The following is a 144,179-nucleotide window of genomic DNA, read 5'->3' on the forward strand; positions in this document are numbered from 1 at the left end:
ACTTTGATGAGCCGGACCTCTATATTTACCAGTGAGATGACAATGATCTCTAACCTTTAGGCCTTCACCAATTTTTTCCTCACAAATATGACAGACATTGTTTTTTTCTAAATTCCCTTTTCTCTTCACTCGTCAAGGACATTGGTTTATTGGTTTCTCTCATTATCTTGGTTAATCGAACACAGTCTTTTTATAGTTGTTTCACAAACTCCTCTGGGGTATTTGAGCCTCTATACACCTCTAATTTGTTATATTCATCACCAACGGATGATTTGATATAATAACAAAAACCACAAGCAGTACGTTTTTGATATTTATTTGTGTATGATTGTTTTGGATCTGGAGAAGCAGTATCTATTTTTTCTAGAATACTTTCAAAATCAGCATATATAACAAATGGATGTTTTATTGTTTTCTTTTCATCTTTGAATGAGATATTTGAGCCTTCTTTAGGCATATTGATTACCGTTGATTTATGTTCACCACAATAATTTGAATGTTTATCTAATCTTTCTTGTGTATGGAAGAAGTTAAGACAGCGCATACAAATATATATTTTATTTGTTATTTTACATACTTGTGGTTTTATTAATTTTGTAATATCTTTGATGTATGTATAATGTGAATTTTCGTCTGAATTAAAATATAGAAGATTAATACGAGTTTGATCTTTTTTATAATTTTCAGAAAGTTTTAAATCCAGAGCGTTGTTTGTTTCTGTTAGACCATAAACATTAACTGATAAATTATTCATCTTTTCAAATTTAAGAATACGGAAATGTCATTGGAAAATTTAGATCTTTTGTATTCAACGTATTCTTATATTTTTTATAATGAGATACTCTTTCAACATGACTATCTTGTGGATGTAGATGTGCTAGAATAGACCAGAGAAAACATTTATTGTCTTTATTTTTGATATTGATAACTGCTTTTCTATTTTTGATCACACTGGGTAAATCAATGTAGGAAGAAGCTTTTAGAGGATCTGATTTAAGAATATGAATGTCTATGAAAATAATTTTTCCTATATTGAATCCACTTCCTACGATTCAATTATCCACATCTTGCTCTTGTTTAATAAGTTCATCATGGACTCCCGTTGTTTTAAAATCTTGATATGATGATATAAAGTATGGCTCAATTCTCATGTATGGTGTATCTATAACTCCTCCATCTTTTGACATTTCTAATTTTACTACCATATAAAATTTAAGTGGTTTCATTTTTTAAAGTGTTTTTTCAATCAACGTTTGAACAGCAGGTTTGACTATTTCTACAGCATCAACTATAGACTTTGGTTCGGGAGGTTTGAAGTTAAAGACTCTTATTTTAATATGTCCTTTGAATGCGCCATCAGAGTTTTTAGTTGTGATAAAATTTGATAAATGTAGATTTGTTTTAAGATGTATTTCGAAGCCTTTCTTGAGGATATTTTTATTACAGACAGAACAGTGTTTTGTTTCCTTCTGAATAGGAGCTAGTCGGTGAAGTAGATTAAATGTGTGTTTGTTAGTTTTAAGGTGTCTTTTGTATTGTTTATATTCTTGTTCACAAACGTTGCAATAAACCATATTTATATAGCAAAATTATACTTAAAGTAAAACACCTTTTTAGAGGCTTTAAAAAAAGATGAAACTGTGCTTAAAGTAAAACACTTACATAAGAAACTGTGCTTAGAAGAAAGTGCCTTTTTACAGGCTTTTTATATATGAAACTATACTTAAAGTAAAACACCTTTTTACAGGTATACTAAAAGTAAAGTGCCTTTTAATCACTAAACTCAACACTAAAATCATCATCTTCAATACCATCACAAAATTTAACAATAAAATCATCATCAATAAAGCTACTCTCATAACTATCATTTGAGCACACAGTATCACTATCACTCAATGAATCACAATCACCCAATGAAATAGTAAAATCTTCTGAGTCCAATGAAATAGTAAAATCTTCCGCGTTCATTGAAATACTATCACTCAATGAATCACTATCATCACTATCATCCAAGTATAATGTAATAGTAAAATCTTCCGAGTCCATTGAAATACTATCACTCAATGAATCACTAAAATCACTATCACTCAATGAATCACTAAAATCTTCGCAACTGTACATATTTAATTAGTAGAAAAAACCTTACCATCTATATCAATATGCTTTCTTTCATTAACGGATTCAATCTCTACATTTTTAATATCTAACGTTATCTTAAAATAATCTCTAATTATCAGAGAACGAAATGACATTTCACCAGAAATATTAACATCATTCATTTTACTTAGATCTACACACTTTGGATTATTAAAGCAAAATACAAATTTCTCCACGTGTATTGTTGATGGTCTTATCATTTATTTTAAAAGCCCAACTCATATCAAGTCCGATCACTTTTTCAAGCTTTGAATAAATTGCCGGGAGTAGAGGAGAAGCCTTTCTTAGATATACTTTAATTGATGTCTTTCCAAGCATAGTTAGAGCTCTTCCTTTAAATGAAATGGAGGGGCTCATGTTATTTTCCATTATAGGTTTTATCCAATAATTTCCATATTTATCTTTGTTTAATTTAACATCTTTGACATATTTTTCTATATCATTCACCGAAGTAGAAATTGATTGAAATTTGCCTTTTGTGTTTTGAAACATTGTATTTATTAGCTAAAAAACTTGCGTTTAGTTTAAGTAAAAATTTTATGTTTAAATATGATGAATTCTGAGGAGATTTAGAATTTCCAGACTCTCCATATGATAATTTAGTAATCTGCCGCCGTTGTGATAGAATAGGGCTTAATAATGAGGGTTCATATAAACAATGTATTTTCTGTGATTAAATTTTAATTAATGATAAAAAAAAAAATATATATATATAACTCTTTTCAATTAGAACCAAAAATGAATTACTTTACAAGATTAATAAGAGAGATGAATGTTAAGTATTATGATGATAATACACCATTTCTTTCAAGGGAAGAGACTATTTGTATTGAGGAAACTAGGGCATTGCCCGTACTATATCTATATCTAAAATTATATCCCCCCCCTCTATTTACATGAAATGGTTTGGTCCAAAGCGAACGGCTTGCGAGTGGTGACAATCCCCCCCCCTCTATTTACATGCAATGGTTTGGTCCAAAGCGAACGGCTTCCGGAGTTTGGTAAAGAAATCGCCATCGCGTGCACAAACGCGCAGGAAAGCGAATGAATCGCAAATTCGTTTTTATTAGTTGTAAAACATAGTTTAACGCCAACATAGTTTGCAAACGTGAAATAAATGAATACGCTCTCAAATGTGCCATCCGAGGCAGAGTGTGCCCGCCACGTTCGGCACACGCGATAGTTCGCTGCTCTCTGATTGGTTGAATCGTTTTTTGGACATAGCTCGGTAAGTAATTGTCCGATTAATATGAAAACTTGAAAAGGCACATCCTCGGGTCCCCAGCAATATACCTGGCAAGTTAAAAGTATATCGGACCCGTGGTTGTCGAGAAACAGCGGTCACAGACAAACGTACAGACAGAGATTACTGGAATTATAGATAGATGTATAAGGGTTTAATGATATTTATTATTCAAAATAATTTTAATGGAAATGTTAATACAAGATACTATATAAATAAAATAATGAATTATTTTGAAATTAAACCTGAACTCAGCAAAAAATATAGAGTTTCTAAAAAAGCTCAAAAAAAAGTTGCAAAACCACTTACCACACTCGTGCTCGTGTTGAAAACCACTTATCGCACTTGTGTTAGTGTTGCAGAACCACTTTCCGTACTTGTGCTGGCATTGAAAACCACTTTTTACACTTGTGTTAGTGTTGCAAAACCACTTTCCACACTCATGCTGGCGTTGAAAACCACTTTCCGCACTTGAGCTAGTGTTGCAGAACAGCTTTTCGCACTCGTGCTAGCAATGAAAACCACTTTACGCACAAGTGTTGTGTTGAAAACCACTTTCCTTACATGTGCTGGCATTGAAAACCACTTTTTGCACTTGTGTTAATGTTGCAAAACCACGTTTCACACTTATGCTGGGGTTGATAACCACTTTCCGCACTTGAGCTAGTGTTGCAGAACCACTTTCCCCACTTGTGTGGCGTTGAAAACCACTTTCCGCACTTGTGTTAGTGTTGCAGAACCACTTTTTGCACTTGTGTTAGTGTTGCAAAACCACTTTCCACACTTGGGCTGGCATTGAAAACCACTTTTCACACATGTGCTAGTATTGCAAAATGACTTTCCGCACTTGTGCTGGCGTTGAAAACCACTTGTCGCACTTGTGTTAGTGTTGCAAAACCACTTTCGCACTTGTGTTAGTGTTGCAAAACCACTTTCCACACTTATGCTGGCATTGAAAACTACTTTCTGCACTTCAGCTAGTGTTGCAGAACCACTTTCCGCACTTGTGCTGGCGTTGAAAACCACTTTCCGCACTTGAGTTAGTGATGCAGAACTACTTTCCACACTTGTGCTGGCATTGAATACCACTTTTTGCACTTGTGTTAGTGTTGCAAAACCACTTTCCACAATTATGCTGGCATTGAAAACCACTTTCCGCACTTGAGCTAGTGTTGCAGAACCTCTTTTCGCACTCCTGCTAGCATTGAAAACCACTTTCTGTACATGTGCTGGCATTGAAAACCACTTTATGCACAAGTGTTGGTGTTAAAAACCATTTTCCGCACACATGCCAGTGTTGAAAAACCACTTTTCACATTGTTGCAAAAACCACTTCCCGCACTCGTACTGGCATTGAAAACCACTTATCGCACTTGTGTTAGTGTTGCAAAACCACTTTCTGCACTTCAGTTAGTGTTGCAGACCCACTTTCCGCACTTGTGCTGGCGTTGAAAACCACTTTCCGTTGCAAAAACCACTTCCCGCACTCGTACTGGCGTTGAAAACCACTTATCGCACTTGTGTTAGTGTTGCAAAACCACTTTCTGCACTTCAGTTAGTGTTGCAGACCCACTTTCCGCACTTGTGCTGGCGTTGAAAACCACTTTCCGCACTCGTGCTTGTGTTGAAAAACCACTTTTTGCATGTGTGTTATTGTTGCAAAAACCACTTTCCGCACCCGTACTGGCATTGAAAACCACTTATCGCACTTGTGTTAGTGTTGCAAATCCACTTTTCGCACTTGTGCTGGCGTTGAAAACCACTTGTCGCACTTGTGTTAGTGTTGCAAAACCACTTTCCACACTCGTGCTAGCGTTGTAAAACCACTTTTCGCACTTGTGATAGTGTTGCAAAACCACTTTCCACACTTATGCTGGCGTTGAATACCACTTTCTGCACTTCAGCTAGTGTTGCAGAACCACTTTCCGCACTTGTGCTGGCGTTGAAAACCACTTTCCGCACTTGTGTTAGTGTTGCAAAACCACGTTTCAAACTTATGCTGGCGTTGAAAACCACTTTCCGCACTTGTGTTAGTGTTGCAGAACCACTTTTTGCACTTGTGTTAGTGTTGCAAAACCACTTTCCACACTTGGGCTGGCATTGAAAACCACTTTTCACACATGTGCTAGTATTGCAACATTACTTTCCGCACTTGTGCTGGCGTTGAAAACCACTTGTCGCACTTGTGTTAGTGTTGCAAAACCACTTTTCACACTTATGCTGGCATTGAAAACCACTTTCTGCACTTCAGCTAGTGTTGCAGAACCACTTTCCGCACTTGTGCTGGCGTTGAAAACCACTTTCCGCACTTGAGTTAGTGTTGCAGTACTACTTTCCACACTTGTGCTGGCATTCAATACCACTTTTTGTACTTGTGTTAGTGTTGCAAAACCACTTTCCACACTTATGCTGGCATTGAAAACCACTTTCCGCACTTGAGCTAGTGTTGCAGAACCTCTTTTCGCCCTCCTGCTAGCATTGAAAACCACTTTCCGCACTTGTGCTGGCGTTGATAACCACTTTTCGTACTTGAGCGAGTGTTGCATAACCACTTTCCGCACTTGTGCTGGCGTTGAAAACCACTTTCCGCACTTGCGTTAGTGTTGCAGAACCACTTTTTGCACTTGTGTTAGTGTTGCAAAACCATTTTCCACACTTGGGCTGGCATTGAAAACCACTTTTCACACATGTGCTAGTATTGCAAAACGACTTTCCGCACCTGTGCTGGCATTGAAAGCCACTCTCTGCACTTGAGCGAGTGCTGAAAACCACTTTCCATACTTGTGCTAGTATTGCAAAACGACTTTCCGCACATGTGCTGGCGTTAAAAACCACTTTTCGCACTTGGGTTAGTGCTGAAAAGCACTTTTTGCTCTTGTGCTAGTGTTAAAAACCACTTTTTGCGCTCCTGTAAGTGTTGCAAAACCACTTACCGCACTCGTGCTAGTGTTGTAAACCTTGATTCGCATTTGTTTTAGTGTTGCAAAAAACCAATTTCCACACTTGTGCTGGCGTTGAAAACAACTTTCAGCACTCGGGCTAGCATTGAAAGCCACTTTACACACAAGTGTTGGTGTTGAAAACCACTTTCCGCACTCATGCTAGTGTTGCAAAACCACTTTTCACACTTGTGTTGTTGTTGCAAAAACCACTTTCCACACTCGTGCTAGTGTTGAAAAAACACTTTTCGCAGTTTTGTTGGTGTTGCAAAACCACTTTCGCACTTGTGTTAGTGTTGCAAAACCACTTTCCACACTTATGCTGGCATTGAAAACCACTTTCCGCACTTCAGCTAGTTGCAGAACCACTTTCCACACTTGTGCTGGGCCTGCTGGCATTGAAAACCACTTTCCGCACTTGTGTTAGTGTTGCAAAACCACTTTCCACACTCATGCTGGCATTGAAAACCACTTTCCGCACTTGAGCTGGTGTTGCAGAACAACTTTTCGCACTCGTGCTCGCATTGAAAGCCACTTTACGCACAAGTGTTGTGTTGAAAACCACTTTCCGCACTCGTGCTAGTGTTGAAAAACCACTTTTCGCACGTGTGTTATTGTTGCAAAAACCACTTTCCGCACTCGTACTGGCGTTGAAAACCACTTGTCGCACTTGTGTTAGTGTTGCAAAACCACTTTCGCACTTGAGTTAGTGTTGCAAAACCACTTTCCACACTTATGCTGGCATTGAAAACCACTTTCTGCACTTCAGCTAGTGTTGCAGAACCACTTTCCGCACTTGTGCTGGCGTTGAAAACCAGTTTCGGCACTTGTGCTAGTGTTGCAGAACCACTTTCCTTACATGTGCTGGCATTGAAAACCACTTTTTGCACTTGTGTTAGTGTTGCAAAACCACTTTCGCACTTGAGTTAGTGTTGCAAACCCACATTTCCCACTTATGCTGGTGTTGATAACCACTTTCCGCACTTGAGCAAGTGTTGCAGAACCACTTTCCGCACTTGTGTTGGCGTTGAAAACCACTTTCCGCACTTGTGTTAGTGTTGCAGAACCACTTTCCGCACTTGAGCTAGTGTTGCAGAACCTGTTTTCGCGCTCCTGCTAGCATTGAAAACCACTTTACACACAAGTGTTGGTGTTGAAATCCACTTTCCACACTCGTGCTAGTGTTGTAAAACCACTTTTCGCACTTGTGTTAGTGTTGCAAAACCACTTTCGCACTTGTGTTAGTGTTGCAAAACCACTTTCCACACTTATGCTGGCGTTGAATACCACTTTCTGCACTTCAGCTGGTGTTGCAGAACCACTTTCCGCACTTGTGCTGGCGTTGAAAACCACTTTCCGCACTTGTGTTAGTGTGCAAAACCACGTTTCACACTTATGCTGGGGTTGATAACCACTTTCCGCACTTGAGCTAGTGTTGCAGAACCACTTTCCGCACTTGTGCAGGCGTTGAAAACCACTTTCCGCACTTGTGTTAGTGTTGCAGAACCACTTTTTGCACTTGTGTTAGTGTTGCAAAACCACTTTCCACACTTGGGCTGGCATTGAAAACCACTTTTCACACATGTGCTAGTATTGCAAAATTACTTTCCGCACTTGTGCTGGCGTTGAAAACCACTTGTCGCACTTGTGTTAGTGTTGCAAAACAACTTTCCGCACTTGGGTTAGTGCTGAAAAGCACTTTTTGCTCTTGTGCTAGTGTTAAAAACCACTTTTTGCGCTCCTGTTAGTGTTGCAAAACCACTTACTGCACTCGTGCTAGTGTTGTAAACCTTTATTCGCATTTGTTTTAGTGTTGCAAAAAACCAATTTCCCCACTTGTGCTGGCGTTGAGTACAACTTTCAGCACTCGTGCTAGCATGCACGTGCACTATCATGAGCGCGGAAAGTGGTTTTTGCAACAATAACACGAGTGCGAAAAGTAGTTTTGCAATACTAAACCAATTGCGAAAAGTGGTTTTCAACACGAGCACGAGTGCTGAAAGTGGTTTTCAACGCCAGCATAAGTGTGGAAATTGGTTTTTGCAACATGTAGACAAATGCGCATTGTGGTTCTCAACACTAGCGCAAGTGTGAAAAGTGGTCTTGCAACACTAACACAAGTGCGAAAAGTGGTTTTGCAACACTAACACAAGTGCGATAAGTGGTTTTCAACGCCAGTACGAGTGCGGAAAGTGGTTTTTGCAACAATAACACACGTGTGAAAAGTGGTTTTTCAACACTAGCACGAGTGCGGAAAGTGGTTTTCAACGCCAGCACAAGTACGGAAAGTGGTTCTGCAAAACTAGCTGAAGTGCAGAAAGTGGTTTTCAACGCCTGCATAAGTGTGGAAAGTGGTTTTGCAACACTAACACAAATGCGAAAAGTGGTTTTTCAACACGAGCACGAGTGCGGAAAATGGTTTTCCACACCAACACTTGTGCATTAAGTGGTTTTCAATGCTAGCACGAGTGCGAAAAGTGGTTCTGCAACACTCGCTCAAGTGCGGAAAGTAGTTTTCAACGCCAGCATAAGTGCAAGAAGTGGTTTTGAATGCCAGCACAAGTACGGAAAATGGTTCTGCAACACTAACACAATTGCAGAAAGTGGTTTTCAATGCCAGCACAAGTGTGGAGAGTGGTTCTGCAACACCAGCTGAAGTGCAGAAAGTGGTTTTCAACGCCAGCATAAGTGTGGAAAGTGGTTTTGCAACACTAACACAAGTGCGAAAGTGGTTTTGAAACACTAACACAAGTGCGAAAAGTGGTTTTTCCACACTAGCACGAGTGTGGAAAGTGGATTTCAACACCAACACTTGTGCGTAAAGTGGTTTTCAATGCTAGCAGGAGTGCGAAAAGTGGTTTTGCAACACTAACACAAGTGCAATAAGTGGTATTCAATGCCAGCACAAGTGTAGAAAGTAGTTGTGCAACACTAACTCAAGTGCGGAAAGTGGTTTTCAACGCCAGCACAAGTGCGGGAAGTGGTTCTGCAACACTAGCTGATGTGCAGAAAGTGGTTTTCAATGCCAGAATAAGTGCGGAAAGTGGTTTTGCAACAACAACACAAGTGCGAAAGTGGTTTTGCAACACCATCACAAGTGCGACAAGTGGTTTTCAATGCCAGCACAAGTGCAGAAAGTGGTTCTGCAACACCAGGTCAAGTGCGGAAAGTGGTTATCAACCCCAGCATAAGTGTGAAACGTTGTTTTGCAACACGAACACAAGTGCAAAAAGTGGTTTTCAATGCCAGCACATGTAAGGAAAGTGGTTCTGCAACACTAACACAAGTGCGGAAAGTGGTTTTCAACGCCAGCACAAGTGCAGAAAGTGGTTCTGCAACACTAGCTGAAGTGCAGAAAGTGGTTTTGCAACACTAACACAAGTGCGACAAGTGGTTTTCAACGCCAGCACAAGTGCAAAAAGTGGTTTTCAATGCCAGCACATGTACGGAAAGTGGTTTTCAACACCAGCAGAAGTGTGAAAAGTGGTTTTTAATGCCAGCACAGGTGCGGAAAGTGGTTATGCAACACTCACACAAGTGTGGAAAGTGGTTTTTAATGCCAGCACAAGTGCGGAAGGTGCTTTTGCAACACTAGCACAAGTGCGGAAAGTGGTTTTCAACACCAGCATAAGTGTGGAAAGTGGTTTTGCAACACTAACACAAGTGCAAAAAGTGGTATTCAATGCCAGCACAAGTGCGGAAAGTAGTTCTGCAACACTAGCTCAAGTGCGGAAAGTGGTTTTCAAAGCGAGTGTGAGTGCAGAAAGTGGTTTTTGCAACAATTACGCAAGTGCGAAAAGTCATTTTTCAACACTAACACAAGTTCAATTAGTGGTTTTCAACAATAGCACGATCGCGGAAAGTGGTTTTTGCAACATTGACAAGTGCGGCAAGTGGTTTTGCAACACCAGCACGAGTGCGGAAAGTGGTTTTCAACACAAACACTTGTGCATAAAGTGGTTTTCAATGCTAGCACAAGCGCAAAAGGTGGGTCTGCAACACGAGCTCAAGTGCGGAAAGTGCTTTTGCAATACTAACACAAGTGCGGAAGGTGGTTTTGCAACACCAGCATGAGTGCGGAAAGTGGTTTTCAACACAAACACTTGTGCATAAAGTGGTTTTCAATGCCAGCACATGTACGGAAAGTGGTTTTCAACACCAGCAGAAGTGTGAAAAGTGGTTTTTAATGCCAGCACAGGTGCGGAAAGTGGTTATGCAACACTCACACAAGTGTGGAAAGTGGTTTTTAATGCCAGCACAAGTGCGGAAGGTGCTTTTGCAACACTAGCACAAGTGCGGAAAGTGGTTTTCAACACCAGCATAAGTGTGGAAAGTGGTTTTGCAACACTAACACAAGTGCAAAAAGTGGTATTCAATGCCAGCACAAGTGCGGAAAGTAGTTCTGCAACACTAGCTCAAGTGCGGAAAGTGGTTTTCAAAGCGAGTGTGAGTGCAGAAAATGGTTTTTGCAACAATTACGCAAGTGCGAAAAGTCATTTTTCAACACTAACACAAGTTCAATTAGTGGTTTTCAACAATAGCACGATCGCGGAAAGTGGTTTTTGCAACATTGACAAGTGCGGCAAGTGGTTTTGAAACACCAGCACGAGTGCGGAAAGTGGTTTTCAACACAAACACTTGTGCATAAAGTGGTTTTCAATGCTAGCACAAGCGCGAAAGGTGGGTCTGCAACACGAGCTCAAGTGCGGAAAGTGCTTTTGCAACACTAACACAAGTGCGGAAGGTGGTTTTGCAACACCAGCATGAGTGCGGAAAGTGGTTTTCAACACAAACACTTGTGCATAAAGTGGTTTTCAATGCTAGCACAAGCGCGAAAAGTGGGTCTGTAACACTAGCTCAAGTGCGGAAAGTGGTTTTCAACGCTAGCATAAGTGTGGAAAGTGGTTTTGCAACACTAACACAAGTGCAAAAAGTGGTATTCAATGCCAGCACAATGAGAAAAGTAGTTCTGCAACACTAACTAAAGTGCGGAAAGTGGTTTTCACACGAGCACAAGTGCGGAAAATGGTTTTGCCACACCAACACAAGTGCGAAGAGTGGTTTTGCAACAATAACACAAATGCGAAAAGTGGTTTTCAACACTAGCACGAGTGCTGAAATTGCTTTTCAACGCCAGCACAAGTGCGAAAAGTGGTTTTGCAACACTAACACAAGTGCGAAAAGTGGTTTTGCAACACTAACACAAGTGCGAAAAGTGGTTTTCAATGCCAGTGCGAGTGCGGAAAGTGCTTTTTGCAACAATAACACATGTGCGAAAAGTGGTTTTGCAACACTAACACAAGTGCGAAAAGTGGTTTTCAACATGAGCACAACTGCGATAAGTGGTTTTGCAACACCAACCCAATTGCGAAAAGAGGTTTTCAACACATGCACGAGTGTGGAAAGTGTTTTTTGCAACAATAACACAAATGCGAAAAGTGGTTTTGCAACCCTAACACAAGTGCGCGATAAGTGGTTTTCAACACGAACACAAGTTAAACCACACATAAGTGGTTTTCATCACCAGCACGAGCGCGAAAAGTGATTTTTGCAACAATAACACAAGTGTGAAAATTGGTTTTGCAACCAATGCCAGCACATGTACTGGTTTTCTGGTAACAGTACTGGTAACATGTACTGGTAACACAAGTGCGCACAAGTGCAGAAAATGGTTTTCAACACCAACACTTGTGTGTACAGTGGTTTTCAATGACAGCAAGAGTGCGAAAAGTGCTTTTGCAATACTAAACCAAATGTGAAAAGTGGTTTTCAACACCAGCATGCGTGCGGAGAGTGGTTTTCAACACTAATACAAGTGTGGGAAGTGGTTTTCAACACTAGCAGAAGTGCGAAAAGTTGTTTTCAACACCAGTACAAGTGCGGAAAATGGTTTTGCAACACTAACACAAATGCGAAAAGTGGTTTTGCAACACTAACACAAGTGCAAAAAGTGGTTTTGCAACACTAACACAAGTGCGCTAAGTGGTTTTCAACACGAGCACAAGTGCTGAAAGTGGTTTTTGCAACAATAACAGAAGTGCGAAAAGTGGTATTGCAACACCAACACTTGTGCGTGAAGTGATTTTCAATGCCAGCAGGAGTGCGAAAAGTGCTTTTGCAACACTAACACAAGTGCAATAAGTGGTTTTCAACACGAGCACGAGTGTGGTAAGTGGTTTTCAACACCAACATTTGTGCGTAAAGTGGTTTTCAATGCCAGCAGGAGTGCGATAAGTGGTTTTCAACACGAGCACGAGTGTGGTAAGTGGTTTTGCAACACTAACAGAAGTGCGAAAAGTGGTATTGCAACACCAGCACGAGTGCGGAAAGTGGTTTTCAACACCAACACTTGTGCGTAAGGTTGTTTTCAATGCCAGCAGGAGTGCGAAAAGTGGTTTTGCAACACTAACACAAGTGCGATAAGTGGTTTTCAACACGAGCACAAGTGTGGTAAGTGGTTTTGCAACACTAACAGGAGCGTGAAAAGTGGATTTCAACACGAGCATAAGAGAAAAAAGTGCTTTTCAGCACTAACCCAAGTGCGAAAAGTGGTTTTCAACAACAGCACAAGTGCGGAAAGTGGTTTTTCAATACTAGAACGTGTGAAAAGTGGTTTTCAATGCCAGCGCAAGTGTGGAAAGTGGTTTTGCAACACGAGCTCAAGTGCGAAAAGTGGTTTTAAACGCCAGCATGAGTGTGGAAAGTGGTTTTGCATCACTAACACAAGTGCGGAAAGTGGTTTTCAACACAACACTTGTGCGTAAAGTGGTTTTCAATGCTAGCACGAGTGCGAAAAGTAGTTCTGCAACACTAGCTCAAGTGCGGAAAGTGGTTTTCAACGCCAGCATAAGTGTGGAAAGTGGTTTTGCAACACTAACACAAGTGCGAAAGTGGTTTTGCAACACCAACACAAGTGCGAAAAGTTGTTTTTCAACACGAGCACGAGTGTGAACAGTGGTTTTCAACACCAACACTTGTGCGTAAAGTGGTTTTCAATACGAGCAGGAGTGCGAAAAGACGTTCTGCAACACTAGCTCAAGTGCGGAAAGTGGTTTTCAACGCCAGCATAAGTGTGGAAAGTGGTTTTGCAACACTAGCTCAAGTGCGGAAAGTGGTTTTCAACACCAGCACAAGTGCTCCAAATGATTTTGCATTGCAAACACAAGTGCGAAAGTAGTTTTGCAACACTAACACAAGTGCGATAAGTGGTTTTCAACACTATCACGAGCGCGGAAATTGTTTTTTGCAACAATAACACGAGTGCGAAAAGTGGTTTTGCAATACTAAACCAAAAGCGAAAAGTGGTTTTCAACACGAGCACGAGTGCGGAAAGTGCTTTGCAACACTAGCACAAGTGTGGAAAGTGGTTTTCAACACGAGGACAATTGCGATAACTGGTTTTGCAACACTAACCCAATTGCGAAAAGTGGTTTTCAACACTAGCACAAGTGCGGAAAGTGGTTTTCAACGCCAGCATAAGTGTGGAAATTGGTTTTTGCAACACTAACACAAATGCGAATTATGGTTTACAACACGAGCACGAGTGCGGAAAGTGCTTTGCAACACTAGCACAAGTGTGGAAAGTGGTTTTCAACACGAGGACAATTGCGATAACTGGTTTTGCAACACTAACCCAATTGCGAAAAGTGGTTTTCAACACTAGCACAAGTGCGGAAAGTGGTTTTAAATGCCAACACAAGTGTGGAAATTGGTTTTGCAACACGAAGACAAATGCGAATTGTGGTTTTCAACACTAACACAAGTGCGAAAAGTGGATTTGCAACACTATCACAAGTGCGATAAGTGGTTTTCAATGCCAGTACGAGTGCGGAAAGTGGTTTTTGCAACAATAACACACATGCGAAAAGTGGTTTTTCAACACAAGCACGAGTGCGGAAAGTGGTTTTCAACGCCAGCACAAGTGCGGAAAGTGGTTCTGCAACACTAACACAAGTGCGAAAGTGGTTTTGCAACACTAACAGAAGTGCGATAAGTGGTTTTCAACGCCAGTACGAGTGTGGAAAGTGGTTTTTGCAACAATAACACACGTGCGAAAGTGGTTTCTCAACACTGGCACGAGTGTGGAAAGTAGTTTTCAACACGAGGACAATTGCGATAATTGGTTTTGCATCACTAATCCAATTGCGAAAAGTGGTTTTCAACACTAGCACAAGTGCGGAAAGTGGTTTTAAATGCCAACACAAGTGTGGAAATTGGTTTTGCAACACGAAGACAAATGCGAATTGTGGTTTTCAACACTATCATGAGCACAGAAATTGGTTTTTGCAACAATAACACGAGTGCGAAAAGTGGTTTTGCAATATTAAACCAAAAGCGAAAATTGGTTTTCAACACGAGCAGGAGTGTTGAAAGTGGTTTTCAACGCCAGCATAAGTGTGGAAATTGGTTTTTGCAACACTAACACAAATGCGAATAATGGTTTACAACACGAACACGAGTGCGGAAAGAGCTTTGCAACACTAACACAAGTGTAGAAAGTGGTTTTCAACAGGAGGACAATTGCGATAATTGGTTTTGCAACACTAACCCAATTGCGAAAAGTGGTTTTCAACACTAGCACAAGTGCGGAGAGTGGTTTTCAATGCCAGCACAAGTGCGAAAAGTGGTTTTAAACGCCAGCATGAGTGTGGAAAGTGGTTTTGCATCACTAACACAAGTGTGGAAAGTGGTTTTCAATGCCAGCATAAGTGTGGAAAGTGGTTTTGCAACACTAACACAAGTGTGAAAGTGGTTTTGCATCACTAACACAAGTGCGGAAAGTGGTTTTCAACACAACACTTGTGCGTAAAGTGGTTTTCAATGCTAGCACGAGTGCGAAATGTTGTTCTGCAACACTAGCTCAAGTGCGGAAAGTGGTTTTCAATGCCAGCATAAGTGTGGAAAGTGGTTTTGCAACACTAACACAAGTGTGAAAGTGTTTTTGCAACACCAACATAAGTGCGAAAAGTGGTTTTTCAACACTAGCACGAGTGTGAACAGTGGTTTTCAACACCAACACTTGTGCGTAAAGTGGTTTTCAATGCTAGCAGGAGTGCGAAAAGACGTTCTGCAACACTAGCTCAAGTGCGGAAAGTGGTTTTCAACGCCAGCATAAGTGTGGAAAGTGGTTTTGCAACACTAGCTCAAGTGCGGAAAGTGGTTTTCAACACTAGCACAAGTGCGCCAAATGATTTTGCATTGCAAACACAGGTCCGAAAGTAGTTTTGCAACACTAACAGAAGTGCGATAAGTGGTTTTCAACACTATCACGAGCGCGGAAATTGGTTTTTGCAACAATAACACGAACGCGAAAAGTGGTTTTGCAATACTAAACCAAAAGCGAAAAGTGGTTTTCAGCACCAACACTTATGTGTAAAGTGGCTATCAATGCTAGCACGAGTGCAAAAAGTGGTTTTCAATGCCAGCACATGTACGGAAAGTGGTTTTCAACGCCAGCACATGTGCGGAAAGTGGTTTTTCCACACTAATACAAGTGCAAAAGTGGTTTCCTGCACCAACACAAGTGGGAAAAGTGGATTTTCAACACTAACACAAGTGCGAAAAGTGGGTTTTCAACACTAACACAAGTGCAAAAAGTGTTTTTTCAACACTATCACAAGTGCAAAAAGTGTTTTTTCCACACTAATACAAGTGCAAAAGTGGTTTCCTGCACCAACACAAGTGCGAAAAGTGGTTTTTCAACACTAACACAAGTGCAAAAAGTGGTTTTTCAACACTATCACAAGTGCAAAAAGTGGTTTTTCCACACTAATACAAGTGCGAAAAGTGGTTTTTCAACACTAACACAAGTGCGAAAAGTGGTTTTTCCACACTAATACAAGTGCAAAAGTGTTTTCCTGCACCAACACAAGTGCGAAAAGTGGTTTTTCAACACTAACACAACTGCGAAAAGTGGTTTTTCAACACTAACACAAGTGCGAAAAGTGGTTTTTCCACACTAATACAAGTGCAAAAGTGCTTTCCTGCACCAACACAAGTGCGAAAAGTGGTTTTTGAACACTAACACAAGTGCGGAAAGTGGTTTTTCAACACTATCACAAGTGCAAAAAGTGTTTTTTCCACACTAATACAAGTGCAAAAGTGGTTTCCTGCACCAACACAAGTGCGAAAAGTGGTTTTTCAACACTAACACAAGAGCGAAAAGTGGTTTTTCAACACTAACACAAGTGCGAAAAGTGGTTTTTCCACACTAATACAGGTGCAAAAGTGGTTTCCTGCACCAACACAAGTGGGAAAAGTGGATTTTCAACACTAACACAAGTGCGAAAAGTGGTTTTTCAACACTAACACAAGTGCGAAAAGTGGTTTTTCAACACTAACACAAGTGCGAAAAGTGGTTTTTCAACACTAACACAAGTGCGAAAAGTGGTTTTTCCACAGTAATACAAGTGCAAAAGTGGTTTCCTGCACCAACACAAGTCCGAAAAGTGGTTTTTCAACACTAACACAAGTGCGAAAAGTGGTTTTTCAACACTATCACAAGTGCAAAAAGTGTTTTTTCCACACTAATACAAGTGCATAAGTGGTTTCCTGCACCAACACAAGTGCGAAAAGTGGGTTTTTCAACACTAACACAAGTGCGAAAAGTGGTTTTTCAACACTAACACAAGTGCGAAAAGTGGTTTTTTCCACACTAATGCAAGTGCAAAAGTGGTTTCCTGCACCAACACAAGTGCGAAAAGTGGTTTTTCAACACTAACACTAGTGCGAAAAGTGGTTTTTCAACACTATCACAAGTGCAAAAAGTGTTTTTTCCACACTAATACAAGTGCAAAAGTGGTTTCCTGCACCAACACAAGTGCGTAAAGTGGTTTTTCAACACTAACACAAGTGCGAAAAGTGGTTTTTCAACACTATCACAAGTGCAAAAAGTGTTTTTTCCACAATAATACAAGTGCAAAAGTGGTTTCCTGCACCAACGCAATTGCGAAAAGTGGTTTTCAACACTAATACAAGTGCAAAAGTGGTTTCCTTCACTAACACAAGTGCAAAAAGTGGTTTTTCAACACTAACACAAGTGCGAAAAGTGGTTTTTCAACACTATCACAAGTGCGAAAAGTGATTTTTCCACACTAATACAAGTGCAAAAGTGGTTTCCTGCACCAACGCAAGTGCGAAAAGTGGTTTTTCAACACTAATACAAGTGCAAAAGTGGTTTCCTTCACTAACACAAGTGCAAAAAGTGGTTTTTCAACACTAACACAAGTGCGAAAAGTGGTTTTTCAACACTAACACAAGTGCGAAAAGTGGTTTTTCAACACTATCACAAGTGCAAAAAGTGTTTTTTCCACACTAATACAAGTGCAAAACTGGTTTCCTGCACCAACACAAGTGGGATAAGTGGATTTTCAACACTAACACAAGTGCGAAAAGTCGTTTTTCAACACTAACACAAGTGTGAAAAGTGGTTTTTCAACACTAACACAAGTGCGAAAAGTGGTTTTTCAACACTATCACAAGTGCAAAAAGTGTTTTTTCCACACTAATACAAGTGCAAAAGTGATTTCCTGCACCAACACAAGTGGGAAAAGTGGATTTTCAACACTAACACAGATGCGAAAAGTGGTTTTTCAACACTAACAAAAGTGCGAAAAGTGGTTTTTCAACACTATCACAAGTGCAAAAAGTGTTTTTGCCACACTAATACAAGTGCAAAAGTGGTTTCCTGCACCAACACAAGTGTGAAAAGTGGTTTTTCAACACTAACACAAGTGCGAAAAGTGGTTTTTCCACACAAATACAAGTGCAAAAGTGGTTTCCTGCACCAACACAAGTGGGAAAAGTGGATTTTCAACACTAACACAAGTGCGAAAAGTGGTTTTTCAACACTAACACAAGTGCGAAAAGTGGTTTTTCAACACTAACACAAGTGCAAAAAGTGTTTTTTCAACACTATCACAAGTGCAAAAAGTGTTTTTTCCACACTAATACAAGTGTAAAAGTGGTTTCCTGCACCAACACAAGTGGGAAAAGTGGATTTTCAACACTAACACAAGTGCAAAAAGTTGTTTTTCAACACTATCACAAGTGCAAAAAGTGTTTTTTCCACACTAATACAAGTGCAAAAGTGGTTTCCTGCACCAACACAAGTGCGAAAAGTGGTTTTTCAACACTAACGCAAGTGCGAAAAGTGGTTTTTCAACACTAACACAAGTGCGAAAAGTGGTTTTTCAACACTATCACAAGTGCAAAAAGTATTTTTTCCACACTAATACAAGTGCAAAAGTGGTTTCCTGCACCAACACAAGTGCGAAAAGTGGTTTTTCAACAGTAACACAAGTACGAAAAGTGGTTTTTCCACACTAATACAAGTGCAAAAGTGGTTTCCTGCACCAACACAAGTGGGAAAAGTGGATTTTCAACACTAACACAAGTGCGAAAAGTTGTTTTTCAACACTAACACAAGTGCGAAAAGTGGTTCTTCAACACTAACACAAGTGCGAAAAGTGGTTTTTCAACACTAACACAAGTGCGAAAAGTGGTTTTTCAACACTAACACAAGTGCGAAAAGTGGTTTTTCAACACTAACACAAGTGCGAAAAGTGGTTTTTCAACACTAACACAAGTGCGAAAAGTAGTTTTTCAACACTAACACAAGTGCGAAAAGTGGTTTTTCAACACTATCACAAGTGCAAAAAGTGTTTTTTCCACACTAATACAAGTGCAAAAGTGGTTTCCTGCACCAACACAAGTGCGAAAAGTGGTTTTTCAACACTAACACAAGAGCGAAAAGTGGTTTTTCAACACTAACACAAGAGCGAAAAGTGGTTTTTCCACACTAATACAAGTGCAAAAGTGGTTTCCTGCACCAACACAAGTGCGAAAAATGGTTTTTCAACACTAACACAAGTGCGAAAAGTGGTTCTTCAACACTAACACAAGTGCGAAAAGTGGTTTTTCCACACTAATACAAGTGCAAAAGTGGTTTCCTGCACCAACACAAGTGCGAAAAGTGGTTTTTCAACACTAACACAAGTGCGAAAAGTGGTTTTTCAACACTATCACAAGTGCAAAAGGTGTTTTTTCCACACTAATACAAGTGCAAAAGTGGTTTCCTGCACCAACACAAGTGCGAAAAGTGGTTTTTCAACACTAACACAAGTGCGAAAAGTGGTTTTTCAACACTAACACAAGTGCGAAAAGTGGTTTTGCCACTAATACAAGTGCAAAAGTGGTTTCCTGCACCAACACAAGTGCGAAAAGTGGTTTTTCAACACTAACACAAGTGCGAAAAGTGGTTTTTCAACACTAACACAAGTGCAAAAAGTGTTTTTTCAACACTATCACAAGTGCAAAAAGTGTTTTTTCCACACTAATACAAGTGCAAAAGTGGTTTCCTGCACCAACACAAGTGCGAAAAGTGGTTTTTCAACACTAACACAAGTGCAAAAAGTGGTTTTTCAACACTATCACAAGTGCAAAAAGTGGTTTTTCCACACTAATACAAGTGCGAAAAGTGGTTTTTCAACACTAACACAAGTGCGAAAAGTGGTTTTTCCACACTAATACAAGTGCAAAAGTGTTTTCCTGCACCAACACAAGTGCGAAAAGTGGTTTTTCAACACTAACACAACTGCGAAAAGTGGTTTTTCAACACTAACACAAGTGCGAAAAGTGGTTTTTCCACACTAATACAAGTGCAAAAGTGCTTTCCTGCACCAACACAAGTGCGAAAAGTGGTTTTTGAACACTAACACAAGTGCGGAAAGTGGTTTTTCAACACTATCACAAGTGCAAAAAGTGTTTTTTCCACACTAATACAAGTGCAAAAGTGGTTTCCTGCACCAACACAAGTGCGAAAAGTGGTTTTTCAACACTAACACAAGAGCGAAAAGTGGTTTTTCAACACTAACACAAGTGCGAAAAGTGGTTTTTCCACACTAATACAGGTGCAAAAGTGGTTTCCTGCACCAACACAAGTGGGAAAAGTGGATTTTCAACACTAACACAAGTGCGAAAAGTGGTTTTTCAACACTAACACAAGTGCGAAAAGTGGTTTTTCAACACTAACACAAGTGCGAAAAGTGGTTTTTCAACACTAACACAAGTGCGAAAAGTGGTTTTTCCACAGTAATACAAGTGCAAAAGTGGTTTCCTGCACCAACACAAGTCCGAAAAGTGGTTTTTCAACACTAACACAAGTGCGAAAAGTGGTTTTTCAACACTATCACAAGTGCAAAAAGTGTTTTTTCCACACTAATACAAGTGCATAAGTGGTTTCCTGCACCAACACAAGTGCGAAAAGTGGGTTTTTCAACACTAACACAAGTGCGAAAAGTGGTTTTTCAACACTAACACAAGTGCGAAAAGTGGTTTTTTCCACACTAATGCAAGTGCAAAAGTGGTTTCCTGCACCAACACAAGTGCGAAAAGTGGTTTTTCAACACTAACACTAGTGCGAAAAGTGGTTTTTCAACACTATCACAAGTGCAAAAAGTGTTTTTTCCACACTAATACAAGTGCAAAAGTGGTTTCCTGCACCAACACAAGTGCGTAAAGTGGTTTTTCAACACTAACACAAGTGCGAAAAGTGGTTTTTCAACACTATCACAAGTGCAAAAAGTGTTTTTTCCACAATAATACAAGTGCAAAAGTGGTTTCCTGCACCAACGCAATTGCGAAAAGTGGTTTTCAACACTAATACAAGTGCAAAAGTGGTTTCCTTCACTAACACAAGTGCAAAAAGTGGTTTTTCAACACTAACACAAGTGCGAAAAGTGGTTTTTCAACACTATCACAAGTGCGAAAAGTGATTTTTCCACACTAATACAAGTGCAAAAGTGGTTTCCTGCACCAACGCAAGTGCGAAAAGTGGTTTTTCAACACTAATACAAGTGCAAAAGTGGTTTCCTTCACTAACACAAGTGCAAAAAGTGGTTTTTCAACACTAACACAAGTGCGAAAAGTGGTTTTTCAACACTAACACAAGTGCGAAAAGTGGTTTTTCAACACTATCACAAGTGCAAAAAGTGTTTTTTCCACACTAATACAAGTGCAAAACTGGTTTCCTGCACCAACACAAGTGGGATAAGTGGATTTTCAACACTAACACAAGTGCGAAAAGTCGTTTTTCAACACTAACACAAGTGTGAAAAGTGGTTTTTCAACACTAACACAAGTGCGAAAAGTGGTTTTTCAACACTATCACAAGTGCAAAAAGTGTTTTTTCCACACTAATACAAGTGCAAAAGTGATTTCCTGCACCAACACAAGTGGGAAAAGTGGATTTTCAACACTAACACAGATGCGAAAAGTGGTTTTTCAACACTAACAAAAGTGCGAAAAGTGGTTTTTCAACACTATCACAAGTGCAAAAAGTGTTTTTGCCACACTAATACAAGTGCAAAAGTGGTTTCCTGCACCAACACAAGTGTGAAAAGTGGTTTTTCAACACTAACACAAGTGCGAAAAGTGGTTTTTCCACACAAATACAAGTGCAAAAGTGGTTTCCTGCACCAACACAAGTGGGAAAAGTGGATTTTCAACACTAACACAAGTGCGAAAAGTGGTTTTTCAACACTAACACAAGTGCGAAAAGTGGTTTTTCAACACTAACACAAGTGCAAAAAGTGTTTTTTCAACACTATCACAAGTGCAAAAAGTGTTTTTTCCACACTAATACAAGTGTAAAAGTGGTTTCCTGCACCAACACAAGTGGGAAAAGTGGATTTTCAACACTAACACAAGTGCAAAAAGTTGTTTTTCAACACTATCACAAGTGCAAAAAGTGTTTTTTCCACACTAATACAAGTGCAAAAGTGGTTTCCTGCACCAACACAAGTGCGAAAAGTGGTTTTTCAACACTAACGCAAGTGCGAAAAGTGGTTTTTCAACACTAACACAAGTGCGAAAAGTGGTTTTTCAACACTATCACAAGTGCAAAAAGTATTTTTTCCACACTAATACAAGTGCAAAAGTGGTTTCCTGCACCAACACAAGTGCGAAAAGTGGTTTTTCAACAGTAACACAAGTACGAAAAGTGGTTTTTCCACACTAATACAAGTGCAAAAGTGGTTTCCTGCACCAACACAAGTGGGAAAAGTGGATTTTCAACACTAACACAAGTGCGAAAAGTTGTTTTTCAACACTAACACAAGTGCGAAAAGTGGTTCTTCAACACTAACACAAGTGCGAAAAGTGGTTTTTCAACACTAACACAAGTGCGAAAAGTGGTTTTTCAACACTAACACAAGTGCGAAAAGTGGTTTTTCAACACTAACACAAGTGCGAAAAGTGGTTTTTCAACACTAACACAAGTGCGAAAAGTAGTTTTTCAACACTAACACAAGTGCGAAAAGTGGTTTTTCAACACTATCACAAGTGCAAAAAGTGTTTTTTCCACACTAATACAAGTGCAAAAGTGGTTTCCTGCACCAACACAAGTGCGAAAAGTGGTTTTTCAACACTAACACAAGAGCGAAAAGTGGTTTTTCAACACTAACACAAGAGCGAAAAGTGGTTTTTCCACACTAATACAAGTGCAAAAGTGGTTTCCTGCACCAACACAAGTGCGAAAAATGGTTTTTCAACACTAACACAAGTGCGAAAAGTGGTTCTTCAACACTAACACAAGTGCGAAAAGTGGTTTTTCCACACTAATACAAGTGCAAAAGTGGTTTCCTGCACCAACACAAGTGCGAAAAGTGGTTTTTCAACACTAACACAAGTGCGAAAAGTGGTTTTTCAACACTATCACAAGTGCAAAAGGTGTTTTTTCCACACTAATACAAGTGCAAAAGTGGTTTCCTGCACCAACACAAGTGCGAAAAGTGGTTTTTCAACACTAACACAAGTGCGAAAAGTGGTTTTTCAACACTAACACAAGTGCGAAAAGTGGTTTTGCCACTAATACAAGTGCAAAAGTGGTTTCCTGCACCAACACAAGTGCGAAAAGTGGTTTTTCAACACTAACACAAGTGCGAAAAGTGGTTTTTCAACACTAACACAAGTGCAAAAAGTGTTTTTTCAACACTATCACAAGTGCAAAAAGTGTTTTTTCCACACTAATACAAGTGCAAAAGTGGTTTCCTGCACCAACCCAAGTGCGAAAAGTGGTTTTTCAACACTAACACAAGTGCAAAAAGTGGTTTTTCAACACTAACACATGTGCGAAAAGTGGTTTTTCCACACTAATACAAGTGCAAAAGTGGTTTCCTGCAGCAATACAAGTGCGAAAAGTGGTTTTTCAACACTAACACAAGTGCGAAAAGTGGTTTTTAAACACTATCACAAGTGCGAAAAGTGGTTTTTCAACACTATCCTAAGTGCAAAAAGTGTTTTTTCCACACTAATACAAGTGCAAAAGTGGTTTCCTGCACCAACACAAGTGCGAAAAGTGGTTTTTCAACACTAACACAAGTGCGAAAAGTGGTTTCCTTCACTAACACAAGTGCGAAAAGTGGTTTTTCAACACTAACACAAGTGCGAAAAGTGGTTTTTCAACACTATCGCAAGTGCGAAAAGTGGTTTTTCCACACTAATACAAGTGCAAAAGTGGTTTCCTGCACCAACGCAAGTGCGAAAAGTGGTTCTTCAACACTAACCCAAGTGCGAAAAGTGGTTTTTCAACACTATCACAAGTGCTAAAAGTGTTTTTCCCACACTAATACAAGTGCAAAAGTGGTTTCCTGCACCAACACAAGTGGGGAAAAGTGGATTTTCAACACTAACACAAGTGCAAAAAGTGGTTTTTCAACACTATCACAAGTGCAAAAAGTGTTTTTTCCACACTAATACAAGTGCAAAAGTGGTATCCTGCACCAACACAAGTGCGAAAAGTGGTTTTTCAACAATAACACAAGTGCGAAAAGTGGTTTTTCAACACTAACACAAGTGCGAAAAGTGGTTTTTCAACACTATGACAAGTGCAAAAAGTGTTTTTTCCACACTATACAAGTGCAAAAGTGGTTTCCTGCACCAACGCAAGTGCGAAAAGTGGTTTTTCAACACTAATACAAGTGCAAAAGTGGTTTCCTTCACTAACACAAGTGCAAAAAGTGGTTTTTCAACACTAACACAAGTGCGAAAAGTGGTTTTTCAACACTAACACAAGTGCGAAAAGTGGTTTTTCAACACTATCACACGTGCAAAAAGTGTTTTTTCCACACTAATACAAGTGCAAAACTGGTTTCCTGCACCAACACAAGTGGGATAAGTGGATTTTCAACACTAACACAAGTGCGAAAAGTCGTTTTTCAACACTAACACAAGTGTGAAAAGTGGTTTTTCAACACTAACACAAGTGCGAAAAGTGGTTTTTCAACACTATCACAAGTGCAAAAAGTGTTTTTTCCACACTAATGCAAGTGCAAAAGTGGTTTCCTGCACCAACACAAGTGGGAAAAGTGGATTTTCAACACTAACGCAAGTGCGAAAAGTGGTTTTTCAACACTAACACAGATGCGAAAAGTGGTTTTGCAACACTAACACAAGTGCGAAAAGTGGTTTTCAATGCCAGTGCGAGTGCGGAAAGTGCTTTTTGCAACAATAACACATGTGCGAAAAGTGGTTTTGCAACACTAACACAAGTGCGAAAAGTGGTTTTCAACATGAGCACAACTGCGATAAGTGGTTTTGCAACACCAACCCAATTGCGAAAAGAGGTTTTCAACACATGCACGAGTGTGGAAAGTGTTTTTTGCAACAATAACACAAATGCGAAAAGTGGTTTTGCAACCCTAACACAAGAGCGAAAAGTGTTTTTTCCACACTAATACAAGTGCAAAAGTGGTTTCCTGCACCAACACAAGTGCGAAAAGTGGTTTTTCAACACTAACACAAGAGCGAAAAGTGGTTTTTCAACACTAACACAAGTGCGAAAAGTGGTTTTTCCACACTAATACAGGTGCAAAAGTGGTTTCCTGCACCAACACAAGTGGGAAAAGTGGATTTTCAACACAAACACAAGTGCGAAAAGTGGTTTTTCAACACTAACACAAGTGCGAAAAGTGGTTTTTCAACACTAACACAAGTGCGAAAAGTGGTTTTTCAACACTAACACAAGTGCGAAAAGTGGTTTTTCCACACTAATACAAGTGCAAAAGTGGTTTCCTGCACCAACACAAGTCCGAAAAGTGGTTTTTCAACACTAACACAAGTGCGAAAAGTGGTTTTTCAACACTATCACAAGTGCAAAAAGTGTTTTTTCCACACTAATACAAGTGCATAAGTGGTTTCCTGCACCAACACAAGTGCAAAAAGTGGGTTTTTCAACACTAACACAAGTGCGAAAAGTGGTTTTTCAACACTAACACAAGTGCGAAAAGTGGTTTTTTCCACACTAATGCAAGTGCAAAAGTGGTTTCCTGCACCAACACAAGTGCGAAAAGTGGTTTTTCAACACTAACACAAGTGCGAAAAGTGGTTTTTCAACACTATCACAAGTGCAAAAAGTGTTTTTTCCACACTAATACAAGTGCAAAAGTGGTTTCCTGCACCAACACAAGTGCGTAAAGTGGTTTTTCAACACTAACACAAGTGCGAAAAGTGGTTTTTCAACACTATCACAAGTGCAAAAAGTGTTTTTTCCACAATAATACAAGTGCAAAAGTGGTTTCCTGCACCAACGCAATTGCGAAAAGTGGTTTTCAACACTAATACAAGTGCAAAAGTGGTTTCCTTCACTAACACAAGTGCAAAAAGTGGTTTTTCAACACTAACACAAGTGCGAAAAGTGGTTTTTCAACACTATCACAAGTGCGAAAAGTGTTTTTTCCACACTAATACAAGTGCAAAAGTGGTTTCCTGCACCAACGCAAGTGCGAAAAGTGGTTTTTCAACACTAACACAAGTGCGAAAAGTGGTTTTTCAACACTAACACAAGTGCGAAAAGTGGTTTTTCAACACTATCACAAGTGCAAAAAGTGTTTTTTCCACACTAATACAAGTGCAAAACTGGTTTCCTGCACCAACACAAGTGGGATAAGTGGATTTTCAACACTAACACAAGTGCGAAAAGTCGTTTTTCAACACTAACACAAGTGTGAAAAGTGGTTTTTCAACACTAACACAAGTGCGAAAAGTGGTTTTTCAACACTATCACAAGTGCAAAAAGTGTTTTTTCCACACTAATACAAGTGCAAATGTGGTTTCCTGCACCAACACAAGTGGGAAAAGTGGATTTTCAACACTAACACAAGTGCGAAAAGTGGTTTTTCAACACTAACACAGATGCGAAAAGTGGTTTTTCAACACTAAGAAAAGTGCGAAAAGTGGTTTTTCAACACTATCACAAGTGCAAAAAGTGTTTTTTCCACACTAATACAAGTGCAAAAGTGGTTTCCTGCACCAACACAAGTGTGAAAAGTGGTTTTTCAACACTAACACAAGTGCGAAAAGTGGTTTTTCCACACAAATACAAGTGCAAAAGTGGTTTCCTGCACCAACACAAGTGGGAAAAGTGGATTTTCAACACTAACACAAGTGCAAAAAGTGGTTTTTCAACACTAACACAAGTGCGAAAAGTGGTTTTTCAACACTAACACAAGTGCAAAAAGTGGTTTTTCAACACTAACACATGTGCGAAAAGTGGTTTTTCCACACTAATACAAGTGCAAAAGTGGTTTCCTGCAGCAATACAAGTGCGAAAAGTGGTTTTTCAACACTAACACAAGTTCGAAAAGTGGTTTTTAAACACTATCACAAGTGCGAAAAGTGGTTTTTCAACACTATCCTAAGTGCAAAAAGTGTTTTTTCCACACTAATACAAGTGCAAAAGTGGTTTCCTGCACCAACACAAGTGCGAAAAGTGGTTTTTCAACACTAACACAAGTGCGAAAAGTGGTTTCCTTCACTAACACAAGTGCGAAAAGTGGTTTTTCAACACTAACACAAGTGCGAAAAGTGGTTTTTCAACACTATCGCAAGTGCGAAAAGTGGTTTTTCCACACTAATACAAGTGCAAAAGTGGTTTCCTGCACCAACGCAAGTGCGAAAAGTGGTTCTTCAACACTAACCCAAGTGCGAAAAGTGGTTTTTCAACACTATCACAAGTGCTAAAAGTGTTTTTCCCACACTAATACAAGTGCAAAAGTGGTTTCCTGCACCAACACAAGTGGGGAAAAGTGGATTTTCAACACTAACACAAGTGCAAAAAGTGGTTTTTCAACACTATCACAAGTGCAAAAAGTGTTTTTTCCACACTAATACAAGTGCAAAAGTGGTATCCTGCACCAACACAAGTGCGAAAAGTGGTTTTTCAACAATAACACAAGTGCGAAAAGTGGTTTTTCAACACTAACACAAGTGCGAAAAGTGGTTTTTCAACACTATGACAAGTGCAAAAAGTGTTTTTTCCACACTATACAAGTGCAAAAGTGGTTTCCTGCACCAACACAAGTGCGAAAAGTGGTTTTTCAACAGTAACACAAGTACGAAAAGTGGTTTTTCCACACTAATACAAGTGCAAAAGTGGTTTCCTGCACCAACACAAGTGGGAAAAGTGGATTTTCAACACTAACACAAGTGCGAAAAGTTGTTTTTCAACACTAACACAAGTGCGAAAAGTGGTTCTTCAACACTAACACAAGTGCGAAAAGTGGTTTTTCAACACTAACACAAGTGCGAAAAGTGGTTTTTCAACACTAACACAAGTGCGAAAAGTGGTTTTTCAACACTAACACAAGTGCGAAAAGTGGTTTTTCAACACTAACACAAGTGCGAAAAGTAGTTTTTCAACACTAACACAAGTGCGAAAAGTGGTTTTTCAACACTATCACAAGTGCAAAAAGTGTTTTTTCCACACTAATACAAGTGCAAAAGTGGTTTCCTGCACCAACACAAGTGCGAAAAGTGGTTTTTCAACACTAACACAAGAGCGAAAAGTGGTTTTTCAACACTAACACAAGAGCGAAAAGTGGTTTTTCCACACTAATACAAGTGCAAAAGTGGTTTCCTGCACCAACACAAGTGCGAAAAATGGTTTTTCAACACTAACACAAGTGCGAAAAGTGGTTCTTCAACACTAACACAAGTGCGAAAAGTGGTTTTTCCACACTAATACAAGTGCAAAAGTGGTTTCCTGCACCAACACAAGTGCGAAAAGTGGTTTTTCAACACTAACACAAGTGCGAAAAGTGGTTTTTCAACACTATCACAAGTGCAAAAGGTGTTTTTTCCACACTAATACAAGTGCAAAAGTGGTTTCCTGCACCAACACAAGTGCGAAAAGTGGTTTTTCAACACTAACGCAAGTGCGAAAAGTGGTTTTTCAACACTAACACAAGTGCGAAAAGTGGTTTTGCCACACTAATACAAGTGCAAAAGTGGTTTCCTGCACCAACACAAGTGCGAAAAGTGGTTTTTCAACACTAACACAAGTGCGAAAAGTGGTTTTTCAACACTAACACAAGTGCAAAAAGTGTTTTTTCAACACTATCACAAGTGCAAAAAGTGTTTTTTCCACACTAATACAAGTGCAAAAGTGGTTTCCTGCACCAACCCAAGTGCGAAAAGTGGTTTTTCAACACTAACACAAGTGCAAAAAGTGGTTTTTCAACACTAACACATGTGCGAAAAGTGGTTTTTCCACACTAATACAAGTGCAAAAGTGGTTTCCTGCAGCAATACAAGTGCGAAAAGTGGTTTTTCAACACTAACACAAGTGCGAAAAGTGGTTTTTAAACACTATCACAAGTGCGAAAAGTGGTTTTTCAACACTATCCTAAGTGCAAAAAGTGTTTTTTCCACACTAATACAAGTGCAAAAGTGGTTTCCTGCACCAACACAAGTGCGAAAAGTGGTTTTTCAACACTAACACAAGTGCGAAAAGTGGTTTCCTTCACTAACACAAGTGCGAAAAGTGGTTTTTCAACACTAACACAAGTGCGAAAAGTGGTTTTTCAACACTATCGCAAGTGCGAAAAGTGGTTTTTCCACACTAATACAAGTGCAAAAGTGGTTTCCTGCACCAACGCAAGTGCGAAAAGTGGTTCTTCAACACTAACCCAAGTGCGAAAAGTGGTTTTTCAACACTATCACAAGTGCTAAAAGTGTTTTTCCCACACTAATACAAGTGCAAAAGTGGTTTCCTGCACCAACACAAGTGGGGAAAAGTGGATTTTCAACACTAACACAAGTGCAAAAAGTGGTTTTTCAACACTATCACAAGTGCAAAAAGTGTTTTTTCCACACTAATACAAGTGCAAAAGTGGTATCCTGCACCAACACAAGTGCGAAAAGTGGTTTTTCAACAATAACACAAGTGCGAAAAGTGGTTTTTCCACACTAATACAAGTGCGAAAAGTGGTTTTTCAACACTAACACAAGTGCGAAAAGTGGTTTTTCCACACTAATACAAGTGCAAAAGTGTTTTCCTGCACCAACACAAGTGCGAAAAGTGGTTTTTCAACACTAACACAACTGCGAAAAGTGGTTTTTCAACACTAACACAAGTGCGAAAAGTGGTTTTTCCACACTAATACAAGTGCAAAAGTGCTTTCCTGCACCAACACAAGTGCGAAAAGTGGTTTTTGAACACTAACACAAGTGCGGAAAGTGGTTTTTCAACACTATCACAAGTGCAAAAAGTGTTTTTTCCACACTAATACAAGTGCAAAAGTGGTTTCCTGCACCAACACAAGTGCGAAAAGTGGTTTTTCAACACTAACACAAGAGCGAAAAGTGGTTTTTCAACACTAACACAAGTGCGAAAAGTGGTTTTTCCACACTAATACAGGTGCAAAAGTGGTTTCCTGCACCAACACAAGTGGGAAAAGTGGATTTTCAACACCAACACAAGTGCGAAAAGTGGTTTTTCAACACTAACACAAGTGCGAAAAGTGGTTTTTCAACACTAACACAAGTGCGAAAAGTGGTTTTTCAACACTAACACAAGTGCGAAAAGTGGTTTTTCCACACTAATACAAGTGCAAAAGTGGTTTCCTGCACCAACACAAGTCCGAAAAGTGGTTTTTCAACACTAACACAAGTGCGAAAAGTGGTTTTTCAACACTATCACAAGTGCAAAAAGTGTTTTTTCCACACTAATACAAGTGCATAAGTGGTTTCCTGCACCAACACAAGTGCGAAAAGTGGGTTTTTCAACACTAACACAAGTGCGAAAAGTGGTTTTTCAACACTAACACAAGTGCGAAAAGTGGTTTTTTCCACACTAATGCAAGTGCAAAAGTGGTTTCCTGCACCAACACAAGGGCGAAAAGTGGTTTTTCAACACTAACACTAGTGCGAAAAGTGGTTTTTCAACACTATCACAAGTGCAAAAAGTGTTTTTCCACACTAATACAAGTGCAAAAGTGGTTTCCTGCACCAACACAAGTGCGTAAAGTGGTTTTTCAACACTAACACAAGTGCGAAAAGTGGTTTTTCAACACTATCACAAGTGCAAAAAGTGTTTTTTCCACAATAATACAAGTGCAAAAGTGGTTTCCTGCACCAACGCAATTGCGAAAAGTGGTTTTCAACACTAATACAAGTGCAAAAGTGGTTTCCTTCACTAACACAAGTGCAAAAAGTGGTTTTTCAACACTAACACAAGTGCGAAAAGTGGTTTTTCAACACTATCACAAGTGCGAAAAGTGATTTTTCCACACTAATACAAGTGCAAAAGTGGTTTCCTGCACCAACGCAAGTGCGAAAAGTGGTTTTTCAACACTAATACAAGTGCAAAAGTGGTTTCCTTCACTAACACAAGTGCAAAAAGTGGATTTTCAACACTAACACAAGTGCGAAAAGTGGTTTTTCAACACTAACACAAGTGCGAAAAGTGGTTTTTCAACACTATCACAAGTGCAAAAAGTGTTTTTTCCACACTAATACAAGTGCAAAACTGGTTTCCTGCACCAACACAAGTGGGATAAGTGGATTTTCAACACTAACACAAGTGCGAAAAGTCGTTTTTCAACACTAACACAAGTGTGAAAAGTGGTTTTTCAACACTAACACAAGTGCGAAAAGTGGTTTTTCAACACTATCACAAGTGCAAAAAGTGTTTTTTCCACACTAATACAAGTGCAAAAGTGATTTCCTGCACCAACACAAGTGGGAAAAGTGGATTTTCAACACTAACACAAGTGCGAAAAGTGGTTTTTCAACACTAACACAGATGCGAAAAGTGGTTTTTCAACACTAACAAAAGTGCGAAAAGTGGTTTTTCAACACTATCACAAGTGCAAAAAGTGTTTTTTCCACACTAATACAAGTGCAAAAGTGGTTTCCTGCACCAACACAAGTGTGAAAAGTGGTTTTTCAACACTAACACAAGTGCGAAAAGTGGTTTTTCCACACAAATACAAGTGCAAAAGTGGTTTCCTGCACCAACACAAGTGGGAAAAGTGGATTTTCAACACTAACACAAGTGCGAAAAGTGGTTTTTCAACACTAACACAAGTGCGAAAAGTGGTTTTTCAACACTAACACAAGTGCAAAAAGTGTTTTTTCACCACTATCACAAGTGCAAAAAGTGTTTTTTCCACACTAATACAAGTGTAAAAGTGGTTTCCTGCACCAACACAAGTGGGAAAAGTGGATTTTCAACACTAACACAAGTGCAAAAAGTTGTTTTTCAACACTATCACAAGTGCAAAAAGTGTTTTTTCCACACTAATACAAGTGCAAAAGTGGTTTCCTGCACCAACACAAGTGCGAAAAGTGGTTTTTCAACACTAACGCAAGTGCGAAAAGTGGTTTTTCAACACTAACACAAGTGCGAAAAGTGGTTTTTCAACACTATCACAAGTGCAAAAAGTATTTTTTCCACACTAATACAAGTGCAAAAGTGGTTTCCTGCACCAACACAAGTGCGAAAAGTGGTTTTTCAACAGTAACACAAGTACGAAAAGTGGTTTTTCCACACTAATACAAGTGCAAAAGTGGTTTCCTGCACCAACACAAGTGGGAAAAGTGGATTTTCAACACTAACACAAGTGCGAAAAGTTGTTTTTCAACACTAACACAAGTGCGAAAAGTGGTTCTTCAACACTAACACAAGTGCGAAAAGTGGTTTTTCAACACTAACACAAGTGCGAAAAGTGGTTTTTCAACACTAACACAAGTGCGAAAAGTGGTTTTTCAACACTAACACAAGTGCGAAAAGTGGTTTTTCAACACTAACACAAGTGCGAAAAGTAGTTTTTCAACACTAACACAAGTGCGAAAAGTGGTTTTTCAACACTATCACAAGTGCAAAAAGTGTTTTTTCCACACTAATACAAGTGCAAAAGTGGTTTCCTGCACCAACACAAGTGCGAAAAGTGGTTTTTCAACACTAACACAAGAGCGAAAAGTGGTTTTTCAACACTAACACAAGAGCGAAAAGTGGTTTTTTCCACACTAATACAAGTGCAAAAGTGGTTTCCTGCACCAACACAAGTGCGAAAAATGGTTTTTCAACACTAACACAAGTGCGAAAAGTGGTTCTTCAACACTAACACAAGTGCGAAAAGTGGTTTTTCCACACTAATACAAGTGCAAAAGTGGTTTCCTGCACCAACACAAGTGCGAAAAGTGGTTTTTCAACACTAACACAAGTGCGAAAAGTGGTTTTTCAACACTATCACAAGTGCAAAAGGTGTTTTTTCCACACTAATACAAGTGCAAAAGTGGTTTCCTGCACCAACACAAGTGCGAAAAGTGGTTTTTCAACACTAACACAAGTGCGAAAAGTGGTTTTTCAACACTAACACAAGTGCGAAAAGTGGTTTTGCCACACTAATACAAGTGCAAAAGTGGTTTCCTGCACCAACACAAGTGCGAAAAGTGGTTTTTCAACACTAACACAAGTGCGAAAAGTGGTTTTTCAACACTAACACAAGTGCAAAAAGTGTTTTTTCAACACTATCACAAGTGCAAAAAGTGTTTTTTCCACACTAATACAAGTGCAAAAGTGGTTTCCTGCACCAACCCAAGTGCGAAAAGTGGTTTTTCAACACTAACACAAGTGCAAAAAGTGGTTTTTCAACACTAACACATGTGCGAAAAGTGGTTTTTCCACACTAATACAAGTGCAAAAGTGGTTTCCTGCAGCAATACAAGTGCGAAAAGTGGTTTTTCAACACTAACACAAGTGCGAAAAGTGGTTTTTAAACACTATCACAAGTGCGAAAAGTGGTTTTTCAACACTATCCTAAGTGCAAAAAGTGTTTTTTCCACACTAATACAAGTGCAAAAGTGGTTTCCTGCACCAACACAAGTGCGAAAAGTGGTTTTTCAACACTAACACAAGTGCGAAAAGTGGTTTCCTTCACTAACACAAGTGCGAAAAGTGGTTTTTCAACACTAACACAAGTGCGAAAAGTGGTTTTTCAACACTATCGCAAGTGCGAAAAGTGGTTTTTCCACACTAATACAAGTGCAAAAGTGGTTTCCTGCACCAACGCAAGTGCGAAAAGTGGTTCTTCAACACTAACCCAAGTGCGAAAAGTGGTTTTTCAACACTATCACAAGTGCTAAAAGTGTTTTTCCCACACTAATACAAGTGCAAAAGTGGTTTCCTGCACCAACACAAGTGGGGAAAAGTGGATTTTCAACACTAACACAAGTGCAAAAAGTGGTTTTTCAACACTATCACAAGTGCAAAAAGTGTTTTTTCCACACTAATACAAGTGCAAAAGTGGTATCCTGCACCAACACAAGTGCGAAAAGTGGTTTTTCAACAATAACACAAGTGCGAAAAGTGGTTTTTCAACACTAACACAAGTGCGAAAAGTGGTTTTTCAACACTATGACAAGTGCAAAAAGTGTTTTTTCCACACTATACAAGTGCAAAAGTGGTTTCCTGCACCAACGCAAGTGCGAAAAGTGGTTTTTCAACACTAATACAAGTGCAAAAGTGGTTTCCTTCACTAACACAAGTGCAAAAAGTGGTTTTTCAACACTAACACAAGTGCGAAAAGTGGTTTTTCAACACTAACACAAGTGCGAAAAGTGGTTTTTCAACACTATCACACGTGCAAAAAGTGTTTTTTCCACACTAATACAAGTGCAAAACTGGTTTCCTGCACCAACACAAGTGGGATAAGTGGATTTTCAACACTAACACAAGTGCGAAAAGTCGTTTTTCAACACTAACACAAGTGTGAAAAGTGGTTTTTCAACACTAACACAAGTGCGAAAAGTGGTTTTTCAACACTATCACAAGTGCAAAAAGTGTTTTTTCCACACTAATGCAAGTGCAAAAGTGGTTTCCTGCACCAACACAAGTGGGAAAAGTGGATTTTCAACACTAACGCAAGTGCGAAAAGTGGTTTTTCAACACTAACACAGATGCGAAAAGTGGTTTTGCAACACTAACACAAGTGCGAAAAGTGGTTTTCAATGCCAGTGCGAGTGCGGAAAGTGCTTTTTGCAACAATAACACATGTGCGAAAAGTGGTTTTGCAACACTAACACAAGTGCGAAAAGTGGTTTTCAACATGAGCACAACTGCGATAAGTGGTTTTGCAACACCAACCCAATTGCGAAAAGAGGTTTTCAACACATGCACGAGTGTGGAAAGTGTTTTTTGCAACAATAACACAAATGCGAAAAGTGGTTTTGCAACCCTAACACAAGAGCGAAAAGTGTTTTTTCCACACTAATACAAGTGCAAAAGTGGTTTCCTGCACCAACACAAGTGCGAAAAGTGGTTTTTCAACACTAACACAAGAGCGAAAAGTGGTTTTTCAACACTAACACAAGTGCGAAAAGTGGTTTTTCCACACTAATACAGGTGCAAAAGTGGTTTCCTGCACCAACACAAGTGGGAAAAGTGGATTTTCAACACAAACACAAGTGCGAAAAGTGGTTTTTCAACACTAACACAAGTGCGAAAAGTGGTTTTTCAACACTAACACAAGTGCGAAAAGTGGTTTTTCAACACTAACACAAGTGCGAAAAGTGGTTTTTCCACACTAATACAAGTGCAAAAGTGGTTTCCTGCACCAACACAAGTCCGAAAAGTGGTTTTTCAACACTAACACAAGTGCGAAAAGTGGTTTTTCAACACTATCACAAGTGCAAAAAGTGTTTTTTCCACACTAATACAAGTGCATAAGTGGTTTCCTGCACCAACACAAGTGCAAAAAGTGGGTTTTTCAACACTAACACAAGTGCGAAAAGTGGTTTTTCAACACTAACACAAGTGCGAAAAGTGGTTTTTTCCACACTAATGCAAGTGCAAAAGTGGTTTCCTGCACCAACACAAGTGCGAAAAGTGGTTTTTCAACACTAACACAAGTGCGAAAAGTGGTTTTTCAACACTATCACAAGTGCAAAAAGTGTTTTTTCCACACTAATACAAGTGCAAAAGTGGTTTCCTGCACCAACACAAGTGCGTAAAGTGGTTTTTCAACACTAACACAAGTGCGAAAAGTGGTTTTTCAACACTATCACAAGTGCAAAAAGTGTTTTTTCCACAATAATACAAGTGCAAAAGTGGTTTCCTGCACCAACGCAATTGCGAAAAGTGGTTTTCAACACTAATACAAGTGCAAAAGTGGTTTCCTTCACTAACACAAGTGCAAAAAGTGGTTTTTCAACACTAACACAAGTGCGAAAAGTGGTTTTTCAACACTATCACAAGTGCGAAAAGTGTTTTTTCCACACTAATACAAGTGCAAAAGTGGTTTCCTGCACCAACGCAAGTGCGAAAAGTGGTTTTTCAACACTAACACAAGTGCGAAAAGTGGTTTTTCAACACTAACACAAGTGCGAAAAGTGGTTTTTCAACACTATCACAAGTGCAAAAAGTGTTTTTTCCACACTAATACAAGTGCAAAACTGGTTTCCTGCACCAACACAAGTGGGATAAGTGGATTTTCAACACTAACACAAGTGCGAAAAGTCGTTTTTCAACACTAACACAAGTGTGAAAAGTGGTTTTTCAACACTAACACAAGTGCGAAAAGTGGTTTTTCAACACTATCACAAGTGCAAAAAGTGTTTTTTCCACACTAATACAAGTGCAAATGTGGTTTCCTGCACCAACACAAGTGGGAAAAGTGGATTTTCAACACTAACACAAGTGCGAAAAGTGGTTTTTCAACACTAACACAGATGCGAAAAGTGGTTTTTCAACACTAAGAAAAGTGCGAAAAGTGGTTTTTCAACACTATCACAAGTGCAAAAAGTGTTTTTTCCACACTAATACAAGTGCAAAAGTGGTTTCCTGCACCAACACAAGTGTGAAAAGTGGTTTTTCAACACTAACACAAGTGCGAAAAGTGGTTTTTCCACACAAATACAAGTGCAAAAGTGGTTTCCTGCACCAACACAAGTGGGAAAAGTGGATTTTCAACACTAACACAAGTGCAAAAAGTGGTTTTTCAACACTAACACAAGTGCGAAAAGTGGTTTTTCAACACTAACACAAGTGCAAAAAGTGGTTTTTCAACACTAACACATGTGCGAAAAGTGGTTTTTCCACACTAATACAAGTGCAAAAGTGGTTTCCTGCAGCAATACAAGTGCGAAAAGTGGTTTTTCAACACTAACACAAGTTCGAAAAGTGGTTTTTAAACACTATCACAAGTGCGAAAAGTGGTTTTTCAACACTATCCTAAGTGCAAAAAGTGTTTTTTCCACACTAATACAAGTGCAAAAGTGGTTTCCTGCACCAACACAAGTGCGAAAAGTGGTTTTTCAACACTAACACAAGTGCGAAAAGTGGTTTCCTTCACTAACACAAGTGCGAAAAGTGGTTTTTCAACACTAACACAAGTGCGAAAAGTGGTTTTTCAACACTATCGCAAGTGCGAAAAGTGGTTTTTCCACACTAATACAAGTGCAAAAGTGGTTTCCTGCACCAACGCAAGTGCGAAAAGTGGTTCTTCAACACTAACCCAAGTGCGAAAAGTGGTTTTTCAACACTATCACAAGTGCTAAAAGTGTTTTTCCCACACTAATACAAGTGCAAAAGTGGTTTCCTGCACCAACACAAGTGGGGAAAAGTGGATTTTCAACACTAACACAAGTGCAAAAAGTGGTTTTTCAACACTATCACAAGTGCAAAAAGTGTTTTTTCCACACTAATACAAGTGCAAAAGTGGTATCCTGCACCAACACAAGTGCGAAAAGTGGTTTTTCAACAATAACACAAGTGCGAAAAGTGGTTTTTCAACACTAACACAAGTGCGAAAAGTGGTTTTTCAACACTATGACAAGTGCAAAAAGTGTTTTTTCCACACTATACAAGTGCAAAAGTGGTTTCCTGCACCAACACAAGTGCGAAAAGTGGTTTTTCAACAGTAACACAAGTACGAAAAGTGGTTTTTCCACACTAATACAAGTGCAAAAGTGGTTTCCTGCACCAACACAAGTGGGAAAAGTGGATTTTCAACACTAACACAAGTGCGAAAAGTTGTTTTTCAACACTAACACAAGTGCGAAAAGTGGTTCTTCAACACTAACACAAGTGCGAAAAGTGGTTTTTCAACACTAACACAAGTGCGAAAAGTGGTTTTTCAACACTAACACAAGTGCGAAAAGTGGTTTTTCAACACTAACACAAGTGCGAAAAGTGGTTTTTCAACACTAACACAAGTGCGAAAAGTAGTTTTTCAACACTAACACAAGTGCGAAAAGTGGTTTTTCAACACTATCACAAGTGCAAAAAGTGTTTTTTCCACACTAATACAAGTGCAAAAGTGGTTTCCTGCACCAACACAAGTGCGAAAAGTGGTTTTTCAACACTAACACAAGAGCGAAAAGTGGTTTTTCAACACTAACACAAGAGCGAAAAGTGGTTTTTCCACACTAATACAAGTGCAAAAGTGGTTTCCTGCACCAACACAAGTGCGAAAAATGGTTTTTCAACACTAACACAAGTGCGAAAAGTGGTTCTTCAACACTAACACAAGTGCGAAAAGTGGTTTTTCCACACTAATACAAGTGCAAAAGTGGTTTCCTGCACCAACACAAGTGCGAAAAGTGGTTTTTCAACACTAACACAAGTGCGAAAAGTGGTTTTTCAACACTATCACAAGTGCAAAAGGTGTTTTTTCCACACTAATACAAGTGCAAAAGTGGTTTCCTGCACCAACACAAGTGCGAAAAGTGGTTTTTCAACACTAACGCAAGTGCGAAAAGTGGTTTTTCAACACTAACACAAGTGCGAAAAGTGGTTTTGCCACACTAATACAAGTGCAAAAGTGGTTTCCTGCACCAACACAAGTGCGAAAAGTGGTTTTTCAACACTAACACAAGTGCGAAAAGTGGTTTTTCAACACTAACACAAGTGCAAAAAGTGTTTTTTCAACACTATCACAAGTGCAAAAAGTGTTTTTTCCACACTAATACAAGTGCAAAAGTGGTTTCCTGCACCAACCCAAGTGCGAAAAGTGGTTTTTCAACACTAACACAAGTGCAAAAAGTGGTTTTTCAACACTAACACATGTGCGAAAAGTGGTTTTTCCACACTAATACAAGTGCAAAAGTGGTTTCCTGCAGCAATACAAGTGCGAAAAGTGGTTTTTCAACACTAACACAAGTGCGAAAAGTGGTTTTTAAACACTATCACAAGTGCGAAAAGTGGTTTTTCAACACTATCCTAAGTGCAAAAAGTGTTTTTTCCACACTAATACAAGTGCAAAAGTGGTTTCCTGCACCAACACAAGTGCGAAAAGTGGTTTTTCAACACTAACACAAGTGCGAAAAGTGGTTTCCTTCACTAACACAAGTGCGAAAAGTGGTTTTTCAACACTAACACAAGTGCGAAAAGTGGTTTTTCAACACTATCGCAAGTGCGAAAAGTGGTTTTTCCACACTAATACAAGTGCAAAAGTGGTTTCCTGCACCAACGCAAGTGCGAAAAGTGGTTCTTCAACACTAACCCAAGTGCGAAAAGTGGTTTTTCAACACTATCACAAGTGCTAAAAGTGTTTTTCCCACACTAATACAAGTGCAAAAGTGGTTTCCTGCACCAACACAAGTGGGGAAAAGTGGATTTTCAACACTAACACAAGTGCAAAAAGTGGTTTTTCAACACTATCACAAGTGCAAAAAGTGTTTTTTCCACACTAATACAAGTGCAAAAGTGGTATCCTGCACCAACACAAGTGCGAAAAGTGGTTTTTCAACAATAACACAAGTGCGAAAAGTGGTTTTTCAACACTAACACAAGTGCGAAAAGTGGTTTTTCAACACTATGACAAGTGCAAAAAGTGTTTTTTCCACACTATACAAGTGCAAAAGTGGTTTCCTGCACCAACGCAAGTGCGAAAAGTGGTTTTTCAACACTAATACAAGTGCAAAAGTGGTTTCCTTCACTAACACAAGTGCAAAAAGTGGGTTTTCAACACTAACACAAGTGCGAAAAGTGGTTTTTCAACACTAACACAAGTGCGAAAAGTGGTTTTTCAACACTATCACACGTGCAAAAAGTGTTTTTTCCACACTAATACAAGTGCAAAACTGGTTTCCTGCACCAACACAAGTGGGATAAGTGGATTTTCAACACTAACACAAGTGCGAAAAGCCGTTTTTCAACACTAACACAAGTGTGAAAAGTGGTTTTTCAACACTAACACAAGTGCGAAAAGTGGTTTTTCAACACTATCACAAGTGCAAAAAGTGTTTTTTCCACACTAATGCAAGTGCAAAAGTGGTTTCCTGCACCAACACAAGTGGGAAAAGTGGATTTTCAACACTAACACAAGTGCGAAAAGTGGTTTTTCAACACTAACACAGATGCGAAAAGTGGTTTTGCAACACTAACACAAGTGCGAAAAGTGGTTTTCAATGCCAGTGCGAGTGCGGAAAGTGCTTTTTGCAACAATAACACATGTGCGAAAAGTGGTTTTGCAACACTAACACAAGTGCGAAAAGTGGTTTTCAACATGAGCACAACTGCGATAAGTGGTTTTGCAACACCAACCCAATTGCGAAAAGAGGTTTTCAACACATGCACGAGTGTGGAAAGTGTTTTTTGCAACAATAACACAAATGCGAAAAGTGGTTTTGCAACCCTAACACAAGAGCGAAAAGTGTTTTTTCCACACTAATACAAGTGCAAAAGTGGTTTCCTGCACCAACACAAGTGCGAAAAGTGGTTTTTCAACACTAACACAAGAGCGAAAAGTGGTTTTTCAACACTAACACAAGTGCGAAAAGTGGTTTTTCCACACTAATACAGGTGCAAAAGTGGTTTCCTGCACCAACACAAGTGGGAAAAGTGGATTTTCAACACAAACACAAGTGCGAAAAGTGGTTTTTCAACACTAACACAAGTGCGAAAAGTGGTTTTTCAACACTAACACAAGTGCGAAAAGTGGTTTTTCAACACTAACACAAGTGCGAAAAGTGGTTTTTCCACACTAATACAAGTGCAAAAGTGGTTTCCTGCACCAACACAAGTCCGAAAAGTGGTTTTTCAACACTAACACAAGTGCGAAAAGTGGTTTTTCAACACTATCACAAGTGCAAAAAGTGTTTTTTCCACACTAATACAAGTGCATAAGTGGTTTCCTGCACCAACACAAGTGCGAAAAGTGGGTTTTTCAACACTAACACAAGTGCGAAAAGTGGTTTTGCAACACTAACCCAATTGCGAAAAGTGGTTTTCAACACTAGCACAAGTGCGGAAAGTGGTTTTAAATGCCAACACAAGTGTGGAAATTGGTTTTGCAACACGAAGACAAATGCGAATTGTGGTTTTCAACACTAACACAAGTGCGAAAAGTGGATTTGCAACACTATCACAAGTGCGATAAGTGGTTTTCAATGCCAGTACGAGTGCGGAAAGTGGTTTTTGCAACAATAACACACATGCGAAAAGTGGTTTTTCAACACAAGCACGAGTGCGGAAAGTGGTTTTCAACGCCAGCACAAGTGCGGAAAGTGGTTCTGCAACACTAACACAAGTGCGAAAGTGGTTTTGCAACACTAACAGAAGTGCGATAAGTGGTTTTCAACGCCAGTACGAGTGTGGAAAGTGGTTTTTGCAACAATAACACACGTGCGAAAGTGGTTTCTCAACACTGGCACGAGTGTGGAAAGTAGTTTTCAACACGAGGACAATTGCGATAATTGGTTTTGCATCACTAATCCAATTGCGAAAAGTGGTTTTCAACACTAGCACAAGTGCGGAAAGTGGTTTTAAATGCCAACACAAGTGTGGAAATTGGTTTTGCAACACGAAGACAAATGCGAATTGTGGTTTTCAACACTATCATGAGCACAGAAATTGGTTTTTGCAACAATAACACGAGTGCGAAAAGTGGTTTTGCAATATTAAACCAAAAGCGAAAATTGGTTTTCAACACGAGCAGGAGTGTTGAAAGTGGTTTTCAACGCCAGCATAAGTGTGGAAATTGGTTTTTGCAACACTAACACAAATGCGAATAATGGTTTACAACACGAACACGAGTGCGGAAAGAGCTTTGCAACACTAACACAAGTGTAGAAAGTGGTTTTCAACAGGAGGACAATTGCGATAATTGGTTTTGCAACACTAACCCAATTGCGAAAAGTGGTTTTCAACACTAGCACAAGTGCGGAGAGTGGTTTTCAATGCCAGCACAAGTGCGAAAAGTGGTTTTAAACGCCAGCATGAGTGTGGAAAGTGGTTTTGCATCACTAACACAAGTGTGGAAAGTGGTTTTCAATGCCAGCATAAGTGTGGAAAGTGGTTTTGCAACACTAACACAAGTGTGAAAGTGGTTTTGCATCACTAACACAAGTGCGGAAAGTGGTTTTCAACACAACACTTGTGCGTAAAGTGGTTTTCAATGCTAGCACGAGTGCGAAATGTTGTTCTGCAACACTAGCTCAAGTGCGGAAAGTGGTTTTCAATGCCAGCATAAGTGTGGAAAGTGGTTTTGCAACACTAACACAAGTGTGAAAGTGTTTTTGCAACACCAACACAAGTGCGAAAAGTGGTTTTTCAACACTAGCACGAGTGTGAACAGTGGTTTTCAACACCAACACTTGTGCGTAAAGTGGTTTTCAATGCTAGCAGGAGTGCGAAAAGACGTTCTGCAACACTAGCTCAAGTGCGGAAAGTGGTTTTCAACGCCAGCATAAGTGTGGAAAGTGGTTTTGCAACACTAGCTCAAGTGCGGAAAGTGGTTTTCAACACTAGCACAAGTGCGCCAAATGATTTTGCATTGCAAACACAGGTCCGAAAGTAGTTTTGCAACACTAACAGAAGTGCGATAAGTGGTTTTCAACACTATCACGAGCGCGGAAATTGGTTTTTGCAACAATAACACGAACGCGAAAAGTGGTTTTGCAATACTAAACCAAAAGCGAAAAGTGGTTTTCAGCACCAACACTTATGTGTAAAGTGGCTATCAATGCTAGCACGAGTGCAAAAAGTGGTTTTCAATGCCAGCACATGTACGGAAAGTGGTTTTCAACGCCAGCACATGTGCGGAAAGTGGTTTTTCGACACTAATACAAGTGCAAAAGTGGTTTCCTGCACCAACACAAGTGGGAAAAGTGGATTTTCAACACTAACACAAGTGCGAAAAGTGGTTTTTCAACACTAACACAAGTGCAAAAAGTGTTTTTTCAACACTATCACAAGTGCAAAAAGTGTTTTTTCCACACTAATACAAGTGCAAAAGTGGTTTCCTGCACCAACACAAGTGCGAAAAGTGGTTTTTCAACACTAACACAAGTGCAAAAAGTGGTTTTTCAACACTATCACAAGTGCAAAAAGTGGTTTTTCCACACTAATACAAGTGCGAAAAGTGGTTTTTCAACACTAACACAAGTGCGAAAAGTGGTTTTTCCACACTAATACAAGTGCAAAAGTGTTTTCCTGCACCAACACAAGTGCGAAAAGTGGTTTTTCAACACTAACACAACTGCGAAAAGTGGTTTTTCAACACTAACACAAGTGCGAAAAGTGGTTTTTCCACACTAATACAAGTGCAAAAGTGCTTTCCTGCACCAACACAAGTGCGAAAAGTGGTTTTTGAACACTAACACAAGTGCGGAAAGTGGTTTTTCAACACTATCACAAGTGCAAAAAGTGTTTTTTCCACACTAATACAAGTGCAAAAGTGGTTTCCTGCACCAACACAAGTGCGAAAAGTGGTTTTTCAACACTAACACAAGAGCGAAAAGTGGTTTTTCAACACTAACACAAGTGCGAAAAGTGGTTTTTCCACACTAATACAGGTGCAAAAGTGGTTTCCTGCACCAACACAAGTGGGAAAAGTGGATTTTCAACACCAACACAAGTGCGAAAAGTGGTTTTTCAACACTAACACAAGTGCGAAAAGTGGTTTTTCAACACTAACACAAGTGCGAAAAGTGGTTTTTCAACACTAACACAAGTGCGAAAAGTGGTTTTTCCACACTAATACAAGTGCAAAAGTGGTTTCCTGCACCAACACAAGTCCGAAAAGTGGTTTTTCAACACTAACACAAGTGCGAAAAGTGGTTTTTCAACACTATCACAAGTGCAAAAAGTGTTTTTTCCACACTAATACAAGTGCATAAGTGGTTTCCTGCACCAACACAAGTGCGAAAAGTGGGTTTTTCAACACTAACACAAGTGCGAAAAGTGGTTTTTCAACACTAACACAAGTGCGAAAAGTGGTTTTTTCCACACTAATGCAAGTGCAAAAGTGGTTTCCTGCACCAACACAAGGGCGAAAAGTGGTTTTTCAACACTAACACTAGTGCGAAAAGTGGTTTTTCAACACTATCACAAGTGCAAAAAGTGTTTTTTCCACACTAATACAAGTGCAAAAGTGGTTTCCTGCACCAACACAAGTGCGTAAAGTGGTTTTTCAACACTAACACAAGTGCGAAAAGTGGTTTTTCAACACTATCACAAGTGCAAAAAGTGTTTTTTCCACAATAATACAAGTGCAAAAGTGGTTTCCTGCACCAACGCAATTGCGAAAAGTGGTTTTCAACACTAATACAAGTGCAAAAGTGGTTTCCTTCACTAACACAAGTGCAAAAAGTGGTTTTTCAACACTAACACAAGTGCGAAAAGTGGTTTTTCAACACTATCACAAGTGCGAAAAGTGATTTTTCCACACTAATACAAGTGCAAAAGTGGTTTCCTGCACCAACGCAAGTGCGAAAAGTGGTTTTTCAACACTAATACAAGTGCAAAAGTGGTTTCCTTCACTAACACAAGTGCAAAAAGTGGATTTTCAACACTAACACAAGTGCGAAAAGTGGTTTTTCAACACTAACACAAGTGCGAAAAGTGGTTTTTCAACACTATCACAAGTGCAAAAAGTGTTTTTTCCACACTAATACAAGTGCAAAACTGGTTTCCTGCACCAACACAAGTGGGATAAGTGGATTTTCAACACTAACACAAGTGCGAAAAGTCGTTTTTCAACACTAACACAAGTGTGAAAAGTGGTTTTTCAACACTAACACAAGTGCGAAAAGTGGTTTTTCAACACTATCACAAGTGCAAAAAGTGTTTTTTCCACACTAATACAAGTGCAAAAGTGATTTCCTGCACCAACACAAGTGGGAAAAGTGGATTTTCAACACTAACACAAGTGCGAAAAGTGGTTTTTCAACACTAACACAGATGCGAAAAGTGGTTTTTCAACACTAACAAAAGTGCGAAAAGTGGTTTTTCAACACTATCACAAGTGCAAAAAGTGTTTTTTCCACACTAATACAAGTGCAAAAGTGGTTTCCTGCACCAACACAAGTGTGAAAAGTGGTTTTTCAACACTAACACAAGTGCGAAAAGTGGTTTTTCCACACAAATACAAGTGCAAAAGTGGTTTCCTGCACCAACACAAGTGGGAAAAGTGGATTTTCAACACTAACACAAGTGCGAAAAGTGGTTTTTCAACACTAACACAAGTGCGAAAAGTGGTTTTTCAACACTAACACAAGTGCAAAAAGTGTTTTTTCAACACTATCACAAGTGCAAAAAGTGTTTTTTCCACACTAATACAAGTGTAAAAGTGGTTTCCTGCACCAACACAAGTGGGAAAAGTGGATTTTCAACACTAACACAAGTGCAAAAAGTTGTTTTTCAACACTATCACAAGTGCAAAAAGTGTTTTTTCCACACTAATACAAGTGCAAAAGTGGTTTCCTGCACCAACACAAGTGCGAAAAGTGGTTTTTCAACACTAACGCAAGTGCGAAAAGTGGTTTTTCAACACTAACACAAGTGCGAAAAGTGGTTTTTCAACACTATCACAAGTGCAAAAAGTATTTTTTCCACACTAATACAAGTGCAAAAGTGGTTTCCTGCACCAACACAAGTGCGAAAAGTGGTTTTTCAACAGTAACACAAGTACGAAAAGTGGTTTTTCCACACTAATACAAGTGCAAAAGTGGTTTCCTGCACCAACACAAGTGGGAAAAGTGGATTTTCAACACTAACACAAGTGCGAAAAGTTGTTTTTCAACACTAACACAAGTGCGAAAAGTGGTTCTTCAACACTAACACAAGTGCGAAAAGTGGTTTTTCAACACTAACACAAGTGCGAAAAGTGGTTTTTCAACACTAACACAAGTGCGAAAAGTGGTTTTTCAACACTAACACAAGTGCGAAAAGTGGTTTTTCAACACTAACACAAGTGCGAAAAGTAGTTTTTCAACACTAACACAAGTGCGAAAAGTGGTTTTTCAACACTATCACAAGTGCAAAAAGTGTTTTTTCCACACTAATACAAGTGCAAAAGTGGTTTCCTGCACCAACACAAGTGCGAAAAGTGGTTTTTCAACACTAACACAAGAGCGAAAAGTGGTTTTTCAACACTAACACAAGAGCGAAAAGTGGTTTTTCCACACTAATACAAGTGCAAAAGTGGTTTCCTGCACCAACACAAGTGCGAAAAATGGTTTTTCAACACTAACACAAGTGCGAAAAGTGGTTCTTCAACACTAACACAAGTGCGAAAAGTGGTTTTTCCACACTAATACAAGTGCAAAAGTGGTTTCCTGCACCAACACAAGTGCGAAAAGTGGTTTTTCAACACTAACACAAGTGCGAAAAGTGGTTTTTCAACACTATCACAAGTGCAAAAGGTGTTTTTTCCACACTAATACAAGTGCAAAAGTGGTTTCCTGCACCAACACAAGTGCGAAAAGTGGTTTTTCAACACTAACACAAGTGCGAAAAGTGGTTTTTCAACACTAACACAAGTGCGAAAAGTGGTTTTGCCACACTAATACAAGTGCAAAAGTGGTTTCCTGCACCAACACAAGTGCGAAAAGTGGTTTTTCAACACTAACACAAGTGCGAAAAGTGGTTTTTCAACACTAACACAAGTGCAAAAAGTGTTTTTTCAACACTATCACAAGTGCAAAAAGTGTTTTTTCCACACTAATACAAGTGCAAAAGTGGTTTCCTGCACCAACCCAAGTGCGAAAAGTGGTTTTTCAACACTAACACAAGTGCAAAAAGTGGTTTTTCAACACTAACACATGTGCGAAAAGTGGTTTTTCCACACTAATACAAGTGCAAAAGTGGTTTCCTGCAGCAATACAAGTGCGAAAAGTGGTTTTTCAACACTAACACAAGTGCGAAAAGTGGTTTTTAAACACTATCACAAGTGCGAAAAGTGGTTTTTCAACACTATCCTAAGTGCAAAAAGTGTTTTTTCCACACTAATACAAGTGCAAAAGTGGTTTCCTGCACCAACACAAGTGCGAAAAGTGGTTTTTCAACACTAACACAAGTGCGAAAAGTGGTTTCCTTCACTAACACAAGTGCGAAAAGTGGTTTTTCAACACTAACACAAGTGCGAAAAGTGGTTTTTCAACACTATCGCAAGTGCGAAAAGTGGTTTTTCCACACTAATACAAGTGCAAAAGTGGTTTCCTGCACCAACGCAAGTGCGAAAAGTGGTTCTTCAACACTAACCCAAGTGCGAAAAGTGGTTTTTCAACACTATCACAAGTGCTAAAAGTGTTTTTCCCACACTAATACAAGTGCAAAAGTGGTTTCCTGCACCAACACAAGTGGGGAAAAGTGGATTTTCAACACTAACACAAGTGCAAAAAGTGGTTTTTCAACACTATCACAAGTGCAAAAAGTGTTTTTTCCACACTAATACAAGTGCAAAAGTGGTATCCTGCACCAACACAAGTGCGAAAAGTGGTTTTTCAACAATAACACAAGTGCGAAAAGTGGTTTTTCAACACTAACACAAGTGCGAAAAGTGGTTTTTCAACACTATGACAAGTGCAAAAAGTGTTTTTTCCACACTATACAAGTGCAAAAGTGGTTTCCTGCACCAACGCAAGTGCGAAAAGTGGTTTTTCAACACTAATACAAGTGCAAAAGTGGTTTCCTTCACTAACACAAGTGCAAAAAGTGGTTTTTCAACACTAACACAAGTGCGAAAAGTGGTTTTTCAACACTAACACAAGTGCGAAAAGTGGTTTTTCAACACTATCACACGTGCAAAAAGTGTTTTTTCCACACTAATACAAGTGCAAAACTGGTTTCCTGCACCAACACAAGTGGGATAAGTGGATTTTCAACACTAACACAAGTGCGAAAAGTCGTTTTTCAACACTAACACAAGTGTGAAAAGTGGTTTTTCAACACTAACACAAGTGCGAAAAGTGGTTTTTCAACACTATCACAAGTGCAAAAAGTGTTTTTTCCACACTAATGCAAGTGCAAAAGTGGTTTCCTGCACCAACACAAGTGGGAAAAGTGGATTTTCAACACTAACGCAAGTGCGAAAAGTGGTTTTTCAACACTAACACAGATGCGAAAAGTGGTTTTGCAACACTAACACAAGTGCGAAAAGTGGTTTTCAATGCCAGTGCGAGTGCGGAAAGTGCTTTTTGCAACAATAACACATGTGCGAAAAGTGGTTTTGCAACACTAACACAAGTGCGAAAAGTGGTTTTCAACATGAGCACAACTGCGATAAGTGGTTTTGCAACACCAACCCAATTGCGAAAAGAGGTTTTCAACACATGCACGAGTGTGGAAAGTGTTTTTTGCAACAATAACACAAATGCGAAAAGTGGTTTTGCAACCCTAACACAAGAGCGAAAAGTGTTTTTTCCACACTAATACAAGTGCAAAAGTGGTTTCCTGCACCAACACAAGTGCGAAAAGTGGTTTTTCAACACTAACACAAGAGCGAAAAGTGGTTTTTCAACACTAACACAAGTGCGAAAAGTGGTTTTTCCACACTAATACAGGTGCAAAAGTGGTTTCCTGCACCAACACAAGTGGGAAAAGTGGATTTTCAACACAAACACAAGTGCGAAAAGTGGTTTTTCAACACTAACACAAGTGCGAAAAGTGGTTTTTCAACACTAACACAAGTGCGAAAAGTGGTTTTTCAACACTAACACAAGTGCGAAAAGTGGTTTTTCCACACTAATACAAGTGCAAAAGTGGTTTCCTGCACCAACACAAGTCCGAAAAGTGGTTTTTCAACACTAACACAAGTGCGAAAAGTGGTTTTTCAACACTATCACAAGTGCAAAAAGTGTTTTTTCCACACTAATACAAGTGCATAAGTGGTTTCCTGCACCAACACAAGTGCAAAAAGTGGGTTTTTCAACACTAACACAAGTGCGAAAAGTGGTTTTTCAACACTAACACAAGTGCGAAAAGTGGTTTTTTCCACACTAATGCAAGTGCAAAAGTGGTTTCCTGCACCAACACAAGTGCGAAAAGTGGTTTTTCAACACTAACACAAGTGCGAAAAGTGGTTTTTCAACACTATCACAAGTGCAAAAAGTGTTTTTTCCACACTAATACAAGTGCAAAAGTGGTTTCCTGCACCAACACAAGTGCGTAAAGTGGTTTTTCAACACTAACACAAGTGCGAAAAGTGGTTTTTCAACACTATCACAAGTGCAAAAAGTGTTTTTTCCACAATAATACAAGTGCAAAAGTGGTTTCCTGCACCAACGCAATTGCGAAAAGTGGTTTTCAACACTAATACAAGTGCAAAAGTGGTTTCCTTCACTAACACAAGTGCAAAAAGTGGTTTTTCAACACTAACACAAGTGCGAAAAGTGGTTTTTCAACACTATCACAAGTGCGAAAAGTGTTTTTTCCACACTAATACAAGTGCAAAAGTGGTTTCCTGCACCAACGCAAGTGCGAAAAGTGGTTTTTCAACACTAACACAAGTGCGAAAAGTGGTTTTTCAACACTAACACAAGTGCGAAAAGTGGTTTTTCAACACTATCACAAGTGCAAAAAGTGTTTTTTCCACACTAATACAAGTGCAAAACTGGTTTCCTGCACCAACACAAGTGGGATAAGTGGATTTTCAACACTAACACAAGTGCGAAAAGTCGTTTTTCAACACTAACACAAGTGTGAAAAGTGGTTTTTCAACACTAACACAAGTGCGAAAAGTGGTTTTTCAACACTATCACAAGTGCAAAAAGTGTTTTTTCCACACTAATACAAGTGCAAATGTGGTTTCCTGCACCAACACAAGTGGGAAAAGTGGATTTTCAACACTAACACAAGTGCGAAAAGTGGTTTTTCAACACTAACACAGATGCGAAAAGTGGTTTTTCAACACTAACAAAAGTGCGAAAAGTGGTTTTTCAACACTATCACAAGTGCAAAAAGTGTTTTTTCCACACTAATACAAGTGCAAAAGTGGTTTCCTGCACCAACACAAGTGTGAAAAGTGGTTTTTCAACACTAACACAAGTGCGAAAAGTGGTTTTTCCACACAAATACAAGTGCAAAAGTGGTTTCCTGCACCAACACAAGTGGGAAAAGTGGATTTTCAACACTAACACAAGTGCAAAAAGTGGTTTTTCAACACTAACACAAGTGCGAAAAGTGGTTTTTCAACACTAACACAAGTGCAAAAAGTGTTTTTTCAACACTATCACAAGTGCAAAAAGTGTTTTTTCCACACTAATACAAGTGTAAAAGTGGTTTCCTGCACCAACACAAGTGGGAAATGTGGATTTTCAACACTAACACAAGTGCAAAAAGTTGTTTTTCAACACTATCACAAGTGCAAAAAGTGTTTTTTCCACACTAATACAAGTGCAAAAGTGGTTTCCTGCACCAACACAAGTGCAAAAAGTGGTTTTTCAACACTAACGCAAGTGCGAAAAGTGGTTTTTCAACACTAACACAAGTGCGAAAAGTGGTTTTTCAACACTATCACAAGTGCAAAAAGTATTTTTTCCACACTAATACAAGTGCAAAAGTGGTTTCCTGCACCAACACAAGTGCGAAAAGTGGTTTTTCAACAGTAACACAAGTACGAAAAGTGGTTTTTCCACACTAATACAAGTGCAAAAGTGGTTTCCTGCACCAACACAAGTGGGAAAAGTGGATTTTCAACACTAACACAAGTGCGAAAAGTTGTTTTTCAACACTAACACAAGTGCGAAAAGTGGTTCTTCAACACTAACACAAGTGCGAAAAGTGGTTTTTCAACACTAACACAAGTGCGAAAAGTGGTTTTTCAACACTAACACAAGTGCGAAAAGTGGTTTTTCAACACTAACACAAGTGCGAAAAGTGGTTTTTCAACACTAACACAAGTGCGAAAAGTAGTTTTTCAACACTAACACAAGTGCGAAAAGTGGTTTTTCAACACTATCACAAGTGCAAAAAGTGTTTTTTCCACACTAATACAAGTGCAAAAGTGGTTTCCTGCACCAACACAAGTGCGAAAAGTGGTTTTTCAACACTAACACAAGAGCGAAAAGTGGTTTTTCAACACTAACACAAGAGCGAAAAGTGGTTTTTCCACACTAATACAAGTGCAAAAGTGGTTTCCTGCACCAACACAAGTGCGAAAAATGGTTTTTCAACACTAACACAAGTGCGAAAAGTGGTTCTTCAACACTAACACAAGTGCGAAAAGTGGTTTTTCCACACTAATACAAGTTCAAAAGTGGTTTCCTGCACCAACGCAATTGCGAAAAGTGGTTTTCAACACTAATACAAGTGCAAAAGTGGTTTCCTTCACTAACACAAGTGCAAAAAGTGGTTTTTCAACACTAACACAAGTGCGAAAAGTGGTTTTTCAACACTATCACAAGTGCGAAAAGTGTTTTTTCCACACTAATACAAGTGCAAAAGTGGTTTCCTGCACCAACGCAAGTGCGAAAAGTGGTTTTTCAACACTAACACAAGTGCGAAAAGTGGTTTTTCAACACTAACACAAGTGCGAAAAGTGGTTTTTCAACACTATCACAAGTGCAAAAAGTGTTTTTTCCACACTAATACAAGTGCAAAACTGGTTTCCTGCACCAACACAAGTGGGATAAGTGGATTTTCAACACTAACACAAGTGCGAAAAGTCGTTTTTCAACACTAACACAAGTGTGAAAAGTGGTTTTTCAACACTAACACAAGTGCGAAAAGTGGTTTTTCAACACTATCACAAGTGCAAAAAGTGTTTTTTCCACACTAATACAAGTGCAAATGTGGTTTCCTGCACCAACACAAGTGGGAAAAGTGGATTTTCAACACTAACACAAGTGCGAAAAGTGGTTTTTCAACACTAACACAGATGCGAAAAGTGGTTTTTCAACACTAACAAAAGTGCGAAAAGTGGTTTTTCAACACTATCACAAGTGCAAAAAGTGTTTTTTCCACACTAATACAAGTGCAAAAGTGGTTTCCTGCACCAACACAAGTGTGAAAAGTGGTTTTTCAACACTAACACAAGTGCGAAAAGTGGTTTTTCCACACAAATACAAGTGCAAAAGTGGTTTCCTGCACCAACACAAGTGGGAAAAGTGGATTTTCAACACTAACACAAGTGCAAAAAGTGGTTTTTCAACACTAACACAAGTGCGAAAAGTGGTTTTTCAACACTAACACAAGTGCAAAAAGTGTTTTTTCAACACTATCACAAGTGCAAAAAGTGTTTTTTCCACACTAATACAAGTGTAAAAGTGGTTTCCTGCACCAACACAAGTGGGAAATGTGGATTTTCAACACTAACACAAGTGCAAAAAGTTGTTTTTCAACACTATCACAAGTGCAAAAAGTGTTTTTTCCACACTAATACAAGTGCAAAAGTGGTTTCCTGCACCAACACAAGTGCGAAAAGTGGTTTTTCAACACTAACGCAAGTGCGAAAAGTGGTTTTTCAACACTAACACAAGTGCGAAAAGTGGTTTTTCAACACTATCACAAGTGCAAAAAGTATTTTTTCCACACTAATACAAGTGCAAAAGTGGTTTCCTGCACCAACACAAGTGCGAAAAGTGGTTTTTCAACAGTAACACAAGTACGAAAAGTGGTTTTTCCACACTAATACAAGTGCAAAAGTGGTTTCCTGCACCAACACAAGTGGGAAAAGTGGATTTTCAACACTAACACAAGTGCGAAAAGTTGTTTTTCAACACTAACACAAGTGCGAAAAGTGGTTCTTCAACACTAACACAAGTGCGAAAAGTGGTTTTTCAACACTAACACAAGTGCGAAAAGTGGTTTTTCAACACTAACACAAGTGCGAAAAGTGGTTTTTCAACACTAACACAAGTGCGAAAAGTGGTTTTTCAACACTAACACAAGTGCGAAAAGTAGTTTTTCAACACTAACACAAGTGCGAAAAGTGGTTTTTCAACACTATCACAAGTGCAAAAAGTGTTTTTTCCACACTAATACAAGTGCAAAAGTGGTTTCCTGCACCAACACAAGTGCGAAAAGTGGTTTTTCAACACTAACACAAGAGCGAAAAGTGGTTTTTCAACACTAACACAAGAGCGAAAAGTGGTTTTTCCACACTAATACAAGTGCAAAAGTGGTTTCCTGCACCAACACAAGTGCGAAAAATGGTTTTTCAACACTAACACAAGTGCGAAAAGTGGTTCTTCAACACTAACACAAGTGCGAAAAGTGGTTTTTCCACACTAATACAAGTTCAAAAGTGGTTTCCTGCACCAACACAAGTGCGAAAAGTGGTTTTTCAACACTAACACAAGTGCGAAAAGTGGTTTTTCAACACTATCACAAGTGCAAAAGGTGTTTTTTCCACACTAATACAAGTGCAAAAGTGGTTTCCTGCACCAACACAAGTGCGAAAAGTGGTTTTTCAACACTAACACAAGTGCGAAAAGTGGTTTTTCAACACTAACACAAGTGCGAAAAGTGGTTTTGCCACACTAATACAAGTGCAAAAGTGGTTTCCTGCACCAACACAAGTGCGAAAAGTGGTTTTTCAACACTAACACAAGTGCGAAAAGTGGTTTTTCAACACTAACACAAGTGCAAAAAGTGTTTTTTCAACACTATCACAAGTGCAAAAAGTGTTTTTTCCACACTAATACAAGTGCAAAAGTGGTTTCCTGCACCAACCCAAGTGCGAAAAGTGGTTTTTCAACACTAACACAAGTGCAAAAAGTGGTTTTTCAACACTAACACATGTGCGAAAAGTGGTTTTTCCACACTAATACAAGTGCAAAAGTGGTTTCCTGCAGCAATACAAGTGCGAAAAGTGGTTTTTCAACACTAACACAAGTGCGAAAAGTGGTTTTTAAACACTATCACAAGTGCGAAAAGTGGTTTTTCAACACTATCCTAAGCGCAAAAAGTGTTTTTTCCACACTAATACAAGTGCAAAAGTGGTTTCCTGCACCAACACAAGTGCGAAAAGTGGTTTTTCAACACTAACACAAGTGCGAAAAGTGGTTTCCTTCACTAACACAAGTGCGAAAAGTGGTTTTTCAACACTAACACAAGTGCGAAAAGTGGTTTTTCAACACTATCGCAAGTGCGAAAAGTGGTTTTTCCACACTAATACAAGTGCAAAAGTGGTTTCCTGCACCAACGCAAGTGCGAAAAGTGGTTCTTCAACACTAACCCAAGTGCGAAAAGTGGTTTTTCAACACTATCACAAGTGCTAAAAGTGTTTTTCCCACACTAATACAAGTGCAAAAGTGGTTTCCTGCACCAACACAAGTGGGAAAAGTGGATTTTCAACACTAACACAAGTGCAAAAAGTGGTTTTTTCAACACTATCACAAGTGCAAAAAGTGTTTTTTCCACACTAATACAAGTGCAAAAGTGGTATCCTGCACCAACACAAGTGCGAAAAGTGGTTTTTCAACAATAACACAAGTGCGAAAAGTGGTTTTTCAACACTAACACAAGTGCGAAAAGTGGTTTTTCAACACTATGACAAGTGCAAAAAGTGTTTTTTCCACACTATACAAGTGCAAAAGTGGTTTCCTGCACCAACGCAAGTGCGAAAAGTGGTTTTTCAACACTAATACAAGTGCAAAAGTGGTTTCCTTCACTAACACAAGTGCAAAAAGTGGTTTTTCAACACTAACACAAGTGCGAAAAGTGGTTTTTCAACACTAACACAAGTGCGAAAAGTGGTTTTTCAACACTATCACACGTGCAAAAAGTGTTTTTTCCACACTAATACAAGTGCAAAACTGGTTTCCTGCACCAACACAAGTGGGATAAGTGGATTTTCAACACTAACACAAGTGCGAAAAGTCGTTTTTCAACACTAACACAAGTGTGAAAAGTGGTTTTTCAACACTAACACAAGTGCGAAAAGTGGTTTTTCAACACTATCACAAGTGCAAAAAGTGTTTTTTCCACACTAATGCAAGTGCAAAAGTGGTTTCCTGCACCAACACAAGTGGGAAAAGTGGATTTTCAACACTAACACAAGTGCGAAAAGTGGTTTTTCAACACTAACACAGATGCGAAAAGTGGTTTTGCAACACTAACACAAGTGCGAAAAGTGGTTTTCAATGCCAGTGCGAGTGCGGAAAGTGCTTTTTGCAACAATAACACATGTGCGAAAAGTGGTTTTGCAACACTAACACAAGTGCGAAAAGTGGTTTTCAACATGAGCACAACTGCGATAAGTGGTTTTGCAACACCAACCCAATTGCGAAAAGAGGTTTTCAACACATGCACGAGTGTGGAAAGTGTTTTTTGCAACAATAACACAAATGCGAAAAGTGGTTTTGCAACCCTAACACAAGTGCGCGATAAGTGGTTTTCAACACGAACACAAGTTAAACCACACATAAGTGGTTTTCATCACCAGCACGAGCGCGAAAAGTGATTTTTGCAACAATAACACAAGTGTGAAAATTGGTTTGCAACCAATGCCAGCACATGTACTGGTTTTCTGGTAACAGTACTGGTAACATGTACTGGTAACACAAGTGCGCACAAGTGCAGAAAATGGTTTTCAACACCAACACTTGTGTGTACAGTGGTTTTCAATGACAGCAAGAGTGCGAAAAGTGCTTTTGCAATACTAAACCAAAGTGAAAAGTGGTTTTCAACACCAGCATGCGTGCGGAGAGTGGTTTTCAACACTAATACAAGTGTGGGAAGTGGTTTTCAACACTAGCAGAAGTGCGAAAAGTTGTTTTCAACACCAGTACAAGTGCGGAAAATGGTTTTGCAACACTAACACAAGTGCGAAAAGTGGTTTTGCAACACTAACACAAGTGCAAAAAGTGGTTTTGCAACACTAACACAAGTGCGCTAAGTGGTTTTCAACACGAGCACAAGTGCTGAAAGTGGTTTTTGCAACAATAACAGAAGTGCGAAAAGTGGTATTGCAACACCAACACTTGTGCGTAAAGTGATTTTCAATGCCAGCAGGAGTGCGAAAAGTGCTTTTGCAACACTAACACAAGTGCAATAAGTGGTTTTCAACACGAGCACGAGTGTGGTAAGTGGTTTTCAACACCAACACTTGTGCGTAAAGTGGTTTTCAATGCCAGCAGGAGTGCGATAAGTGGTTTTCAACACGAGCACGAGTGTGGTAAGTGGTTTTGCAACACTAACAGAAGTGCGAAAAGTGGTATTGCAACACCAGCACGAGTGCGGAAAGTGGTTTTCAACACCAACACTTGTGCGTAAGGTTGTTTTCAATGCCAGCAGGAGTGCGAAAAGTGGTTTTGCAACACTAACACAAGTGCGATAAGTGGTTTTCAACACGAGCACAAGTGTGGTAAGTGGTTTTGCAACACTAACAGGAGCGTGAAAAGTGGATTTCAACACGAGCATAAGAGAAAAAAGTGCTTTTCAGCACTAACCCAAGTGCGAAAAGTGGTTTTCAACAACAGCACAAGTGCGGAAAGTGGTTTTTCAATACTACAACATGTGTGAAAAGTGGTTTTCAATGCCAGCGCAAGTGTGGAAAGTGGTTTTGCAACACGAGCTCAAGTGCGAAAAGTGGTTTTAAACGCAGCATGAGTGTGGAAAGTGGTTTTGCATCACTAACACAAGTGCGGAAAGTGGTTTTCAACAACACACTTGTGCGTAAAGTGGTTTTCAATGCTAGCACGAGTGCGAAAAGTTGTTCTGCAACACTAGCTCAAGTGCGGAAAGTGGTTTTCAACGCCAGCATAAGTGTGGAAAGTGGTTTTGCAACACTAACACAAGTGTGAAAGTGGTTTTGCAACACCAACACAAGTGCGAAAAGTTGTTTTTCAACACGAGCACGAGTGTGAACAGTGGTTTTCAACACCAACACTTGTGCGTAAAGTGGTTTTCAATACGAGCAGGAGTGCGAAAAGACGTTCTGCAACACTAGCTCAAGTGCGGAAAGTGGTTTTCAACGCCAGCATAAGTGTGGAAAGTGGTTTTGCAACACTAGCTCAAGTGCGGAAAGTGGTTTTCAACACTAGCACAAGTGCGCCAAATGATTTTGCATTGCAAACACAAGTGCGAAAGTAGTTTTGCAACACTAACACAAGTGCGATAAGTGGTTTTCAACACTATCACGAGCGCGGAAATTGTTTTTTGCAACAATAACACGAGTGCGAAAAGTGGTTTTGCAATACTAAACCAAAAGCGAAAAGTGGTTTTCAACACGAGCACGAGTGCTGAAAGTGGTTTTCAACGCCAGCATAAGTGTGGAAATTGGTTTTTGCAACACTAACACAAATGCGAATAATGGTTTACAACACGAGCACGAGTGCGGAAAGTGCTTTGCAACACTAGCACAAGTGTGGAAAGTGGTTTTCAACACGAGGACAATTGCGATAACTGGTTTTGCAACACTAACCCAATTGCGAAAAGTGGTTTTCAACACTAGCACAAGTGCGGAAAGTGGTTTTAAATGCCAACACAAGTGTGGAAATTGGTTTTGCAACACGAAGACAAATGCGAATTGTGGTTTTCAACACTAACACAAGTGCGAAAAGTGGATTTGCAACACTATCACAAGTGCGATAAGTGGTTTTCAATGCCAGTACGAGTGCGGAAAGTGGTTTTTGCAACAATAACACACATGCGAAAAGTGGTTTTTCAACACAAGCACGAGTGCGGAAAGTGGTTTTCAATGCCAGCACAAGTGCGGAAAGTGGTTTTTGCAACAATAACACACGTGCGAAAGTGGTTTTTCAACACTGGCACGAGTGCGGAAAGTGCTTTGCAACACTAACACAAGTGTGGAAAGTAGTTTTCAACACGAGGACAATTGCGATAATTGGTTTTGCATCACTAATCCAATTGCGAAAAGTGGTTTTCAACACTAGCACAAGTGCGGAAAGTGGTTTTAAATGCCAACACAAGTGTGGAAATTGGTTTTGCAACACGAAGACAAATGCGAATTGTGGTTTTCAACACTATCACGAGCACAGAAATTGGTTTTTGCAACAATAACACGAGTGCGAAAAGTTGTTTTTCAACACTAACACAAGTGCGAAAAGTGGTTCTTCAACACTAACACAAGTGCGAAAAGTGGTTTTTCAACACTAACACAAGTGCGAAAAGTGGTTTTTCAACACTAACACAAGTGCGATAAGTGGTTTTCAACACTATCACGAGCGCGGAAATTGTTTTTTGCAACAATAACACGAGTGCGAAAAGTGGTTTTGCAATACTAAACCAAAAAGCGAAAAGTGGTTTTCAACACGAGCACGAGTGCTGAAAGTGGTTTTCAACGCCAGCATAAGTGTGGAAATTGGTTTTTGCAACACTAACACAAATGCGAATAATGGTTTACAACACGAGCACGAGTGCGGAAAGTGCTTTGCAACACTAGCACAAGTGTGGAAAGTGGTTTTCAACACGAGGACAATTGCGATAACTGGTTTTGCAACACTAACACAAGTGTGAAAGTGGTTTTGCATCACTAACACAAGTGCGGAAAGTGGTTTTCAACACAACACTTGTGCGTAAAGTGGTTTTCAATGCTAGCACGAGTGCGAAAAGTTGTTCTGCAACACTAGCTCAAGTGCGGAAAGTGGTTTTCAATGCCAGCATAAGTGTGGAAAGTGGTTTTGCAACACTAACACAAGTGTGAAAGTGTTTTTGCAACACCAACACAAGTGCGAAAAGTGGTTTTTCAACACTAGCACGAGTGTGAACAGTGGTTTTCAACACCAACACTTGTGCGTAAAGTGGTTTTCAATGCTAGCAGGAGTGCGAAAAGACGTTCTGCAACACTAGCTCAAGTGCGGAAAGTGGTTTTCAACGCCAGCATAAGTGTGGAAAGTGGTTTTGCAACACTAGCTCAAGTGCGGAAAGTGGTTTTCAACACTAGCACAAGTGATGATTTTGCATTGCAAACACAGGTCCGAAAGTAGTTTTGCAACACTAACAGAAGTGCGATAAGTGGTTTTCAACACTATCACGAGCGCGGAAATTGGTTTTTGCAACAATAACACGAACGCGGAAAAGTGGTTTTGCAATACTAAACCAAAAGCGAAAAGTGGTTTTCAGCACCAACACTTATGTGTAAAGTGGCTATCAATGCTAGCACGAGTGCAAAAAGTGGTTTTCAATGCCAGCACATGTACGGAAAGTGGTTTTCAACGCCAGCACATGTGCGGAAAGTGGTTTTTCCACACTAATACAAGTGCAAAAGTGGTTTCCTGCACCAACACAAGTGGGAAAAGTGGATTTTCAACCACTAACACAAGTGCGAAAAGTGGTTTTTCAACACTAACACAAGTGCAAAAAGTGTTTTTTCAACACTATCACAAGTGCAAAAAGTGTTTTTTCCACACTAATACAAGTGCAAAAGTGGTTTCCTGCACCAACACAAGTGCGAAAAGTGGTTTTTCAACACTAACACAAGTGCAAAAAGTGGTTTTTCAACACTATCACAAGTGCAAAAAGTGGTTTTTCCACACTAATACAAGTGCGAAAAGTGGTTTTTCAACACTAACACAAGTGCGAAAAGTGGTTTTTCCACACTAATACAAGTGCAAAAGTGTTTTCCTGCACCAACACAAGTGCGAAAAGTGGTTTTTCAACACTAACACAACTGCGAAAAGTGGTTTTTCAACACTAACACAAGTGCGAAAAGTGGTTTTTCCACACTAATACAAGTGCAAAAGTGCTTTCCTGCACCAACACAAGTGCGAAAAGTGGTTTTTGAACACTAACACAAGTGCGGAAAGTGGTTTTTCAACACTATCACAAGTGCAAAAAGTGTTTTTTCCACACTAATACAAGTGCAAAAGTGGTTTCCTGCACCAACACAAGTGCGAAAAGTGGTTTTTCAACACTAACACAAGAGCGAAAAGTGGTTTTTCAACACTAACACAAGTGCGAAAAGTGGTTTTTCCACACTAATACAGGTGCAAAAGTGGTTTCCTGCACCAACACAAGTGGGAAAATGGATTTTCAACACTAACACAAGTGCGAAAAGTGGTTTTTCAACACTAACACAAGTGCGAAAAGTGGTTTTTCCACACTAATACAGGTGCAAAAGTGGTTTCCTGCACCAACACAAGTGGGAAAAGTGGATTTTCAACACTAACACAAGTGCGAAAAGTTGTTTTTCAACACTAACACAAGTGCGAAAAGTGGTTCTTCAACACTAACACAAGTGCGAAAAGTGGTTTTTCAACACTAACACAAGTGCGAAAAGTGGTTTTTCAACACTAACACAAGTGCGAAAAGTGGTTTTTCAACACTAACACAAGTGCGAAAAGTGGTTTTTCAACACTAACACAAGTGCGAAAAGTGGTTTTTCAACACTAACACAAGTGCGAAAAGTGGTTTTTCAACACTAACACAAGTGCGAAAAGTGGTTTTTCAACACTATCACAAGTGCAAAAAGTGTTTTTTCCACACTAATACAAGTGCAAAAGTGGTTTCCTGCACCAACACAAGTGCGAAAAGTGGTTTTTCAACACTAACACAAGAGCGAAAAGTGGTTTTTCAACACTAACACAAGAGCGAAAAGTGGTTTTTCCACACTAATACAAGTGCAAAAGTGGTTTCCTGCACCAACACAAGTGCGAAAAATGGTTTTTCAACACTAACACAAATGCGAAAAGTGGTTTTTCAACACTAACACAAGTGCGAAAAGTGGTTTTTCAACACTAACAAGAAGTGCGAAAAGTGGTTTTTCAACACTAACACAAGTGCGAAAAGTAGTTTTTCAACACTAACACAAGTGCGAAAAGTGGTTTTTCAACACTATCACAAGTGCAAAAAGTGTTTTTTCCACACTAATACAAGTGCAAAAGTGGTTTCCTGCACCAACACAAGTGCGAAAAGTGGTTTTTCAACACTAACACAAGAGCGAAAAGTGGTTTTTCAACACTAACACAAGAGCGAAAAGTGGTTTTTCCACACTAATACAAGTGCAAAAGTGGTTTCCTGCACCAACACAAGTGCGAAAAATGGTTTTTCAACACGAACACAAGTGCGAAAAGTGGTTCTTCAACACTAACACAAGTGCGAAAAGTGGTTTTTCCACACTAATACAAGTGCAAAAGTGGTTTCCTGCACCAACACAAGTGCGAAAAGTGGTTTTTCAACACTAACACAAGTGCGAAAAGTGGTTTTTCAACACTATCACAAGTGCAAAAGGTGTTTTTTCCACACTAATACAAGTGCAAAAGTGGTTTCCTGCACCAACACAAGTGCGAAAAGCGGTTTTTCAACACTAACACAAGTGCGAAAAGTGGTTTTTCAACACTAACACAAGTGCGAAAAGTGGTTTTGCCACACTAATACAAGTGCAAAAGTGGTTTCCTGCACCAACACAAGTGCGAAAAGTGGTTTTTCAACACTAACACAAGTGCGAAAAGTGGTTTTTCAACACTAACACAAGTGCAAAAAGTGTTTTTTCAACACTATCACAAGTGCAAAAAGTGTTTTTTCCACACTAATACAAGTGCAAAAGTGGTTTCCTGCACCAACCCAAGTGCGAAAAGTGGTTTTTCAACACTAACACAAGTGCAAAAAGTGGTTTTTCAACACTAACACATGTGCGAAAAGTGGTTTTTCCACACTAATACAAGTGCAAAAGTGGTTTCCTGCAGCAATACAAGTGCGAAAAGTGGTTTTTCAACACTAACACAAGTGCGAAAAGTGGTTTTTAAACACTATCACAAGTGCGAAAAGTGGTTTTTCAACACTATCCTAAGTGCAAAAAGTGTTTTTTTCCACACTAATACAAGTGCAAAAGTGGTTTCCTGCACCAACACAAGTGCGAAAAGTGGTTTTTCAACACTAACACAAGTGCGAAAAGTGGTTTCCTTCACTAACACAAGTGCGAAAAGTGGTTTTTCAACACTAACACAAGTGCGAAAAGTGGTTTTTCAACACTATCGCAAGTGCGAAAAGTGGTTTTTCCACACTAATACAAGTGCAAAAGTGGTTTCCTGCACCAACGCAAGTGCGAAAAGTGGTTCTTCAACACTAACCCAAGTGCGAAAAGTGGTTTTTCAACACTATCACAAGTGCTAAAAGTGTTTTTCCCACACTAATACAAGTGCAAAAGTGGTTTCCTGCACCAACACAAGTGGGAAAAGTGGATTTTCAACACTAACACAAGTGCAAAAAGTGGTTTTTCAACACTATCACAAGTGCAAAAAGTGTTTTTTCCACACTAATACAAGTGCAAAAGTGGTATCCTGCACCAACACAAGTGCGAAAAGTGGTTTTTCAACAATAACACAAGTGCGAAAAGTGGTTTTTCAACACTAACACAAGTGCGAAAAGTGGTTTTTCAACACTATGACAAGTGCAAAAAGTGTTTTTTCCACACTATACAAGTGCAAAAGTGGTTTCCTGCACCAACGCAAGTGCGAAAAGTGGTTTTTCAACACTGAATACAAGTGCAAAAGTGGTTTTTCAACACTAACACAAGTGCGAAAAGTGGTTTTTCAACACTATCACACGTGCAAAAAGTGTTTTTTCCACACTAATACAAGTGCAAAACTGGTTTCCTGCACCAACACAAGTGGGATAAGTGGATTTTCAACACTAACACAAGTGCGAAAAGTCGTTTTTCAACACTAACACAAGTGTGAAAAGTGGTTTTTCAACACTAACACAAGTGCGAAAAGTGGTTTTTCAACACTATCACAAGTGCAAAAAGTGTTTTTTCCACACTAATGCAAGTGCAAAAGTGGTTTCCTGCACCAACACAAGTGGGAAAAGTGGATTTTCAACACTAACACAAGTGCGAAAAGTGGTTTTTCAACACTAACACAGATGCGAAAAGTGGTTTTGCAACACTAACACAAGTGCGAAAAGTGGTTTTCAATGCCAGTGCGAGTGCGGAAAGTGCTTTTTGCAACAATAACACATGTGCGAAAAGTGGTTTTGCAACACTAACACAAGTGCGAAAAGTGGTTTTCAACATGAGCACAACTGCGATAAGTGGTTTTGCAACACCAACCCAATTGCGAAAAGAGGTTTTCAACACATGCACGAGTGTGGAAAGTGTTTTTTGCAACAATAACACAAATGCGAAAAGTGGTTTTGCAACCCTAACACAAGAGCGAAAAGTGTTTTTTCCACACTAATACAAGTGCAAAAGTGGTTTCCTGCACCAACACAAGTGCGAAAAGTGGTTTTTCAACACTAACACAAGAGCGAAAAGTGGTTTTTCAACACTAACACAAGTGCGAAAAGTGGTTTTTCCACACTAATACAGGTGCAAAAGTGGTTTCCTGCACCAACACAAGTGGGAAAAGTGGATTTTCAACACAAACACAAGTGCGAAAAGTGGTTTTTCAACACTAACACAAGTGCGAAAAGTGGTTTTTCAACACTAACACAAGTGCGAAAAGTGGTTTTTCAACACTAACACAAGTGCGAAAAGTGGTTTTTCCACACTAATACAAGTGCAAAAGTGGTTTCCTGCACCAACACAAGTCCGAAAAGTGGTTTTTCAACACTAACACAAGTGCGAAAAGTGGTTTTTCAACACTATCACAAGTGCAAAAAGTGTTTTTTCCACACTAATACAAGTGCATAAGTGGTTTCCTGCACCAACACAAGTGCGAAAAGTGGGTTTTTCAACACTAACACAAGTGCGAAAAGTGGTTTTTCAACACTAACACAAGTGCGAAAAGTGGTTTTTTCCACACTAATGCAAGTGCAAAAGTGGTTTCCTGCACCAACACAAGTGCGAAAAGTGGTTTTTCAACACTAACACTAGTGCGAAAAGTAGTTTTTCAACACTATCACAAGTGCAAAAAGTGTTTTTTCCACACTAATACAAGTGCAAAAGTGGTTTCCTGCACCAACACAAGTGCGTAAAGTGGTTTTTCAACACTAACACAAGTGCGAAAAGTGGTTTTTCAACACTATCACAAGTGCAAAAAGTGTTTTTTCCACAATAATACAAGTGCAAAAGTGGTTTCCTGCACCAACGCAATTGCGAAAAGTGGTTTTCAACACTAATACAAGTGCAAAAGTGGTTTCCTTCACTAACACAAGTGCAAAAAGTGGTTTTTCAACACTAACACAAGTGCGAAAAGTGGTTTTTCAACACTATCACAAGTGCGAAAAGTGTTTTTTCCACACTAATACAAGTGCAAAAGTGGTTTCCTGCACCAACGCAAGTGCAAAAAGTGGTTTTTCAACACTAACACAAGTGCGAAAAGTGGTTTTTCAACACTAACACAAGTGCGAAAAGTGGTTTTTCAACACTATCACAAGTGCAAAAAGTGTTTTTTCCACACTAATACAAGTGCAAAACTGGTTTCCTGCACCAACACAAGTGGGATAAGTGGATTTTCAACACTAACACAAGTGCGAAAAGTCGTTTTTCAACACTAACACAAGTGTGAAAAGTGGTTTTTCAACACTAACACAAGTGCGAAAAGTGGTTTTTCAACACTATCACAAGTGCAAAAAGTGTTTTTTCCACACTAATACAAGTGCAAAAGTGGTTTCCTGCACCAACACAAGTGTGAAAAGTGGTTTTTCAACACTAACACAAGTGCGAAAAGTGGTTTTTCCACACAAATACAAGTGCAAAAGTGGTTTCCTGCACCAACACAAGTGGGAAAAGTGGATTTTCAACACTAACACAAGTGCGAAAAGTGGTTTTTCAACACTAACACAAGTGCGAAAAGTGGTTTTTCAACACTAACACAAGTGCAAAAAGTGTTTTTTCAACACTATCACAAGTGCAAAAAGTGTTTTTTCCACACTAATACAAGTGTAAAAGTGGTTTCCTGCACCAACACAAGTGGGAAAATTGGATTTTCAACACTAACACAAGTGCAAAAAGTTGTTTTTCAACACTATCACAAGTGCAAAAAGTGTTTTTTCCACACTAATACAAGTGCAAAAGTGGTTTCCCGCACCAACACAAGTGCGAAAAGTGGTTTTTCAACACTAACGCAAGTGCGAAAAGTGGTTTTTCAACACTAACACAAGTGCGAAAAGTGGTTTTTCAACACTATCACAAGTGCAAAAAGTATTTTTTCCACACTAATACAAGTGCAAAAGTGGTTTCCTGCACCAACACAAGTGCGAAAAGTGGTTTTTCAACAGTAACACAAGTACGAAAAGTGGTTTTTCCACACTAATACAAGTGCAAAAGTGGTTTCCTGCACCAACACAAGTGGGAAAAGTGGATTTTCAACACTAACACAAGTGCGAAAAGTTGTTTTTCAACACTAACACAAGTGCGAAAAGTGGTTCTTCAACACTAACACAAGTGCGAAAAGTGGTTTTTCAACACTAACACAAGTGCGAAAAGTGGTTTTTCAACACTAACACAAGTGCGAAAAGTGGTTTTTCAACACTAACACAAGTGCGAAAAGTGGTTTTTCAACACTAACACAAGTGCGAAAAGTAGTTTTTCAACACTAACACAAGTGCGAAAAGTGGTTTTTCAACACTATCACAAGTGCAAAAAGTGTTTTTTCCACACTAATACAAGTGCAAAAGTGGTTTCCTGCACCAACACAAGTGCGAAAAGTGGTTTTTCAACACTAACACAAGAGCGAAAAGTGGTTTTTCAACACTAACACAAGAGCGAAAAGTGGTTTTTCCACACTAATACAAGTGCAAAAGTGGTTTCCTGCACCAACACAAGTGCGAAAAATGGTTTTTCAACACTAACACAAGTGCGAAAAGTGGTTCTTCAACACTAACACAAGTGCGAAAAGTGGTTTTTCCACACTAATACAAGTGCAAAAGTGGTTTCCTGCACCAACACAAGTGCGAAAAGTGGTTTTTCAACACTAACACAAGTGCGAAAAGTGGTTTTTCAACACTATCACAAGTGCAAAAGGTGTTTTTTCCACACTAATACAAGTGCAAAAGTGGTTTCCTGCACCAACACAAGTGCGAAAAGTGGTTTTTCAACACTAACACAAGTGCGAAAAGTGGTTTTTCAACACTAACACAAGTGCGAAAAGTGGTTTTGCCACACTAATACAAGTGCAAAAGTGGTTTCCTGCACCAACACAAGTGCGAAAAGTGGTTTTTCAACACTAACACAAGTGCGAAAAGTGGTTTTTCAACACTAACACAAGTGCAAAAAGTGTTTTTTCAACACTATCACAAGTGCAAAAAGTGTTTTTTCCACACTAATACAAGTGCAAAAGTGGTTTCCTGCACCAACCCAAGTGCGAAAAGTGGTTTTTCAACACTAACACAAGTGCAAAAAGTGGTTTTTCAACACTAACACATGTGCGAAAAGTGGTTTTTCCACACTAATACAAGTGCAAAAGTGGTTTCCTGCAGCAACACAAGTGCGAAAAGTGGTTTTTCAACACTAACACAAGTGCGAAAAGTGGTTTTTAAACACTATCACAAGTGCGAAAAGTGGTTTTTCAACACGAACACAAGTTAAACCACACATAAGTGGTTTTCATCACCAGCACGAGCGCGAAAAGTGATTTTTGCAACAATAACACAAGTGTGAAAATTGGTTTTGCAACCAATGCCAGCACATGTACTGGTTTTCTGGTAACAGTACTGGTAACATGTACTGGTAACACAAGTGCGCACAAGTGCAGAAAATGGTTTTCAACACCAACACTTGTGTGTACAGTGGTTTTCAATGACAGCAAGAGTGCGAAAAGTGCTTTTGCAATACTAAACCAAATGTGAAAAGTGGTTTTCAACACCAGCATGCGTGCGGAGAGTGGTTTTCAACACTAATACAAGTGTGGGAAGTGGTTTTCAACACTAGCAGAAGTGCGAAAAGTTGTTTTCAACACCAGTACAAGTGCGGAAAATGGTTTTGCAACACTAACACAAGTGCGAAAAGTGGTTTTGCAACACTAACACAAGTGCAAAAAGTGGTTTTGCAACACTAACACAAGTGCGCTAAGTGGTTTTCAACACGAGCACAAGTGCTGAAAGTGGTTTTTGCAACAATAACAGAAGTGCGAAAAGTGGTATTGCAACACCAACACTTGTGCGTAAAGTGATTTTCAATGCCAGCAGGAGTGCGAAAAGTGCTTTTGCAACACTAACACAAGTGCAATAAGTGGTTTTCAACACGAGCACGAGTGTGGTAAGTGGTTTTCAACACCAACACTTGTGCGTAAAGTGGTTTTCAATGCCAGCAGGAGTGCGATAAGTGGTTTTCAACACGAGCACGAGTGTGGTAAGTGGTTTTGCAACACTAACAGAAGTGCGAAAAGTGGTATTGCAACACCAGCACGAGTGCGGAAAGTGGTTTTCAACACCAACACTTGTGCGTAAGGTTGTTTTCAATGCCAGCAGGAGTGCGAAAAGTGGTTTTGCAACACTAACACAAGTGCGATAAGTGGTTTTCAACACGAGCACAAGTGTGGTAAGTGGTTTTGCAACACTAACAGGAGCGTGAAAAGTGGATTTCAACACGAGCATAAGAGAAAAAAGTGCTTTTCAGCACTAACCCAAGTGCGAAAAGTGGTTTTCAACAACAGCACAAGTGCGGAAAGTGGTTTTTCAATACTAGAACATGTGTGAAAAGTGGTTTTCAATGCCAGCGCAAGTGTGGAAAGTGGTTTTGCAACACGAGCTCAAGTGCGAAAAGTGGTTTTAAACGCCAGCATGAGTGTGGAAAGTGGTTTTGCATCACTAGCACAAGTGCGGAAAGTGGTTTTCAACAACACACTTGTGCGTAAAGTGGTTTTCAATGCTAGCACGAGTGCGAAAAGTTGTTCTGCAACACTAGCTCAAGTGCGGAAAGTGGTTTTCAACGCCAGCATAAGTGTGGAAAGTGGTTTTGCAACACTAACACAAGTGTGAAAGTGGTTTTGCAACACCAACACAAGTGCGAAAAGTTGTTTTTCAACACGAGCACGAGTGTGAACAGTGGTTTTCAACACCAACACTTGTGCGTAAAGTGGTTTTCAATACGAGCAGGAGTGCGAAAAGACGTTCTGCAACACTAGCTCAAGTGCGGAAAGTGGTTTTCAACGCCAGCATAAGTGTGGAAAGTGGTTTTGCAACACTAGCTCAAGTGCGGAAAGTGGTTTTCAACACTAGCACAAGTGCGCCAAATGATTTTGCATTGCAAACACAAGTGCGAAAGTAGTTTTGCAACACTAACACAAGTGCGATAAGTGGTTTTCAACACTATCACGAGCGCGGAAATTGTCTTTTGCAACAATAACACGAGTGCGAAAAGTGGTTTTGCAATACTAAACCAAAAGCGAAAAGTGGTTTTCAACACGAGCACGAGTGCTGAAAGTGGTTTTCAACGCCAGCATAAGTGTGGAAATTGGTTTTTGCAACACTAACACAAATGCGAATAATGGTTTACAACACGAGCACGAGTGCGGAAAGTGCTTTGCAACACTAGCACAAGTGTGGAAAGTGGTTTTCAACACGAGGACAATTGCGATAACTGGTTTTGCAACACTAACCCAATTGCGAAAAGTGGTTTTCAACACTAGCACAAGTGCGGAAAGTGGTTTTAAATGCCAACACAAGTGTGGAAATTGGTTTTGCAACACGAAGACAAATGCGAATTGTGGTTTTCAACACTAACACAAGTGCGAAAAGTGGATTTGCAACACTATCACAAGTGCGATAAGTGGTTTTCAATGCCAGTACGAGTGCGGAAAGTGGTTTTTGCAACAATAACACACATGCGAAAAGTGGTTTTTCAACACAAGCACGAGTGCGGAAAGTGGTTTTCAATGCCAGCACAAGTGCGGAAAGTGGTTTTTGCAACAATAACACACGTGCGAAAGTGGTTTTTCAACACTGGCACGAGTGCGGAAAGTGCTTTGCAACACTAACACAAGTGTGGAAAGTAGTTTTCAACACGAGGACAATTGCGATAATTGGTTTTGCATCACTAATCCAATTGCGAAAAGTGGTTTTCAACACTAGCACAAGTGCGGAAAGTGGTTTTAAATGCCAACACAAGTGTGGAAATTGGTTTTGCAACACGAAGACAAATGCGAATTGTGGTTTTCAACACTATCACGAGCACAGAAATTGGTTTTTGCAACAATAACACGAGTGCGAAAAGTTGTTTTTCAACACTAACACAAGTGCGAAAAGTGGTTCTTCAACACTAACACAAGTGCGAAAAGTGGTTTTTCAACACTAACACAAGTGCGAAAAGTGGTTTTTCAACACTAACACAAGTGCGATAAGTGGTTTTCAACACTATCACGAGCGCGGAAATTGTTTTTTGCAACAATAACACGAGTGCGAAAAGTGGTTTTGCAATACTAAACCAAAAAGCGAAAAGTGGTTTTCAACACGAGCACGAGTGCTGAAAGTGGTTTTCAACGCCAGCATAAGTGTGGAAATTGGTTTTTGCAACACTAACACAAATGCGAATAATGGTTTACAACACGAGCACGAGTGCGGAAAGTGCTTTGCAACACTAGCACAAGTGTGGAAAGTGGTTTTCAACACGAGGACAATTGCGATAACTGGTTTTGCAACACTAACACAAGTGTGAAAGTGGTTTTGCATCACTAACACAAGTGCGGAAAGTGGTTTTCAACACAACACTTGTGCGTAAAGTGGTTTTCAATGCTAGCACGAGTGCGAAAAGTTGTTCTGCAACACTAGCTCAAGTGCGGAAAGTGGTTTTCAATGCCAGCATAAGTGTGGAAAGTGGTTTTGCAACACTAACACAAGTGTGAAAGTGTTTTTGCAACACCAACACAAGTGCGAAAAGTGGTTTTTCAACACTAGCACGAGTGTGAACAGTGGTTTTCAACACCAACACTTGTGCGTAAAGTGGTTTTCAATGCTAGCAGGAGTGCGAAAAGACGTTCTGCAACACTAGCTCAAGTGCGGAAAGTGGTTTTCAACGCCAGCATAAGTGTGGAAAGTGGTTTTGCAACACTAGCTCAAGTGCGGAAAGTGGTTTTCAACACTAGCACAAGTGCGCCAAATGATTTTGCATTGCAAACACAGGTCCGAAAGTAGTTTTGCAACACTAACAGAAGTGCGATAAGTGGTTTTCAACACTATCACGAGCGCGGAAATTGGTTTTTGCAACAATAACACGAACGCGAAAAGTGGTTTTGCAATACTAAACCAAAAGCGAAAAGTGGTTTTCAGCACCAACACTTATGTGTAAAGTGGCTATCAATGCTAGCACGAGTGCAAAAAGTGGTTTTCAATGCCAGCACATGTACGGAAAGTGGTTTTCAACGCCAGCACATGTGCGGAAAGTGGTTTTTCCACACTAATACAAGTGCAAAAGTGGTTTCCTGCACCAACACAAGTGGGAAAAGTGGATTTTCAACACTAACACAAGTGCGAAAAGTGGTTTTTCAACACTAACACAAGTGCAAAAAGTGTTTTTTCAACACTATCACAAGTGCAAAAAGTGTTTTTTCCACACTAATACAAGTGCAAAAGTGGTTTCCTGCACCAACACAAGTGCGAAAAGTGGTTTTTCAACACTAACACAAGTGCAAAAAGTGGTTTTTCAACACTATCACAAGTGCAAAAAGTGGTTTTTCCACACTAATACAAGTGCGAAAAGTGGTTTTTCAACACTAACACAAGTGCGAAAAGTGGTTTTTCCACACTAATACAAGTGCAAAAGTGTTTTCCTGCACCAACACAAGTGCGAAAAGTGGTTTTTCAACACTAACACAACTGCGAAAAGTGGTTTTTCAACACTAACACAAGTGCGAAAAGTGGTTTTTCCACACTAATACAAGTGCAAAAGTGCTTTCCTGCACCAACACAAGTGCGAAAAGTGGTTTTTGAACACTAACACAAGTGCGGAAAGTGGTTTTTCAACACTATCACAAGTGCAAAAAGTGTTTTTTCCACACTAATACAAGTGCAAAAGTGGTTTCCTGCACCAACACAAGTGCGAAAAGTGGTTTTTCAACACTAACACAAGAGCGAAAAGTGGTTTTTCAACACTAACACAAGTGCGAAAAGTGGTTTTTCCACACTAATACAGGTGCAAAAGTGGTTTCCTGCACCAACACAAGTGGGAAAATGGATTTTCAACACTAACACAAGTGCGAAAAGTGGTTTTTCAACACTAACACAAGTGCGAAAAGTGGTTTTTCCACACTAATACAGGTGCAAAAGTGGTTTCCTGCACCAACACAAGTGGGAAAAGTGGATTTTCAACACTAACACAAGTGCGAAAAGTTGTTTTTCAACACTAACACAAGTGCGAAAAGTGGTTCTTCAACACTAACACAAGTGCGAAAAGTGGTTTTTCAACACTAACACAAGTGCGAAAAGTGGTTTTTCAACACCAACACAAGTGCGAAAAGTGGTTTTTCAACACTAACACAAGTGCGAAAAGTGGTTTTTCAACACTAACACAAGTGCGAAAAGTGGTTTTTCAACACTAACACAAGTGCGAAAAGTGGTTTTTCAACACTAACACAAGTGCGAAAAGTGGTTTTTCAACACGATCACAAGTGCAAAAAGTGTTTTTTCCACACTAATACAAGTGCAAAAGTGGTTTCCTGCACCAACACAAGTGCGAAAAGTGGTTTTTCAACACTAACACAAGAGCGAAAAGTGGTTTTTCAACACTAACACAAGAGCGAAAAGTGGTTTTTCCACACTAATACAAGTGCAAAAGTGGTTTCCTGCACCAACACAAGTGCGAAAAATGGTTTTTCAACACTAACACAAGTGCGAAAAGTGGTTCTTCAACACTAACACAAGTGCGAAAAGTGGTTTTTCCACACTAATACAAGTGCAAAAGTGGTTTCCTGCACCAACACAAGTGCGAAAAGTGGTTTTTCAACACTAACACAAGTGCGAAAAGTGGTTTTTCAACACTATCACAAGTGCAAAAGGTGTTTTTTCCACACTAATACAAGTGCAAAAGTGGTTTCCTGCACCAACACAAGTGCGAAAAGTGGTTTTTCAACACTAACACAAGTGCGAAAAGTGGTTTTTCAACACTAACACAAGTGCGAAAAGTGGTTTTGCCACACTAATACAAGTGCAAAAGTGGTTTCCTGCACCAACACAAGTGCGAAAAGTGGTTTTTCAACACTAACACAAGTGCGAAAAGTAGTTTTTCAACACTAACACAAGTGCAAAAAGTGTTTTTTCAACACTATCACAAGTGCAAAAAGTGTTTTTTCCACACTAATACAAGTGCAAAAGTGGTTTCCTGCACCAACCCAAGTGCGAAAAGTGGTTTTTCAACACTAACACAAGTGCAAAAAGTGGTTTTTCAACACTAACACATGTGCGAAAAGTGGTTTTTCCACACTAATACAAGTGCAAAAGTGGTTTCCTGCAGCAACACAAGTGCGAAAAGTGGTTTTTCAACACTAACACAAGTGCGAAAAGTGGTTTTTAAACACTATCACAAGTGCGAAAAGTGGTTTTTCAACACTATCCTAAGTGCAAAAAGTGTTTTTTCCACACTAATACAAGTGCAAAAGTGGTTTCCTGCACCAACACAAGTGCGAAAAGTGGTTTTTCAACACTAACACAAGTGCGAAAAGTGGTTTCCTTCACTAACACAAGTGCGAAAAGTGGTTTTTCAACACTAACACAAGTGCGAAAAGTGGTTTTTCAACACTATCGCAAGTGCGAAAAGTGGTTTTTCCACACTAATACAAGTGCAAAAGTGGTTTCCTGCACCAACGCAAGTGCGAAAAGTGGTTCTTCAACACTAACCCAAGTGCGAAAAGTGGTTTTTCAACACTATCACAAGTGCTAAAAGTGTTTTTCCCACACTAATACAAGTGCAAAAGTGGTTTCCTGCACCAACACAAGTGGGAAAAGTGGATTTTCAACACTAACACAAGTGCAAAAAGTGGTTTTTCAACACTATCACAAGTGCAAAAAGTGTTTTTTCCACACTAATACAAGTGCAAAAGTGGTATCCTGCACCAACACAAGTGCGAAAAGTGGTTTTTCAACAATAACACAAGTGCGAAAAATGGTTTTTCAACACTAACACAAGTGCGAAAAGTGGTTTTTCAACACTATGACAAGTGCAAAAAGTGTTTTTTCCACACTATACAAGTGCAAAAGTGGTTTCCTGCACCAACGCAAGTGCGAAAAGTGGTTTTTCAACACTAATACAAGTGCAAAAGTGGTTTCCTTCACTAACACAAGTGCAAAAAGTGGTTTTTCAACACTAACACAAGTGCGAAAAGTGGTTTTTCAACACTAACACAAGTGCGAAAAGTGGTTTTTCAACACTATCACACGTGCAAAAAGTGTTTTTTCCACACTAATACAAGTGCAAAACTGGTTTCCTGCACCAACACAAGTGGGATAAGTGGATTTTCAACACTAACACAAGTGCGAAAAGTCGTTTTTCAACACTAACACAAGTGTGAAAAGTGGTTTTTCAACACTAACACAAGTGCGAAAAGTGGTTTTTCAACACTATCACAAGTGCAAAAAGTGTTTTTTCCACACTAATACAAGTGCAAAAGTGGTTTCCTGCACCAACACAAGTGGGAAAAGTGGATTTTCAACACTAACACAAGTGCGAAAAGTGGTTTTTCAACACTAACACAGATGCGAAAAGTGGTTTTGCAACACTAACACAAGTGCGAAAAGTGGTTTTCAATGCCAGTGCGAGTGCGGAAAGTGCTTTTTGCAACAATAACACATGTGCGAAAAGTGGTTTTGCAACACTAACACAAGTGCGAAAAGTGGTTTTCAACATGAGCACAACTGCGATAAGTGGTTTTGCAACACCAACCCAATTGCGAAAAGAGGTTTTCAACACATGCACGAGTGTGGAAAGTGTTTTTTGCAACAATAACACAAATGCGAAAAGTGGTTTTGCAACCCTAACACAAGTGCGCGATAAGTGGTTTTCAACACGAACACAAGTTAAACCACACATAAGTGGTTTTCATCACCAGCACGAGCGCGAAAAGTGATTTTTGCAACAATAACACAAGTGTGAAAATTGGTTTTGCAACCAATGCCAGCACATGTACTGGTTTTCTGGTAACAGTACTGGTAACATGTACTGGTAACACAAGTGCGCACAAGTGCAGAAAATGGTTTTCAACACCAACACTTGTGTGTACAGTGGTTTTCAATGACAGCAAGAGTGCGAAAAGTGCTTTTGCAATACTAAACCAAATGTGAAAAGTGGTTTTCAACACCAGCATGCGTGCGGAGAGTGGTTTTCAACACTAATACAAGTGTGGGAAGTGGTTTTCAACACTAGCAGAAGTGCGAAAAGTTGTTTTCAACACCAGTACAAGTGCGGAAAATGGTTTTGCAACACTAACACAAGTGCGAAAAGTAGTTTTGCAACACTAACACAAGTGCAAAAAGTGGTTTTGCAACACTAACACAAGTGCGCTAAGTGGTTTTCAACACGAGCACAAGTGCTGAAAGTGGTTTTTGCAACAATAACAGAAGTGCGAAAAGTGGTATTGCAACACCAACACTTGTGCGTAAAGTGATTTTCAATGCCAGCAGGAGTGCGAAAAGTGCTTTTGCAACACTAACACAAGTGCAATAAGTGGTTTTCAACACGAGCACGAGTGTGGTAAGTGGTTTTCAACACCAACACTTGTGCGTAAAGTGGTTTTCAATGCCAGCAGGAGTGCGATAAGTGGTTTTCAACACGAGCACGAGTGTGGTAAGTGGTTTTGCAACACTAACAGAAGTGCGAAAAGTGGTATTGCAACACCAGCACGAGTGCGGAAAGTGGTTTTCAACACCAACACTTGTGCGTAAGGTTGTTTTCAATGCCAGCAGGAGTGCGAAAAGTGGTTTTGCAACACTAACACAAGTGCGATAAGTGGTTTTCAACACGAGCACAAGTGTGGTAAGTGGTTTTGCAACACTAACAGGAGCGTGAAAAGTGGATTTCAACACGAGCATAAGAGAAAAAAGTGCTTTTCAGCACTAACCCAAGTGCGAAAAGTGGTTTTCAACAACAGCACAAGTGCGGAAAGTGGTTTTTCAATACTAGAACATGTGTGAAAATTGGTTTTCAATGCCAGCGCAAGTGTGGAAAGTGGTTTTGCAACACGAGCTCAAGTGCGAAAAGTGGTTTTAAACGCCAGCATGAGTGTGGAAAGTGGTTTTGCATCACTAACACAAGTGCGGAAAGTGGTTTTCAACACAACACTTGTGCGTAAAGTGGTTTTCAATGCTAGCACGAGTGCGAAAAGTAGTTCTGCAACACTAGCTCAAGTGCGGAAAGTGGTTTTCAACGCCAGCATAAGTGTGGAAAGTGGTTTTGCAACACTAACACAAGTGTGAAAGTGGTTTTGCAACACCAACACAAGTGCGAAAAGTTGTTTTTCAACACGAGCACGAGTGTGAACAGTGGTTTTCAACACCAACACTTGTGCGTAAAGTGGTTTTCAATACGAGCAGGAGTGCGAAAAGACGTTCTGCAACACTAGCTCAAGTGCGGAAAGTGGTTTTCAACGCCAGCATAAGTGTGGAAAGTGGTTTTGCAACACTAGCTCAAGTGCGGAAAGTGGTTTTCAACACTAGCACAAGTGCTCCAAATGATTTTGCATTGCAAACACAAGTGCGAAAGTAGTTTTGCAACACTAACACAAGTGCGATAAGTGGTTTTCAACACTATCACGAGCGCGGAAATTGTTTTTTGCAACAATAACACGAGTGCGAAAAGTGGTTTTGCAATACTAAACCAAAAGCGAAAAGTGGTTTTCAACACGAGCACGAGTGCTGAAAGTGGTTTTCAACGCCAGCATAAGTGTGGAAATTGGTTTTTGCAACACTAACACAAATGCGAATAATGGTTTACAACACGAGCACGAGTGCGGAAAGTGCTTTGCAACACTAGCACAAGTGTGGAAAGTGGTTTTCAACACGAGGACAATTGCGATAACTGGTTTTGCAACACTAACCCAATTGCGAAAAGTGGTTTTCAACACTAGCACAAGTGCGGAAAGTGGTTTTAAATAACAACACAAGTGTGGAAATTGGTTTTGCAACACGAAGACAAATGCGAATTGTGGTTTTCAACACTAACACAAGTACGAAAAGTGGATTTGCAACACTATCACAAGTGCGATAAGTGGTTTTCAATGCCAGTACGAGTGCGGAAAGTGTTTTTTGCAACAATAACACACATGCGAAAAGTTGTTTTTCAACACAAGCACGAGTGCGGAAAGTGGTTTTCAATGCCAGCACAAGTGCGGAAAGTGGTTTTTGCAACAATAACACACGTGCGAAAGTGGTTTTTCAACACTGGCACGAGTGCGGAAAGTGCTTTGCAACACTAACACAAGTGTGGAAAGTAGTTTTCAACACGAGGACAATTGCGATAATTGGTTTTGCATCACTAATCCAATTGCGAAAAGTGGTTTTCAACACTAGCACAAGTGCGGAAAGTGGTTTTAAATGCCAACACAAGTGTGGAAATTGGTTTTGCAACACGAAGACAAATGCGAATTGTGGTTTTCAACACTATCACGAGCACAGAAATTGGTTTTTGCAACAATAACACGAGTGCGAAAAGTGGTTTTGCAATATTAAACCAAAAGCGAAAAGTGGTTTTCAACACGAGCAGGAGTGTTGAAAGTGGTTTTCAACGCCAGCATAAGTGTGGAAATTGGTTTTTGCAACACTAACACAAATGCGAATAATGGTTTACAACACGAACACGAGTGCGGAAAGAGCTTTGCAACACTAACACAAGTGTAGAAAGTGGTTTTCAACAGGAGGACAATTGCGATAATTGGTTTTGCAACACTAACCCAATTGCGAAAAGTGGTTTTCAACACTAGCACAAGTGCGGAGAGTGGTTTTCAATGCCAGCACAAGTGCGAAAAGTGGTTTTAAACGCCAGCATGAGTGTGGAAAGTGGTTTTGCATCACTAACACAAGTGTGGAAAGTGGTTTTCAATGCCAGCATAAGTGTGGAAAGTGGTTTTGCAACACTAACACAAGTGTGAAAGTGGTTTTGCATCACTAACACAAGTGCGGAAAGTGGTTTTCAACACAACACTTGTGCGTAAAGTGGTTTTCAATGCTAGCACGAGTGCGAAAAGTTGTTCTGCAACACTAGCTCAAGTGCGGAAAGTGGTTTTCAATGCCAGCATAAGTGTGGAAAGTGGTTTTGCAACACTAACACAAGTGTGAAAGTGTTTTTGCAACACCAACACAAGTGCGAAAAGTGGTTTTTCAACACTAGCACGAGTGTGAACAGTGGTTTTCAACACCAACACTTGTGCGTAAAGTGGTTTTCAATGCTAGCAGGAGTGCGAAAAGACGTTCTGCAACACTAGCTCAAGTGCGGAAAGTGGTTTTCAACGCCAGCATAAGTGTGGAAAGTGGTTTTGCAACACTAGCTCAAGTGCGGAAAGTGGTTTTCAACACTAGCACAAGTGCGCCAAATGATTTTGCATTGCAAACACAGGTCCGAAAGTAGTTTTGCAACACTAACAGAAGTGCGATAAGTGGTTTTCAACACTATCACGAGCGCGGAAATTGGTTTTTGCAACAATAACACGAACGCGAAAAGTGGTTTTGCAATACTAAACCAAAAGCGAAAAGTGGTTTTCAGCACCAACACTTATGTGTAAAGTGGCTATCAATGCTAGCACGAGTGCAAAAAGTGGTTTTCAATGCCAGCACATGTACGGAAAGTGGTTTTCAACGCCAGCACATGTGCGGAAAGTGGTTTTTCCACACTAATACAAGTGCAAAAGTGGTTTCCTGCACCAACACAAGTGGGAAAAGTGGATTTTCAACACTAACACACGTGCGAAAAGTGGTTTTTCAACACTAACACAAGTGCAAAAAGTGTTTTATCAACACTATCACAAGTGCAAAAAGTGTTTTTTCCACACTAATACAAGTGCAAAAGTGGTTTCCTGCACCAACACAAGTGCGAAAAGTGGTTTTTCAACACTAACACAAGTGCAAAAAGTGGTTTTTCAACACTATCACAAGTGCAAAAAGTGGTTTTTCCACACTAATACAAGTGCGAAAAGTGGTTTTTCAACACTAACACAAGTGCGAAAAGTGGTTTTTCCACACTAATACAAGTGCAAAAGTGTTTTCCTGCACCAACACAAGTGCGAAAAGTGGTTTTTCAACACTAACACAACTGCGAAAAGTGGTTTTTCAACACTAACACAAGTGCGAAAAGTGGTTTTTCCGCACTAATACAAGTGCAAAAGTGCTTTCCTGCACCAACACAAGTGCGAAAAGTGGTTTTTGAACACTAACACAAGTGCGGAAAGTGGTTTTTCAACACTATCACAAGTGCAAAAAGTGTTTTTTCCACACTAATACAAGTGCAAAAGTGGTTTCCTGCACCAACACAAGTGCGAAAAGTGGTTTTTCAACACTAACACAAGAGCGAAAAGTGGTTTTTCAACACTAACACAAGTGCGAAAAGTGGTTTTTCCACACTAATACAGGTGCAAAAGTGGTTTACTGCACCAACACAAGTGGGAAAAGTGGATTTTCAACACTAACACAAGTGCGAAAAGTGGTTTTTCAACACTAACACAAGTGCGAAAAGTGGTTTTTCAACACTAACACAAGTGCGAAAAGTGGTTTTCAACACTAACACAAGTGCGAAAAGTGGTTTTTCCACACTAATACAAGTGCAAAAGTGGTTTCCTGCACCAACACAAGTGCGAAAAGTGGTTTTTCAACACTAACACTAGTGCGAAAAGTGGTTTTTCAACACTAACACAAGTGCGAAAAGTGGTTTTTCCACACTAATACAAGTGCAAAAGTGGTTTCCTGCACCAACACAAGTGCGTAAAGTGGTTTTTCAACACTAACACAAGTGCGAAAAGTGGTTTTTCAACACTATCACAAGTGCAAAAAGTGTTTTTTCCACAATAATACAAGTGCAAAAGTGGTTTCCTGCACCAACACAAGTGCGTAAAGTGGTTTTTCAACACTAACACAAGTGCGAAAAGTGGTTTTTCAACACTATCACAAGTGCAAAAAGTGTTTTTTCCACAATAATACAAGTGCAAAAGTGGTTTCCTGCACCAACGCAATTGCGAAAAGTGGTTTTCAACACTAATACAAGTGCAAAAGTGGTTTCCTTCACTAACACAAGTGCAAAAAGTGGTTTTTCAACACTAACACAAGTGCAAAAGTGGTATCCTGCACCAACACAAGTGCGAAAAGTGGTTTTTCAACACTAACACAAGTGCGAAAAGTGGTTTTTCAACACTAACACAAGTGCGAAAAGTGGTTTTGCCACACTAATACAAGTGCAAAAGTGGTTTCCTGCACCAACACAAGTGCGAAAAGTGGTTTTTCAACACTAACACAAGTGCGAAAAGTGGTTTTTCAACACTAACACATGTGCGAAAAGTGGTTTTTCCACACTAATACAAGTGCAAAAGTGGTTTCCTGCAGCAACACAAGTGCGAAAAGTGGTTTTTCAACACTAACACAAGTGCGAAAAGTGGTTTTTAAACACTATCACAAGTGCGAAAAGTGGTTTTTCAACACTATCCTAAGTGCAAAAAGTGTTTTTTCCACACTAATACAAGTGCAAAAGTGGTTTCCTGCACCAACACAAGTGCGAAAAGTGGTTTTTCAACACTAACACAAGTGCGAAAAGTGGTTTCCTTCACTAACACAAGTGCGAAAAGTGGTTTTTCAACACTAACACAAGTGCGAAAAGTGGTTTTTCAACACTATCACAAGTGCAAAAGGTGTTTTTTCCACACTAATACAAGTGCAAAAGTGGTTTCCTGCACCAACACAAGTGCGAAAAGTGGTTTTTCAACACTAACACAAGTGCGAAAAGTGGTTTTTCAACACTAACACAAGTGCGAAAAGTGGTTTTGCCACACTAATACAAGTGCAAAAGTGGTTTCCTGCACCAACACAAGTGCGAAAAGTGGTTTTTCAACACTAACACAAGTGCGAAAAGTGGTTTTTCAACACTAACACAAGTGCAAAAAGTGTTTTTTCAACACTATCACAAGTGCAAAAAGTGTTTTTTCCACACTAATACAAGTGCAAAAGTGGTTTCCTGCACCAACCCAAGTGCGAAAAGTGGTTTTTCAACACTAACACAAGTGCAAAAAGTGGTTTTTCAACACTAACACATGTGCGAAAAGTGGTTTTTCCACACTAATACAAGTGCAAAAGTCGTTTCCTGCAGCAATACAAGTGCGAAAAGTGGTTTTTCAACACTAACACAAGTGCGAAAAGTGGTTTTTAAACACTATCACAAGTGCGAAAAGTGGTTTTTCAACACTATCCTAAGTGCAAAAAGTGTTTTTTCCACACTAATACAAGTGCAAAAGTGGTTTCCTGCACCAACACAAGTGCGAAAAGTGGTTTTTCAACACTAACACAAGTGCGAAAAGTGGTTTCCTTCACTAACACAAGTGCGAAAAGTGGTTTTCAACACTAACACAAGTGCGAAAAGTGGTTTTTCAACACTATCGCAAGTGCGAAAAGTGGTTTTTCCACACTAATACAAGTGCAAAAGTGGTTTCCTGCACCAACGCAAGTGCGAAAAGTGGTTCTTCAACACTAACCCAAGTGCGAAAAGTGGTTTTTCAACACTATCACAAGTGCTAAAAGTGTTTTTCCCACACTAATACAAGTGCAAAAGTGGTTTCCTGCACCAACACAAGTGGGAAAAGTGGATTTTCAACACTAACACAAGTGCAAAAAGTGGTTTTTCAACACTATCACAAGTGCAAAAAGTGTTTTTTCCACACTAATACAAGTGCAAAAGTGGTATCCTGCACCAACACAAGTGCGAAAAGTGGTTTTTCAACAATAACACAAGTGCGAAAAGTGGTTTTTCAACACTAACACAAGTGCGAAAAGTGGTTTTTCAACACTATGACAAGTGCAAAAAGTGTTTTTTCCACACTATACAAGTGCAAAAGTGGTTTCCTGCACCAACGCAAGTGCGAAAAGTGGTTTTTCAACACTAATACAAGTGCAAAAGTGGTTTCCTTCACTAACACAAGTGCAAAAAGTGGTTTTTCAACACTAACACAAGTGCGAAAAGTGGTTTTTCAACACTAACACAAGTGCGAAAAGTGGTTTTTCAACACTATCACACGTGCAAAAAGTGTTTTTTCCACACTAATACAAGTGCAAAACTGGTTTCCTGCACCAACACAAGTGGGATAAGTGGATTTTCAACACTAACACAAGTGCGAAAAGTCGTTTTTCAACACTAACACAAGTGTGAAAAGTGGTTTTTCAACACTAACACAAGTGCGAAAAGTGGTTTTTCAACACTATCACAAGTGCAAAAAGTGTTTTTTCCACACTAATGCAAGTGCAAAAGTGGTTTCCTGCACCAACACAAGTGGGAAAAGTGGATTTTCAACACTAACACAAGTGCGAAAAGTGGTTTTTCAACACTAACACAGATGCGAAAAGTGGTTTTGCAACACTAACACAAGTGCGAAAAGTGGTTTTCAATGCCAGTGCGAGTGCGGAAAGTGCTTTTTGCAACAATAACACATGTGCGAAAAGTGGTTTTGCAACACTAACACAAGTGCGAAAAGTGGTTTTCAACATGAGCACAACTGCGATAAGTGGTTTTGCAACACCAACCCAATTGCGAAAAGAGGTTTTCAACACATGCACGAGTGTGGAAAGTGTTTTTTGCAACAATAACACAAATGCGAAAAGTGGTTTTGCAACCCTAACACAAGTGCGCGATAAGTGGTTTTCAACACGAACACAAGTTAAACCACACATAAGTGGTTTTCATCACCAGCACGAGCGCGAAAAGTGATTTTTGCAACAATAACACAAGTGTGAAAATTGGTTTTGCAACCAATGCCAGCACATGTACTGGTTTTCTGGTAACAGTACTGGTAACATGTACTGGTAACACAAGTGCGCACAAGTGCAGAAAATGGTTTTCAACACCAACACTTGTGTGTACAGTGGTTTTCAATGACAGCAAGAGTGCGAAAAGTGCTTTTGCAATACTAAACCAAATGTGAAAAGTGGTTTTCAACACCAGCATGCGTGCGGAGAGTGGTTTTCAACACTAATACAAGTGTGGGAAGTGGTTTTCAACACTAGCAGAAGTGCGAAAAGTTGTTTTCAACACCAGTACAAGTGCGGAAAATGGTTTTGCAACACTAACACAAGTGCGAAAAGTGGTTTTGCAACACTAACACAAGTGCAAAAAGTGGTTTTGCAACACTAACACAAGTGCGCTAAGTGGTTTTCAACACGAGCACAAGTGCTGAAAGTGGTTTTTGCAACAATAACAGAAGTGCGAAAAGTGGTATTGCAACACCAACACTTGTGCGTAAAGTGATTTTCAATGCCAGCAGGAGTGCGAAAAGTGCTTTTGCAACACTAACACAAGTGCAATAAGTGGTTTTCAACACGAGCACGAGTGTGGTAAGTGGTTTTCAACACCAACACTTGTGCGTAAAGTGGTTTTCAATGCCAGCAGGAGTGCGATAAGTGGTTTTCAACACGAGCACGAGTGTGGTAAGTGGTTTTGCAACACTAACAGAAGTGCGAAAAGTGGTATTGCAACACCAGCACGAGTGCGGAAAGTGGTTTTCAACACCAACACTTGTGCGTAAGGTTGTTTTCAATGCCAGCAGGAGTGCGAAAAGTGGTTTTGCAACACTAACACAAGTGCGATAAGTGGTTTTCAACACGAGCACAAGTGTGGTAAGTGGTTTTGCAACACTAACAGGAGCGTGAAAAGTGGATTTCAACACGAGCATAAGAGAAAAAAGTGCTTTTCAGCACTAACCCAAGTGCGAAAAGTGGTTTTCAACAACAGCACAAGTGCGGAAAGTGGTTTTTCAATACTAGAACATGTGTGAAAAGTGGTTTTCAATGCCAGCGCAAGTGTGGAAAGTGGTTTTGCAACACGAGCTCAAGTGCGAAAAGTGGTTTTAAACGCCAGCATGAGTGTGGAAAGTGGTTTTGCATCACTAACACAAGTGCGGAAAGTGGTTTTCAACAAAACACTTGTGCGTAAAGTGGTTTTCAATGCTAGCACGAGTGCGAAAAGTTGTTCTGCAACACTAGCTCAAGTGCGGAAAGTGGTTTTCAACGCCAGCATAAGTGTGGAAAGTGGTTTTGCAACACTAACACAAGTGTGAAAGTGGTTTTGCAACACCAACACAAGTGCGAAAAGTTGTTTTTCAACACGAGCACGAGTGTGAACAGTGGTTTTCAACACCAACACTTGTGCGTAAAGTGGTTTTCAATACGAGCAGGAGTGCGAAAAGACGTTCTGCAACACTAGCTCAAGTGCGGAAAGTGGTTTTCAACGCCAGCATAAGTGTGGAAAGTGGTTTTCAACACTAGCACAAGTGCGCCAAATGATTTTGCATTGCAAACACAAGTGCGAAAGTAGTTTTGCAACACTAACACAAGTGCGATAAGTGGTTTTCAACACTATCACGAGCGCGGAAATTGTTTTTTGCAACAATAACACGAGTGCGAAAAGTGGTTTTGCAATACTAAACCAAAAGCGAAAAGTGGTTTTCAACACGAGCACGAGTGCTGAAAGTGGTTTTCAACGCCAGCATAAGTGTGGAAATTGGTTTTTGCAACACTAACACAAATGCGAATAATGGTTTACAACACGAGCACGAGTGCGGAAAGTGCTTTGCAACACTAGCACAAGTGTGGAAAGTGGTTTTCAACACGAGGACAATTGCGATAACTGGTTTTGCAACACTAACCCAATTGCGAAAAGTGGTTTTCAACACTAGCACAAGTGCGGAAAGTGGTTTTAAATGCCAACACAAGTGTGGAAATTGGTTTTGCAACACGAAGACAAATGCGAATTGTGGTTTTCAACACTAACACAAGTGCGAAAAGTGGATTTGCAACACTATCACAAGTGCGATAAGTGGTTTTCAATGCCAGTACGAGTGCGGAAAGTGGTTTTTGCAACAATAACACACATGCGAAAAGTGGTTTTTCAACACAAGCACGAGTGCGGAAAGTGGTTTTCAATGCCAGCACAAGTGCGGAAAGTGGTTTTTGCAACAATAACACACGTGCGAAAGTGGTTTTTCAACACTGGCACGAGTGCGGAAAGTGCTTTGCAACACTAACACAAGTGTGGAAAGTAGTTTTCAACACGAGGACAATTGCGATAATTGGTTTTGCATCACTAATCCAATTGCGAAAAGTGGTTTTCAACACTAGCACAAGTGCGGAAAGTGGTTTTAAATGCCAACACAAGTGTGGAAATGGGTTTTGCAACACGAAGACAAATGCGAATTGTGGTTTTCAACACTATCACGAGCACAGAAATTGGTTTTTGCAACAATAACACGAGTGCGAAAAGTTGTTTTTCAACACTAACACAAGTGCGAAAAGTGGTTCTTCAACACTAACACAAGTGCGAAAAGTGGTTTTTCAACACTAACACAAGTGCGAAAAGTGGTTTTTCAACACTAACACAAGTGCGATAAGTGGTTTTCAACACTATCACGAGCGCGGAAATTGTTTTTTGCAACAATAACACGAGTGCGAAAAGTGGTTTTGCAATACTAAACCAAAAAGCGAAAAGTGGTTTTCAACACGAGCACGAGTGCTGAAAGTGGTTTTCAACGCCAGCATAAGTGTGGAAATTGGTTTTTGCAACACTAACACAAATGCGAATAATGGTTTACAACACGAGCACGAGTGAAGAAAGTGCTTTGCAACACTAGCACAAGTGCGGAAAGTGGTTTTCAACACAACACTTGTGCGTAAAGTGGTTTTCAATGCTAGCACGAGTGCGAAAAGATGTTCTGCAACACTAGCTCAAGTGCGGAAAGTGGTTTTCAATGCCAGCATAAGTGTGGAAAGTGGTTTTGCAACACTAACACAAGTGTGAAAGTGTTTTTGCAACACCAACACAAGTGCGAAAAGTGGTTTTTCAACACTAGCACGAGTGTGAACAGTGGTTTTCAACACCAACACTTGTGTGTAAAGTGGTTTTCAATGCTAGCAGGAGTGCGAAAAGACGTTCTGCAACACTAGCTCAAGTGCGGAAAGTGGTTTTCAACGCCAGCATAAGTGTGGAAAGTGGTTTTGCAACACTAGCTCAAGTGCGCCAAATGATTTTGCATTGCAAACACAGGTCCGAAAGTAGTTTTGCAACACTAACAGAAGTGCGATAAGTGGTTTTCAACACTATCACGAGCGCGGAAATTGGTTTTTGCAACAATAACACGAACGCGAAAAGTGGTTTTGCAATACTAAACCAAAAGCGAAAAGTGGTTTTCAGCACCAACACTTATGTGTAAAGTGGCTATCAATGCTAGCACGAGTGCAAAAAGTGGTTTACAATGCCAGCACATGTACGGAAAGTGGTTTTCAACGCCAGCACATGTGCGGAAAGTGGTTTTTCCACACTAATACAAGTGCAAAAGTGGTTTCCTGCACCAACACAAGTGGGAAAAGTGGATTTTCAACACTAACACAAGTGCGAAAAGTGGTTTTTCAACACTAACACAAGTGCAAAAAGTGTTTTTTCAACACTATCACAAGTGCAAAAAGTGTTTTTTCCACACTAATACAAGTGCAAAAGTGGTTTCCTGCACCAACACAAGTGCGAAAAGTGGTTTTTCCACACTAATACAAGTGCAAAAGTGTTTTCCTGCACCAACACAAGTGCGAAAAGTGGTTTTTCAACACTAACACAACTGCGAAAAGTGGTTTTTCAACACTAACACAAGTGCGAAAAGTGGTTTTTCCACACTAATACAAGTGCAAAAGTGCTTTCCTGCACCAACACAAGTGCGAAAAGTGGTTTTTGAACACTAACACAAGTGCGGAAAGTGGTTTTTCAACACTATCACAAGTGCAAAAAGTGTTTTTTCCACACTAATACAAGTGCAAAAGTGGTTTCCTGCACCAACACAAGTGCGAAAAGTGGTTTTTCAACACTAACACAAGAGCGAAAAGTGGTTTTTCAACACTAACACAAGTGCGAAAAGTGGTTTTTCCACACTAATACAGGTGCAAAAGTGGTTTCCTGCACCAACACAAGTGGGAAAATGGATTTTCAACACTAACACAAGTGCGAAAAGTGGTTTTTCAACACTAACACAAGTGCGAAAAGTGGTTTTTCCACACTAATACAGGTGCAAAAGTGGTTTCCTGCACCAACACAAGTGGGAAAAGTGGATTTTCAACACTAACACAAGTGCGAAAAGTTGTTTTTCAACACTAACACAAGTGCGAAAAGTGGTTCTTCAACACTAACACAAGTGCGAAAAGTGGTTTTTCAACACTAACACAAGTGCGAAAAGTGGTTTTTCAACACTAACACAAGTGCGAAAAGTGGTTTTTCAACACTAACACAAGTGCGAAAAGTGGTTTTTCAACACTAACACAAGTGCGAAAAGTGGTTTTTCAACACTAACACAAGTGCGAAAAGTGGTTTTTCAACACTAACACAAGTGCGAAAAGTGGTTTTTCAACACTATCACAAGTGCAAAAAGTGTTTTTTCCACACTAATACAAGTGCAAAAGTGGTTTCCTGCACCAACACAAGTGTGAAAAGTGGTTTTTCAACACTAACACAAGAGCGAAAAGTGGTTTTTCAACACTAACACAAGAGCGAAAAGTGGTTTTTCCACACTAATACAAGTGCAAAAGTGGTTTCCTGCACCAACACAAGTGCGAAAAATGGTTTTTCAACACTAACACAAGTGCGAAAAGTGGTTCTTCAACACTAACACAAGTGCGAAAAGTGGTTTTTCCACACTAATACAAGTGCAAAAGTGGGTTTTCCACACTAATACAAGTGCAAAAGTGGTTTTTCAACACTAACACAAGTGCGAAAAGTGGTTTTTCAACACTATCACAAGTGCAAAAGGTGTTTTTTCCACACTAATACAAGTGCAAAAGTGTTTTTCCCACACTAATACAAGTGCAAAAGTGGTTTCCTGCACCAACACAAGTGGGAAAAGTGGATTTTCAACACTAACACAAGTGCAAAAAGTGGTTTTTCAACACTATCACAAGTGCAAAAAGTGTTTTTTCCACACTAATACAAGTGCAAAAGTGGTATCCTGCACCAACACAAGTGCGAAAAGTGGTTTTTCAACAATAACACAAGTGCGAAAAGTGGTTTTTCAACACTAACACAAGTGCGAAAAGTGGTTTTTCAACACTATGACAAGTGCAAAAAGTGTTTTTTCCACACTATACAAGTGCAAAAGTGGTTTCCTGCACCAACGCAAGTGCGAAAAGTGGTTTTTCAACACTAATACAAGTGCAAAAGTGGTTTCCTTCACTAACACAAGTGCAAAAAGTGGTTTTTCAACACTAACACAAGTGCGAAAAGTGGTTTTTCAACACTAACACAAGTGCGAAAAGTGGTTTTTCAACACTATCACACGTGCAAAAAGTGTTTTTTCCACACTAATACAAGTGCAAAACTGGTTTCCTGCACCAACACAAGTGGGATAAGTGGATTTTCAACACTAACACAAGTGCGAAAAGTCGTTTTTCAACACTAACATAAGTGTGAAAAGTGGTTTTTCAACACTAACACAAGTGCGAAAAGTGGTTTTTCAACACTATCACAAGTGCAAAAAGTGTTTTTTCCACACTAATACAAGTGCAAAAGTGGTTTCCTGCACCAACACAAGTGGGAAAAGTGGATTTTCAACACTAACACAAGTGCGAAAAGTGGTTTTTCAACACTAACACAGATGCGAAAAGTGGTTTTGCAACACTAACACAAGTGCGAAAAGTGGTTTTCAATGCCAGTGCGAGTGCGGAAAGTGCTTTTTGCAACAATAACACATGTGCGAAAAGTGGTTTTGCAACACTAACACAAGTGCGAAAAGTGGTTTTCAACATGAGCACAACTGCGATAAGTGGTTTTGCAACACCAAACCAATTGCGAAAAGAGGTTTTCAACACATGCACGAGTGTGGAAAGTGTTTTTTGCAACAATAACACAAATGCGAAAAGTGGTTTTGCAACCCTAACACAAGTGCGCGATAAGTGGTTTTCAACACGAACACAAGTTAAACCACACATAAGTGGTTTTCATCACCAGCACGAGCGCGAAAAGTGATTTTTGCAACAATAACACAAGTGTGAAAATTGGTTTTGCAACCAATGCCAGCACATGTACTGGTTTTCTGGTAACAGTACTGGTAACATGTACTGGTAACACAAGTGTGCACAAGTGCAGAAAATGGTTTTCAACACCAACACTTGTGTGTACAGTGGTTTTCAATGACAGCAAGAGTGCGAAAAGTGCTTTTGCAATACTAAACCAAATGTGAAAAGTGGTTTTCAACACCAGCATGCATGCGGAGAGTGGTTTTCAACACTAATACAAGTGTGGGAAGTGGTTTTCAACACTAGCAGAAGTGCGAAAAGTTGTTTTCAACACCAGTACAAGTGCGGAAAATGGTTTTGCAACACTAACACAAGTGCGAAAAGTGGTTTTGCAACACTAACACAAGTGCAAAAAGTGGTTTTGCAACACTAACACAAGTGCGCTAAGTGGTTTTCAACACGAGCACAAGTGCTGAAAGTGGTTTTTGCAACAATAACAGAAGTGCGAAAAGTGGTATTGCAACACCAACACTTGTGCGTAAAGTGATTTTCAATGCCAGCAGGAGTGCGAAAAGTGCTTTTGCAACACTAACACAAGTGCAATAAGTGGTTTTCAACACGAGCACGAGTGTGGTAAGTGGTTTTCAACACCAACACTTGTGCGTAAAGTGGTTTTCAATGCCAGCAGGAGTGCGATAAGTGGTTTTCAACACGAGCACGAGTGTGGTAAGTGGTTTTGCAACACTAACAGAAGTGCGAAAAGTGGTATTGCAACACCAGCACGAGTGCGGAAAGTGGTTTTCAACACCAACACTTGTGCGTAAGGTTGTTTTCAATGCCAGCAGGAGTGCGAAAAGTGGTTTTGCAACACTAACACAAGTGCGATAAGTGGTTTTCAACACGAGCACAAGTGTGGTAAGTGGTTTTGCAACACTAACAGGAGCGTGAAAAGTGGATTTCAACACGAGCATAAGAGAAAAAAGTGCTTTTCAGCACTAACCCAAGTGCGAAAAGTGGTTTTCAACAACAGCACAAGTGCGGAAAGTGGTTTTTCAATACTAGAACATGTGTGAAAAGTGGTTTTGAATGCCAGCGCAAGTGTGGAAAGTGGTTTTGCAACACGAGCTCAAGTGCGAAAAGTGGTTTTAAACGCCAGCATGAGTGTGGAAAGTGGTTTTGCATCACTAACACAAGTGCGGAAAGTGGTTTTCAACACAACACTTGTGCGTAAAGTGGTTTTCAATGCTAGCACGAGTGCGAAAAGTAGTTCTGCAACACTAGCTCAAGTGCGGAAAGTGGTTTTCAACGCCAGCATAAGTGTGGAAAGTGGTTTTGCAACACTAACACAAGTGTGAAAGTGGTTTTGCAACACCAACACAAGTGCGAAAAGTTGTTTTTCAACACGAGCACGAGTGTGAACAGTGGTTTTCAACACCAACACTTGTGCGTAAAGTGGTTTTCAATACGAGCAGGAGTGCGAAAAGACGTTCTGCAACACTAGCTCAAGTGCGGAAAGTGGTTTTCAACGCCAGCATAAGTGTGGAAAGTGGTTTTGCAACACTAGCTCAAGTGCGGAAAGTGGTTTTCAACACTAGCACAAGTGCTCCAAATGATTTTGCATTGCAAACACAAGTGCGAAAGTAGTTTTGCAACACTAACACAAGTGCGATAAGTGGTTTTCAACACTATCACGAGCGCGGAAATTGTTTTTTGCAACAATAACACGAGTGCGAAAAGTGGTTTTGCAATACTAAACCAAAAGCGAAAAGTGGTTTTCAACACGAGCACGAGTGCTGAAAGTGGTTTTCAACGCCAGCATAAGTGTGGAAATTGGTTTTTGCAACACTAACACAAATGCGAATAATGGTTTACAACACGAGCACGAGTGCGGAAAGTGCTTTGCAACACTAGCACAAGTGTGGAAAGTGGTTTTCAACACGAGGACAATTGCGATAACTGGTTTTGCAACACTAACCCAATTGCGAAAAGTGGTTTTCAACACTAGCACAAGTGCGGAAAGTGGTTTTAAATAACAACACAAGTGTGGAAATTGGTTTTGCAACACGAAGACAAATGCGAATTGTGGTTTTCAACACTAACACAAGTGCGAAAAGTGGATTTGCAACACTATCACAAGTGCGATAAGTGGTTTTCAATGCCAGTACGAGTGCGGAAAGTGGTTTTTGCAACAATAACACACATGCGAAAAGTGGTTTTTCAACACAAGCACGAGTGCGGAAAGTGGTTTTAAATGCCAGCACAAGTGCGGAAAGTGGTTTTTGCAACAATAACACACGTGCGAAAGTGGTTTTTCAACACTGGCACGAGTGCGGAAAGTGCTTTGCAACACTAACACAAGTGTGGAAAGTAGTTTTCAACACGAGGACAATTGCGATAATTGGTTTTGCATCACTAATCCAATTGCGAAAAGTGGTTTTCAACACTAGCACAAGTGCGGAAAGTGGTTTTAAATGCCAACACAAGTGTGGAAATTGGTTTTGCAACACGAAGACAAATGCGAATTGTGGTTTTCAACACTATCACGAGCACAGAAATTGGTTTTTGCAACAATAACACGAGTGCGAAAAGTGGTTTTGCAATATTAAACCAAAAGCGAAAAGTGGTTTTCAACACGAGCAGGAGTGTTGAAAGTGGTTTTCAACGCCAGCATAAGTGTGGAAATTGGTTTTTGCAACACTAACACAAATGCGAATAATGGTTTACAACACGAACACGAGTGCGGAAAGAGCTTTGCAACACTAACACAAGTGTAGAAAGTGGTTTTCAACAGGAGGACAATTGCGATAATTGGTTTTGCAACACTAACCCAATTGCGAAAAGTGGTTTTCAACACTAGCACAAGTGCGGAGAGTGGTTTTCAATGCCAGCACAAGTGCGAAAAGTGGTTTTAAACGCCAGCATGAGTGTGGAAAGTGGTTTTGCATCACTAACACAAGTGTGGAAAGTGGTTTTCAATGCCAGCATAAGTGTGGAAAGTGGTTTTGCAACACTAACACAAGTGTGAAAGTGGTTTTGCATCACTAACACAAGTGCGGAAAGTGGTTTTCAACACAACACTTGTGCGTAAAGTGGTTTTCAATGCTAGCACTAGTGCGAAAAGTTGTTCTGCAACACTAGCTCAAGTGCGGAAAGTGGTTTTCAATGCCAGCATAAGTGTGGAAAGTGGTTTTGCAACACTAACACAAGTGTGAAAGTGTTTTTGCAACACCAACACAAGTGCGAAAAGTGGGTTTTCAACACTAGCACGAGTGTGAACAGTGGTTTTCAACACCAACACTTGTGCGTAAAGTGGTTTTCAATGCTAGCAGGAGTGCGAAAAGACGTTCTGCAACACTAGCTCAAGTGCGGAAAGTGGTTTTCAACGCCAGCATAAGTGTGGAAAGTGGTTTTGCAACACTAGCTCAAGTGCGGAAAGTGGTTTTCAACACTAGCACAAGTGCGCCAAATGATTTTGCATTGCAAACACAGGTCCGAAAGTAGTTTTGCAACACTAACAGAAGTGCGATAAGTGGTTTTCAACACTATCACGAGCGCGGAAATTGGTTTTTGCAACAATAACACGAACGCGAAAAGTGGTTTTGCAATACTAAACCAAAAGCGAAAAGTGGTTTTCAGCACCAACACTTATGTGTAAAGTGGCTATCAATGCTAGCACGAGTGCAAAAAGTGGTTTTCAATGCCAGCACATGTACGGAAAGTGGTTTTCAACGCCAGCACATGTGCGGAAAGTGGTTTTTCCACACTAATACAAGTGCAAAAGTGGTTTCCTGCACCAACACAAGTGGGAAAAGTGGATTTTCAACACTAACACACGTGCGAAAAGTGGTTTTTCAACACTAACACAAGTGCAAAAAGTGTTTTTTCAACACTATCACAAGTGCAAAAAGTGTTTTTTCCACACTAATACAAGTGCAAAAGTGGTTTCCTGCACCAACACAAGTGCGAAAAGTGGTTTTTCAACACTAACACAAGTGCAAAAAGTGGTTTTTCAACACTATCACAAGTGCAAAAAGTGGTTTTTCCACACTAATACAAGTGCGAAAAGTGGTTTTTCAACACTAACACAAGTGCGAAAAGTGGTTTTTCCACACTAATACAAGTGCAAAAGTGTTTTCCTGCACCAACACAAGTGCGAAAAGTGGTTTTTCAACACTAACACAACTGCGAAAAGTGGTTTTTCAACACTAACACAAGTGCGAAAAGTGGTTTTTCCGCACTAATACAAGTGCAAAAGTGCTTTCCTGCACCAACACAAGTGCGAAAAGTGGTTTTTGAACACTAACACAAGTGCGGAAAGTGGTTTTTCAACACTATCACAAGTGCAAAAAGTGTTTTTTCCACACTAATACAAGTGCAAAAGTGGTTTCCTGCACCAACACAAGTGCGAAAAGTGGTTTTTCAACACTAACACAAGAGCGAAAAGTGGTTTTTCAACACTAACACAAGTGCGAAAAGTGGTTTTTCCACACTAATACAGGTGCAAAAGTGGTTTCCTGCACCAACACAAGTGGGAAAAGTGGATTTTCAACACTAACACAAGTGCGAAAAGTGGTTTTTCAACACTAACACAAGTGCGAAAAGTGGTTTTTCAACACTAACACAAGTGCGAAAAGTGGTTTTTCAACACTAACACAAGTGCGAAAAGTGGTTTTTCCACACTAATACAAGTGCAAAAGTGGTTTCCTGCACTAACACAAGCGCGAAAAGTGGTTTTTCAACACTAACACTAGTGCGAAAAGTGGTTTTTCAACACTAACACAAGTGCGAAAAGTGGTTTTTCCACACTAATACAAGTGCAAAAGTGGTTTCCTGCACCAACACAAGTGCGTAAAGTGGTTTTTCAACACTAACACAAGTGCGAAAAGTGGTTTTTCAACACTATCACAAGTGCAAAAAGTGTTTTTTCCACAATAATACAAGTGCAAAAGTGGTTTCCTGCACCAACACAAGTGCGTAAAGTGGTTTTTCAACACTAACACAAGTGCGAAAAGTGGTTTTTCAACACTATCACAAGTGCAAAAAGTGTTTTTTCCACAATAATACAAGTGCAAAAGTGGTTTCCTGCACCAACGCAATTGCGAAAAGTGGTTTTCAACACTAATACAAGTGCAAAAGTGGTTTCCTTCACTAACACAAGTGCAAAAAGTGGTTTTTCAACACTAACACAAGTGCAAAAGTGGTTTCCTGCACCAACACAAGTGCGAAAAGTGGTTTTTCAACACTAACACAAGTGCGAAAAGTGGTTTTTCAACACTAACACAAGTGCGAAAAGTGGTTTTGCCACACTAATACAAGTGCAAAAGTGGTTTCCTGCACCAACACAAGTGCGAAAAGTGGTTTTTCAACACTAACACAAGTGCGAAAAGTGGTTTTTCAACACTAACACAAGTGCAAAAAGTGTTTTTTCAACACTATCACAAGTGCAAAAAGTGTTTTTTCCACACTAATACAAGTGCAAAAGTGGTTTCCTGCACCAACCCAAGTGCGAAAAGTGGTTTTTCAACACTAACACAAGTGCAAAAAGTGGTTTTTCAACACTAACACATGTGCGAAAAGTGGTTTTTCCACACTAATACAAGTGCAAAAGTGGTTTCCTGCAGCAACACAAGTGCGAAAAGTGGTTTTTCAACACTAACACAAGTGCGAAAAGTGGTTTTTAAACACTATCACAAGTGCGAAAAGTGGTTTTTCAACACTATCCTAAGTGCAAAAAGTGTTTTTTCCACACTAATACAAGTGCAAAAGTGGTTTCCTGCACCAACACAAGTGCGAAAAGTGGTTTTTCAACACTAACACAAGTGCGAAAAGTGGTTTCCTTCACTAACACAAGTGCGAAAAGTGGTTTTTCAACACTAACACAAGTGCAAAAAGTGGTTTTTCAACACTATCGCAAGTGCGAAAAGTGGTTTTTCCACACTAATACAAGTGCAAAAGTGGTTTCCTGCACCAACGCAAGTGCGAAAAGTGGTTCTTCAACACTAACCCAAGTGCGAAAAGTGGTTTTTCAACACTATCACAAGTGCTAAAAGTGTTTTTCCCACACTAATACAAGTGCAAAAGTGGTTTCCTGCACCAACACAAGTGGGAAAAGTGGATTTTCAACACTAACACAAGTGCAAAAAGTGGTTTTTCAACACTATCACAAGTGCAAAAAGTGTTTTTTCCACACTAATACAAGTGCAAAAGTGGTATCCTGCACCAACACAAGTGCGAAAAGTGGTTTTTCAACAATAACACAAGTGCGAAAAGTGGTTTTTCAACACTAACACAAGTGCGAAAAGTGGTTTTTCAACACTATGACAAGTGCAAAAAGTGTTTTTTCCACACTATACAAGTGCAAAAGTGGTTTCCTGCACCAACGCAAGTGCGAAAAGTGGTTTTTCAACACTAATACAAGTGCAAAAGTGGTTTCCTTCACTAACACAAGTGCAAAAAGTGGTTTTTCAACACTAACACAAGTGCGAAAAGTGGTTTTTCAACACTAACACAAGTGCGAAAAGTGGTTTTTCAACACTATCACACGTGCAAAAAGTGTTTTTTCCACACTAATACAAGTGCAAAACTGGTTTCCTGCACCAACACAAGTGGGATAAGTGGATTTTCAACACTAACACAAGTGCGAAAAGTCGTTTTTCAACACTAACACAAGTGTGAAAAGTGGTTTTTCAACACTAACACAAGTGCGAAAAGTGGTTTTTCAACACTATCACATGTGCAAAAAGTGTTTTTTCCACACTAATACAAGTGCAAAAGTGGTTTCCTGCACCAACACAAGTGGGAAAAGTGGATTTTCAACACTAACACAAGTGCGAAAAGTGGTTTTTCAACACTAACACAGATGCGAAAAGTGGTTTTGCAACACCAACACAAGTGCGAAAAGTGGTTTTCAATGCCAGTGCGAGTGCGGAAAGTGCTTTTTGCAACAATAACACATGTGCGAAAAGTGGTTTTGCAACACTAACACAAGTGCAAAAAGTGGTTTTCAACATGAGCACAACTGCGATAAGTGGTTTTGCAACACCAACCCAATTGCGAAAAGAGGTTTTCAACACATGCACGAGTGTGGAAAGTGTTTTTTGCAACAATAACACAAATGCGAAAAGTGGTTTTGCAACCCTAACACAAGTGCGCGATAAGTGGTTTTCAACACGAACACAAGTTAAACCACACATAAGTGGTTTTCATCACCAGCACGAGCGCGAAAAGTGATTTTTGCAACAATAACACAAGTGCGAAAAGTGGTTTTTCAACACTAACACAAGTGCGAAAAGTGGTTTTTCAACACTATGACAAGTGCAAAAAGTGTTTTTTCCACACTATACAAGTGCAAAAGTGGTTTCCTGCACCAACGCAAGTGCGAAAAGTGGTTTTTCAACACTAATACAAGTGCAAAAGTGGTTTCCTTCACTAACACAAGTGCAAAAAGTGGTTTTTCAACACTAACACAAGTGCGAAAAGTGGTTTTTCAACACTAACACAAGTGCGAAAAGTGGTTTTTCAACACTATCACACGTGCAAAAAGTGTTTTTTCCACACTAATACAAGTGCAAAACTGGTTTCCTGCACCAACACAAGTGGGATAAGTGGATTTTCAACACTAACACAAGTGCGAAAAGTCGTTTTTCAACACTAACACAAGTGTGAAAAGTGGTTTTTCAACACTAACACAAGTGCGAAAAGTGGTTTTTCAACACTATCACATGTGCAAAAAGTGTTTTTTCCACACTAATACAAGTGCAAAAGTGGTTTCCTGCACCAACACAAGTGGGAAAAGTGGATTTTCAACACTAACACAAGTGCGAAAAGTGGTTTTTCAACACTAACACAGATGCGAAAAGTGGTTTTGCAACACCAACACAAGTGCGAAAAGTGGTTTTCAATGCCAGTGCGAGTGCGGAAAGTGCTTTTTGCAACAATAACACATGTGCGAAAAGTGGTTTTGCAACACTAACACAAGTGCGAAAAGTGGTTTTCAACATGAGCACAACTGCGATAAGTGGTTTTGCAACACCAACCCAATTGCGAAAAGAGGTTTTCAACACATGCACGAGTGTGGAAAGTGTTTTTTGCAACAATATCACAAATGCGAAAAGTGGTTTTGCAACCCTAACACAAGTGCGCGATAAGTGGTTTTCAACACGAATACAAGTTAAACCACACATAAGTGGTTTTCATCACCAGCACGAGCGCGAAAAGTGATTTTTGCAACAATAACACAAGTGTGAAAATTGGTTTTGCAACCAATGCCAGCACATGTACTGGTTTTCTGGTAACAGTACTGGTAACATGTACTGGTAACACAAGTGCGCACAAGTGCAGAAAATGGTTTTCAACACCAACACTTGTGTGTACAGTGGTTTTCAATGACAGCAAGAGTGCGAAAAGTGCTTTTGCAATACTAAACCAAATGTGAAAAGTGGTTTTCAACACCAGCATGCGTGCGGAGAGTGGTTTTCAACACTAATACAAGTGTGGGAAGTGGTTTTCAACACTAGCAGAAGTGCGAAAAGTTGTTTTCAACACCAGTACAAGTGCGGAAAATGGTTTTGCAACACTAACACAAGTGCGAAAAGTGGTTTTGCAACACTAACACAAGTGCAAAAAGTGGTTTTGCAACACTAACACAAGTGCGCTAAGTGGTTTTCAACACGAGCACAAGTGCTGAAAGTGGTTTTTGCAACAATAACAGAAGTGCGAAAAGTGGTATTGCAACACCAACACTTGTGCGTAAAGTGATTTTCAATGCCAGCAGGAGTGCGAAAAGTGCTTTTGCAACACTAACACAAGTGCAATAAGTGGTTTTCAACACGAGCACGAGTGTGGTAAGTGGTTTTCAACACCAACACTTGTGCGTAAAGTGGTTTTCAATGCCAGCAGGAGTGCGATAAGTGGTTTTCAACACGAGCACGAGTGTGGTAAGTGGTTTTGCAACACTAACAGAAGTGCGAAAAGTGGTATTGCAACACCAACACGAGTGCGGAAAGTGGTTTTCAACACTAACACTTGTGCGTAAGGTTGTTTTCAATGCCAACACAAGTGTGGAAATTGGTTTTGCAACACGAAGACAAATGCGAATTGTGGTTTTCAACACTATCACGAGCACAGAAATTGGTTTTTGCAACAATAACACGAGTGCGAAAAGTGGTTTTGCAATATTAAACCAAAAGCGAAAAGTGGTTTTCAACACGAGCAGGAGTGTTGAAAGTGGTTTTCAACGCCAGCATAAGTGTGGAAATTGGTTTTTGCAACACTAACACAAATGCGAATAATGGTTTACAACACGAACACGAGTGCGGAAAGAGCTTTGCAACACTAACACAAGTGTAGAAAGTGGTTTTCAACAGGAGGACAATTGCGATAATTGGTTTTGCAACACTAACCCAATTGCGAAAAGTGGTTTTCAACACTAGCACAAGTGCGGAGAGTGGTTTTCAATGCCAGCACAAGTGCGAAAAGTGGTTTTAAACGCCAGCATGAGTGTGGAAAGTGGTTTTGCATCACTAACACAAGTGTGGAAAGTGGTTTTCAATGCCAGCATAAGTGTGGAAAGTGGTTTTGCAACACTAACACAAGTGTGAAAGTGGTTTTGCATCACTAACACAAGTGCGGAAAGTGGTTTTCAACACAACACTTGTGCGTAAAGTGGTTTTCAATGCTAGCACGAGTGCGAAAAGTTGTTCTGCAACACTAGCTCAAGTGCGGAAAGTGGTTTTCAATGCCAGCATAAGTGTGGAAAGTGGTTTTGCAACACTAACACAAGTGTGAAAGTGTTTTTGCAACACCAACACAAGTGCGAAAAGTGGTTTTTCAACACTAGCACGAGTGTGAACAGTGGTTTTCAACACCAACACTTGTGCGTAAAGTGGTTTTCAATGCTAGCAGGAGTGCGAAAAGACGTTCTGCAACACTAGCTCAAGTGCGGAAAGTGGTTTTCAACGCCAGCATAAGTGTGGAAAGTGGTTTTGCAACACTAGCTCAAGTGCGGAAAGTGGTTTTCAACACTAGCACAAGTGCGCCAAATGATTTTGCATTGCAAACACAGGTCCGAAAGTAGTTTTGCAACACTAACAGAAGTGCGATAAGTGGTTTTCAACACTATCACGAGCGCGGAAATTGGTTTTTGCAACAATAACACGAACGCGAAAAGTGGTTTTGCAATACTAAACCAAAAGCGAAAAGTGGTTTTCAGCACCAACACTTATGTGTAAAGTGGCTATCAATGCTAGCACGAGTGCAAAAAGTGGTTTTCAATGCCAGCACATGTACGGAAAGTGGTTTTCAACGCCAGCACATGTGCGGAAAGTGGTTTTTCCACACTAATACAAGTGCAAAAGTGGTTTCCTGCACCAACACAAGTGGGAAAAGTGGATTTTCAACACTAACACAAGTGCGAAAAGTGGTTTTTCAACACTAACACAAGTGCAAAAAGTGTTTTTTCAACACTATCACAAGTGCAAAAAGTGTTTTTTCCACACTAATACAAGTGCAAAAGTGGTTTCCTGCACCAACACAAGTGCGAAAAGTGGTTTTTCAACACTAACACAAGTGCAAAAAGTGGTTTTTCAACACTATCACAAGTGCAAAAAGTGGTTTTTCCACACTAATACAAGTGCAAAAGTGGTTTCCTGCACCAACGCAAGTGCGAAAAGTGGTTTTTCAACACTAATACAAGTGCAAAAGTGGTTTCCTTCACTAACACAAGTGCAAAAAGTGGTTTTTCAACACTAACACAAGTGCGAAAAGTGGTTTTTCAACACTAACACAAGTGCGAAAAGTGGTTTTTCAACACTATCACACGTGCAAAAAGTGTTTTTTCCACACTAATACAAGTGCAAAACTGGTTTCCTGCACCAACACAAGTGGGATAAGTGGATTTTCAACACTAACACAAGTGCGAAAAGTCGTTTTTCAACACTAACACAAGTGTGAAAAGTGGTTTTTCAACACTAACACAAGTGCGAAAAGTGGTTTTTCAACACTATCACATGTGCAAAAAGTGTTTTTTCCACACTAATACAAGTGCAAAAGTGGTTTCCTGCACCAACACAAGTGGGAAAAGTGGATTTTCAACACTAACACAAGTGCGAAAAGTGGTTTTTCAACACTAACACAGATGCGAAAAGTGGTTTTGCAACACCAACACAAGTGCGAAAAGTGGTTTTCAATGCCAGTGCGAGTGCGGAAAGTGCTTTTTGCAACAATAACACATGTGCGAAAAGTGGTTTTGCAACACTAACACAAGTGCAAAAAGTGGTTTTCAACATGAGCACAACTGCGATAAGTGGTTTTGCAACACCAACCCAATTGCGAAAAGAGGTTTTCAACACATGCACGAGTGTGGAAAGTGTTTTTTGCAACAATAACACAAATGCGAAAAGTGGTTTTGCAACCCTAACACAAGTGCGCGATAAGTGGTTTTCAACACGAACACAAGTTAAACCACACATAAGTGGTTTTCATCACCAGCACGAGCGCGAAAAGTGATTTTTGCAACAATAACACAAGTGCGAAAAGTGGTTTTTCAACACTAACACAAGTGCGAAAAGTGGTTTTTCAACACTATGACAAGTGCAAAAAGTGTTTTTTCCACACTATACAAGTGCAAAAGTGGTTTCCTGCACCAACGCAAGTGCGAAAAGTGGTTTTTCAACACTAATACAAGTGCAAAAGTGGTTTCCTTCACTAACACAAGTGCAAAAAGTGGTTTTTCAACACTAACACAAGTGCGAAAAGTGGTTTTTCAACACTAACACAAGTGCGAAAAGTGGTTTTTCAACACTATCACACGTGCAAAAAGTGTTTTTTCCACACTAATACAAGTGCAAAACTGGTTTCCTGCACCAACACAAGTGGGATAAGTGGATTTTCAACACTAACACAAGTGCGAAAAGTCGTTTTTCAACACTAACACAAGTGTGAAAAGTGGTTTTTCAACACTAACACAAGTGCGAAAAGTGGTTTTTCAACACTATCACATGTGCAAAAAGTGTTTTTTCCACACTAATACAAGTGCAAAAGTGGTTTCCTGCACCAACACAAGTGGGAAAAGTGGATTTTCAACACTAACACAAGTGCGAAAAGTGGTTTTTCAACACTAACACAGATGCGAAAAGTGGTTTTGCAACACCAACACAAGTGCGAAAAGTGGTTTTCAATGCCAGTGCGAGTGCGGAAAGTGCTTTTTGCAACAATAACACATGTGCGAAAAGTGGTTTTGCAACACTAACACAAGTGCGAAAAGTGGTTTTCAACATGAGCACAACTGCGATAAGTGGTTTTGCAACACCAACCCAATTGCGAAAAGAGGTTTTCAACACATGCACGAGTGTGGAAAGTGTTTTTTGCAACAATATCACAAATGCGAAAAGTGGTTTTGCAACCCTAACACAAGTGCGCGATAAGTGGTTTTCAACACGAACACAAGTTAAACCACACATAAGTGGTTTTCATCACCAGCACGAGCGCGAAAAGTGATTTTTGCAACAATAACACAAGTGTGAAAATTGGTTTTGCAACCAATGCCAGCACATGTACTGGTTTTCTGGTAACAGTACTGGTAACATGTACTGGTAACACAAGTGCGCACAAGTGCAGAAAATGGTTTTCAACACCAACACTTGTGTGTACAGTGGTTTTCAATGACAGCAAGAGTGCGAAAAGTGCTTTTGCAATACTAAACCAAATGTGAAAAGTGGTTTTCAACACCAGCATGCGTGCGGAGAGTGGTTTTCAACACTAATACAAGTGTGGGAAGTGGTTTTCAACACTAGCAGAAGTGCGAAAAGTTGTTTTCAACACCAGTACAAGTGCGGAAAATGGTTTTGCAACACTAACACAAGTGCGAAAAGTGGTTTTGCAACACTAACACAAGTGCAAAAAGTGGTTTTGCAACACTAACACAAGTGCGCTAAGTGGTTTTCAACACGAGCACAAGTGCTGAAAGTGGTTTTTGCAACAATAACAGAAGTGCGAAAAGTGGTATTGCAACACCAACACTTGTGCGTAAAGTGATTTTCAATGCCAGCAGGAGTGCGAAAAGTGCTTTTGCAACACTAACACAAGTGCAATAAGTGGTTTTCAACACGAGCACGAGTGTGGTAAGTGGTTTTCAACACCAACACTTGTGCGTAAAGTGGTTTTCAATGCCAGCAGGAGTGCGATAAGTGGTTTTCAACACGAGCACGAGTGTGGTAAGTGGTTTTGCAACACTAACAGAAGTGCGAAAAGTGGTATTGCAACACCAACACGAGTGCGGAAAGTGGTTTTCAACACTAACACTTGTGCGTAAGGTTGTTTTCAATGCCAACACAAGTGTGGAAATTGGTTTTGCAACACGAAGACAAATGCGAATTGTGGTTTTCAACACTATCACGAGCACAGAAATTGGTTTTTGCAACAATAACACGAGTGCGAAAAGTGGTTTTGCAATATTAAACCAAAAGCGAAAAGTGGTTTTCAACACGAGCAGGAGTGTTGAAAGTGGTTTTCAACGCCAGCATAAGTGTGGAAATTGGTTTTTGCAACACTAACACAAATGCGAATAATGGTTTACAACACGAACACGAGTGCGGAAAGAGCTTTGCAACACTAACACAAGTGTAGAAAGTGGTTTTCAACAGGAGGACAATTGCGATAATTGGTTTTGCAACACTAACCCAATTGCGAAAAGTGGTTTTCAACACTAGCACAAGTGCGGAGAGTGGTTTTCAATGCCAGCACAAGTGCGAAAAGTGGTTTTAAACGCCAGCATGAGTGTGGAAAGTGGTTTTGCATCACTAACACAAGTGTGGAAAGTGGTTTTCAATGCCAGCATAAGTGTGGAAAGTGGTTTTGCAACACTAACACAAGTGTGAAAGTGGTTTTGCATCACTAACACAAGTGCGGAAAGTGGTTTTCAACACAACACTTGTGCGTAAAGTGGTTTTCAATGCTAGCACGAGTGCGAAAAGTTGTTCTGCAACACTAGCTCAAGTGCGGAAAGTGGTTTTCAATGCCAGCATAAGTGTGGAAAGTGGTTTTGCAACACTAACACAAGTGTGAAAGTGTTTTTGCAACACCAACACAAGTGCGAAAAGTGGTTTTTCAACACTAGCACGAGTGTGAACAGTGGTTTTCAACACCAACACTTGTGCGTAAAGTGGTTTTCAATGCTAGCAGGAGTGCGAAAAGACGTTCTGCAACACTAGCTCAAGTGCGGAAAGTGGTTTTCAACGCCAGCATAAGTGTGGAAAGTGGTTTTGCAACACTAGCTCAAGTGCGGAAAGTGGTTTTCAACACTAGCACAAGTGCGCCAAATGATTTTGCATTGCAAACACAGGTCCGAAAGTAGTTTTGCAACACTAACAGAAGTGCGATAAGTGGTTTTCAACACTATCACGAGCGCGGAAATTGGTTTTTGCAACAATAACACGAACGCGAAAAGTGGTTTTGCAATACTAAACCAAAAGCGAAAAGTGGTTTTCAGCACCAACACTTATGTGTAAAGTGGCTATCAATGCTAGCACGAGTGCAAAAAGTGGTTTTCAATGCCAGCACATGTACGGAAAGTGGTTTTCAACGCCAGCACATGTGCGGAAAGTGGTTTTTCCACACTAATACAAGTGCAAAAGTGGTTTCCTGCACCAACACAAGTGGGAAAAGTGGATTTTCAACACTAACACAAGTGCGAAAAGTGGTTTTTCAACACTAACACAAGTGCAAAAAGTGTTTTTTCAACACTATCACAAGTGCAAAAAGTGTTTTTTCCACACTAATACAAGTGCAAAAGTGGTTTCCTGCACCAACACAAGTGCGAAAAGTGGTTTTTCAACACTAACACAAGTGCAAAAAGTGGTTTTTCAACACTATCACAAGTGCAAAAAGTGGTTTTTCCACACTAATACAAGTGCGAAAAGTGGTTTTTCAACACTAACACAAGTGCGAAAAGTGGTTTTTCCACACTAATACAAGTGCAAAAGTGTTTTCCTGCACCAACACAAGTGCGAAAAGTGGTTTTTCAACACTAACACAACTGCGAAAAGTGGTTTTTCAACACTAACACAAGTGCGAAAAGTGGTTTTTCCGCACTAATACAAGTGCAAAAGTACTTTCCTGCACCAACACAAGTGCGAAAAGTGGTTTTTGAACACTAACACAAGTGCGGAAAGTGGTTTTTCAACACTATCACAAGTGCAAAAAGTGTTTTTTCCACACTAATACAAGTGCAAAGTGGTTTCCTGCACCAACACAAGTGCGAAAAGTGGTTTTTCAACACTAACACAAGAGCGAAAAGTGGTTTTTCAACACTAACACAAGTGCGAAAAGTGGTTTTTCCACACTAATACAGGTGCAAAAGTGGTTTCCTGCACCAACACAAGTGGGAAAAGTGGATTTTCAACACAAACACAAGTGCGAAAAGTGGTTTTTCAACACTAACACAAGTGCGAAAAGTGGTTTTTCAACACTAACACAAGTGCGAAAAGTGGTTTTTCAACACTAACACAAGTGCGAAAAGTGGTTTTTCCACACTAATACAAGTGCAAAAGTGGTTTCCTGCACCAACACAAGTCCGAAAAGTGGTTTCTCAACACTAACACAAGTGCGAAAAGTGGTTTTTCAACACTATCACAAGTGCAAAAAGTGTTTTTTCCACACTAATACAAGTGCATAAGTGGTTTCCTGCACCAACACAAGTGCGAAAAGTGGGTTTTTCAACACTAACACAAGTGCGAAAAGTGGTTTTTCAACACTAACACAAGTGCGAAAAGTGGTTTTTTCCACACTAATGCAAGTGCAAAAGTGGTTTCCTGCACCAACACAAGTGCGAAAAGTGGTTTTTCAACACTAACACTAGTGCGAAAAGTGGTTTTTCAACACTATCACAAGTGCAAAAAGTGTTTTTTCCACACTAATACAAGTGCAAAAGTGGTTTCCTGCACCAACACAAGTGCGTAAAGTGGTTTTTCAACACTAACACAAGTGCGAAAAGTGGTTTTTCAACACTATCACAAGTGCAAAAAGTGTTTTTTCCACAATAATACAAGTGCAAAAGTGGTTTCCTGCACCAACGCAATTGCGAAAAGTGGTTTTCAACACTAATACAAGTGCAAAAGTGGTTTCCTTCACTAACACAAGTGCAAAAAGTGGTTTTTCAACACTAACACAAGTGCGAAAAGTGGTTTTTCAACACTATCACAAGTGCGAAAAGTGATTTTTCCACACTAATACAAGTGCAAAAGTGGTTTCCTGCACCAACGCAAGTGCGAAAAGTGGTTTTTCAACACTAATACAAGTGCAAAAGTGGTTTCCTTCACTAACACAAGTGCGAAAAGTGGTTTTTCAACACTAACACAAGTGCGAAAAGTGGTTTTTCAACACTAACACAAGTGCGAAAAGTGGTTTTTCAACACTATCACAAGTGCAAAAAGTGTTTTTTCCACACTAATACAAGTGCAAAACTGGTTTCCTGCACCAACACAAGTGGGATAAGTGGATTTTCAACACTAACACAAGTGCGAAAAGTCGTTTTTCAACACTAACACAAGTGTGAAAAGTGGTTTTTCAACACTAACACAAGTGCGAAAAGTGGTTTTTCAACACTATCACAAGTGCAAAAAGTGTTTTTTCCACACTAATACAAGTGCAAAAGTGGTTTCCTGCACCAACACAAGTGGGAAAAGTGGATTTTCAACACTAACACAAGTGCGAAAAGTGGTTTTTCAACACTAACACAGATGCGAAAAGTGGTTTTTCAACACTATCACAAGTGCAAAAAGTGTTTTTTCCACACTAATACAAGTGCAAAAGTGGTTTCCTGCACCAACACAAGTGTGAAAAGTGGTTTTTCAACACTAACACAAGTGCGAAAAGTGGTTTTTCCACACAAATACAAGTGCAAAAGTGGTTTCCTGCACCAACACAAGTGGGAAAAGTGGATTTTCAACACTAACACAAGTGCGAAAAGTGGTTTTTCAACACTAACACAAGTGCGAAAAGTGGTTTTTCAACACTAACACAAGTGCAAAAAGTGTTTTTTCAACACTATCACAAGTGCAAAAAGTGTTTTTTCCACACTAATACAAGTGTAAAAGTGGTTTCCTGCACCAACACAAGTGGGAAAAGTGGATTTTCAACACTAACACAAGTGCAAAAAGTTGTTTTTCAACACTATCACAAGTGCAAAAAGTGTTTTTTCCACACTAATACAAGTGCAAAAGTGGTTTCCTGCACCAACACAAGTGCGAAAAGTGGTTTTTCAACACTAACGCAAGTGCGAAAAGTGGTTTTTCAACAGTAACACAAGTGCGAAAAGTGGTTTTTCCACACTAAAACAAGTGCAAAAGTGGTTTCCTGCACCAACACAAGTGGGAAAAGTGGATTTTCAACACTAACACAAGTGCGAAAAGTTGTTTTTCAACACTAACACAAGTGCGAAAAGTGGTTCTTCAACACTAACACAAGTGCGAAAAGTGGTTTTTCAACACTAACACAAGTGCGAAAAGTGGTTTTTCAACACTAACACAAGTGCGAAAAGTGGTTTTTCAACACTAACACAAGTGCGAAAAGTGGTTTTTCAACACTAACACAAGTGCGAAAAGTGGTTTTTCAACACTAACACAAGTGCGAAAAGTGGTTTTTCAACACTATCACAAGTGCAAAAAGTGTTTTTTCCACACTAATACAAGTGCAAAAGTGGTTTCCTGCACCAACACAAGTGCGAAAAGTGGTTTTTCAACACTAACACAAGAGCGAAAAGTGGTTTTTCAACACTAACACAAGAGCGAAAAGTGGTTTTTCCACACTAATACAAGTGCAAAAGTGGTTTCCTGCACCAACACAAGTGCGAAAAATGGTTTTTCAACACTAACACAAGTGCGAAAAGTGGTTCTTCAACACTAACACAAGTGCGAAAAGTGGTTTTTCCACACTAATACAAGTGCAATAGTGGTTTCCTGCACCAACACAAGTGCGAAAAGTAGTTTTTCAACACTAACACAAGTGCGAAAAGTGGTTTTTCAACACTATCACAAGTGCAAAAAGTGTTTTTTCCACACTAATACAAGTGCAAAAGTGGTTTCCTGCACCAACACAAGTGCGAAAAGTGGTTTTTCAACACTAACACAAGTGCGAAAAGTGGTTTTTCAACACTAACACAAGTGCGAAAAGTGGTTTTGCCACACTAATACAAGTGCAAAAGTGGTTTCCTGCACCAACACAAGTGCGAAAAGTGGTTTTTCAACACTAACACAAGTGCGAAAAGTGGTTTTTCAACACTAACACAAGTGCAAAAAGTGTTTTTTCAACACTATCACAAGTGCAAAAAGTGTTTTTTCCACACTAATACAAGTGCAAAAGTGGTTTCCTGCACCAACCCAAGTGCGAAAAGTGGTTTTTCAACACTAACACAAGTGCAAAAAGTGGTTTTTCAACACTAACACATGTGCGAAAAGTGGTTTTTCCACACTAATACAAGTGCAAAAGTGGTTTCCTGCAGCAACACAAGTGCGAAAAGTGGTTTTAAACGCCAGCATGAGTGTGGAAAGTGGTTTTGCATCACTAACACAAGTGCGGAAAGTGGTTTTCAACACAACACTTGTGCGTAAAGTGGTTTTCAATGCTAGCACGAGTGCGAAAAGTTGTTCTGCAACACTAGCTCAAGTGCGGAAAGTGGTTTTCAACGCCAGCATAGGTGTGGAAAGTGGTTTTGCAACACTAACACAAGTGTGAAAGTGGTTTTGCAACACCAACACAAGTGCGAAAAGTTGTTTTTCAACACGAGCACGAGTGTGAACAGTGGTTTTCAACACCAACACTTGTGCGTAAAGTGGTTTTCAATACGAGCAAGAGTGCGAAAAGACGTTCTGCAACACTAGCTCAAGTGGGGAAAGTGGTTTTCAACGCCAGCATAAGTGTGGAAAGTGGTTTTGCAACACTAGCTCAAGTGCGGAAAGTGGTTTTCAACACTAGCACAAGTGCGCCAAATGATTTTGCATTGCAAACACAAGTGCGAAAGTAGTTTTGCAACACTAACACAAGTGCGATAAGTGGTTTTCAACACTATCACGAGCGTGGAAATTGTTTTTTGCAACAATAACACGAGTGCGAAAAGTGGTTTTGCAATACTAAACCAAAAGCGAAAAGTGGTTTTCAACACGAGCACGAGTGCTGAAAGTGGTGTTCAACGCCAGCATAAGTGTGGAAATTGGTTTTTGCAACACTAACACAAATGCGAATAATGGTTTACAACACGAGCACGAGTGCGGAAAGTGCTTTGCAACACTAGCACAAGTGTGGAAAGTGGTTTTCAACACGAGGACAATTGCGATAACTGGTTTTGCAACACTAACCCAATTGCGAAAAGTGGTTTTCAACACTAGCACAAGTGCGGAAAGTGGTTTTAAATGCCAACACAAGTGTGGAAATTGGTTTTGCAACACGAAGACAAATGCGAATTGTGGTTTTCAACACTAACACAAGTGCGAAAAGTGGATTTGCAACACTATCACAAGTGCGATAAGTGGTTTTCAATGCCAGTACGAGTGCGGAAAGTGGTTTTTGCAACAATAACACACATGCGAAAAGTGGTTTTTCAACACAAGCACGAGTGCGGAAAATGGTTTTCAACGCCAGCACAAGTGCGGAAAGTGGTTCTGCAACACTAACACAAGTGCGAAAGTGGTTTTGCAACACTAACAGAAGTGCGATAAGTGGTTTTCAACGCCAGTACGAGTGTGGAAAGTGGTTTTTGCAACAATAACACACGTGCGAAAGTGGTTTTTCAACACTGGCACGAGTGCGGAAAGTGCTTTGCAACACTAACAAAAGTGTGGAAAGTAGTTTTCAACACGAGGACAATTGCGATAATTGGTTTTGCATCACTAATCCAATTGCGAAAAGTGGTTTTCAACACTAGCACAAGTGCGGAAAGTGGTTTTAAATGCCAACACAAGTGTGGAAATTGGTTTTGCAACACGAAGACAAATGCGAATTGTGGTTTTCAACACTATCACGAGCACAGAAATTGGTTTTTGCAACAATAACACGAGTGCGAAAAGTGGTTTTGCAATATTAAACCAAAAGCGAAAAGTGGTTTTCAACACGAGCAGGAGTGTTGAAAGTGGTTTTCAACGCCAGCATAAGTGTGGAAATTGGTTTTTGCAACACTAACACAAATGCGAATAATGGTTTACAACACGAACACGAGTGCGGAAAGAGCTTTGCAACACTAACACAAGTGTAGAAAGTGGTTTTCAACAGGAGGACAATTGCGATAATTGGTTTTGCAACACTAACCCAATTGCGAAAAGTGGTTTTCAACACTAGCACAAGTGCGGAGAGTGGTTTTCAATGCCAGTACAAGTGCGAAAAGTGGTTTTAAACGCCAGCATGAGTGTGGAAAGTGGTTTTGCATCACTAACACAAGTGTGGAAAGTGGTTTTCAATGCCAGCATAAGTGTGGAAAGTGGTTTTGCAACACTAACACAAGTGTGAAAGTGGTTTTGCATCACTAACACAAGTGCGGAAAGTGGTTTTCAACACAACACTTGTGCGTAAAGTGGTTTTCAATGCTAGCACGAGTGCGAAAAGTTGTTCTGCAACACTAGCTCAAGTGCGGAAAGTGGTTTTCAATGCCAGCATAAGTGTGGAAAGTGGTTTTGCAACACTAACACAAGTGTGAAAGTGTTTTTGCAACACCAACACAAGTGCGAAAAGTGGTTTTTCAACACTAGCACGAGTGTGAACAGTGGTTTTCAACACCAACACTTGTGCGTAAAGTGGTTTTCAATGCTAGCAGGAGTGCGAAAAGACGTTCTGCAACACTAGCTCAAGTGCGGAAAGTGGTTTTCAACGCCAGCATAAGTGTGGAAAGTGGTTTTGCAACACTAACACAAGTGCAATAAGTGGTTTTCAACACGAGCACGAGTGTGGTAAGTGGTTTTCAACACCAACACTTGTGCGTAAAGTGGTTTTCAATGCCAGCAGGAGTGCGATAAGTGGTTTTCAACACGAGCACGAGTGTGGTAAGTGGTTTTGCAACATTAACAGAAGTGCGAAAAGTGGTATTGCAACACCAGCACGAGTGCGGAAAGTGGTTTTCAATGCCAGCACGAGTGCTGAAAGTGGTGTTCAACGCCAGCATAAGTGTGGAAATTGGTTTTTGCAACACTAACACAAATGCGAATAATGGTTTACAACACGAGCACGAGTGCGGAAAGTGCTTTGCAACACTAGCACAAGTGTGGAAAGTGGTTTTCAACACGAGGACAATTGCGATAACTGGTTTTGCAACACTAACCCAATTGCGAAAAGTGGTTTTCAACACTAGCACAAGTGCGGAAAGTGGTTTTAAATGCCAACACAAGTGTGGAAATTGGTTTTGCAACACGAAGACAAATGCGAATTGTGGTTTTCAACACTAACACAAGTGCGAAAAGTGGATTTGCAACACTATCACAAGTGCGATAAGTGGTTTTCAATGCCAGTACGAGTGCGGAAAGTGGTTTTTGCAACAATAACACACATGCGAAAAGTGGTTTTTCAACACAAGCACGAGTGCGGAAAATGGTTTTCAACGCCAGCACAAGTGCGGAAAGTGGTTCTGCAACACTAACACAAGTGCGAAAGTGGTTTTGCAACACTAACAGAAGTGCGATAAGTGGTTTTCAACGCCAGTACGAGTGTGGAAAGTGGTTTTTGCAACAATAACACACGTGCGAAAGTGGTTTTTCAACACTGGCACGAGTGCGGAAAGTGCTTTGCAACACTAACAAAAGTGTGGAAAGTAGTTTTCAACACGAGGACAATTGCGATAATTGGTTTTGCATCACTAATCCAATTGCGAAAAGTGGTTTTCAACACTAGCACAAGTGCGGAAAGTGGTTTTAAATGCCAACACAAGTGTGGAAATTGGTTTTGCAACACGAAGACAAATGCGAATTGTGGTTTTCAACACTATCACGAGCACAGAAATTGGTTTTTGCAACAATAACACGAGTGCGAAAAGTGGTTTTGCAATATTAAACCAAAAGCGAAAAGTGGTTTTCAACACGAGCAGGAGTGTTGAAAGTGGTTTTCAACGCCAGCATAAGTGTGGAAATTGGTTTTTGCAACACTAACACAAATGCGAATAATGGTTTACAACACGAACACGAGTGCGGAAAGAGCTTTGCAACACTAACACAAGTGTAGAAAGTGGTTTTCAACAGGAGGACAATTGCGATAATTGGTTTTGCAACACTAACCCAATTGCGAAAAGTGGTTTTCAACACTAGCACAAGTGCGGAGAGTGGTTTTCAATGCCAGTACAAGTGCGAAAAGTGGTTTTAAACGCCAGCATGAGTGTGGAAAGTGGTTTTGCATCACTAACACAAGTGTGGAAAGTGGTTTTCAATGCCAGCATAAGTGTGGAAAGTGGTTTTGCAACACTAACACAAGTGTGAAAGTGGTTTTGCATCACTAACACAAGTGCGGAAAGTGGTTTTCAACACAACACTTGTGCGTAAAGTGGTTTTCAATGCTAGCACGAGTGCGAAAAGTTGTTCTGCAACACTAGCTCAAGTGCGGAAAGTGGTTTTCAATGCCAGCATAAGTGTGGAAAGTGGTTTTGCAACACTAACACAAGTGTGAAAGTGTTTTTGCAACACCAACACAAGTGCGAAAAGTGGTTTTTCAACACTAGCACGAGTGTGAACAGTGGTTTTCAACACCAACACTTGTGCGTAAAGTGGTTTTCAATGCTAGCAGGAGTGCGAAAAGACGTTCTGCAACACTAGCTCAAGTGCGGAAAGTGGTTTTCAACGCCAGCATAAGTGTGGAAAGTGGTTTTGCAACACTAGCTCAAGTGCGGAAAGTGGTTTTCAACACTAGCACAAGTGCGCCAAATGATTTTGCATTGCAAACACAGGTCCTAAAGTAGTTTTGCAACACTAACAGAAGTGCGATAAGTGGTTTTCAACACTATCACGAGCGCGGAAATTGGTTTTTGCAACAATAACACGAACGCGAAAAGTGGTTTTGCAATACTAAACCAAAAGCGAAAAGTGGTTTTCAGCACCAACACTTATGTGTAAAGTGGCTATCAATGCTAGCACGAGTGCAAAAAGTGGTTTTCAATGCCAACACATGTACGGAAAGTGGTTTTCAACGCCAGCACATGTGCGGAAAGTGGTTTTTCCACACTAATACAAGTGCAAAAGTGGTTTCCTGCACCAACACAAGTGGGAAAAGTGGATTTTCAACACTAACACAAGTGCGAAAAGTGGTTTTTCAACACTAACACAAGTGCAAAAAGTGTTTTTTCAACACTATCACAAGTGCAAAAAGTGTTTTTTCCACACTAATACAAGTGCAAAAGTGGTTTCCTGCACCAACACAAGTGCGAAAAGTGGTTTTTCAACACTAACACAAGTGCAAAAAGTGGTTTTTCAACACTATCACAAGTGCAAAAAGTGGTTTTTCCACACTAATACAAGTGCGAAAAGTGGTTTTTCAACACTATCACAAGTGCAAAAAGTGTTTTTTCCACACTAATACAAGTGCAAAAGTGGTTTCCTGCACCAACACAAGTGCGAAAAGTGGTTTTTCAACAATAACACAACTGCGAAAAGTGGTTTTTCAACACTAACACAAGTGCGAAAAGTGGTTTTTCCACACTAATACAAGTGCAAAAGTGCTTTCCTGCACCAACACAAGTGCGAAAAGTGGTTTTTGAACACTAACACAAGTGCGGAAAGTGGTTTTTCAACACTATCACAAGTGCAAAAAGTGTTTTTTCCACACTAATACAAGTGCAAAAGTTGTTTCCTGCACCAACACAAGTGCGAAAAGTGGTTTTTCAACACTAACACAAGAGCGAAAAGTGGTTTTTCAACACTAACACAAGTGCGAAAAGTGGTTTTTCCACACTAATACAGGTGCAAAAGTGGTTTCCTGCACCAACACAAGTGGGAAAAGTGGATTTTCAACACTAACACAAGTGCGAAAAGTGGTTTTTCAACACTAACACAAGTGCGAAAAGTGGTTTTTCAACACTAACACAAGTGCGAAAAGTGGTTTTTCAACACTGACACAAGTGCGAAAAGTGGTTTTTCCACACTAATACAAGTGCAAAAGTGGTTTCCTGCACCAACACAAGTCTGAAAAGTGGTTTTTCAACACTAACACAAGTGCGAAAAGTGGTTTTTCAACACTATCACAAGTGCAAAAAGTGTTTTTTCCATACTAATACAAGTGCATAAGTGGTTTCCTGCACCAACACAAGTGCGAAAAGTGGGTTTTTCAACACTAACACAAGTGCGAAAAGTGGTTTTTCAACACTAACACAAGTGCGAAAAGTGGTTTTTTCCACACTAATGCAAGTGCAAAAGTGGTTTCCTGCACCAACACAAGTGCAAAAAGTGGTTTTTCAACACTAACACTAGTGCGAAAAGTGGTTTTTCAACACTATCACAAGTGCAAAAAGTGTTTTTTCCACACTAATACAAGTGCAAAAGCGGTTTCCTGCACCAACACAAGTGCGTAAAGTGGTTTTTCAACACTAACACAAGTGCGAAAAGTGGTTTTTCAACACTATCACAAGTGCAAAAAGTGTTTTTTCCACAATAATACAAGTGCAAAAGTGGTTTCCTGCACCAACGCAATTGCGAAAAGTGGTTTTCAACACTAATACAAGTGCAAAAGTGGTTTCCTTCACTAACACAAGTGCAAAAAGTGGTTTTTCAACACTAACACAAGTGCGAAAAGTGGTTTTTCAACACTATCACAAGTGCGAAAAGTGATTTTTCCACACTAATACAAGTGCAAAAGTGGTTTCCTGCACCAACGCAAGTGCGAAAAGTGGTTTTTCAACACTAATACAAGTGCAAAAGTGGTTTCCTTCACTAACACAAGTGCAAAAAGTGGTTTTTCAACACTAACACAAGTGCGAAAAGTGGTTTTTCAACACTAACACAAGTGCGAAAAGTGGTTTTTCAACACTATCACAAGTGCAAAAAGTGTTTTTTCCACACTAATACAAGTGCAAAACTGGTTTCCTGCACCAACACAAGTGGGATAAGTGGATTTTCAACACTAACACAAGTGCGAAAAGTCGTTTTTCAACACTAACACAAGTGTGAAAAGTGGTTTTTCAACACTAACACAAGTGCGAAAAGTGGTTTTTCAACACTATCACAAGTGCAAAAAGTGTTTTTTCCACACTAATACAAGTGCAAAAGTGGTTTCCTGCACCAACACAAGTGGGAAAAGTGGATTTTCAACACTAACACAAGTGCGAAAAGTGGTTTTTCAACACTAACACAGATGCGAAAAGTGGTTTTTCAACACTAACAAAAGTGCGAAAAGTGGTTTTTCAACACTATCACAAGTGCAAAAAGTGTTTTTTTCACACTAATACAAGTGCAAAAGTGGTTTCCTGCACCAACACAAGTGTGAAAAGTGGTTTTTCAACACTAACACAAGTGCGAAAAGTGGTTTTTCCACACAAATACAAGTGCAAAAGTGGTTTCCTGCACCAACACAAGTGGGAAAAGTGGATTTTCAACACTAACACAAGTGCGAAAAGTGGTTTTTCAACACTAACACAGATGCGAAAAGTGGTTTTTCAACACTAACAAAAGTGCGAAAAGTGGTTTTTCAACACTATCACAAGTGCAAAAAGTGTTTTTTCCACACTAATACAAGTGCAAAAGTGGTTTCCTGCATCAACACAAGTGCGAAAAGTCGTTTTTCAACACTAACACAAGTGTGAAAAGTGGTTTTTCAACACTAACACAAGTGCGAAAAGTGGTTTTTCAACACTATCACAAGTGCAAAAAGTGTTTTTTCCACACTAATACAAGTGCAAAAGTGGTTTCCTGCACCAACACAAGTGGGAAAAGTGGATTTTCAACACTAACACAAGTGCGAAAAGTGGTTTTTCAACACTAACACAGATGCGAAAAGTGGTTTTTCAACACTAACAAAAGTGCGAAAAGTGGTTTTTCAACACTATCACAAGTGCAAAAAGTGTTTTTTTCACACTAATACAAGTGCAAAAGTGGTTTCCTGCACCAACACAAGTGTGAAAAGTGGTTTTTCAACACTAACACAAGTGCGAAAAGTGGTTTTTCCACACAAATACAAGTGCAAAAGTGGTTTCCTGCACCAACACAAGTGGGAAAAGTGGATTTTCAACACTAACACAAGTGCGAAAAGTGGTTTTTCAACACTAACACAGATGCGAAAAGTGGTTTTTCAACACTAACAAAAGTGCGAAAAGTGGTTTTTCAACACTATCACAAGTGCAAAAAGTGTTTTTTCCACACTAATACAAGTGCAAAAGTGGTTTCCTGCATCAACACAAGTGTGAAAAGTGGTTTTTCAACACTAACACAAGTGCGAAAAGTGGTTTTTCCACACAAATACAAGTGCAAAAGTGGTTTCCTGCACCAACACAAGTGGGAAAAGTGGATTTTCAACACTAACACAAGTGCGAAAAGTGGTTTTTCAACACTAACACAAGTGCGAAAAGTGGTTTTTCAACACTAACACAAGTGCAAAAAGTGTTTTTTCAACACTATCACAAGTGCAAAAAGTGTTTTTTCCACACTAATACAAGTGCAAAAGTGGTTTCCTGCACCAACACAAGTGGGAAAAGTGGATTTTCAACACTAACACAAGTGCGAAAAGTGGTTTTTCAACACTAACACAGATGCGAAAAGTGGTTTTTCAACACTAACAAAAGTGCGAAAAGTGGTTTTTCAACACTATCACAAGTGCAAAAAGTGTTTTTTTCACACTAATACAAGTGCAAAAGTGGTTTCCTGCACCAACACAAGTGTGAAAAGTGGTTTTTCAACACTAACACAAGTGCGAAAAGTGGTTTTTCCACACAAATACAAGTGCAAAAGTGGTTTCCTGCACCAACACAAGTGGGAAAAGTGGATTTTCAACACTAACACAAGTGCGAAAAGTGGTTTTTCAACACTAACACAGATGCGAAAAGTGGTTTTTCAACACTAACAAAAGTGCGAAAAGTGGTTTTTCAACACTATCACAAGTGCAAAAAGTGTTTTTTCCACACTAATACAAGTGCAAAAGTGGTTTCCTGCATCAACACAAGTGCGAAAAGTCGTTTTTCAACACTAACACAAGTGTGAAAAGTGGTTTTTCAACACTAACACAAGTGCGAAAAGTGGTTTTTCAACACTATCACAAGTGCAAAAAGTGTTTTTTCCACACTAATACAAGTGCAAAAGTGGTTTCCTGCACCAACACAAGTGGGAAAAGTGGATTTTCAACACTAACACAAGTGCGAAAAGTGGTTTTTCAACACTAACACAGATGCGAAAAGTGGTTTTTCAACACTAACAAAAGTGCGAAAAGTGGTTTTTCAACACTATCACAAGTGCAAAAAGTGTTTTTTTCACACTAATACAAGTGCAAAAGTGGTTTCCTGCACCAACACAAGTGTGAAAAGTGGTTTTTCAACACTAACACAAGTGCGAAAAGTGGTTTTTCCACACAAATACAAGTGCAAAAGTGGTTTCCTGCACCAACACAAGTGGGAAAAGTGGATTTTCAACACTAACACAAGTGCGAAAAGTGGTTTTTCAACACTAACACAGATGCGAAAAGTGGTTTTTCAACACTAACAAAAGTGCGAAAAGTGGTTTTTCAACACTATCACAAGTGCAAAAAGTGTTTTTTCCACACTAATACAAGTGCAAAAGTGGTTTCCTGCATCAACACAAGTGTGAAAAGTGGTTTTTCAACACTAACACAAGTGCGAAAAGTGGTTTTTCCACACAAATACAAGTGCAAAAGTGGTTTCCTGCACCAACACAAGTGGGAAAAGTGGATTTTCAACACTAACACAAGTGCGAAAAGTGGTTTTTCAACACTAACACAAGTGCGAAAAGTGGTTTTTCAACACTAACACAAGTGCAAAAAGTGTTTTTTCAACACTATCACAAGTGCAAAAAGTGTTTTTTCCACACTAATACAAGTGTAAAAGTGGTTTCCTGCACCAACACAAGTGGGAAAAGTGGATTTTCAACACTAACACAAGTGCAAAAAGTTGTTTTTCAACACTATCACAAGTGCAAAAAGTGTTTTTTCCACACTAATGCAAGCGCAAAAGTGGTTTCCTGCACCAACACAAGTGCGAAAAGTGGTTTTTCAACACTAACGCAAGTGCGAAAAGTGGTTTTTCAACACTAACACAAGTGCGAAAAGTGGTTTTTCAACACTATCACAAGTGCAAAAAGTATTTTTTCCACACTAATACAAGTGCAAAAGTGGTTTCCTGCACCAACACAAGTGCGAAAAGTGGTTTTTCAACAGTAACACAAGTGCGAAAAGTGGTTTTTCCACACTAATACAAGTGCAAAAGTGGTTTCCTGCACCAACACAAGTGGGAAAAGTGGATTTTCAACACTAACACAAGTGCGAAAAGTGGTTCTTCAACACTAACACAAGTGCGAAAAGTGGTTTTTCAACACTAACACAAGTGCGAAAAGTGGTTTTTCAACACTAACACAAGTGCGAAAAGTGGTTTTTCAACACTAACACAAGTGCGAAAAGTGGTTTTTCAACACTAACACAAGTGCGAAAAGTGGTTTTTCAACACTAACACAAGTGCGAAAAGTGGTTTTTCAACACTATCACAAGTGCAAAAAGTGTTTTTTCCACACTAATACAAGTGCAAAAGTGGTTTCCTGCACCAACACAAGTGCGAAAAGTGGTTTTTCAACACTAACACAAGAGCAAAAAGTGGTTTTTCAACACTAACACAAGAGCGAAAAGTGGTTTTTCCACACTAATACAAGTGCAAAAGTGGTTTCCTGCACCAACACAAGTGCGAAAAATGGTTTTTCAACACTAACACAAGTGCGAAAAGTGGTTCTTCAACACTAACACAAGTGCGAAAAGTGGTTTTTCCACACTAATACAAGTGCAAAAGTGGTTTCCTGCACCAACACAAGTGCGAAAAGTGGTTTTTCAACACTAACACAAGTGCGAAAAGTGGTTTTTCAACACTATCACAAGTGCAAAAAGTGTTTTTTCCACACTAATACAAGTGCAAAAGTTGTTTCCTGCACCAACACAAGTGCGAAAAGTGGTTTTTCAACACTAACACAAGTGCGAAAAGTGGTTTTTCAACACTAACACAAGTGCGAAAAGTGGTTTTGCCACACTAATACAAGTGCAAAAGTGGTTTCCTGCACCAACACAAGTGCGAAAAGTGGTTTTTCAACACTAACACAAGTGCGAAAAGTGGTTTTTCAACACTAACACAAGTGCAAAAAGTGTTTTTTCAACACTATCACAAGTGCAAAAAGTGTTTTTTCCACGCTAATACAAGTGCAAAAGTGGTTTCCTGCACCAACCCAAGTGCGAAAAGTGGTTTTTCAACACTAACACAAGTGCAAAAAGTGGTTTTTCAACACTAACACATGTGCGAAAAGTGGTTTTTCCACACTAATACAAGTGCAAAAGTGGTTTCCTGCAGCAACACAAGTGCGAAAAGTGGTTTTTCAACACTAACACAAGTGCGAAAAGTGGTTTTTAAACACTATCACAAGTGCGAAAAGTGGTTTTTCAACACTATCCTAAGTGCAAAAAGTGTTTTTTCCACACTAATACAAGTGCAAAAGTGGTTTCCTGCACCAACACAAGTGCGAAAAGTGGTTTTTCAACACTAACACAAGTGCGAAAAGTGGTTTCCTTCACTAACACAAGTGCGAAAAGTGGTTTTTCAACACTAACACAAGTGCGAAAAGTGGTTTTTCAACACTATCGCAAGTGCGAAAAGTGGTTTTTCCACACTAATACAAGTGCAAAAGTGGTTCCCTGCACCAACGCAAGTGCGAAAAGTGGTTCTTCAACACTAACCCAAGTGCGAAAAGTGGTTTTTCAACACTATCACAAGTGCTAAAAGTGTTTTTTCCACACTAATACAAGTGCAAAAGTGGTTTCCTGCACCAACACAAGTGGGAAAAGTGGATTTTCAACACTAACACAAGTGCAAAAAGTGGTTTTTCAACACTATCACAAGTGCAAAAAGTGTTTTTTCCACACTAATACAAGTGCAAAAGTGGTATCCTGCACCAACACAAGTGCGAAAAGTGGTTTTTCAACACTAACACAAGTGCGAAAAGTGGTTTTTCAACACTAACACAAGTGCAAAAAGTGTTTTTTCAACACTATCACAAGTGCAAAAAGTGTTTTTTCCACACTAATACAAGTGCAAAAGTGGTTTCCTGCACCAACACAAGTGCGAAAAGTGGTTTTTCAACACTAACACAAGTGCAAAAAGTGGTTTTTCAACACTATCACAAGTGCAAAAAGTGGTTTTTCCACACTAATACAAGTGCAAAAGTGGTTTCCTGCACCAACACAAGTGGGAAAAGTGGATTTTCAACACTAACACAAGTGCGAAAAGTGGTTTTTCAACACTAACACAAGTGCAAAAAGTGTTTTTTCAACACTATCACAAGTGCAAAAAGTGTTTTTTCCACACTAATACAAGTGCAAAAGTGGTTTCCTGCATGAACACAAGTGCGAAAAGTGGTTTTTCAACACTAACACAAGTGCAAAAAGTGGTTTTTCAACACTATCACAAGTGCAAAAAGTGGTTTTTCCACACTAATACAAGTGCGAAAAGTGGTTTTTCAACACTAACACAAGTGCGAAAAGTGGTTTTTCCACACTAATACAAGTGCAAAAGTGTTTTCCTGCACCAACACAAGTGCGAAAAGTGGTTTTTCAACACTAACACAACTGCGAAAAGTGGTTTTTCAACACTAACACAAGTGCGAAAAGTGGTTTTTCCTACCTAATACAAGTGCAAAAGTGCTTTCCTGCACCAACACAAGTGCGAAAAGTGGTTTTTGAACACTAACACAAGTGCGGAAAGTGGTTTTTCAACACTATCACAAGTGCAAAAAGTGTTTTTTCCACACTAATACAAGTGCAAAAGTTGTTTCCTGCACCAACACAAGTGCGAAAAGTGGTTTTTCAACACTAACACAAGAGCGAAAAGTGGTTTTTCAACACTAACACAACTGCGAAAAGTGGTTTTTCCACACTAATACAGGTGCAAAAGTGGTTTCCTGCACCAACACAAGTGGGAAAAGTGGATTTTCAACACTAACACAAGTGCGAAAAGTGGTTTTCAACACTAACACAAGTGCGAAAAGTGGTTTTTCAACACTAACAAAAGTGCGAAAAGTGGTTTTTCAACACTATCACAAGTGCAAAAAGTGTTTTTTTCACACTAATACAAGTGCAAAAGTGGTTTCCTGCACCAACACAAGTGTGAAAAGTGGTTTTTCAACACTAACACAAGTGCGAAAAGTGGTTTTTCCACACAAATACAAGTGCAAAAGTGGTTTCCTGCACCAACACAAGTGGGAAAAGTGGATTTTCAACACTAACACAAGTGCGAAAAGTGGTTTTTCAACACTAACACAGATGCGAAAAGTGGTTTTTCAACACTAACAAAAGTGCGAAAAGTGGTTTTTCAACACTATCACAAGTGCAAAAAGTGTTTTTTCCACACTAATACAAGTGCAAAAGTGGTTTCCTGCATCAACACAAGTGTGAAAAGTGGTTTTTCAACACTAACACAAGTGCGAAAAGTGGTTTTTCCACACAAATACAAGTGCAAAAGTGGTTTCCTGCACCAACACAAGTGGGAAAAGTGGATTTTCAACACTAACACAAGTGCGAAAAGTGGTTTTTCAACACTAACACAAGTGCGAAAAGTGGTTTTTCAACACTAACACAAGTGCAAAAAGTGTTTTTTCAACACTATCACAAGTGCAAAAAGTGTTTTTTCCACACTAATACAAGTGTAAAAGTGGTTTCCTGCACCAACACAAGTGGGAAAAGTGGATTTTCAACACTAACACAAGTGCAAAAAGTTGTTTTTCAACACTATCACAAGTGCAAAAAGTGTTTTTTCCACACTAATGCAAGCGCAAAAGTGGTTTCCTGCACCAACACAAGTGCGAAAAGTGGTTTTTCAACACTAACGCAAGTGCGAAAAGTGGTTTTTCAACACTAACACAAGTGCGAAAAGTGGTTTTTCAACACTATCACAAGTGCAAAAAGTATTTTTTCCACACTAATACAAGTGCAAAAGTGGTTTCCTGCACCAACACAAGTGCGAAAAGTGGTTTTTCAACAGTAACACAAGTGCGAAAAGTGGTTTTTCCACACTAATACAAGTGCAAAAGTGGTTTCCTGCACCAACACAAGTGGGAAAAGTGGATTTTCAACACTAACACAAGTGCGAAAAGTGGTTCTTCAACACTAACACAAGTGCGAAAAGTGGTTTTTCAACACTAACACAAGTGCGAAAAGTGGTTTTTCAACACTAACACAAGTGCGAAAAGTGGTTTTTCAACACTAACACAAGTGCGAAAAGTGGTTTTTCAACACTAACACAAGTGCGAAAAGTGGTTTTTCAACACTAACACAAGTGCGAAAAGTGGTTTTTCAACACTATCACAAGTGCAAAAAGTGTTTTTTCCACACTAATACAAGTGCAAAAGTGGTTTCCTGCACCAACACAAGTGCGAAAAGTGGTTTTTCAACACTAACACAAGAGCAAAAAGTGGTTTTTCAACACTAACACAAGAGCGAAAAGTGGTTTTTCCACACTAATACAAGTGCAAAAGTGGTTTCCTGCACCAACACAAGTGCGAAAAATGGTTTTTCAACACTAACACAAGTGCGAAAAGTGGTTCTTCAACACTAACACAAGTGCGAAAAGTGGTTTTTCCACACTAATACAAGTGCAAAAGTGGTTTCCTGCACCAACACAAGTGCGAAAAGTGGTTTTTCAACACTAACACAAGTGCGAAAAGTGGTTTTTCAACACTATCACAAGTGCAAAAAGTGTTTTTTCCACACTAATACAAGTGCAAAAGTTGTTTCCTGCACCAACACAAGTGCGAAAAGTGGTTTTTCAACACTAACACAAGTGCGAAAAGTGGTTTTTCAACACTAACACAAGTGCGAAAAGTGGTTTTGCCACACTAATACAAGTGCAAAAGTGGTTTCCTGCACCAACACAAGTGCGAAAAGTGGTTTTTCAACACTAACACAAGTGCGAAAAGTGGTTTTTCAACACTAACACAAGTGCAAAAAGTGTTTTTTCAACACTATCACAAGTGCAAAAAGTGTTTTTTCCACGCTAATACAAGTGCAAAAGTGGTTTCCTGCACCAACCCAAGTGCGAAAAGTGGTTTTTCAACACTAACACAAGTGCAAAAAGTGGTTTTTCAACACTAACACATGTGCGAAAAGTGGTTTTTCCACACTAATACAAGTGCAAAAGTGGTTTCCTGCAGCAACACAAGTGCGAAAAGTGGTTTTTCAACACTAACACAAGTGCGAAAAGTGGTTTTTAAACACTATCACAAGTGCGAAAAGTGGTTTTTCAACACTATCCTAAGTGCAAAAAGTGTTTTTTCCACACTAATACAAGTGCAAAAGTGGTTTCCTGCACCAACACAAGTGCGAAAAGTGGTTTTTCAACACTAACACAAGTGCGAAAAGTGGTTTCCTTCACTAACACAAGTGCGAAAAGTGGTTTTTCAACACTAACACAAGTGCGAAAAGTGGTTTTTCAACACTATCGCAAGTGCGAAAAGTGGTTTTTCCACACTAATACAAGTGCAAAAGTGGTTCCCTGCACCAACGCAAGTGCGAAAAGTGGTTCTTCAACACTAACCCAAGTGCGAAAAGTGGTTTTTCAACACTATCACAAGTGCTAAAAGTGTTTTTTCCACACTAATACAAGTGCAAAAGTGGTTTCCTGCACCAACACAAGTGGGAAAAGTGGATTTTCAACACTAACACAAGTGCAAAAAGTGGTTTTTCAACACTATCACAAGTGCAAAAAGTGTTTTTTCCACACTAATACAAGTGCAAAAGTGGTATCCTGCACCAACACAAGTGCGAAAAGTGGTTTTTCAACACTAACACAAGTGCGAAAAGTGGTTTTTCAACACTAACACAAGTGCAAAAAGTGTTTTTTTCAACACTATCACAAGTGCAAAAAGTGTTTTTTCCACACTAATACAAGTGCAAAAGTGGTTTCCTGCACCAACACAAGTGCGAAAAGTGGTTTTTCAACACTAACACAAGTGCAAAAAGTGGTTTTTCAACACTATCACAAGTGCAAAAAGTGGTTTTTCCACACTAATACAAGTGCAAAAGTGGTTTCCTGCACCAACACAAGTGGGAAAAGTGGATTTTCAACACTAACACAAGTGCGAAAAGTGGTTTTTCAACACTAACACAAGTGCAAAAAGTGTTTTTTCAACACTATCACAAGTGCAAAAAGTGTTTTTTCCACACTAATACAAGTGCAAAAGTGGTTTCCTGCATGAACACAAGTGCGAAAAGTGGTTTTTCAACACTAACACAAGTGCAAAAAGTGGTTTTTCAACACTATCACAAGTGCAAAAAGTGGTTTTTCCACACTAATACAAGTGCGAAAAGTGGTTTTTCAACACTAACACAAGTGCGAAAAGTGGTTTTTCCACACTAATACAAGTGCAAAAGTGTTTTCCTGCACCAACACAAGTGCGAAAAGTGGTTTTTCAACACTAACACAACTGCGAAAAGTGGTTTTTCAACACTAACACAAGTGCGAAAAGTGGTTTTTCCTACCTAATACAAGTGCAAAAGTGCTTTCCTGCACCAACACAAGTGCGAAAAGTGGTTTTTGAACACTAACACAAGTGCGGAAAGTGGTTTTTCAACACTATCACAAGTGCAAAAAGTGTTTTTTCCACACTAATACAAGTGCAAAAGTTGTTTCCTGCACCAACACAAGTGCGAAAAGTGGTTTTTCAACACTAACACAAGAGCGAAAAGTGGTTTTTCAACACTAACACAACTGCGAAAAGTGGTTTTTCCACACTAATACAGGTGCAAAAGTGGTTTCCTGCACCAACACAAGTGGGAAAAGTGGATTTTCAACACTAACACAAGTGCGAAAAGTGGTTTTCAACACTAACACAAGTGCGAAAAGTGGTTTTTCAACACTAACACAAGTGCGAAAAGTGGTTTTTCAACACTAACACAAGTGCGAAAAGTGGTTTTTCCACACTAATACAAGTGCAAAAGTGGTTTCCTGCACCAACACAAGTCCGAAAAGTGGTTTTTCAACACTAACACAAGTGCGAAAAGTGGTTTTTCAACACTATCACAAGTGCAAAAAGTGTTTTTTCCACACTAATACAAGTGCATAAGTGGTTTCCTGCACCAACACAAGTGCGAAAAGTGGGTTTTTCAACACTAACACAAGTGCGAAAAGTGGTTTTTCAACACTAACACAAGTGCGAAAAGTGGTTTTTTCCACACTAATGCAAGTGCAAAAGTGGTTTCCTGCACCAACACAAGTGCGAAAAGTGGTTTTTCAACACTAACACTAGTGCGAAAAGTGGTTTTTCAACACTATCACAAGTGCAAAAAGTGTTTTTTCCACACTAATACAAGTGCAAAAGTGGTTTCCTGCACCAACACAAGTGCGTAAAGTGGTTTTTCAACACTAACACAAGTGCGAAAAGTGGTTTTTCAACACTATCACAAGTGCAAAAAGTGTTTTTTCCACAATAATACAAGTGCAAAAGTGGTTTCCTGCACCAACGCAATTGCGAAAAGTGGTTTTCAACACTAATACAAGTGCAAAAGTGGTTTCCTTCACTAACACAAGTGCAAAAAGTGGTTTTTCAACACTAACACAAGTGCGAAAAGTGGTTTTTCAACACTATCACAAGTGCGAAAAGTGATTTTTCCACACTAATACAAGTGCAAAAGTGGTTTCCTGCACCAACGCAAGTGCGAAAAGTGGTTTTTCAACACTAATACAAGTGCAAAAGTGGTTTCCTTCACTAACACAAGTGCAAAAAGTGGTTTTTCAACACTAACACAAGTGCGAAAAGTGGTTTTTCAACACTAACACAAGTGCGAAAAGTGGTTTTTCAACACTATCACAAGTGCAAAAAGTGTTTTTTCCACACTAATACAAGTGCAAAACTGGTTTCCTGCACCAACACAAGTGGGATAAGTGGATTTTCAACACTAACACAAGTGCGAAAAGTCGTTTTTCAACACTAACACAAGTGTGAAAAGTGGTTTTTCAACACTAACACAAGTGCGAAAAGTGGTTTTTCAACACTATCACAAGTGCAAAAAGTGTTTTTTCCACACTAATACAAGTGCAAAAGTGGTTTCCTGCACCAACACAAGTGGGAAAAGTGGATTTTCAACACTAACACAAGTGCGAAAAGTGGTTTTTCAACACTAACACAGATGCGAAAAGTGGTTTTTCAACACTAACAAAAGTGCGAAAAGTGGTTTTTCAACACTATCACAAGTGCAAAAAGTGTTTTTTCCACACTAATACAAGTGCAAAAGTGGTTTCCTGCACCAACACAAGTGTGAAAAGTGGTTTTTCAACACTAACACAAGTGCGAAAAGTGGTTTTTCCACACAAATACAAGTGCAAAAGTGGTTTCCTGCACCAACACAAGTGGGAAAAGTGGATTTTCAACACTAACACAAGTGCGAAAAGTGGTTTTTCAACACTAACACAGATGCGAAAAGTGGTTTTTCAACACTAACAAAAGTGCGAAAAGTGGTTTTTCAACACTATCACAAGTGCAAAAAGTGTTTTTTCCACACTAATACAAGTGCAAAAGTGGTTTCCTGCATCAACACAAGTGTGAAAAGTGGTTTTTCAACACGAACACAAGTGCGAAAAGTGGTTTTTCCACACAAATACAAGTGCAAAAGTGGTTTCCTGCACCAAACAAGTGGGAAAAGTGGATTTTCAACACTAACACAAGTGCGAAAAGTGGTTTTTCAACACTAACACAAGTGCGAAAAGTGGTTTTTCAACACTAACACAAGTGCAAAAAGTCTTTTTTCAACACTATCACAAGTGCAAAAAGTGTTTTTTCCACACTAATACAAGTGTAAAAGTGGTTTCCTGCACCAACACAAGTGGGAAAAGTGGATTTTCAACACTAACACAAGTGCAAAAAGTTGTTTTTCAACACTATCACAAGTGCAAAAAGTGTTTTTTCCACACTAATACAAGTGCAAAAGTGGTTTCCTGCACCAACACAAGTGCGAAAAGTGGTTTTTCAACACTAACGCAAGTGCGAAAAGTGGTTTTTCAACACTAACACAAGTGCGAAAAGTGGTTTTTCAACACTATCACAAGTGCAAAAAGTATTTTTTCCACACTAATACAAGTGCAAAAGTGGTTTCCTGCACCAACACAAGTGCGAAAAGTGGTTTTTCAACAGTAACACAAGTGCGAAAAGTGGTTTTTCCACACTAATACAAGTGCAAAAGTGGTTTCCTGCACCAACACAAGTGGGAAAAGTGGATTTTCAACACTAACACAAGTGCGAAAAGTTGTTTTTCAACACTAACACAAGTGCGAAAAGTGGTTCTTCAACACTAACACAAGTGCGAAAAGTGGTTTTTCAACACTAACACAAGTGCGAAAAGTGGTTTTTCAACACTAACACAAGTGCGAAAAGTGGTTTTTCAACACTAACACAAGTGCGAAAAGTGGTTTTTCAACACTAACACAAGTGCGAAAAGTGGTTTTTCAACACTAACACAAGTGCGAAAAGTGGTTTTTCAACACTATCACAAGTGCAAAAAGTGTTTTTTCCACACTAATACAAGTGCAAAAGTGGTTTCCTGCACCAACACAAGTGCGAAAAGTGGTTTTTCAACACTAACACAAGAGCGAAAAGTGGTTTTTCAACACTAACACAAGAGCGAAAAGTGGTTTTTCCACACTAATACAAGTGCAAAAGTGGTTTCCTGCACCAACACAAGTGCGAAAAATGGTTTTTCAACACTAACACAAGTGCGAAAAGTGGTTCTTCAACACTAACACAAGTGCGAAAAGTGGTTTTTCCACACTAATACAAGTGCAAAAGTGGTTTCCTGCACCAACACAAGTGCGAAAAGTGGTTTTTCAACACTAACACAAGTGCGAAAAGTGGTTTTTCAACACTATCACAAGTGCAAAAAGTGTTTTTTCCACACTAATACAAGTGCAAAAGTGGTTTCCTGCACCAACACAAGTGCGAAAAGTGGTTTTTCAACACTAACACAAGTGCGAAAAGTGGTTTTTCAACACTAACACAAGTGCGAAAAGTGGTTTTGCCACACTAATACAAGTGCAAAAGTGGTTTCCTGCACCAACACAAGTGCGAAAAGTGGTTTTTCAACACTAACACAAGTGCGAAAAGTGGTTTTTCAACACTAACACAAGTGCAAAAAGTGTTTTTTCAACACTATCACAAGTGCAAAAAGTGTTTTTTCCACACTAATACAAGTGCAAAAGTGGTTTCCTGCACCAACCCAAGTGCGAAAAGTGGTTTTTCAACACTAACACAAGTGCAAAAAGTGGTTTTTCAACACTAACACATGTGCGAAAAGTGGTTTTTCCACACTAATACAAGTGCAAAAGTGGTTTCCTGCAGCAACACAAGTGCGAAAAGTGGTTTTTCAACACTAACACAAGTGCGAAAAGTGGTTTTTAAACACTATCACAAGTGCGAAAAGTGGTTTTTCAACACTATCCTAAGTGCAAAAAGTGTTTTTTCCACACTAATACAAGTGCAAAAGTGGTTTCCTGCACCAACACAAGTGGGAAAAGTGGATTTTCAACACTAACACAAGTGCAAAAAGTGGTTTTTCAACACTATCACAAGTGCAAAAAGTGTTTTTTCCACACTAATACAAGTGCAAAAGTGGTATCCTGCACCAACACAAGTGCGAAAAGTGGTTTTTCAACAATAACACAAGTGCGAAAAGTGGTTTTTCAACACTAACACAAGTGCGAAAAGTGGTTTTTCAACACTATGACAAGTGCAAAAAGTGTTTTTTCCACACTATACAAGTGCAAAAGTGGTTTCCTGCACCAACGCAAGTGCGAAAAGTGGTTTTTCAACACTAATACAAGTGCAAAAGTGGTTTCCTTCACTAACACAAGTGCAAAAAGTGGTTTTTCAACACTAACACTAGTGCGAAAAGTGGTTTTTCAACACTAACACAAGTGCGAAAAGTGGTTTTTCAACACTATCACACGTGCCAAAAGTGTTTTTTCCACACTAATACAAGTGCAAAACTGGTTTCCTGCACCAACACAAGTGGGATAAGTGGATTTTCAACACTAACACAAGTGCGAAAAGTCGTTTTTCAACACTAACACAAGTGTGAAAAGTGGTTTTTCAACACTAACACAAGTGCGAAAAGTGGTTTTTCAACACTATCACAAGTGCAAAAAGTGTTTTTTCCACACTAATACAAGTGCAAAAGTGGTTTCCTGCACCAACACAAGTGGGAAAAGTGGATTTTCAACACTAACACAAGTGCGAAAAGTGGTTTTTCAACACTAACACAGATGCGAAAAGTGGTTTTTCAACACTAACAAAAGTGCGAAAAGTGGTTTTTCAACACTATCACAAGTGCAAAAAGTGTTTTTTCCACACTAATACAAGTGCAAAAGTGGTTTCCTGCACCAACACAAGTGTGAAAAGTGGTTTTTCAACACTAACACAAGTGCGAAAAGTGGTTTTTCCACACAAATACAAGTGCAAAAGTGGTTTCCTGCACCAACACAAGTGGGAAAAGTGGATTTTCAACACTAACACAAGTGCGAAAAGTGGTTTTTCAACACTAACACAAGTGCGAAAAGTGGTTTTTCAACACTAACACAAGTGCAAAAAGTGTTTTTTCAACACTATCACAAGTGCAAAAAGTGTTTTTTCCACACTAATACAAGTGTAAAAGTGGTTTCCTGCACCAACACAAGTGGGAAAAGTGGATTTTCAACACTAACACAAGTGCAAAAAGTTGTTTTTCAACACTATCACAAGTGCAAAAAGTGTTTTTTCCACTCTAATACAAGTGCAAAAGTGGTTTCCTGCACCAACACAAGTGCGAAAAGTGGTTTTTCAACACTAACGCAAGTGCGAAAAGTGGTTTTTCAACACTAACACAAGTGCGAAAAGTGGTTTTTCAACACTATCACAAGTGCAAAAAGTATTTTTTCCACACTAATACAAGTGCAAAAGTGGTTTCCTGCACGAACACAAGTGCGAAAAGTGGTTTTTCAACACTAACACAAGTGCGAAAAGTGGTTTTTCCACACTAATACAAGTGCAAAAGTGGTTTCCTGCACCAACACAAGTGGGAAAAGTGGATTTTCAACACTAACACAAGTGCGAAAAGTGGTTTTTCAACACTAACACAAGTGCGAAAAGTGGTTCTTCAACACTAACACAAGTGCGAAAAGTGGTTTTTCAACACTAACACAAGTGCGAAAAGTGGTTTTTCAACACTAACACAAGTGCGAAAAGTGGTTTTTCAACACTAACACAAGTGCGAAAAGTGGTTTTTCAACACTAACACAAGTGCGAAAAGTGGTTTTTCAACACTAACACAAGTGCGAAAAGTGGTTTTTCAACACTATCACAAGTGCAAAAAGTGTTTTTTCCACACTAATACAAGTGCAAAAGTGGTTTCCTGCACCAACACAAGTGCGAAAAGTGGTTTTTCAACACTAACACAAGAGCGAAAAGTGGTTTTTCAACACTAACACAAGAGCGAAAAGTGGTTTTTCCACACTAATACAAGTGCAAAAGTGGTTTCCTGCACCAACACAAGTGCGAAAAATGGTTTTTCAACACTAACACAAGTGCGAAAAGTGGTTTTTTCCACACTAATACAAGTGCAAAAGTGGTTTCCTGCACCAACACAAGTGCGAAAAGTGGTTTTTCAACACTAACAAGTGCGAAAAGTGGTTTTCAACACTATCACAAGTGCAAAAAGTGTTTTTTCCACACTAATACAAGTGCAAAAGTGGTTTCCTGCACCAACACAAGTGCGAAAAGTGGTTTTTCAACACTAACACAAGTGCGAAAAGTGGTTTTTCAACACTAACGCAAGTGCGAAAAGTGGTTTTGCCACACTAATACAAGTGCAAAAGTGGTTTCCTGCACCAACACAAGTGCGAAAAGTGGTTTTTCAACACTAACACAAGTGCGAAAAGTGGTTTTTCAACACTAACACAAGTGCAAAAAGTGTTTTTTCAACACTATCACAAGTGCAAAAAGTGTTTTTTCCACACTAATACAAGTGCAAAAGTGGTTTCCTGCACCAACCCAAGTGCGAAAAGTGGTTTTTCAACACTAACACAAGTGCAAAAAGTGGTTTTTCAACACTAACACAGGTGCGAAAAGTGGTTTTTCCACACTAATACAAGTGCAAAAGTGGTTTCCTGCAGCAACACAAGTGCGAAAAGTGGTTTTTCAACACTAACACAAGTGCGAAAAGTGGTTTTTCAACACTATCACAAGTGCGAAAAGTGGTTTTTCAACACTATCCTAAGTGCAAAAAGTGTTTTTTCCACACTAATACAAGTGCAAAAGTGGTTTCCTGCACCAACACAAGTGCGAAAAGTGGTTTTTCAACACTAACACAAGTGCGAAAAGTGGTTTCCTTCACTAACACAAGTGCGAAAAGTGGTTTTTCAACACTAACACAAGTGCGAAAAGTGGTTTTTCAACACTATCGCAAGTGCGAAAAGTGGTTTTTCCACACTAATACAAGTGCAAAAGTGGTTTCCTGCACCAACGCAAGTGCGAAAAGTGGTTCTTCAACACTAACCCAAGTGCGAAAAGTGGTTTTTCAACACTATCACAAGTGCTAAAAGTGTTTTTTCCACACTAATACAAGTGCAAAAGTGGTTTCCTGCACCAACACAAGTGGGAAAAGTGGATTTTCAACACTAACACAAGTGCAAAAAGTGGTTTTTCAACACTATCACAAGTGCAAAAAGTGTTTTTTCCACACTAATACAAGTGCAAAAGTGGTATCCTGCACCAACACAAGTGCAAAAAGTGGTTTTTCAACAATAACACAAGTGCGAAAAGTGGTTTTTCAACACTAACACAAGTGCGAAAAGTGGTTTTTCAACACTATGACAAGTGCAAAAAGTGTTTTTTCCACACTATACAAGTGCAAAAGTGGTTTCCTGCACCAACACAAGTGCGAAAAGTGGTTTTTCAACACTGACACAAGCGCGAAAAGTTGTTTTTCATCACTATCACAAGTGCGAAAAGTGGTTTTTCAACATTAACACAAGTGCGAAAAGTGGTTTTTCCACACTAATACAAGTGCAAAAGTGGTTTCCTGCACCAACACAAGTGCGAAAACTGGTTTTTCAACACTAACACAAGTGCGAAAAGTGGTTTTTCAACACTAACACAAGTGCGAAAAGTGTTTTTTCCACACTAATACAAGTGCAAAAGTGGTTTCCTGCACCAACACAAGTGCGAAAAGTGGTTTTTCAACACTAACACAAGTGCGAAAAGTGGTTTTTCAACACTAACACAAGTGCGAAAAGTGGTTTTTCAACACTAACACAAGTGCAAAAAGTGTTTTTTCAACACTATCACAAGTGCAAAAAGTGTTTTTTCCACACTAATACAAGTGCAAAAGTGGTTTCCTGCACCAACACAAGTGCGAAAAGTGGTTTTTCAACACTAACACAAGTGCGAAAAGTGGTTTTTCAACACTAACACAAGTGCGAAAAGTGGTTTTTCCACACTAATACAAGTGCAAAAGTGGTTTCCTGCAGCAACACAAGTGCGAAAAGTGGTTATTCAACACTAACACAAGTGCAAAAAGTGGTTTTTCAACACTATCACAAGTGCGAAAAGTGGTTTTTCAACACTATCACAAGTGCAAAAAGTGTTTTTTCCACACTAATACAAGTGCAAAAGTGGTTTCCTGCACCAACACAAGTGCGAAAAGTGGTTCTTCAACACTAACACAAGTGCGAAAAGTGGTTTCCTTCACTAACACAAGTGCGAAAAGTGGTTTTTCAACACTAACACAAGTGCGAAAAGTGGTTTTTCAACACTAACACAAGTGCGAAAAGTGGTTTTTCAACACTATCACAAGTGCAAAAAGTGTTTTTTCCACACTAATACAAGTGCAAAACTGGTTTCCTGCACCAACACAAGTGGGATAAGTGGATTTTCAACACTAACACAAGTGCGAAAAGTCGTTTTTCAACACTAACACAATTGTGAAAAGTGGTTTTTCAACACTAACACAAGTGCGAAAAGTGGTTTTTCAACACTATCACAAGTGCAAAAAGTGTTTTTTCCACACTAATACAAGTGCAAAAGTGGTTTCCTGCACCAACACAAGTGGGAAAAGTGGATTTTCAACACTAACACAAGTGCGAAAAGTGGTTTTTCAACACTAACACAGATGCGAAAAGTGGTTTTTCAACACTAACAAAAGTGCGAAAAGTGGTTTTTCAACACTATCACAAGTGCAAAAAGTGTTTTTTTCACACTAATACAAGTGCAAAAGTGGTTTCCTGCACCAACACAAGTGTGAAAAGTGGTTTTTCAACACTAACACAAGTGCGAAAAGTGGTTTTTCCACACAAATACAAGTGCAAAAGTGGTTTCCTGCACCAACACAAGTGGGAAAAGTGGATTTTCAACACTAACACAAGTGCGAAAAGTGGTTTTTCAACACTAACACAGATGCGAAAAGTGGTTTTTCAACACTAACAAAAGTGCGAAAAGTGGTTTTTCAACACTATCACAAGTGCAAAAAGTGTTTTTTCCACACTAATACAAGTGCAAAAGTGGTTTCCTGCATCAACACAAGTGCGAAAAGTCGTTTTTCAACACTAACACAAGTGTGAAAAGTGGTTTTTCAACACTAACACAAGTGCGAAAAGTGGTTTTTCAACACTATCACAAGTGCAAAAAGTGTTTTTTCCACACTAATACAAGTGCAAAAGTGGTTTCCTGCACCAACACAAGTGGGAAAAGTGGATTTTCAACACTAACACAAGTGCGAAAAGTGGTTTTTCAACACTAACACAGATGCGAAAAGTGGTTTTTCAACACTAACAAAAGTGCGAAAAGTGGTTTTTCAACACTATCACAAGTGCAAAAAGTGTTTTTTTCACACTAATACAAGTGCAAAAGTGGTTTCCTGCACCAACACAAGTGTGAAAAGTGGTTTTTCAACACTAACACAAGTGCGAAAAGTGGTTTTTCCACACAAATACAAGTGCAAAAGTGGTTTCCTGCACCAACACAAGTGGGAAAAGTGGATTTTCAACACTAACACAAGTGCGAAAAGTGGTTTTTCAACACTAACACAGATGCGAAAAGTGGTTTTTCAACACTAACAAAAGTGCGAAAAGTGGTTTTTCAACACTATCACAAGTGCAAAAAGTGTTTTTTCCACACTAATACAAGTGCAAAAGTGGTTTCCTGCATCAACACAAGTGTGAAAAGTGGTTTTTCAACACTAACACAAGTGCGAAAAGTGGTTTTTCCACACAAATACAAGTGCAAAAGTGGTTTCCTGCACCAACACAAGTGGGAAAAGTGGATTTTCAACACTAACACAAGTGCGAAAAGTGGTTTTTCAACACTAACACAAGTGCGAAAAGTGGTTTTTCAACACTAACACAAGTGCAAAAAGTGTTTTTTCAACACTATCACAAGTGCAAAAAGTGTTTTTTCCACACTAATACAAGTGTAAAAGTGGTTTCCTGCACCAACACAAGTGGGAAAAGTGGATTTTCAACACTAACACAAGTGCAAAAAGTTGTTTTTCAACACTATCACAAGTGCAAAAAGTGTTTTTTCCACACTAATGCAAGCGCAAAAGTGGTTTCCTGCACCAACACAAGTGCGAAAAGTGGTTTTTCAACACTAACGCAAGTGCGAAAAGTGGTTTTTCAACACTAACACAAGTGCGAAAAGTGGTTTTTCAACACTATCACAAGTGCAAAAAGTATTTTTTCCACACTAATACAAGTGCAAAAGTGGTTTCCTGCACCAACACAAGTGCGAAAAGTGGTTTTTCAACAGTAACACAAGTGCGAAAAGTGGTTTTTCCACACTAATACAAGTGCAAAAGTGGTTTCCTGCACCAACACAAGTGGGAAAAGTGGATTTTCAACACTAACACAAGTGCGAAAAGTGGTTCTTCAACACTAACACAAGTGCGAAAAGTGGTTTTTCAACACTAACACAAGTGCGAAAAGTGGTTTTTCAACACTAACACAAGTGCGAAAGTGGTTTTTCAACACTAACACAAGTCGCGAAAAGTGGTTTTTCAACACTAACACAAGTGCGAAAAGTGGTTTTTCAACACTAACACAAGTGCGAAAAGTGGTTTTTCAACACTATCACAAGTGCAAAAAGTGTTTTTTCCACACTAATACAAGTGCAAAAGTGGTTTCCTGCACCAACACAAGTGCGAAAAGTGGTTTTTCAACACTAACACAAGAGCAAAAAGTGGTTTTTCAACACTAACACAAGAGCGAAAAGTGGTTTTTCCACACTAATACAAGTGCAAAAGTGGTTTCCTGCACCAACACAAGTGCGAAAAATGGTTTTTCAACACTAACACAAGTGCGAAAAGTGGTTCTTCAACACTAACACAAGTGCGAAAAGTGGTTTTTCCACACTAATACAAGTGCAAAAGTGGTTTCCTGCACCAACACAAGTTGCGAAAAGTGGTTTTTCAACACTAACACAAGTGCGAAAAGTGGTTTTTCAACACTATCACAAGTGCAAAAAGTGTTTTTTCCACACTAATACAAGTGCAAAAGTTGTTTCCTGCACCAACACAAGTGCGAAAAGTGGTTTTTCAACACTAACACAAGTGCGAAAAGTGGTTTTTCAACACTAACACAAGTGCGAAAGTGGTTTTGCCACACTAATACAAGTGCAAAAGTGGTTTCCTGCACCAACACAAGTGCGAAAAGTGGTTTTTCAACACTAACACAAGTGCGAAAAGTGGTTTTTCAACACTAACACAAGTGCAAAAAGTGTTTTTTCAACACTATCACAAGTGCAAAAAGTGTTTTTTCCACACTAATACAAGTGCAAAAGTGGTTTCCTGCACCAACCCAAGTGCGAAAAGTGGTTTTTCAACACTAACACAAGTGCAAAAAGTGGTTTTTCAACACTAACACATGTGCGAAAAGTGGTTTTTCCACACTAATACAAGTGCAAAAGTGGTTTCCTGCAGCAACACAAGTGCGAAAAGTGGTTTTTCAACACTAACACAAGTGCGAAAAGTGGTTTTTAAACACTATCACAAGTGCGAAAAGTGGTTTTTCAACACTATCCTAAGTGCAAAAAGTGTTTTTTCCACACTAATACAAGTGCAAAAGTGGTTTCCTGCACCAACACAAGTGCGAAAAGTGGTTTTTCAACACTAACACAAGTGCGAAAAGTGGTTTCCTTCACTAACACAAGTGCGAAAAGTGGTTTTTCAACACTAACACAAGTGCGAAAAGTGGTTTTTCAACACTATCGCAAGTGCGAAAAGTGGTTTTTCCACACTAATACAAGTGCAAAAGTGGTTCCCTGCACCAACGCAAGTGCGAAAAGTGGTTCTTCAACACTAACCCAAGTGCGAAAAGTGGTTTTTCAACACTATCACAAGTGCTAAAAGTGTTTTTTCCACACTAATACAAGTGCAAAAGTGGTTTCCTGCACCAACACAAGTGGGAAAAGTGGATTTTCAACACTAACACAAGTGCAAAAAGTGGTTTTTCAACACTATCACAAGTGCAAAAAGTGTTTTTTCCACACTAATACAAGTGCAAAAGTGGTATCCTGCACCAACACAAGTGCGAAAAGTGGTTTTTCAACACTAACACAAGTGCGAAAAGTGGTTTTTCAACACTAACACAAGTGCAAAAAGTGTTTTTTCAACACTATCACAAGTGCAAAAAGTGTTTTTTCCACACTAATACAAGTGCAAAAGTGGTTTCCTGCACCAACACAAGTGCGAAAAGTGGTTTTTCAACACTAACACAAGTGCAAAAAGTGGTTTTTCAACACTATCACAAGTGCAAAAAGTGGTTTTTCCACACTAATACAAGTGCAAAAGTGGTTTCCTGCACCAACACAAGTGGGAAAAGTGGATTTTCAACACTAACACAAGTGCGAAAAGTGGTTTTTCAACACTAACACAAGTGCAAAAAGTGTTTTTTCAACACTATCACAAGTGCAAAAAGTGTTTTTTCCACACTAATACAAGTGCAAAAGTGGTTTCCTGCACGAACACAAGTGCGAAAAGTGGTTTTTCAACACTAACACAAGTGCAAAAAGTGGTTTTTCAACACTATCACAAGTGCAAAAAGTGGTTTTTCCACACTAATACAAGTGCGAAAAGTGGTTTTTCAACACTAACACAAGTGCGAAAAGTGGTTTTTCCACACTAATACAAGTGCAAAAGTGTTTTCCTGCACCAACACAAGTGCGAAAAGTGGTTTTTCAACACTAACACAACTGCGAAAAGTGGTTTTTCAACACTAACACAAGTGCGAAAAGTGGTTTTTCCTACCTAATACAAGTGCAAAAGTGCTTTCCTGCACCAACACAAGTGCGAAAAGTGGTTTTTGAACACTAACACAAGTGCGGAAAGTGGTTTTTCAACACTATCACAAGTGCAAAAAGTGTTTTTTCCACACTAATACAAGTGCAAAAGTTGTTTCCTGCACCAACACAAGTGCGAAAAGTGGTTTTTCAACACTAACACAAGAGCGAAAAGTGGTTTTTCAACACTAACACAACTGCGAAAAGTGGTTTTTCCACACTAATACAGGTGCAAAAGTGGTTTCCTGCACCAACACAAGTGGGAAAAGTGGATTTTCAACACTAACACAAGTGCGAAAAGTGGTTTTTCAACACTAACACAAGTGCGAAAAGTGGTTTTTCAACACTAACACAAGTGCGAAAAGTGGTTTTTCAACACTAACACAAGTGCGAAAAGTGGTTTTTCCACACTAATACAAGTGCAAAAGTGGTTTCCTGCACCAACACAAGTCCGAAAAGTGGTTTTTCAACACTAACACAAGTGCGAAAAGTGGTTTTTCAACACTATCACAAGTGCAAAAAGTGTTTTTTCCACACTAATACAAGTGCATAAGTGGTTTCCTGCACCAACACAAGTGCGAAAAGTGGGTTTTTCAACACTAACACAAGTGCGAAAAGTGGTTTTTCAACACTAACACAAGTGCGAAAAGTGGTTTTTTCCACACTAATGCAAGTGCAAAAGTGGTTTCCTGCACCAACACAAGTGCGAAAAGTGGTTTTTCAACACTAACACTAGTGCGAAAAGTGGTTTTTCAACACTATCACAAGTGCAAAAAGTGTTTTTTCCACACTAATACAAGTGCAAAAGTGGTTTCCTGCACCAACACAAGTGCGTAAAGTGGTTTTTCAACACTAACACAAGTGCGAAAAGTGGTTTTTCAACACTATCACAAGTGCAAAAAGTGTTTTTTCCACAATAATACAAGTGCAAAAGTGGTTTCCTGCACCAACGCAATTGCGAAAAGTGGTTTTCAACACTAATACAAGTGCAAAAGTGGTTTCCTTCACTAACACAAGTGCAAAAAGTGGTTTTTCAACACTAACACAAGTGCGAAAAGTGGTTTTTCAACACTATCACAAGTGCGAAAAGTGATTTTTCCACACTAATACAAGTGCAAAAGTGGTTTCCTGCACCAACGCAAGTGCGAAAAGTGGTTTTTCAACACTAATACAAGTGCAAAAGTGGTTTCCTTCACTAACACAAGTGCAAAAAGTGGTTTTTCAACACTAACACAAGTGCGAAAAGTGGTTTTTCAACACTAACACAAGTGCGAAAAGTGGTTTTTCAACACTATCACAAGTGCAAAAAGTGTTTTTTCCACACTAATACAAGTGCAAAACTGGTTTCCTGCACCAACACAAGTGGGATAAGTGGATTTTCAACACTAACACAAGTGCGAAAAGTCGTTTTTCAACACTAACACAAGTGTGAAAAGTGGTTTTTCAACACTAACACAAGTGCGAAAAGTGGTTTTTCAACACTATCACAAGTGCAAAAAGTGTTTTTTCCACACTAATACAAGTGCAAAAGTGGTTTCCTGCACCAACACAAGTGGGAAAAGTGGATTTTCAACACTAACACAAGTGCGAAAAGTGGTTTTTCAACACTAACACAGATGCGAAAAGTGGTTTTTCAACACTAACAAAAGTGCGAAAAGTGGTTTTTCAACACTATCACAAGTGCAAAAAGTGTTTTTTCCACACTAATACAAGTGCAAAAGTGGTTTCCTGCACCAACACAAGTGTGAAAAGTGGTTTTTCAACACTAACACAAGTGCGAAAAGTGGTTTTTCCACACAAATACAAGTGCAAAAGTGGTTTCCTGCACCAACACAAGTGGGAAAAGTGGATTTTCAACACTAACACAAGTGCGAAAAGTGGTTTTTCAACACTAACACAGATGCGAAAAGTGGTTTTTCAACACTAACAAAAGTGCGAAAAGTGGTTTTTCAACACTATCACAAGTGCAAAAAGTGTTTTTTCCACACTAATACAAGTGCAAAAGTGGTTTCCTGCATCAACACAAGTGTGAAAAGTGGTTTTTCAACACGAACACAAGTGCGAAAAGTGGTTTTTCCACACAAATACAAGTGCAAAAGTGGTTTCCTGCACCAACACAAGTGGGAAAAGTGGATTTTCAACACTAACACAAGTGCGAAAAGTGGTTTTTCAACACTAACACAAGTGCGAAAAGTGGTTTTTCAACACTAACACAAGTGCAAAAAGTCTTTTTTCAACACTATCACAAGTGCAAAAAGTGTTTTTTCCACACTAATACAAGTGTAAAAGTGGTTTCCTGCACCAACACAAGTGGGAAAAGTGGATTTTCAACACTAACACAAGTGCAAAAAGTTGTTTTTCAACACTATCACAAGTGCAAAAAGTGTTTTTTCCACACTAATACAAGTGCAAAAGTGGTTTCCTGCACCAACACAAGTGCGAAAAGTGGTTTTTCAACACTAACGCAAGTGCGAAAAGTGGTTTTTCAACACTAACACAAGTGCGAAAAGTGGTTTTTCAACACTATCACAAGTGCAAAAAGTATTTTTTCCACACTAATACAAGTGCAAAAGTGGTTTCCTGCACCAACACAAGTGCGAAAAGTGGTTTTTCAACAGTAACACAAGTGCGAAAAGTGGTTTTTCCACACTAATACAAGTGCAAAAGTGGTTTCCTGCACCAACACAAGTGGGAAAAGTGGATTTTCAACACTAACACAAGTGCGAAAAGTTGTTTTTCAACACTAACACAAGTGCGAAAAGTGGTTCTTCAACACTAACACAAGTGCGAAAAGTGGTTTTTCAACACTAACACAAGTGCGAAAAGTGGTTTTTCAACACTAACACAAGTGCGAAAAGTGGTTTTTCAACACTAACACAAGTGCGAAAAGTGGTTTTTCAACACTAACACAAGTGCGAAAAGTGGTTTTTCAACACTAACACAAGTGCGAAAAGTGGTTTTTCAACACTATCACAAGTGCAAAAAGTGTTTTTTCCACACTAATACAAGTGCAAAAGTGGTTTCCTGCACCAACACAAGTGCGAAAAGTGGTTTTTCAACACTAACACAAGAGCGAAAAGTGGTTTTTCAACACTAACACAAGAGCGAAAAGTGGTTTTTCCACACTAATACAAGTGCAAAAGTGGTTTCCTGCACCAACACAAGTGCGAAAAATGGTTTTTCAACACTAACACAAGTGCGAAAAGTGGTTCTTCAACACTAACACAAGTGCGAAAAGTGATTTTTCCACACTAATACAAGTGCAAAAGTGGTTTCCTGCACCAACACAAGTGCGAAAAGTGGTTTTTCAACACTAACACAAGTGCGAAAAGTGGTTTTTCAACACTATCACAAGTGCAAAAAGTGTTTTTTCCACACTAATACAAGTGCAAAAGTGGTTTCCTGCACCAACACAAGTGCGAAAAGTGGTTTTTCAACACTAACACAAGTGCGAAAAGTGGTTTTTCAACACTAACACAAGTGCGAAAAGTGGTTTTGCCACACTAATACAAGTGCAAAAGTGGTTTCCTGCACCAACACAAGTGCGAAAAGTGGTTTTTCAACACTAACACAAGTGCGAAAAGTGGTTTTTCAACACTAACACAAGTGCAAAAAGTGTTTTTTCAACACTATCACAAGTGCAAAAAGTGTTTTTTCCACACTAATACAAGTGCAAAAGTGGTTTCCTGCACCAACCCAAGTGCGAAAAGTGGTTTTTCAACACTAACACAAGTGCAAAAAGTGGTTTTTCAACACTAACACATGTGCGAAAAGTGGTTTTTCCACACTAATACAAGTGCAAAAGTGGTTTCCTGCAGCAACACAAGTGCGAAAAGTGGTTTTTCAACACTAACACAAGTGCGAAAAGTGGTTTTTAAACACTATCACAAGTGCGAAAAGTGGTTTTTCAACACTATCCTAAGTGCAAAAAGTGTTTTTTCCACACTAATACAAGTGCAAAAGTGGTTTCCTGCACCAACACAAGTGGGAAAAGTGGATTTTCAACACTAACACAAGTGCAAAAAGTGGTTTTTCAACACTATCACAAGTGCAAAAAGTGTTTTTTCCACACTAATACAAGTGCAAAAGTGGTATCCTGCACCAACACAAGTGCGAAAAGTGGTTTTTCAACAATAACACAAGTGCGAAAAGTGGTTTTTCAACACTAACACAAGTGCGAAAAGTGGTTTTTCAACACTATGACAAGTGCAAAAAGTGTTTTTTCCACACTATACAAGTGCAAAAGTGGTTTCCTGCACCAACGCAAGTGCGAAAAGTGGTTTTTCAACACTAATACAAGTGCAAAAGTGGTTTCCTTCACTAACACAAGTGCAAAAAGTGGTTTTTCAACACTAACACAAGTGCGAAAAGTGGTTTTTCAACACTAACACAAGTGCGAAAAGTGGTTTTTCAACACTATCACACGTGCCAAAAGTGTTTTTTCCACACTAATACAAGTGCAAAACTGGTTTCCTGCACCAACACAAGTGGGATAAGTGGATTTTCAACACTAACACAAGTGCGAAAAGTCGTTTTTCAACACTAACACAAGTGTGAAAAGTGGTTTTTCAACACTAACACAAGTGCGAAAAGTGGTTTTTCAACACTATCACAAGTGCAAAAAGTGTTTTTTCCACACTAATACAAGTGCAAAAGTGGTTTCCTGCACCAACACAAGTGGGAAAAGTGGATTTTCAACACTAACACAAGTGCGAAAAGTGGTTTTTCAACACTAACACAGATGCGAAAAGTGGTTTTTCAACACTAACAAAAGTGCGAAAAGTGGTTTTTCAACACTATCACAAGTGCAAAAAGTGTTTTTTCCACACTAATACAAGTGCAAAAGTGGTTTCCTGCACCAACACAAGTGTGAAAAGTGGTTTTTCAACACTAACACAAGTGCGAAAAGTGGTTTTTCCACACAAATACAAGTGCAAAAGTGGTTTCCTGCACCAACACAAGTGGGAAAAGTGGATTTTCAACACTAACACAAGTGCGAAAAGTGGTTTTTCAACACTAACACAAGTGCGAAAAGTGGGTTTTCAACACTAACACAAGTGCAAAAAGTGTTTTTTCAACACTATCACAAGTGCAAAAAGTGTTTTTTCCACACTAATACAAGTGTAAAAGTGGTTTCCTGCACCAACACAAGTGGGAAAAGTGGATTTTCAACACTAACACAAGTGCAAAAAGTTGTTTTTCAACACTATCACAAGTGCAAAAAGTGTTTTTTCCACTCTAATACAAGTGCAAAAGTGGTTTCCTGCACCAACACAAGTGCGAAAAGTGGTTTTTCAACACTAACGCAAGTGCGAAAAGTGGTTTTTCAACACTAACACAAGTGCGAAAAGTGGTTTTTCAACACTATCACAAGTGCAAAAAGTATTTTTTCCACACTAATACAAGTGCAAAAGTGGTTTCCTGCACCAACACAAGTGCGAAAAGTGGTTTTTCAACACTAACACAAGTGCGAAAAGTGGTTTTTCCACACTAATACAAGTGCAAAAGTGGTTTCCTGCACCAACACAAGTGGGAAAAGTGGATTTTCAACACTAACACAAGTGCGAAAAGTGGTTTTTCAACACTAACACAAGTGCGAAAAGTGGTTCTTCAACACTAACACAAGTGCGAAAAGTGGTTTTTCAACACTAACACAAGTGCGAAAAGTGGTTTTTCAACACTAACACAAGTGCGAAAAGTGGTTTTTCAACACTAACACAAGTGCGAAAAGTGGTTTTTCAACACTATCACAAGTGCAAAAAGTGTTTTTTCCACACTAATACAAGTGCAAAAGTGGTTTCCTGCACCAACACAAGTGCGAAAAGTGGTTTTTCAACACTAACACAAGAGCGAAAAGTGGTTTTTCAACACTAACACAAGAGCGAAAAGTGGTTTTTCCACACTAATACAAGTGCAAAAGTGGTTTCCTGCACCAACACAAGTGCGAAAAATGGTTTTTCAACACTAACACAAGTGCGAAAAGTGGTTTTTTCCACACTAATACAAGTGCAAAAGTGGTTTCCTGCACCAACACAAGTGCGAAAAGTGGTTTTTCAACACTAACAAGTGCGAAAAGTGGTTTTCAACACTATCACAAGTGCAAAAAGTGTTTTTTCCACACTAATACAAGTGCAAAAGTGGTTTCCTGCACCAACACAAGTGCGAAAAGTGGTTTTTCAACACTAACACAAGTGCGAAAAGTGGTTTTTCAACACTAACGCAAGTGCGAAAAGTGGTTTTGCCACACTAATACAAGTGCAAAAGTGGTTTCCTGCACCAACACAAGTGCGAAAAGTGGTTTTTCAACACTAACACAAGTGCGAAAAGTGGTTTTTCAACACTAACACAAGTGCAAAAAGTGTTTTTTCAACACTATCACAAGTGCAAAAAGTGTTTTTTCCACACTAATACAAGTGCAAAAGTGGTTTCCTGCACCAACCCAAGTGCGAAAAGTGGTTTTTCAACACTAACACAAGTGCAAAAAGTGGTTTTTCAACACTAACACAGGTGCGAAAAGTGGTTTTTCCACACTAATACAAGTGCAAAAGTGGTTTCCTGCAGCAACACAAGTGCGAAAAGTGGTTTTTCAACACTAACACAAGTGCGAAAAGTGGTTTTTCAACACTATCACAAGTGCGAAAAGTGGTTTTTCAACACTATCCTAAGTGCAAAAAGTGTTTTTTCCACACTAATACAAGTGCAAAAGTGGTTTCCTGCACCAACACAAGTGCGAAAAGTGGTTTTTCAACACTAACACAAGTGCGAAAAGTGGTTTCCTTCACTAACACAAGTGCGAAAAGTGGTTTTTCAACACTAACACAAGTGCGAAAAGTGGTTTTTCAACACTATCGCAAGTGCGAAAAGTGGTTTTTCCACACTAATACAAGTGCAAAAGTGGTTTCCTGCACCAACGCAAGTGCGAAAAGTGGTTCTTCAACACTAACCCAAGTGCGAAAAGTGGTTTTTCAACACTATCACAAGTGCTAAAAGTGTTTTTTCCACACTAATACAAGTGCAAAAGTGGTTTCCTGCACCAACACAAGTGGGAAAAGTGGATTTTCAACACTAACACAAGTGCAAAAAGTGGTTTTTCAACACTATCACAAGTGCAAAAAGTGTTTTTTCCACACTAATACAAGTGCAAAAGTGGTATCCTGCACCAACACAAGTGCAAAAAGTGGTTTTTCAACAATAACACAAGTGCGAAAAGTGGTTTTTCAACACTAACACAAGTGCGAAAAGTGGTTTTTCAACACTATGACAAGTGCAAAAAGTGTTTTTTCCACACTATACAAGTGCAAAAGTGGTTTCCTGCACCAACACAAGTGCGAAAAGTGGTTTTTCAACACTGACACAAGCGCGAAAAGTTGTTTTTCATCACTATCACAAGTGCGAAAAGTGGTTTTTCAACATTAACACAAGTGCGAAAAGTGGTTTTTCCACACTAATACAAGTGCAAAAGTGGTTTCCTGCACCAACACAAGTGCGAAAACTGGTTTTTCAACACTAACACAAGTGCGAAAAGTGGTTTTTCAACACTAACACAAGTGCGAAAAGTGTTTTTTCCACACTAATACAAGTGCAAAAGTGGTTTCCTGCACCAACACAAGTGCGAAAAGTGGTTTTTCAACACTAACACAAGTGCGAAAAGTGGTTTTTCAACACTAACACAAGTGCGAAAAGTGGTTTTTCAACACTAACACAAGTGCAAAAAGTGTTTTTTCAACACTATCACAAGTGCAAAAAGTGTTTTTTCCACACTAATACAAGTGCAAAAGTGGTTTCCTGCACCAACACAAGTGCGAAAAGTGGTTTTTCAACACTAACACAAGTGCGAAAAGTGGTTTTTCAACACTAACACAAGTGCGAAAAGTGGTTTTTCCACACTAATACAAGTGCAAAAGTGGTTTCCTGCAGCAACACAAGTGCGAAAAGTGGTTATTCAACACTAACACAAGTGCAAAAAGTGGTTTTTCAACACTATCACAAGTGCGAAAAGTGGTTTTTCAACACTATCACAAGTGCAAAAAGTGTTTTTTCCACACTAATACAAGTGCAAAAGTGGTTTCCTGCACCAACACAAGTGCGAAAAGTGGTTCTTCAACACTAACACAAGTGCGAAAAGTGGTTTCCTTCACTAACACAAGTGCGAAAAGTGGTTTTTCAACACTAACACAAGTGCGAAAAGTGGTTTTTCAACACTATCGCAAGTGCGAAAAGTGGTTTTTCCACACTAATACAAGTGCAAAAGTGGTTTCCTGCACCAACGCAAGTGCGAAAAGTGGTTGTTCAACACTAACCCAAGTGCGAAAAGTGGTTTTTCCACACTAATACAAGTGCAAAAGTGTTTTCCTGCACCAACACAAGTGCGAAAAGTGGTTTTTTCAACAATAACACAACTGCGAAAAGTGTTTTTCAACACTAACACAAGTGCGAAAAGTGGTATTTCCACACTAATACAAGTGCAAAAGTGCTTTCCTGCACCAACACAAGTGCGAAAAGTGGTTTTTGAACACTAACACAAGTGCGGAAAGTGGTTTTTCAACACTATCACAAGTGCAAAAAGTGTTTTTTCCACACTAATACAAGTGCAAAAGTTGTTTCCTGCACCAACACAAGTGCGAAAAGTGGTTTTTCAACACTAACACAAGAGCGAAAAGTGGTTTTTCAACACTAACACAAGTGCGAAAAGTGGTTTTTCCACACTAATACAGGTGCAAAAGTGGTTTCCTGCACCAACACAAGTGGGAAAAGTGGATTTTCAACACTAACACAAGTGCGAAAAGTGGTTTTTCAACACTAACACAAGTGCGAAAAGTGGTTTTTCAACACTAACACAAGTGCGAAAAGTGGTTTTTCAACACTGACACAAGTGCGAAAAGTGGTTTTTCCACACTAATACAAGTGCAAAAGTGGTTTCCTGCACCAAC

The sequence above is a fragment of the Myxine glutinosa genome, chromosome 3 (assembly GCF_964187855.1).
Source record: "Myxine glutinosa chromosome 3, kmMyxGlut1.1, whole genome shotgun sequence".
In the NCBI taxonomy this organism is placed as follows: domain Eukaryota; kingdom Metazoa; phylum Chordata; class Myxini; order Myxiniformes; family Myxinidae; genus Myxine; species Myxine glutinosa.